Source organism: Hyla sarda, chromosome 8 (genome assembly GCF_029499605.1).
Source record: "Hyla sarda isolate aHylSar1 chromosome 8, aHylSar1.hap1, whole genome shotgun sequence".
NCBI lineage: Eukaryota > Metazoa > Chordata > Amphibia > Anura > Hylidae > Hyla > Hyla sarda.
The window spans coordinates 32,875,731-33,019,909 of NC_079196.1; the positions used below are offsets into that span (position 1 = coordinate 32,875,731).

The 144,179-nt window shown below is 45.6% G+C and overlaps 2 long non-coding RNA genes across 6 annotated transcripts; both read right to left on the minus strand.

Annotated features, from left to right (window-relative positions):
* Positions 1 to 9,905: 9,905 nt before the first annotated feature.
* LOC130284259 (uncharacterized) lies at positions 9,906 to 101,030 on the minus strand. 2 transcript variants are annotated; one of them, XR_008846960.1, is made up of 4 exons: positions 100,911 to 101,030; positions 99,962 to 100,071; positions 27,696 to 27,831; positions 9,906 to 10,366 (listed from the first exon to the last, which is right to left on the minus strand). It is a non-coding gene; the product is annotated as an uncharacterized LOC130284259 (long non-coding RNA). The 2 variants fall into 2 exon arrangements; XR_008846959.1 differs by lacking the exon at positions 9,906 to 10,366 and adding an exon at positions 17,232 to 17,778.
* A 6,987-nt stretch (positions 101,031 to 108,017) lies between these two features.
* On the minus strand, positions 108,018 to 116,368 carry LOC130284258 (uncharacterized). Of its 4 annotated transcripts, none has more exons than XR_008846955.1 (3): positions 115,837 to 116,368; positions 108,262 to 108,375; positions 108,018 to 108,184 (listed from the first exon to the last, which is right to left on the minus strand). It is a non-coding gene; the product is annotated as an uncharacterized LOC130284258 (long non-coding RNA). The 4 variants fall into 4 exon arrangements; XR_008846956.1 differs by lacking the exon at positions 115,837 to 116,368 and adding an exon at positions 112,023 to 112,116; XR_008846957.1 differs by lacking the exon at positions 115,837 to 116,368 and adding an exon at positions 111,380 to 111,420.
* Positions 116,369 to 144,179: the final 27,811 nt, after the last annotated feature.

Consider the following 144,179-nt stretch of genomic DNA (forward strand, 5'->3'; position numbering starts at 1 on the left):
CTTTGGAAACACACGTGGCCTTCACTTCCGGACAAATTTTCTCTTTAAAATCCCAATGGCGCTCCTTCTCTTCTGAGTATTGTAGTGCGCCAGCAGAGCACTTTACATCCACATATGGGGTATGTTCTTACTCAGAAGAAGTGGGGTTACAAATTTTGGGATGCTTTTTTCCTATTTTCCTTTGTGAAAATGAAAAATTTAGGGTAACACCAGCATTTTTGTTAAAATTTTTTTTTTTCCATCCAACTTTGAAGAATTTTCCTTAAATACCTGTGGGGTGTTAAGGCTCACTATACCCCTTGTTACATTCCGTAAGGGGTTTAGTTTCCAAAATGGGGTCACATGCGGGTATTTCTTTTTTTGCGTTTATGTCAGAACCTCTGTAAAATCAGCCACCCCTGTGCAAATCACCAATTTAGGCCTCAAATGTACATAGTGCGTTCTCACACCTGAGCCTTGTTGTGCGCCCGCAGAGCATTTTACGCCCCACATATGGGGTATTTCCGTACTCAGGAGAAATTGTGTTACAAATTTTGGGGGTCTTTTTTCCTTTTAACCCTTGTGAAAATAAAAAGTATAGGGCAACACCAGCATGTTAGTGTAAAATTTCTTTTTTTTTTACACTAACGGGCTAATGTAGCCCCCAGCTTTTCCTTTTCATAAGGGGTAAAAGGAGAAAAAGCCCCCAAAAGTTGTAGTTTTGCAACATCTGGAGGGCCACAGTTTGAAGACCACTTGACCTAGGCGCATAAATAGTATTACTTGACGTCATTGAATATGATCATCATTAGTGATAAGCGGCAGGGGCCATATTCGAATTCGCGATATTTCGCTAATATATGGATGAATTTTCATCCTATATTTGCGAAATTCACGTATTCGCTATATTCATTTTCTTATTTTTTTTCTTGCGACTTTATGCAAATATTTATGCGAATTTATGCAAATCTGTTTAACTTTCTGGCACCAGTTGATTAAAAAAAAAATAATAATTCCACCAGAGTACCCCTTTAAGATGCATTTAAATCTGTAAACAATATAGAGTATTTATATTCGATGTGAAATCATATGTACACATTTTTTGCTCAAATGCATCTTAAAGGGGTACTCCGGTGGAATTATAATTTTTTTTTTAAATCAACTGGTGCCAGAAAGTTAAACAGATTTGCATAAATTCGCATAAATATTCGCATACATTTGCATAAAAAAAAACGTATATTCGTCATTACGAATATATATCACTATATTCGAAATATTTGCGAAATCGGGAAGTGCCGATATCCGTGGTAAAAATTCGCATTTCGAATATTCGCTCTCAACACTAATCGGCATATCCATAGTGAATGCTTCAGCAGTTATTGGTTACTTAACGGGTAAGAACCTTTGGGTTTACTATTATATAAGAATGATGTTTTTGGTCTCAGCATGTTTTTTTCCCCGTTTTGCAGTCTTGCGTGCATATTGTGTTAGCTGAGGCTTATAATCTGACCTGGCCTTTGGGCCTGAATAGATATAGTATCACTTAGGGCGACATTAAAATGTAAGTAGGTACAAACATGTCTTTATATATTATAGATGATAACAGATGGTAACGGAGGAAGGACGTTCCTTCGGAGACCCGTTCTTATAATCTCATGTAGCTGACACTGGCTCGACTGGCGTTTCGAAGCTCATTGACTCAGCTGCTCCTGTTAGGGGTCACTTACAAAGAAGGCCGAGAATAGGGGTGAAAATCCATAAACAATTTAAAGTGTTCAATGTGAAATCATATGTACACATTTTTCGCTCAAATGCATCTTAAAGGGGTACTCCGGTGGAAATTATTAATTTTTAAATCAACTGGTGCCAGAAAGTTAAACAGATTTGTAAATGACTTCTATTAAAAAATCTTTTATCCTTCCAGTACTTTTTAGCAGCTGTATGCTACAGAGGAAATTCTTTTCTTTTTGGATTTCTTTTTTGTCTTTTCCACAGTGCTCTCTGCTGACACCTGTTGCCCGTATCAGGAACTGTCCAGAGCAGGAGAAAATCCCCATAGCTCCCCCTATGCTGCTCTGGAAAGTTTCTGACACAGACAGAGGTGTCAGCAGAGAGCACTGTGGACAAGACAAAAAAGAAATTCAAAAAGCAAAAAATTTCCTCTGTAGCATACAGCTACTAATAAGTACTGGAAGGATAAAGATTTTTTTAATTGAAGTAATTTATAAATCTGTTTAACTTTCTGGCACCAGTTGATTTAAAGGCCCCACCTTCGTAGAGTATACTGCCACAACCAGCTGGGTCCCATTCCAGCTCCACCTGGGGCCGGTATAACTGGGCCGCTGCCACCACTTTCCCAGAAATTCCTCCAAGTCCCCCCTTTCCGTTCCTGCCGCTGCGACAACACCCCTATCACCTTCACCCTCCCGGCCACCACCAACCTCCCATAATTAGGGCGGGCCGGCCGGCGGGACAATCTCACTTCTCCTGTATAACTGCTCCGCCCCTTCCTATCCTCTCCTTTTAACCCCTTCTTGCTCCTCCCCCTTTCCTTCTCCCGATCTTTACCTTAACCCTTCATTAACCCCTTGTGCTCCTCATCCCACCCCTGTCATGTGCCTTCTTCCCTCCCATTCTGTCTGGTCCGTGGGCTCTCTGTCCCTCTGCTTCTGTATGTAGGGAGTGGACGAATACAAGATAGTTGATCAGACTACAAGCAAGTTTGTTTGTAGTCTGTAACCATGGAGACACACAGTTTTATGATGGTTGCCACAATTGCTCCCCTAGCACACTCCTTTTTTGGTGGTATAATTTTTAACAGAATTTCTATGAGTTGTTCGTAGTGGAGAATCTTGTTTTAGAAAGGTGGCTAAAGGGTATGATCACGCTACGGAATCTTCATGCGGAATTCTGCTGCACAGATCTAACATTGGTGTAAAAGGGTTGTTACGCCGAGCGCTCCGGGTCCCCGTTCCTCCCCGGAGCGCTCGCCTCATCCTCGTTGCTGCAGCGCCCCGGTCAGATCCACTGACCGGGTGCGCTGCGGTACCGCCTCCAGCCGGGATGCGATTCGCGATGCGCACCCCGGTCCCCGTACCTGACTCGCTCTCCGTCGGTCCTGTCCCGGTGCGCGCGGCCCCGCTCCCTAGGGCGCGCGCGCGCCGGGTCTCTGCGATTTAAAGGGCCACTGCGCCGCTGATTGGCGCAGTGGTTCTAATTAGTGTGTTCACCTGTGCACTCCTTATATATACCTCACTTCCCCTTCACTCCCTCGCCGGATCTTGTTGCCCTTGTGCCTAGTGAAAGCGTTCCCTTGTTTGTTCCTAGCCCGTGTTCCAGACCTCCTGCCGTTGCCCCTGACTACGATCCTTGCTGCCTGCCCCGACCTTCTGCTACGTCCGACCTTGCCTTTGTCTACTCCCTTGTACCGCGCCTATCTTCAGCAGTCAGAGAGGTTGAGCCGTTGCTAGTGGATACGACCTGGTCACTACCGCCGCAGCAAGACCATCCCGCTTTGCGGCGGGCTCTGGTGAAAACCTGTAGTGACTTAGAACCGGTCCACTAGCACGGTCCTCGCCAATCCCTCTCTGGCACAGAGGATCCACCTCCTACCAGCCGGGATCGTGACAGTAGATCCGGCCATGGATTCCGCTGAGGTGCCGCTGTCAAGTCTTGCCGACATTTTCACGATGATCACCCAACAAAATCACCAGCTGGCATACTTGTCCTCCGTGAAACAGCAACTGAAGTCACAGTTACAGCAGCTGCTGTCACTGACACAGCAGCTGCAACTGCAACAACCATCTCCTCCGCCGTCTCCTGCAACTCCTCCGCAGCGTCCGGCCATGGATTCCGCTGAGGTGCCGCTGTCAAGTCTTGCCGACATTTCCACGATGATCACCCAACAAAATCACCAGCTGGCATACTTGTCCACCGTGACACAGCAACTGAAGTCACAGTTACAGCAGCTGCTGTCACAGTCACAGCAGCTGCAACTGCAACAACCATCTCCTCCGCCGGCTCCTGCAACTCCTCCGCAGCAACCGGCCGCTCCTAACCCCTGCTTGTCCCTGCCGGACAAATTTGATGAGGACTCTAGACTCTGCCGTGGTCTCCTTTCTGGAAAGGCCTTGTCTGGGGCCACACCACTCTGGGACCGCAATGATCCTGCCACAGCCACAGTCCAGTCCTTCTTCGCTGAGGTCCGTGGTGTCTTCGAGGAGCCTGCCCGAGCTTCTTCTGCCGAGACTGCCCTGCTGAACCTGGCCCAGGGTGTTTCTTCCGTTGGCGAGTACGCCATTCAGTTCCGTGCTCTTGCTTCCGAGTTGTCCTGGAATAGTGAGGCTCTCTGCGCGACCTTTAAAAAAGGCCTATCCAGCAACATTAAAGATGTTCTGGCCGCACGAGAGACTCCTGCTAACCTACATGAACTCATTCATCTTGCCACTCGCATTGACATGCGTTTTTCCGGATGGCGTCTGGAGCTCCGCCTGGATATGGACTTTGTTCGCACGAGGCGTTTTTTCTCCCCGGCTCCTCTCTCCTCTGGTCCTCTGCAAACCGTTCCTGTGCCTCCCGCCGTGGAGGCTATGCAAGTTGACCGGTCTCGCTTGACACCTCAAGAGAGGACACGACGCCGCATGGAGAATCTTTGCCTGTACTATGCCGGTACCGAACACTTCCTGAAGGATTGTCCTATCCGTCCTCCCCGCCTGGAAAGACGTACGCTGACTCCGCACAAAGGTGACACAGTTCTTGATGTCAACTCTGCTTCTCCACGCCTTACTGTGCCTGTGCGGATATCTTCCTCTACCTTCTCCTTCTCTACTATGGCCTTCTTGGATTCCGGATCTGCAGGAAATTTTTTTTTGGCCTCTCTTATCAACAGGTTCAACGTCCCTGTGACCAGTCTCGCCAGACCTCTCTACATCAATTGTGTTGACAATGAAAGATTGGACTGTGCCGTGCGTTACCGCACGGAACCCCTCCTAATGTGCATCGGACCTCATCACAAAAAAATTGAGTTTTTTTTCCTCAGGTTCTTTGGCCCCAAGAAGAGGGGGAGACCCAAGGGGGGGGGTACTGTTACGCCGAGCGCTCCGGGTCCCCGTTCCTCCCCGGAGCGCTCGCCTCATCCTCGTTGCTGCAGCGCCCCGGTCAGATCCACTGACCGGGTGCGCTGCGGTACCGCCTCCAGCCGGGATGCGATTCGCGATGCGGGTGGCGCCCGCTCGCGATGCGCACCCCGGTCCCCGTACCTGACTCGCTCTCCGTCGGTCCTGTCCCGGCGCGCGCGGCCCCGCTCCCTAGGGCGCGCGCGCGCCGGGTCTCTGCGATTTAAAGGGCCACTGCGCCGCTGATTGGCGCAGTGGTTCTAATTAGTGTGTTCACCTGTGCACTCCTTATATATACCTCACTTCCCCTGCACTCCCTCGCCGGATCTTGTTGCCCTTGTGCCTAGTGAAAGCGTTCCCTTGTTTGTTCCTAGCCCGTGTTCCAGACCTCCTGCCGTTGCCCCTGACTACGATCCTTGCTGCCTGCCCCGACCTTCTGCTACGTCCGACCTTGCCTTTGTCTACTCCCTTGTACCGCGCCTATCTTCAGCAGTCAGAGAGGTTGAGCCGTTGCTAGTGGATACGACCTGGTCACTACCGCCGCAGCAAGACCATCCCGCTTTGCGGCGGGCTCTGGTGAAAACCTGTAGTGACTTAGAACCGGTCCACTAGCACGGTCCTCGCCAATCCCTCTCTGGCACAGAGGATCCACCTCCTACCAGCCGGGATCGTGACAAGGGTCCTCAGATGGCCCATTATCCCTGCAGAATTTCAGGGTTTCAAACCCAGTGAAAGAATGAACATCTCTAGCTGGAGATTTTCTTCATGTGAACATACCCAATAGAGGTATTCCCCATCTAAACTAAAATACTTAAAGGGGCACATCGAGATTATTTTCTAGGTTACAGACCACCAGTAGAGTAGCGAGTGTTGCCAAGTCTTTCTACATAAACCTTGTGGGAGAATAAAAGAAACAAATACTTTTTCTTCATATCCCATTCTAATATCCCGACCTCATATCTTGTCCTCATATTCTGTCCTCATATCGTCCTCATATCCCAACCTATTGTAGCGACCTAATATCCCATCCTCATATCTCATCCTCATATCCCGTCCTCCTATCCCATACTCATATCCCGGCCTCATATCCCGTCCTCCTATCCCATACTCATATCCCGACCTCATATCCCATCCTCATATCCCGACCTCATATAGTGACCTCATATCCTGTCCTCCTATCCCATCCTCCAGTCCTATCCCTTCCTCATATCCCGACCTCATATAGTGACCTCATATCCCGTCCTCATATCCCGACCTCATATAGCGACCTCCTATCCTGCTCTCCTATCCCGTCCTCATATCTGTCCTCAAATCCCATCCTCATATTCCGACCTCATATCCCGACCATGTATCCTGTCCTCATATCCCGACCTCATATCCCAACCTCATGTCCCCGATCTCATATAATTTCCTCATGTTTCGTCTTCATATCCCGTCCTCATATCTCAACCTCATATCCCGTCCTCATATCCCGTCCTCATATCCCGACCTCATATCCCTTCCTCATATGTCATCCTCATATCCCATCCTCATATCCCATCCTCATATCCCTTCCTCATATCCCATCCTCATATCCCTTCCTCATATCCCATCCTCATATCCCTTCCTCATATCTCATCCTCATATCCTGTCCTCATATCTCATCCTCATATCCTGTCCTCATATCCTGTTCTCATATCCCGTCCTCATATCCTGTCCTCATATCTCATCCTCATATCCTGTCCTCATATCTCATCCTCATATCCCTTCCCCATATCCCATCCTCATATCCCTTCCCCATATCCCATCCTCATATCCCTTCCCCATATCCCTTCCTCATATCCCTTCCTCATATCCCTTCCTCATATCCCTTCCTCATATCCCATCCTCACATCCCTTCCTCATATCCCTTCCTCATATCCCATCCACGTATCCCAACTTAATTTCCTGACTATTCTCTGTACCTGTCTGCCTGACAGTCTGATAGGAATGTGATCGGTAGATGTGCCAGAGGTCATATAGACTTTCATGAGACCAGAGAAAACGTCCATTCTTGCATAAGGTTATGGATTAGAGTTGATTTCACTATATTTTTTGTGGACATATAAGTAACGTGTGTAAATATGTATCAAAATATCTCCAGCCATTTGAAAGTTATGGTGGAACACACACACATACATATATACATTCTTGAAGTTATATATATATATATATATATATATATATATATATATAGTAAATTTGAGTAGCCGTATTAGTCTAGTGATGCAAATCATAAAATGTTGCAGTATCTTGTAATACCTTTTTTATTGGACTAACAGCATTTTGTAGAGACAAGCTTTCGGGATTCCTCCCTTTATTTGCTTTGGACTTGATAAAGGGAGGAATCCCGATAGCTTGTCTCTGCAAAATGCTGTTAGTCCAATAAAAAAGGTATTACAAGATACTGCAACATTTTATGATTTGCATCTATATATATATATGTATATGTATATATATATATATATATATATATATATATATATATATAGAGTATTTATCTCAGGGAGAGATTACCACTCCTGGTATGACGGAGCTTCATAAGGCCATTTTGCACTCCGCGGGCATTCTGGGTTTATATGTATATATATATATATATATATATATATATATATATATACATATAACATACAATTATATATATATATATATATATATATATATATATATATATATAATTGTATGTATACTACACACACACAAAGCTGTTAACATGAGGAGGACAGGAGCAGGAATATCAGGAGTAGGAGGCAACTTTGCTCAATAAATGTATTTGCAAAAATGTTTATCTTGACGTTTAGTAGGGTCACACAGGACGCATTTTGCCGCTTTTTTGCTGCTTCAGATTTGCTTCTGCATATTTTCCTACCCATTGAAGTCAATGGGTAGCAAAATCAGCTGCAGCAAATACACAGCAGCAAAATATGGCATGTGTTACCCTACCCTAAATGTGGGACCCACAGTGATCACAGGTGAAATGAAATACTACACAGTGCTCACTGAGGCATTGGCGTGTCCACATCATACACAGATCAGCTCGTTGTTGCCAATCTCGTCTTTAGTTGAAGGTATTAAAAGGTCGACCCCTCTACCTGTATTATATCCAAGTAATAAAAGAAGTAATAAAAGAAGACTAGCCTAATTGTGAACAATCTGTTTTAGAAAGGCGGCTGGTTGGTGGAACCCCCAGTGATCAGTAGGATGAAGCTTCCAACAAGTCTTCAGTTTGCCTATAGCACCACCACAGGTGAACTGGAGTATTACACAAATCTTTTTAAGTTAATGCCCTTTCCGCATAATACACAGTTGGGTCCCCCAACACCCTTGTCGACACTCTGATATGAGGGTCTTGGATGATAGTTTTAAGTTGGAATATACCTTTAAACGTAAATGTGTCAATGCATTTTATTATATCATATATTTATATCTATATGTATATATATATATATATATATATATATATATATATATATATATATATGTATATAGGGGAATATGCAAAGCAGCTCATTACACAACCTTTTCAGGTAATGTTCCCTGGTATCAGCTTAGCTCCTGTTAAGGAATATAAAAAGCAGATCGGGATTTTTATGCCAAGCCAGACTATTCCCCTAAACGAAAGTTTCTACCCATCTGCTGTCTGCAGATGGATAGAAACTTCCCTTTTGGGGAGTAGTCTGGCTTGGCATAAAATCCCGATCAGCTTTTTATATTCCTTAACAGGAGCTAAGCTGATACCAGGGAACATTACCTGAAAAGGTTGTGTAATGAGCTGCTTTGCATATTCCCCTATATTTATATATAAATAAATTATTATATTTATTATATAAATTTGTCAATGCATTTTATCATATCATATATATATATATATATATATATATATATATATTATTATTATATTTATTATATTGATAATTTTAATTGGAATATACCTTTAAACATAAATGTGTCAATGCATTTTATTATATTACATATTATATTATTATACTTATTATATTCATAATTTTAATTGAAATATACCTTTAAACATAAATGTGTCAATGCATTATATTACCGTATTTTTCACCGTATAAGACGGGGGGAAGTTGGTGCGTCTTAAACGGCAAATACATGTCATATCGCGGCGGTCCCTGCGGCCATCAACGGCTGTGACCCGCTGCTAATACAGGACATCACCGATCGCGGTGATGCCCTGTATTAACCCTTCAGACGCGGCGATCAAAGCTGACCGCCGCGTCTGAAGCGAAAGTGACACTAACCCGGCTGCTCAGTCGGGCTGTTCAGGACCGCCGCGGTGAAATCGCGGCATCCCGAACAGCTTACAGGACACCGGAAGGGACCTTACCTGCCTCCTCGGTGTCTGCTCCGTGCCGGGATCCCCTGCATGGCCGGCGCTCTCCTTCGACGTCATCACGTCGTCGCACACGCCGTCCCGTCATCCAGTAGGAGCGGCGTGCGTAGCGACGTGATGACGGCGACGGAGAGCGAGGATCCCGGGCAGCAGAGACGTTCCAGAGCGACGGGGACACCCCGGGAACGCGGCGACAGCGATGGAGGGCGACATCCAGGGCAGCGCTGACGGGTCCGGAGCGGCGGGGACAGGTGAGTATTACCTCCTATACCAGTGTTCTTCAACCTGCGGACCTCCAGATGTTGCAAAACTACAACTCCTGGCATGCCCGGACAGCCAACGGCTGGTCCGCAGGTTGAAGATCACTGTCCTATACTTTACATTGTATTTGGTTCAGAATCTTTTTTTTCTAGATCTTGCACCTTTAAAATTGGTTGCGTCTTATATGCCGTTGCGTCTTATAGGGGCGAAAAATACGGTATATTTTTCTCATAAATTTTTTTTTTTATTACTCATCTCGTTTATATTACGTTACTGTTCATTATTAATGTATGAGATGCAACGTCTCAGCAAATTTTCTTCCTTTTCCAATCTGTCCTTCTGTCCAGCAGGCAGTGCCATCAGATTTCCATGTCAGACGCAGCCGGATCTCAGGAGAACGCTGCTGTCAGCCCAGCCATGGTCTTTGTCCCGGTGTTAACCATCAGGATCAGGGAAGCTGATCAGTGCTGCGTCAGTCTCCGCACACGCTGACTGCAGGAAGCCAAGGCTCTGTCCTTTGTTACAATCTGTCATGGTGGATTGTGAATGGAAAGCATTCCCAGCTGTCAGGACAAGAGGGGCTCCAGCGCTGGTCAGGCTGAGTATTTCTATGTCTGACATAGAGATTCTACATTCCTGTTATCTAAAGAGTAAAGCAAAAAGTACATTTGCATAGTCACATGAAGTGTGTGATCAGTTTAGGATGAATACCCATGTAACAACCACCGTAAAAGAAGGCACCTTTGATGTCTGTGTCAGGCCCCAGGCCTGATTATGGAATCCTACATGTGTATTATAATTGTATTTGTGTATAATATACTGTGGTCCCTCAAGTTACAATATTAATTGGTTCTAGGACGACCATTGTATGTTGAAACCATTGTATGTTGAGACCGTAACTCTATGGAAACCTGGTAATTGGTTCTAAAGGCCCAAAAATGTCATCCAAAAATAGGAAAAAGTGAGGATTAAAGAAAAATAAGTAGATAACTAATATAGATAAAGCAAATCCTTACATATAAAAGTAAGAAAGATCTGCTGGGAGCTGTAAATCACTCTATGTCAGTGTTTCCCAAGCAGGAAGCCTCCAGCTGTTGCAAAACTACAACTCCCAGCATGCCCGGACAGCCAAAGGCTGTCCGAGCATGCTGGGAGTTGTAGTTTTGCAACAGTTGGAGGCACCCTGCTTGGGAAACACTGGTCTATGTAGAGGACAGGAGCTTCTTCAGGGTCCTGTGTAGTACACGCAATGTCCTAAAAAGTAACATGGAGTCACCCTCACCTGGTGTCCAAAGGAGAAGCTAACCCTGGTACAGGTAAAGTGTACAGAACATGTAATACCTCCTTGTACTGTAGGGGGCGCTACCAGACACTTCAGTAATACAGGTGTTTTACCAGTGAATGCCCATTCTGATTGGTCAGATCTTCCAGCCACTGACATGTTTCACAGATCTGGACTGTCTGTACATTGTATGTTGAGTCTGGTTTCAAGTTACAATGGTCCAGAAAAGACCATTATATGTTGAAACTATTGTATGTTGAGGCCATTGTAAGTTGAGGGATCACTGTATAGTCTAAGGCATGGGTGAGGTTTCATTCAGACTGTGTATTTGTTTTTGTGTATTCCAGTTTTATTGGGGGGGTCTGTCTATCTGTGACACCTCCTTGTAAGTCAGGCACTCTGGCCATCATCAAACTAAGATAAGGGACCAGGAAAGAGGGATGGCAGTTCCAACCCAACCCAACCCCCCCCCCCCCCCCCCCCCCCTCCCCCAGATGAATTCCCTTTTCCCTCCTAAAAAAAACCACTTTTCCCTCCTGGACAAACCTTTGGCTAAAGTCTGTGGTAAAAAAGCTTACAAGACATCCAAAGATACAGCTGAACTCTCACTCACAAGGACTGCTGTACCATTATGTTGTGAGGACGTTATCTTTGTTTCCTGGACTTGTCTTGCTGAACTCTTTTATATATTTTTGTACCTCTCTGTCATTTGTTTATTTTATATAGTCAGCACTGTGATACCTTTTTTCAGATTAAATGTTTAATTAATCAGCTCTGGTCTTTGATCTCTAAATATAGGAGCTCACCTTTCTGAAGGAAGCTCTGGTGAAACATGTTTATCAAAGGGTTAATTTGGGTGACTTGCTGGGACTAGTAGTGGATACCCAGAGGTCTGGTGGCTTTAACCCTTGCACCATCACACTCTCTCTAGCGTCTTGGCTGGACCGATAGGGTGTGATCGTGACAGTCACCTTTATTATGGCTGAAATATTGAGTCTCTACCACAGTGTTTCTCAACCAGAGTGCTTCCAGCTGTTGAAAAACTACAACCCCCAGCCTGCCCAAACAGCCTTCTAAAGTCTTCAATAACTAAGCCTGGTCAAAGTGTTTCTCAATTAGTGTGCCTCCGGCTGTTGCAAGACTGCAACCCCCAGCATGCCCAAACAGCCTTCTAAAGTCTTCGATAACTAAGCCTAGTCAAAGTGTTTGCCAACCAGGGTGCCTCCAGCTGTTGTAAAACTACAACTCCCAGCATGCCCGAACAGCCTTCTAAAGTCTTCGAATACTAAGCCTAGTCAAAGCATTTCTCAACCAGGGTGCCTCCAGCTGTTGCAAATCTAATACTCCCAGCATGCCCGGACAGCATGCCTGGACAGCCTACGGCTGCTGGTGCTTGCTGGAAGTTTTAGTTTTGCAACAGCTGGAGACAAACAGGTTGAGAAACACTGTCCTTTGAATTAGGTTTGAGTCCACCTGAGGTCCACCACACCTTGCCCCTCTTTGCCACCTCCTAAATAAGTAAGCACTTCTTTTTGCGTGTTCTGTTTTTATTACATAATTTGTTGGTTTTAGAAAAAATTCTAAACCTAAACTGACTTTAGTCAGCTGGAGGCACTCTAGTTGGGAATAACTGCCCTATACTATGCATCATACCACATAATTATAGCCAAGAGAGGAGGAAAATAGAAGAGGATGGCTTTTGGTTTGGCGGGGACACCTTTCAAAGTTAATATCTTCACCATCGCTGCTGACAGGATCGTCTACCGGGCAATTCCCTTTAAGGGCTTGTTCACACGGACGGATCCGCAGTGTATTTTATGCTGCCGATCCGCCGACAATGGACCCTATAGTGTTGCCTCCATCTGTGCCTGCTCATAGCGGCAATCCCCAGCTATGAGCAGACACACTGTAATGTGTGAATAGCCGCCCGCATGCGCAGTATACTCGCACACATCGTGGCCACTCCCCCCGCTCCCTGAGCAACCACGATGTGTGCCAGTATACTGACCATGCGCACGGCGACTTGCACATCGCAGCGTGTCTGCTCATAGCGGCAGATTGCCGCTATGAGCAGGCACAGATGGAGGCAACACTATAGGGTGAAATACACTGCGGATCCGTCCGTGTGAACGAGCCCTAAATAGATATTCGCAACTCTATCCACAGCATAACAATAACAATAAACTCCACACAATTTGTTGCAGATATTTTTTGTTGTTGTCGGAAATTCGTCGCATGTATGTGTGAAACTGGTCATATTCTTTATATTCAAAGAAAGAATATCCATGTCTCGAGGATAAATTCCCAAAAAGTATCCGATATTTTATTTAGAGCATACAAAAGGCTTCATAAAAGGGAAACAGTCCTAAAAACTTGATTGACGCGTTTTGGATAACATTTCCTTAGTCACCTGTGTCAGTGGTCTCCAAACTGTGGATATGTGGATATTGCAAAACTACAACTTCCAGAATGCATGGGAGATCTAGTTTTGCAACAGCTGGAGGTCCACAGTTTGGAGACCACTGACCTATATATTGACCTATACACAAGTCTAATAAACCTATAAAAGCTGTGGAGCCGTAACACGACAAGCCCTGCTCCACATATATTCCATCACATGAATCTCAAATTTTACCAAATCCCAGTGTGGCTCATTTTCTTGCTGCGAAATAAATGAAGCTGCAGGTGGTTCTCATTTATATCAGATCTGCAGTTTTTTTAATCTTTCAATAATTCATCGCTGCGTTTCGGCACCATTAATATCAATTTCTCCAATTACAGCAAAGTAATTAACGGCGCTCAATTTATTTTTTTTTAATTAGAAGATGTTAAAGCGCAATAATTGCACACAAACGCCTCTAGTGATAAGATAGAAGCGCACGTACCCCGTAAATATACACAAAACATCTGCTGTGACCGAAGGGACAACCGGGAATCTCATGGATTGTAAGTGAAGTCTTAGGCCGGGTTCATACTACGCAATTTCCGCCAGAGATTCTGCTGCATGAAGCTTAATATGCAGATAAATGTTTTTTTTTTCCGTGAACTTACTGATAACTAAATTATTTTTTGGTTGGAATTTCAGACAGAAAATTCCAATCAAAAAATTCTGCCACAACATTAAACCTGCTCAATGTTCTGGTGGAATCGGCTCCGCAGACATTGCCGTCTATGGGGAGGGCCATGTCTGTGCGGTCCTAGCCACACTAGCTGCCCTGGCTGTGCTGGGAAGCTCCGGACTAAAGGCCCCAGACTTAAAGGGGTACTCCGGTACTTTTATTTTTTTAATCAACTGGTGCCAGAAAGTTAAACAGATTTGTAAATTACTTCTATTAAAAAATCTTAATCCTTACAGTACTTAGTAGCTGTTGAATACTACAGAGGAAATTCTTGTCTTTTTGGAACACAGAGCTCTCTGCTGAATCACGAGCACAGTGCTCTCTGCTGACATATTTGCCCATTTTAAGAACTGTCCAGGGTAGGAGAAAATCCCCCTAGCAAACATATGCTCTGGAAAGTTTCTAAAATGGACAGAGATGTCAGCAGAGAGCACTGTGCTCATGATGTCAGCAGAGAGCACTGTGTTCCAAAAAGAAAAGAATTTCCTCTGTAGTATTCAGCAGCTAATAAGTACTAGAAGGATTAAGATTTTTTAATAGAAGTCATTTACAAATCTGTTTACTTTCTGGTACCAGTTGATTAAAAAAAAAAATATAAGTTTTCCACCGGAGTATCCCTTTAAGGCCCCCTTAGGCATCAGGGCCTCAGTGTTACTGCTACCTCTGCAGCCCCTAAAGCTACGCCTCTGATTAAAAAAACAACTAGTGATAACTTTACACCTGAAAGAATGACATCAGGGATACAACTAATGACATTCTCACACCTGGAAGAGTGACATCAGAGATATAACTAGTGACATCATTCCCCCTGGAAGAGTGACTTCAGAGATATAACTAGTGACATCATTCCCCCTGGAAGAGTGACATCAGAGATATAACTAGTGACATCATTCCCCCTGGAAGAGTGACATCAGAGATATAACTAGTGACATCATTCCCCCTGGAAGAGTGACATCAGAGATATAACTAGTGACATCATTCCCCCTGGAAGAGTGACATCAGAGATATAACTAGTGACATCATTCCCCCTGGAAGAGTGACTTCAGAGATATAACTAGTGACATCATTCCCCCTGGAAGAGTGACATCAGAGATATAACTAGTGACATCATTCCCCCTGGAAGAATGACATCAGGGATATGACTAGTGACATCATTACACCTGGAAGAATGACATCAAAGATACAACTTGTGACATCATCATTCCTGGAAAAGTTACATCAAGGATACAACTAGTGACATCATTACACCTGGAAGAGTGACATCAAAGATACAACTTGTGACATCATCATTCCTAGAAAAGTGACATCAAAGATACAACTAGCGACATCATCATTCTTGGAAAAGTGACATCATGGATTCAACTAGTGACATCAACATCATCACATTTGGAAGAGTGACATTGGGGATATATCTAGTAACATAATCAAACCTGGAAGAGTGACATCAGAGATATAACTAGTGACATCATCAAACATATGAGTGACATCAGGGATACAACCAGTGACATCATCACACATATAAGAGTGACATTGGGGATACAACTAGTGACATCATCACGCCTGGAAGAGTGACATCAGGGATACAACTAGGGACATCATCACACATATAAGAGTGACATCAGGAATACAACTAGTGACATCATCACACATATAAGAGTGACATCAGGGATATAACTAGTGACATCAATACACCTGGAAGATGTTTGAGATTATTAATATTACAGTATTTATTTCTATAGCGCCCTTGGTTCCAGAGCGCTGTACATATGAAAAGAGTACAAATAAAACCCCAATACAGTGAATGTGATACAGAGTAAAGACAGACTGATATAGAGGGAGAAGGGTCCTTCCCACGAGGGCTCACAATCCACAAAGGAGGGAAACAGCTGGTCGTCTATGAGAAGTTAGGAAAATAGCCGATCATAGTGCAGTGCAGTGGCAGCAGGGTTAAAGGGGTACCTGGTGGAAAACTTTTTTTTATTTTTATTTTTTAAATCAACTGGTGCCAGAAAGTTAAACAGATTTGTAAATTACTTCTATTAAAAAAATGTAATCCTTCCAGTACTTATTAGCTACTGAATACTACAGAGGAACACAGTGCTCTCTGCTGACATCACGAGCACAGTGCTCTCTGCTGACATCACGAGCACAATGCTCTCTACTGACATCTCTGTCCATTTTAAGAACTGTCCAGAGTAGGAAAAAATCCCCATAGCAAACATATGCTGCTCTGGACAGTTCCTAAAGTGGCCAGAGATGTCAGCATAGAGCACTGTGCTCGTGATGTCAGCAGAGAGCACTGTGTTCCAAAAAGAAAAGAATTTCCTCTGTAGTATTCAGCAGCTAATAAGTACTGGAAGGATTAAGATTTTTTAATAGAAGAAATTTACAAATCTGTTTAACTTTCTGGCACCAATTGATTAAAAAAAAAAAAAAAGTTTTCCGCCGGAGTACCTCTTTAATGTAGGTCCCAGGCTGTCTTGAGATGTCTTCAGGTTGCTCTTGAAGGTCTTGATGATGGGTGAGAGCCGGATGTGTCTGGGTAGGGAGTTCTAGACAACTAGAGAACACAGACAGAGGTCTTCAAGAAGATCGGAGATTACATGAGGGGTGTTATGGAGAGATCAGGTCCGAGATGTATGAAGGGACAGGTTGTGGTTGGCCTTCTATATCATGGTGTACAGTTGAAACTGAATTAATTGGGCAATGGGTAGACAGTGAAGGGATTGTCAGAGAGGAGAGGCAGAAGAGGAGCGAGGGGAGAGGTGGATTAGTTAGGCAGCAGCTTGTAATATAAATTTGAGGGGAACATTAGCATGCGATGGAAGATCAAGATGGGGATGTTGTAGTGGCCCAAGTGGGCCTCTGTATACCTAAAGCGGTGTTCTCAAACAGTAGCCTTCCAGATGTAGCAAAACGTCAACTCCCAGCATGCCCGGACAGCCAACGGCTGTCCGGGCATGCTGGGAGTTGACATTTTGCAACATCTGGACAGCCACAGTTTGAGAACACTGACCTATAGAAATCAATTGGAAACCTGTAACAGGCTAACTAACAGGCGTTATAAAAATTAAATATTAACGCAGATTTTTATGGAAGGTGTTATTTTTAATGAACGTTGTCCTTTATTTACCCTTGTTCTGGCTTAATATATGAATTTAGCTGGACTCAGGGGAGCGAAGCATTTAGTCATAAGCAGGGAGATTAGTGTCCATAGTCTCAGTTCTCGGTATTGCCAAGAACATCCCTTTCCTGCCAGACAGCACAATGACAGGGCCCTGCTAATTCCTCTAGACTCCCCAATGTGCTGTGCTTGGAAAGCAGCTATCCGGTGCGGGAACATCTTCCTGATGGAGTATTTAGCTAATCTGCTGAATAAACTCCCCAATGACGACGAGATTGAACAGCCTTTCTGTATGTCATATATTTTCCTATATTTCATCCATGGCGAGAACGATCACAGTTCCATCTGCTCGTTCTTATTATGTGCAGCAGTGAGTGAGTTCTCGATTCTGTTTCTACCATGTGCAGCCAATGACTTCACTGATAGAGTGGACATCCTTTCACGAGTTAAACCAGTGGTCTCCAACTGTGGCCCTCCAGATGTTGCAAAACTTCAACTCCCAGCATGCCCAGACAGCCAACACATACAACCTAGCAGAGTAGGGGGAAAAAAACCAAAAAACTAAATAAATAAATAAATGAAAACATACTGGGGGTCTTTATGAAGCATTTTACCCTTGTTTTCTTGGGTAAAGCTGTCTCAATACTTTGGTGCAGTGTGTTTTTTTTTGCAACTTTTTGCGACCTTTCATGTACGGCTGTTGTACGCGTGTTTTGAGTCGGGTATTTGCAGTGGTCAGGAATTTATGAAAAAATTTATGAAAAGTCGCAAAATTTGGCGTAACCCCTTTAAAAGGGCACAACTCACCACCATAAAAAAGAGGCATAAGAAGCACACATTACAAAAATCAGTACAGATTACTCATTAATATAAGCAGATCACCTTGTTATTTGATTATATATATATTTATATATTTATAAAAAAAAATTATTTCCTAAAAAAAAAAAGATAACTAATTTTTTTTTTTTTTCAACATGGTTAGAATGGACATGTTTACAAGTCTGGATATTTGGTACAATTAAAGGGTACCTCTCATCAAATAATCTTTTGATATATTTTCGATTAATGAATGTTGAATAACTTTCCAATAGCATGTTAATGAAAAATATGCTTCTTTCTATTGTATTTTTCCCGATCAGTCCTGTCAGCAAGCATTTCTGACTCATGCTGGAGTCCTAAACACTCAGAGCTGCCAGCCTGCTTTGTTCACAGCCAAACAGGCTGTGAACAAAGCAGGCTGGCAGCTCTGAGTGTTCTCCTTTGTGAACAAAGCAGACTGGCAGCTCGTAGTGTTTAGGACTCCAGCATGAGTCTGGAATGCTTGCTGCCAGGGCTGGTAGGGAGACCCCTAGTGGTCATTTCTTCAAAGTGGAAAATTAAATAGAAAGAAGCATATTTTTTAATAACATGCAATTGTAAAGTTATTCTGCATACATTAATCTATAATATATCAAAAGTTTTTTTGATGAAAGGTACCCTTTAAGTTTACAAACTACTTGTTTACATGTTTATCCAAATTATTATTTTAAAATAAAAATTACTACGTTTTACGGATGTAAATTAGACACCTTATGTAATATGGTTACAATTTTCTAGCAGTTTATCAAGAAAACGGCTCATCAGAATCCCACCACTAGGGGTCCTAATACCTACTCGGACACTAACCAACCATTCAGCAGCCTCAGGCTTGTCCATGATTCATGGACAAGAGATGAGTCATGGACAAGGCTGCATGAGCAGGTGCACCATTCACATCCCACCACCACATGGAAGGGATACGCCCCCTTCCCCTCATCGGATTTATAACCCTGTGAGCTAATGAAAAGATGTAAAATGAAATGTAAAATAACGGACATTCACAATGAAGCTACTAAACTGCCCTGCAGTAACACACAAGGGATCACCTCTGAAAGAGCCTCCTGGAACTATCGGTAAATTCACACACATGACAGTCATTTCTGAAATTAGTCAAAATGCCACCCAGGAAAAAAAGAAGTAAAAAAACACATACCACAGCCATTATTCGTAAGTACCCCCCAGTGAGTTTGGAAAGTTTTTTTTGCAGGTAAGCAGATAGTAAAGTGAAAGTTTTATTGTCTCTATTCTGAAGTCCCAGACATCTCATACCCCCTTATCTTTGGACCGGATTCCTTAGATGTTGTATTATGCCATAAAACCCTGGGGGAGATCCAGTCCTGTTTTTAATGTGTCGTGGATTGTCATTCCCATACCTTTCAGGTGTCTTGTGATTTCAAATTGTTTTTTAATAACCAAACTTTTATATGATGTTTATTATGTTTTGGGCTACAGAAATGTTTGGCCACAGGTAGATGTGTTTTCGGTAGACCACATTAGATTAGAAAGTCCTAGGAATCTAAGGCTAGGTTCACACTGCGGAATCTCTGGCCAGAAAATTTCCGCACGGAGATTCCGAGTGCGGCCAGCGCCGACTGAATCAGTCGGCGCTAGGACCGCGCGGACACTCCAGTCTCCAATAGACTGCTATGTGTTCTGTGAGTATTTCCGCCTGAAGAATGAGCAATGCCATTCTTCAGGCCGAAATTTTCAAGCAGATTTTCCGTTCACAAATTCCGAAGTGTGAATTTGTGAACGGAAACCCATTCACTATACTTTACATTTTAGTAAGCAGAATTTCTGCCTACAATTTCAAAGCGGAATTGCAGACGGAAATTCCGTAGTGTGAACCTAATCTTATAGTCTCGTTGTGTGTTAGGCTTGGTTCACACTACAGAATTTCTGCCTGTAATTCCGCTTTGAAATTGCAGGCAGAAATTTTGCTCACTAATATGTATTATGCCAGTCAATGTGTTTTCCGTCCACCAATTCACACTTCGTAATTTTTGAAGCTGAATTTGTGAGTGGAAAATTCTCTTTCAAATTTCTGCCTAAAGAATGGTAGTGCTCATTTTTCAGGCGGATTTACTCGCGGAAGACATTGCCGTCTATTGGGGACGAGAACGTCTGCGCAGTCCTAGTGCCGACTGATTCACTCGGTCCCGGCCGCACTCGTAATCTCTAGATGGAATTTTTCAGTCAGGAGATTCTGTAGTGTGAACATAGCCTTAGGGTCTAATCACACAGCAGCATTTCCGTTTGCGGAATTCTGCCTCAAATTAAAGCCCATAGACTTCTATGGGATTCTGCACTCCCATTCACTCTTCTAAATTTCCATTTGCGGAATTCCGCAAAAATTCCGCAAGTGGATATTCACAATTGTGAATGGGAGTGCGGAATCCCATGGAAGTCTATGGGCTTTAATTTGAGGCGGAATTCCGCAAACAGAAATTCTGCCATGTGAATAGACTCTTTGGGAAACGACTCCTCTCCGTGCTCTTATTGGAGCAGGTCTTGCAGCTTCTTATATTTTAGGGGCAATTGTAGTCCAGGGAATGATTCAGCTACAATCTCATGATTATAGCTGAAGAAGAATTTTTGATCACTAAAGGGTATAGGAAAACTATTTAAAAAAAACTCCATTTTACATTATGATAGCTCGCATCCTGCATCTGTCAACAAGGGGATCCCCTACAGCCAATACCTGAGGCTGAAAAGAAATAATAGTAACCACCTTGAGTATGTCCAACAAGCTGAGGATTTGACTAGACGTCTAACTAGAAGAGGCTACCCTCAATCGGTGGTGCATCAAGCACTGCAGAAAGCAGAGCAGGTTCCCAGAGAGGATTTGTTGGCCGAGAGATGGACGTCTAAGTGTGGTGTCCCGGTACAGGACCTTGTCCTGTCCCTGTCTAAAGTCCCCTCAGCTAGAGTCCCTCCATGTCACAGGGCTCTCCTGTAGGGCTTGCCCCTTGATCGCCTCATGTAATTGTATTCACCTGTATATTATTTAATGTATAGGTATAATAAATGTATAGGACTTTCCCAGGTCATGTAATCCACAATTGTGAATGTACATATGATTAAGGACCTTCCTGGGTCATGTGATGTACCCAGAGTTCACTGGGTTCAGGACTTACAGGTATGCTGGCCAATGAGCTTAGTCCAGTCCCCTTTTATATAAGGGGCTGTAGTCACTAAATTCTCTCTCTTGTCCCTGCTCTAATCTCCTGGATTTCAGCCAAGCACAATCAGCACATCTAAATTCATCTCAACTAGGCCAAAGCTTACAGAACCAGCAGCCACTAAAACCGTGAGTTATCCAGCTCAATCTCTAAATCCTGTGTGACTACTATACAGCACCAATCCTATTATTAGTAGCACTGTGGCCTGCTCAACAGCTCATTATACCAGTCCCAGCAAAACCTGTGAGGAACCTGCATCCCGGTTACCTCGAGAGACACTGTGTGCTTGTAAAGACTGTTGCACAAAAGTTCAAGTAAAAGTTATCAGTTATCTCTGATAACTGATAACATTCCGTTTATTATCCCTGTGTGGACATTCCATTTATTATCCCTGCCGTTTGTGGGCTGGTTGGCGGCAGGACCTTTACTACCAAGCAAACCGCACCCTGGCGTCACGACAATTAAGGGTTAATACCACCAGACCCTGCATCACTATTGCAACACCCCAGACACCACATAAGCGTAACAAAGAACCTGGTGGTTGCACCTTTGCTTTCAAAATCAGCCCCATGAACTCTGTCTTGAGGGCAGCCATTGACAAACATTACAAGTAAAAGGACAAGCGCTCCATAGAGTAGTAACATTTTGGAATCCTGCGGTGAGAAAGATATATAAATTAATTGCTCACCCTGGGGGGTTGCGTAACCTCATACACAACAATGATGTTCGCGTGTAATAGTGGGTCGTCTGCTGCCCTCTGTTAGGTATATAGCATTAGAAGGATTGGCTTCAATGAAACCCGGCTCAACGGCCGTTGAGCTGGGTTCCGTTGAATCCAATCCTCCAACTGACAAACATTGGCACGTGTTACAACATGATGCCGACCTTAGCGATATGGTTTCAGATAAACCTATTATTTCTCATAGAAGAAATCAATCGCTTGGTGAATTATTGAACCAGAAGAAAAACCTACGGACTAGGAAAAGAAGTCAACAATGGTTGACTAATTTGGCTCCAACGGATGATAAGAAATGCGGAAACTTTTCTCAACGTCCTTTCAATTCCAATACCTGTTTCGCAGGGAACTCATGACATCCTAGTCCTGCCCATCATGATGTCACGCCCTGCCCCCTCAATGCAAGTACATGAGAGGGGGCGTGACAGCCGTCACGCCCCCTCCCATAGACTTTCATTGAGGGGGCGAGCTTGTGACATCACTAGGGATGAAGCTATGACGTCACAAGCTCCCGGCACCAGCTCTAAGCATTCGGAACAGTTTGTTCCAAATGCTGAGTAGCGGAGTACCCCATTAATGATAAAATTGATATGTCCCCCTTTTTATAGATTACCTTTGTTCTTACAGTATGCATGTTTAGTATATTTTGCTTATTTATTCCCTTATTTATCTTGAGTTCTTTTTCATTTGTTTCATATCACCCGGGAATCACCACATGATCGGATCACTTACCCTTGCACTATAATAGGCGCACTGCGCGATGACGAAAGTGAGGCCGGAAGAAGTGTGCATACGCGAAATCGCCGGCAGTCGCCTCTGAGCGCCCACGGACGTCCTGGAAGCCGGACCACCGGTATCGCCCAGTGAGGAGCCTGTAGTCCGTTACTATGCGGTGAGTGCGGATGCTTTCTCTTTTGGTAGTCCAGGACATAATGAAGAACATGAGAAAGTTGTGGTAGTAAAAGGCAATTCGAAGAATACAAATTCATGACAATCTTTGAAAACAGGACTGAATCCCCCCAAGGGTTTTATGGCACAAAACAACATCTGAGGATCCTGGTCCAGAGATAAAGGGGAATCAGATCTCTGGGACTTTACAGCAGTTTAGAGATAATAAACTCTCACTCTCCTGTTTCTTATCTGTCAACTCTACTTTCTAAACTCAATATATGTTTTTGTTTTTTTTGCTAGATTGTGTATATTGTGGGAGATTAGCTCAGCAGAACCAGGCAAATAAAGGCAAACAGAGATCAGAGACGGTGATACAGAAGTAATAATAATAATATTAATAATAATAATTTTTGTTTATATTATATAGCGCCAACAGATTCTGCAGCACTTGGCAATTTTGGGGTACAAATAAAGACAAATATTCGACGTAACAATATTACACGCCAACTATTAGAATGAGGTCCCTGCTCGCGAGAGCTTACAGACTACGAGGAATGGGGTTGAGACAGAAGGCATAAAGTGCTTTTATTAATACAATGGTCCAGATATATTTTATAAATAGGAAAGGTTACATACAGGAGAGTGAACCAGTCACTAGAAGTAAGGTTTAAACAGGCCTTCTCTTGTTTTTGTCATAACAAAAGTAAAGTCTTTACATTCAGGCACAAAATATAAAGTAAATCCTGCTTGTCTAAGTAATAACAAAAATCTTCCCTATCTATACAGGTGGCTTACTACCAGCCACCCAACAAAATAGTCATCCAAATGTGTTACACAAGTCAAGTGTCCCCTTTGAGGATGAAAACCTCAGGACTCAAACTCCGGGACTCAGGTTCCTCACAGTCTCAGCCTGAAGACTAAGTTTCACTTTGTTTCGAAGTCGGGTAACCAGCTGTCTTCTGCACCTGTGCTGATTTGTGGTTGCACAAAAATCTTGGACTGGCCAAAAAAGGAATTAAAGGCCCCACTACCAACTTTCATTCTATGAAAATCCTGGCCCAAAAAATGACTTTACCAAAGCTTTCTCAGCAGCTATGTTCTGTTAGGGATTTCCCACTATCCTGGATTTCCCATATCTCACCCAGCTTTTCCTGGATGAGATATGCGCTTCATGAAACCTGGTAGATGATGATTGGTTGGAGAAATATAGCGATGACGACCACTAATCCTGTCACTGTCTCACAATACAGTGATCCCTCAACTTACAATGGCCTCAACATACAATAGTTTCAACATACAATGGTCTTTTCTGGACCATTGTAAGTTGAAACCAGACTCAACATACAATGCTACAGACAGTCCAGATCTGCGAGACGTGTCAATGGCTGGAAGAACTGACCAATCAGAATGGGCGATTTACTGGTAAAACACCTGTATTACTGAAGTGTATGCACTGACTGGTGTCTGGTAGCGCCCCCTACAGTACAGGGAGGTATAACATGTTCTGTACTCTTTACCTGTACCAGGGTTAGCTGCTCCTTTGGACACCAGGTAAGGGCGACTCCATGTTACATTTGTATCTGTCCTCTACATAGACCAGTGTTTCCCAAGCAGGGTGCCCCCAGCTGTTGCAAAACTACAACTCCCAGCATGCCCGGACAGCCTTTGGCTGTCCGGGCATGCTGGGAGTTGTAGTTTTGCAACAGCTGGAGGCTCCCTGCTTGGAAAACACTGAAATTGACAGTGATTTACAGCTCCCAGCAGATCTTTATTACTTTTATGTATGAGGATTTGCTTTATCTATATCAATTATATACTTATTTTTCTTTAATTCTCACTTTTTCCTATTTTTGGATGACATTTTGGGGCTTCAGAACCAATTACCAGGTTTCCATAGAGTTCTGGTCTCAACATACAATGGTTTCAACGTACAATGGTCGTCCCAGAACCAATTCATATTGTAACTTGAGGGACCACTGTATATACATGTGTGTTTCTTCAGATATTTTGTCATGCCAAAGGAAGAACCTTAAGTTGGTTTGAAAGCTGTCCATTTAGTTTTTTTCTATTTTTGTTAGCGATCTAGACACGTTAAACCCTTAGGCTCCTTTCACACTATGAATTTTTCCGTTTACAAACTTCCGTCACATGTTCCGTCACTACAGCAGCAAAACCCGGCAGTTACAAAACCCCTGACGGCCGTGACTAAATTGCATTGCAGCCTATGGGGTTTTGTAACTGCCCGTTTGCACCCATATATGCCCGTAATTCATTACGGGTGTTATACAGTGACGGGACATCGTGGCGGAAAAATTACTGCATGCAGTATATCCAAGTGATAACACACATAAATCTTCCCTATCTATGCGTGTGGCTTACTAACAGCCACTCAGCAAAATAGTCCTAAAAAAAATGTTACACACACAAGTGAAATGTCCCCTCCAAGGCTGAACACCTCAGGACTCCAACTTCAAGACTTAAAGGGGTTATCTGCCATAAGGGGATTGTAGTACTTACCTGGCAGAGCTAGGCATTTCCTGTTGCATGTTGTTCTCTAAACTACACATCCCACAGTTCCATGCATGCAAGTATGAGGTCACTTTCCTTCCTCCCACACATCGGCCAACACACCAATTGAAACACAGCGTTTTCTAACCAGGGGGCCTACAGCTGTTTCTAAATTGAAGCAGGATAGGCTCCCTCTGATCACCTGACCAGGGATGTCTGGTCTCGATGCACTGCAACTTGGGAAATCCCGAGACATGAGTAATTTTGTATGCTGTATGTTGGGGCGATAATCACAGAAGAATTGGGACATCGCCGTCACACACGTACACCTGTAGCATAGTCAAATAAAAAAATATCCTGGAATGCCCCTTTAAGTTCCTTAGAGCCTCAGCCTGCAGACTGAGTTACACCTTGTTACACTTTGCTATTTTGCGGGATACCTCTATATTCAGTCCAAAAAGGGTACTCTAACATACAGTATAACCTGGCGTATCTGCAACAAACCCTTTAATGTAGTGACTAAGTTTGCTCTATGTTTTGAATGTATCCTTTTTTTATGCAGGGCTCAAAAGTGTATTTTTCCACTATGTAATGTTAATCGGCTCATCACAGGTATGTGTTACACCTCTAAAACGTTATTTAAAGGGGTACTTCACTGCTCCAGTGTTCAAAACATTTAATTCTGAAGGCTGGGTACAGGCTGAGGGGCTTGTAACATCACGTCCATGTCCCCCCTGACATTACCCCACGCCCCCTCAATGCAAGTCTTTGGCGGCCGCCATGCCCCCTCCCATAGACTTGCATTGAGAAGGCATGATGTCAGAAGGGGCGTGGCGTCACGACCCCATCACTCAGTGTTCTGAACTGAATATTATGAATGCTGGAGCAGAGGAGTACCCCTTTAAAGGAAATCTGTCACCAGTGTCACATGCACTAAGCTGTCGGTACCGATAGGATAGGTAGTGCAGGTAACACTGATTTTAACAGTACTCCCCTTGTCCCGGTCCGTGGCGAGGATCTCCTGTAATCTTCTCCGGTATCTTCGCTCCGGGCACCGGCTTGGGGCATGGGCGGAGCTTAAAGGGGTTATGCGCTGCCCTGCCTTTCGGAACTCCGCTCACAGCGTCCAGAAGTTCATTATTCCGAACGCTGTGTGCAGGCTTCCGTGTTCACGTCCGCCGGGTGTGACGTCACGCCCGGCCCCTCGTGACGTCACGCCCGCCCCCTCAACGAATGTCTATGGGAAGGGGGCGCGACCGCTGTCACGCCCCCTTCCAATAGAGTTTGGTAGAGGGGGCGGGCGTGACGTCACGAGAGGCCGGGCGTGACGTCACACCCGGCGGACGCGAACACGGAAGCCTGCACACAGTGTTCGGAGTAATGAACTTCCGGACGCTGCGAGCGGAGCTCCGAACTGCAGGGCAGCGCACAACCCCTTTAATGACGTAATTCCCAGGACCCAGGACAGAGCAGCAGCGGTGACATCACTAAGCTCCGCCCATGCCCCAAGCAGCTTCTGCTTTCTGCAGGGATACTGGCAGCAGCGGTTACGTCATTAAGCTCCGCCCATGCCCCAAGCCGGTGCCCGGAGCAAACAAACCGGAGAAGATTACATGAGATCCCCCCCAAGGACCGGAACAAGGTGAGTACCGTTGTCATCAGTGTTACCCGCACTACTTATCGGTACCGACAGGTTAGTGCAGGTGACACTGGTAACAAGTTTCCTTCAAATTGCGGCCATAGCTCACTACCTAGAATGCAACGCTCTGCGGTGCTGCTTTAGGAAAATGTGTGCAATATGGGTATTACACGATGCTTTAAAAAAATGTTTTTATCTATCATTTAGAATCCCCCTAATTTCCTGCACTGCCCATTGTATAATGCACTTTAATTATAACTTTACCTTAAAAAAAAAGGAAACTACAAATCTATTGCGCTCTCGTGTTTATTCATGTCCAGTAAGGGTGAAGCAATGCTATAGGGATACTGTATAATATATGACTTTGCATTAATGCTGCATGTTAGCATAGTCGGGCAGCACTAACGCCCTCCACCCGCTCTGAATTAACCCTGAGGTTAAAAGTATTCCAGGCCGTTCCCAGGAGAGGCAACGTGCTTATTTTTTCTTGCAAAAGTTCAAATACTTAAATAAATGAAGTCAATGAAAAGAATTCCTCTAACTGGATTCATATTGTTCTTGCTAAATAACCACAAATAAATAGTTTGACATTTTGCAGCGATTTGAAGGTTTGCAAATAAATCAAATAAATACCCGCAGGGCCGGCGAGGTCAACTTCATCTACCGTGATTTTCTCTTCCCTCTTATGTCCGGGAAAACCTGAATTTTGTTCAAAGGACTCGACAATCAGGACCAGACATTATTCTGTGAAAAGCCGAACAAACTCTCCCTGCGGAGGAGAAATCACAGAACAATACCATTTAGAATGTTTGTTTGCACAAGCCTTTACCTCCCACCATTATAATGGCCGAAAAGAGACTCTTCAAGGATTATCGCACCTTCAGAAAACATTCAGCCATCCCAGTCGAAACTAAAAAAAAAAAAAAATCCTTTTTTTTGTGAACAGGTTCGTGATGTTTGTTGTAAAACAAAATATCTGGGGAGTGGAGGGGCTGACATCGCTCCCTCTACTGATTGATTGATGCAACCAACCCCCACAATCCCCCCTAAAAGGTATTATTGTTGGATAAATAGGCCTAACATTTACTTTAAGGGGTACTCCAGCCCCAAGACATCTTATCCCCTATCCAAAGGATAGGGGATAAGATGTCTGATCGTAGGGGTCCCGCCGCTGGGGACCCCCACAATCTAGCATGCAGCACCCACCTGTAAGTACTGCCGGAAGGGCTGGAGGCTCTGAGTCTTATGCCTCCTGACCATGGGGATGGAGTATTGTGACGTCACGACTCCGCCCCTGTGTGACGACATGCCCCGCCCCCTGAATGCAAGTCTATGGGAGGGGGCGTGAAACGCCCCCTCCCATAGACTTGCATTGAGGGGGCAGGGCATGATGTCACACGGGGCGGAGTCATGACGTCACGTTAATCCGTCCCCGTGGTCGGGAGGCATAAGCCCTTCCGGCAGTACTTACATGTGGGTGCTGCATGCTAGACTGTGGGGGTCCCCAGCATCGGGATCCTCGCAATCAGACATCTTATCCCCTATCCTTTGGATAGGGGATAAGATGTCTTGGGGCCGGAGTACCCCTTTAATCTGTTATTGTTCTTAAAATTTAGACTCCAGGGTGGACTTTACATTGAGTTTTGCCCTTCATGATACCCTTTAGCCCCTCTCCTGCCATAGGGTGTACAGTCATACATTATATAACCATATCATAAAAGGGTCTAATTATAAGTGCCATGAATTAGCCCAATAACATTTCCATATGGTTGAAAACTACTAGTGCTATATTTCCATAGTGTGAATGGGCCCTAACTGTACTGACCTGCAGAATAAAGGGCCTCTCTCTTCTAGGATCCCATAGTAGCGTCTATAGTACAAATGCCCTTTCCTATTACATTTCTTCTTTACAGCTTCATCTAGATTTAAACATTTGACTGACCCTGTTCTACCATAACTAACACAAACCCCTAGATCAAATTGTTCCCTGTATTTTGCCAAAACTTCTTTTGACTTCCTTCAGCTGTATTGTTTTTCAATAATACTTGATTTCATCAAAGCAGACAATGCATTTATTATTTTACTTTGCGAGGTTGGAAGCCAAAAAACACACCGGAAGAACGTTTCCCTACGGATTGTTCAGAGATGTTTCTGTTGGATCTTAATTATCAGCAAAAAAAAAATGTATTTTCCGAAAATTTGTTCTAGATCTGTGAGGTTTCTAACTATTTATAGAATGCACAATGTGGTTCTAGTTTATCGACTCTCTAAACATCCGTATCACTGGTAAACTCACTAGTTTTGGCACCATGTATAACTGGGCCCTGGAACAACCAAGTGGCCCCCTATCTACCATATCATTGACTTTACATGAGCCAATCGACTATGTTATCATGGGCCCCCAATATTGAGTATACTTACTTACCACTAAAATTAAGCATGTATACTTATATTATCTTATACCTCCAACATAGAAGATACTTATCTATATCTTGTTTATGCCCAGTAAGCTATGGGTTGCCTGGTTCTGATGCCAGTCCTGGTATATGGAACATCTATAGATTATGCCACAAATGTCTGATAGGTATGGGTCCCACATCTAGGACCCACACTTGTCTCCAATCTGTGGTGGTGAGGGGGCCACCATCCACATCTTCAAGATGGGGAATGACAGGAGAGATGGCTGTACATTGGCCACCTCTCCACTCACTCCATGCTTGGATATGTGTACCAGGAGTGATGTGGAGCTTGGGGTCCTAAAGGTGAGTGTTCTATATTATACTATATGTACTGTATATTATATACATTTAATATTATGCAATTTTTCATATACTAAAGGGTTTGTCCAATGACGACAACCACTGTCCATATTCCCTATCAGGATATATTGACATCATAGAGAGGGGTTCTCTGTCCGGAATTTCCTGTCCATGTAGAATCACCATGGCTTTCAATCTGGTGGACCCAAGCCACCCACATTTAACAAGGACAGCCAATCATCTGACTGGTTGGACTGGTTTCCTAAATGTTTCCTAAATTGCTCTGTAGAAAAAATATGTTTTTGGATATAATGGTATGATCAGGGCTCAAGTTGTGCATGATGGGAACTGAGTTCCTGGACTTTTTCCACAGCAGGAACACCGTTCCCATTAGCAGTACCAGCCCTTCAGTGGAAATCTTGGGTTGAGTTCTCACACTTTTTTTTCCCCAGGACTTGACCCCTGCGTTTGATGGTAGAGAACCCTTTCTAGATAGGCTAGCAGAAGAAGAAGCAATGGATGACTGACTGGCAGTCTGCTCCCATGTAATACCCATTAATCATCTTTTATTGTGTAGGAACGGTTATATACAGACCAGCAAGACCTTCTAACTTCAAACTCTCATCTTCCCCTCTTCCTTGTCCCATCTAACGGTGGGTTCACACCATGACTTCACTCTACGGCTGCCGGATCTGGTTGGGGGGAGCGAAAACCATGAGCTCCCAAATCCCAGCCCGGCCCATATAAATTCATTTTTGCCCCGTATCTGGTTTTCTGAGCGGACCTAAAACCACGGCATACCACTGTTTTAAGTTCAGTCAGAAAACCAGATACGGGGCAAAAATGTGCCAAACGGAGTCACCGTTTGACTCCGGTCGGCTCATTGAAATGAATTAGATATGGGCCGGGTCCGGCTGGGATACGGGAGTGCCTGGTTTTCGCTCCCCCCAACCGGATCCGGCAGCCGTAGAGTGAAGTCATGGTGTGAACCCACCCTTAGATGGGAGAAGGAAGAGGGGAAGATGGGAGTTTGAAGGTAAAAGGTCTTGCTGGTCTGTATATAACCGTTCCTACACAATAAAAGATGATTAATGGGTATGACATGGGAGCAGACTGCCAGTCAGTGAAATAGAGTGAAATCGTGGTGTGAACCCACCCTTAGTGTTATTCTGTTATTTCATGAAGACTTTTTATCTTTCCTTCCGAAAAGCATTAGAAAACGATTATGGAACTTTTAAGTTTCATGGAAACCTTTAGAAGAGCATGAAGATTTTTAACAAAAACTTTCCCATAGTTGTGTTTTCCAATGATGAATATTAATGGAATATCTGCAGGACAGACTGGACAAACAAAAAAATCCAGCATTGTCTGCAGATGCTTCTTTCTCCATTTCGGTCTACAGGAGTCACAGTAATATAACTTGCCAACTACAAATGGAGCCCCCAGAAGTGAGATGCCACCTGTCAATGCTGTATGTATGCCATGTCTGTAGTTGGCACCCTCCTTTAAAAAACACCTTTTTATCTGTATGCTGAGGTAGCCGTAGTGTGGGGGGGGGGGGGGGGGGGGCTTGTTTTTTGCTGGATGAGTTTTTCTTTCTTTAGACATAATTTTGGGGTACATATGTGTGGCTTTTAGTTTTTAGTTTTTGCTGATTCATATTTTTGAGAATATTTTTCCAAGAAATTGGAATTATGAATATTTTATGGATAAGTATGGTTCCGATTCCAGATATGGGTAAGTTATTTAACGTGGTGTTTACTGCATAAAATTTAATGTTAGAATAAAATATTTTTTTTTTGTTTTTGTTTTTTTTCTGAACTTTTTATTGCAGATTCTTTAGTCATTATTTATATATTTTTTTTATATATATCCTTATGCACATGTATCTAGGGTACACCACAGTTACAATGGAAAATAACCTTGCTCACGATTTATATGTACAATCAGGGGTGGAAAATAGGTTTGGTAATGGTATTTAACATTTTCATCACCTCAATAATTCTTAGTCGTGTAGTGTGTTGCAAAAAAAATCCCAAATTGCTAAATAAGCTAAGAAAAAAAAGTCCTATAAATAGGTTGGTGTCCTCATATGGAATTCTTCATTGCACGTCTTGTGTTTGCTCCATGCTTTAAATGCAAATTTCTTAAGAGTTTATTCAGCATCTAAGCCATACTGACCTACTTATCTTCCCACTTCGGTGTTTGTTACTTTGCCAGTTTTCCCAGTTGAATTTTACATAAAAACCCAGTGTTGCGTGTAAATTTCCAAAGTAAAAATAACAAACTAAAAGAAAAGCCACTAACAGATTTTTGTTGTCCAATTGTAAACTGTTTCCATGAATTATTTACTAGTGCACAGGACATTAATATGCAAGTAGCCTCCAAGTGAGACTCACCAGACAACGTCGGCATTGTTTAGGCTTGCGGGAAAACTCAAGAAATCAGAAAAAAAAAGTTTTAACAAAATCGATCTCTTGTAGGTTTATCCCAATAATTACAGTCTATGAACCAACCATATTAAATATAAACACAAATGCAAAAAATATAAGGCCCATTGCACAATTGCTACATGTTAAAATGTAGGTTGACAGTAAGGTGCAAACTAAAGGTACCACAAAAGTATCGCAGTTAGGGAATTGGGTAAACATAAATCTACTAACACAAAGGCCCAAACAGCAAGTTGATCACATAGTGTCTCCCAGATGGGTCCCCCAGCAAAAATCTTTGTAGAAATCTGCTAATAAGTGTTCAATTTCCCAACAGTGACATCACAGGAGAAGTAAGGTATTGCACAATGTCATATTATATCAATCGGGTGTCTGTTTAATGGCGGACAGGACAGGTCCTCCAGAGAGGTCTTCTGTAACTGCGCAGAAGCAAAAGTTGTCACTTGGCCCTGGTATCCAAGAGGAGCCCAAAGATCCTTCATCCACTTTAGAAGATTTCAGGTGAATGGCACATAGTAGGTGAGGGGCAATTTTTCCATTGAACATCAGGAGCCTGAGGCTAAACTTAAAGGGGTACCTGCTGCTAGACATCTTATCCCCTATCCAAGGGATAGGTAATAAGACGTCTGATTCCAGGGGTCCCGCCACTGGGAGCCCTATTGATCTCCTGCAGCACCCGGCATTCTTAACAAATGCCAGGGTCCTGCTGCAGTGATGGTGACATCTTGGCCATGCCCCCTCGAGACATCACACCATGCCCCCTCCATTCATGTATATGGGAGGGGGCGTGTTGGCTGACATGCCCCCTCCCATAGACATGAATGGAGGGGGCGTGGCATGACATCACAAGGGGCGTGGTGTGACCGTGACGTCCTGGCCTCTGCTCTGTCTCCAAGTGCTCTTAAAGGAGTAGTCCAGTGGTGAACCCAGTGGTGAACAACTTATCCCCTATCCTAAGGATAGGGAATAAGTTTGAGATCGCGGGGGGCCTCCTGCGATCTCCTCTACGGAGCCCCCTCAATACAACTCTATGTCAGAGCCGAAGCGCTGCCTTCGGCAATCTCTGGCTCTGCCATAGAGATGTATTGAGGGGGCGTGTCGGCCGCCGCTTTGTGCAGAGGTCGACACCCGCTATCTGGCAGGAGAGCCTGGCCCCCGTACAGAGAGATCGCAGGGGGCCCCAGCGGTCGGAACCCCCCGCGATCTCAAACTTATCCCCTATCCTTAGGATAGGGGATAAGTTGTTTACCACTGGACTACCCCTTCAACTAAATATTCAGAACACTGGAGCACTGGAGTACCCCTTTAAACTGCTTAGGACATGGACTTCTTGTAGCCCCACATCATAGCACCATAGACGCTCCATGTGCAACCCTATGGTGCCTCTGTACATCACCATATTACAAAGATATCCTGGAGGGTCCAATATGAGCCCATGCATCCTTATAGGCACCTTGTGCATGAGGCCCTACTAAAAGACAACATACAAACCCCATTCCCTACAAAGTCTATGAAACAAATTGAACATTTCTGTCCCTTTAATACTGGTATAAGCAACATAATAATTGCCATGAAATCAGATTCCTGGATGAGCTATCTGTAGTATTTAACAAATAATGAACCAGGACACAGTTATTACCTGAACAAGCGCAAACATAAATTAAACATTTATTTCTCATTTTAAACCACGTTCGGCCTCCGGGATCATAAAATGGGGCTCTGAAAACACCTGCTCTGAATAGATTGCTCATACAAGACTCGTGGTCTAGGTGAGCCGAGAATAAAGCAGAGCTGCGTTCTTACAACCGGACTTAATGCTCATCATAAAAGGCTGGATATAGTGCGACAGACAGAACACAGGGCGGTTTATGGGCGCCATATAGACATGTAATGTAGTGTCAGAAATAATAGTAAGTGCTTTAGGCTCCCAGGTCCTCAGTAATGATTTCTTACAAGATATTTGACCAGTCTTAAAGGAGCACTCCGGTGGAAAACTTTTTTTTTTAAATCAACTGGCACCAGAAAGTTAAACAGATTTGTAAATGACTTCTATTAAAAAATCTTAATCCTTCCAGTACTTATTAGCTGCTGAATACTACAGAGGAAATTATTTTCTTTTTGGAACACAGAACTCTCTGCTGAATCACGAGCACAGTGCTCTCTTCTGACATCTCTGTCCATTTTAAGAACTGTCCAGAGGAGAAAATCCCCAAAGCAAACATAAGCTGCTCTGGACAGTTCCTAAAATGGACAGAGATGTCAGCAGAGAGCACTGTGCTCGTGATGTCAGCAGAGAGCTCTGTGTTCCAAAAAGAAAAGAATTTCCTCTGTAGTATTCAGCAGCTAATAATTACTGGAAGGATTAAGATTTTTTAATAGAAGTAATTTACAAATCTGTTTAACTTTCTGGCACCAGTTGATTTAAAAAAAAAAAAAAAGTTTTCCACCGGAGTACTCCTTTAGGGGTTGGGCCACAGTGAAAAAAAGGTGCCTTCAAGTTTGCCAATGGTAATTTACCCTTAAATCAAAGTTTAAGTATGATTGCCTGCGCAGATGCAGCATAGCTGAATTTATTACTCAGAGTACAGTATGTCATTACCCCTTGTGCCATTTCATCACCCCCTTGTGCCATTTCATTACCCCTTGTGCCATTTCATTACCCCTTGTGCCATTTCATCACCCCCTTGTGCCATTTCATTACCCCTTGTGCCATTTCATCACCCCCTTGTGCCATTTCATCACCCCCTTGTGCTATTTCATTAAACTTTTTGCCATTTCGTCACCCACTTGTGCCATTTCATCACCCTCTTGTGCCATTTCGTCACCTCCTTGTGCCATTTCATCACCCTTATGTCATTTCATCACCCTCTTGTGCCATTTCATCACCCCCTTGTGCCATTTCATCACCCCCTTGTGCCATTTCAGTTCCCCTTGTGCAATTTCATCACCCCCTTGTGCCATTTCATCAGCCTCCTGTGCAATTTCAGAGATTTGAGGGACTTTGTGGGATTTTGGGGGACCCGCTGTATGTTCTATGACTGCCTGCTCCTGCCCGCAACAACTTCATTACTGCCTGCAAGTTTTTTATTTGGTCCTGTGGAACCCGCGGGATCCTAAACCCAATGCAAGGCTCTAGTTTAGTATACCCATGCCAAGTCCATTGAGCTTGATGAAACGGAGAAAGTCTATTGGTGACTTTGTTCTGTCAATTTCCTTTCATACCCTTTTATTTTGCGGGACCCAAATGCGTGACCACCTGCGCTTCGGAGTCCAGTAAAATTGCAGGGGAAAAAAGCCGAACATAGGGGGAGATTCATCAAGACCCCTGCTGAGGAAATGTTTACCAGTTGCCCATAGCAACCAATCAGATTGTTTCTTTAATTTTTCAATAAGGCCTTTTCAAACCTGAAAGAAGCGATCTGATTGGTTGCTATGGGCAACTGGTCGACTTTTCCTCCACACAAGTTTTGATCAATCTCCCCCATAATCACTAGTTTACTACGAGTTGCAGGTACACCACGATATACGCCTACATACTATATGCCAGTGTAAATCCCAAACATAAAGTACTTATCAAAGCGTTTCCCAACCAGGGTGCCTCCAGCTGTTGCTAAACTACAACTCCTAGAATGCCCGGACAGCCAAAGGCTGTCCGGGCATGCTGGGAGTTGTAGTTTTGCAACAGCTGGAGGCATCCTGGTTGGGAAACGCTTTGACTAGGCTTAGTTATTGAAGACTTTAGAAGGCCATTCAGGCATGCTGGGGGTTGTAGTTTTGCAACAGCTGGAGACACCCTGGTTGGGAAACACTTTGACTAGCCTTAGTTATCAAAGACTTTAGAAGGCTGTTCGGGCATACTGTGAGTTGTAGTTTTGCAACAGCTGGAGGCACCCTGGTTGGGAAACACTTTGACTAGGCTTAGTTATTGAAGACTTTAGAAGGCTGTTGTGGCATGCTGGGGGTCGTAGTTTTGCAACAGCTGGAGGCACCCTAGTTGGGAAACACTTTGACTAGGCTTAGTTATCGAAGACTTTAGAAGGCTGTCCGGGCATGCTGGGAGTTGTAGTTTTGCAACAGCTGGAGGCACCCTGGTTGGTAAACACTTTGACTAGGCTTAGTTATCGAAGACTTTAGAAGGCTGTTCCGGCATGCTGGGGATTGTAGTTTTGCAACAGCTGGAGGCACCCTGGTTGGGAAACACTTTGACTAGGCTTAGTTATCGAAGACTTTAGAAGGCTGTTCCGGCATGCTGGGGATTGTAGTTTTGCAACAGCTGGAGGCACTCTGGTTGGGAAACACTTTGACTAGGCTTAGTTATCGAAGACTTTAGAAGGCTGTTCCAGCATGCTGGGGATTGTAGTTTTGCAACAGCTGGAGGCACCCTGGTTGGGAAACACAGACTAATCAAGTATGAACATAGTCTTAGCATTCTTCTGTTTATTTCTAGCATCATAACTCCAAGACTATTATTTTGCTTTTCTTATATAGAGCAATAACTTTTCTTTAGCGTACAAATTAAATACGGCCGAGCCGATCGCGCCGCTAGAAATCACTGCTGGCCCAAGGCGAATATTTCTAGGGGTCACGTAAATAATAATAAAACACATGTAAAATATATTTAGCTCAGCATTATTCCAGAGGCGGTGGCGGCGGTGGCGTTCTCTATCCCCGGTACCCTGCAGGCGCATAAAAATCTTGAAGGAAATCAGCGCTCCAGTGGGATTTTCATCACTCGCCGGGTGCATGTGTGACAGCTCGGCCTGCGTTCTGCACACGGCCATGGCTGCAGGAAATAGAAAACAGATGAGGTATGTTTCCTTAAATCCAGAGCTGTGGCAGCCGGTGAGGTCCTTAGTCCTGGGGGGCTGGGGGGTCGGATTGGAGCCCATGCAGCAACACTTAGATCAGGGTAAATTCATACAGTTTGACACAGAGAGAAATGAGCGCTATTTAGGCTGGCGACCCTCTGGCTGATGGCTGCGGAACAATCGCTGTTTGTTGGGGAGCGCTCGCTTGCCAATTCTTTATGTAACATCTTCATAAGTAACAGGGAATCCGGAATGTAGGAAGCCTATTTGGCTGAATTTGTGCGAGGGGGTGTGAATTCCCACGCCCCCCTGCACCTAGAGGCGGGGTCTTGCTGGAGGCACCACTATTAAACGCCCCTGCAACACACAGGCGGGGCGTACGTGGTTTCCAGGCACTTCGGCGGTCGTCCAGCGTGCAGAGGTCCCACCACGAGAAACCGGGTCTCCGGCCTTATGTCTCAGTCAGGTACCACCACACGCTCCAGGTTACCGGAGAGGACCGGAGCTCCGTCCCCGGTTGCCCCACTCAGGTCCCCTCGCCACCCTCCGCGAGGCCCCTGCCGCCCCCTTTTTGCCGTGTCACTCTACTGGGCCGGGCGAGACACGGAGGAGCGGGCGGCCGCAGGCGGCGGACATAGTCAGAGCCTCTGCCAGGGGCCCAGATTGCTTCCCCAAGAGTACCCCCCCCCACTCCCGGGGGCCCGAGCGGCGAGACCAACGTCCCCACGCTCCGGAGCGTATCCGCTGGGCCACGGGGGGGGCGGGGCCCACCGCCATCCAGGTGCTCGCCGGGCCCTCACCTGGCTTCGACCCGGGTCTCCTCCTCGGCCGCGGGAGGGGGCGGAGCCCACGTCCTAGCAGGGTGCCCGGTCCGGTCCGCACGCCGGGCTCTCTTCCGCCTCCTCGCTCCCCGTGGTCCCGGTCGGCAGGATGCGGCGTTCTCCCCGGCTGCCGGGGGCGGCGCCGCCGGGCCGTGGGGTGCGAGGGGGCGGAGCCAAAACGTGAAAAAAAAAAAAAATTATAATAATAGTAATATATATGTCAAAACAAACAAGTAAATGTATAAATAACAAGTTGGCCGGGTGGATCACTCTGGCTTCCCAACAGTAGGGGGACTGGCGGCACCCCTGCACCATTCAAGGGCTCGGCTCCCCGCGGCCACCGGGCAGCTGGATGCCATAGGGGGAGACTCCTCTGCATTTCCCCTCCTCCACTTTTACACCCAGGCTTTCCTTTCGGTACCAGGGCCACCTCGGCCCAGGTTGGTGGGGGTCGACTCTTTACGTAGCGGCCATGCCTCGCAGCCGCGCACAAGCGTTGTGCCGTTCAGTCACTCATAACATTCTTTCTGCACAGTCGCCCTTAGATTTCTTTCTGTACAGTCACTCAGCTTTCTTACCTGACAGTCACCCGGCTCTTACGTCGTCCAGTCACTCATAGCATCCACACCATGCAGCCACTCATAGCATCCACACCGTACAGTCTTTTCATAGCTTTCACACTGTGCAGTCACTCATAGCTTTTTACATACTGCGCAGTCACTCACAGCTTTACACCATGCAGTCACTCATAGCATCCACACCGTACAGTCTTTTCATAGCTTTCACACCGTGCAGTCACTCATAGCTTTTACGTACGGCGCAGTCACTCACAGCTTTCACACCATGCAGTCACTCTCAGCTTCCATGCCGTACAGTCACTCACTACGTCCCTCACTGTGCAGCCACTCCTAGCTTCATACCGTATAGGCACTCTTAGCATTATTCCGTCACAGTTCACGCACAGCGTTCTGCCGTGCAGTCACTCGCAGCATTCACAACGTGCACTCACTCATAGGTTCACCATGCAGCCGCTTATAAGCGTCATACCAGGCATTCGCCCACAGCTTCTTGCAGTCCGCTCACTCATAGCGTCTTACTGCACAGTCACTCATATCATTGATATTGCACTGTCACTAGGCGCTCATACCTTGCAGTCACCCTTACCATCTCATTCTGTGCCATCTCCTTAGCGTTTCCACCATGCACCTACTCTCAGCACTCATACCATGCAGTCACTCCTAGACCGTTCCACACGTAGCTTCTCACGATTCATGTACTCATGGTTTCACACCGCACACAACACGTATACGGTTCATACAGTCACAACATTCACCACTCTTACGCAATGTCAGTACTACACTGTTCTTACTGAACCTACGCGCATGCATTTCACACCACGTATAAACATTCAGAAATTTCATCCTGCACAACAGCGGCACACGCAGGGCATACAGTTATAGTGTTGTATAGAGCACACACGTCATAATGCTTCATGCAGTGGGTACAGCAAGTCATTCACAGGTTACTCAAGTTCAGGGTCACTTGCCGCAAGCACAGTCACTTCATTGTACAAATACTCGCTCACAGTCTCACATACAGTAGGTACAGTTGGGGTACCGTGTACGGTATGTACGCTCTTGGTGTCATTTACAGTGAGTACAGTTGTTGTTGCATTCAATTCACACGCCCAGTCGCTCATAGTGGGTACAGTAGTATCACACACAGTACACACGCTCACTCTGTTACATGCAGGGAGTACAGTCACATTGTCGCATATAGCACACACGCTCACAATGGTTATGCTGCGAGTGCAGCGGTAGTACGGTCACAGTTCATGATAGTTCCATGCAGTGGGTACAGTTCCGTTTTACACGCTACACATACGTACATCACGCCACATACTGTGAATACAGTCGTAGTGCCAGACGTTCACAATTGCAGCACCACACCGTGCCCATCATGGTCATTTCGCACTCACATGTGCCGCTGCGTCAATTTCAGGCGCTCGCGGCTTGCACGGAACGCACACTCACAACCATCGTCGTGTCTAGCTCCTCACTGTGTTGCCGCACTTTGCTCATAGCTACTACTGTTTCATACGTACAACCTCACTCGGCACACCACACTCACGCTCGTAAACTTCTCACGGTTCAGATATTCTCAGGTGGCACTGTACAGTCACATATAGTTACCCTGCACATGGCGGTACCGGCGGTTGGTCCCTGTAGTTGACATGCCACATTCAAGTTACCATAGTAACTGCTCAGTCTCAGCCAAGCATCCGCGTCTTGCCATGCTCGCCAGTCACCTAGCTTGTCCTAACGGTTTATTGTTGTTGCGGACACGTCATTCTGCACATTTCATGCCACGACACAAGTGGTGTACACCCACTCCACCTGCCACGTCCTGCAGGAAGAGCCGCTTCCCATTCCTTGTTACTGTCATGTCTTCTGAATACAACATCACGACACATAGGTTTCCTCATCACACCTGCCACGCCTGCAGGGGACAGCACTTCACGGTGGCTGCTACTGACACTCCTTCAGAGCTACGACACCACGAAACACGGATGGTGGGCGTAGCCCTCATGCCCCCAGGGGGTTGCGCCGAGCAGCCATGGTTATACACACCGTCAGATCACACACACTTTAAAAAATAAATAAATAATAATAATATAAAAGAATGGGAAACATGTACACTCACGCATGTACTTCTCGACAGGTACCCACTGTCTCCATGTCACTTCATCACTCTTGTTTGCTTACCACAGTTACTCGTTCCACACACCGACGCTGCTACTGACACGTCTTCAGAGCCTCGCGCGTCCTCTCACCCACCAAGTTCCCAGGTCCGACTCGTTCCAGTCGGGGTCCTGGTAAAGTCCGTTGTTCCTGACTCTGCTTCAGTGCAATATGACTCGTCACACATAGGCAGTGGGTCAACCGTTGGCTGACACGTCGTCAGTGGGGGCCCCTGCGTATGCTGTTCTGACTCTTCTTCAGCGCAACAGCATACACTTAGTCTCATTTTCACGACACCATGCATACATCATGTCAGGCACTCAGCGGTCTTTCACTCCCGCAAAAAAAAAAAAAATAAATAAATAAATAAAAATAAAAAGGAAGCATGCACACTCTTATATATGTACGTCGCAACACGTACCCGATGATCCATGTTTCACTTTCACCTCTTTGTTGCTTACTACAGTTACTCGCATCACACACTGACGCTGCTACTGACACGTCGTCAGAGCCTCGCGCGTCCTCTCACCCACCAAGTTCCTCAGGTTGGACTCTCTTCAGTCGGGGTCCTGGTGAAGTCTGTTGTTCCTGACTCTGCTTCAGTGCAACATGATTCGATACACTTAGGTATGTGGGTCAACCGGCTGGCTGACACGGTTTCAGTGGGGACCCCTGCGTAGGCTGTTCTGACTCTTCTTCAGCACCACAGCATAGTTTCACAGCTTAGTCTCATCTCGCGTCACCACGCATACATCATGCCAGGCTCGAAGCTGCCATTCACTCCCGCAGTAGGAAAAAAAAAAAAAAATAAATAAATAAATAAATAAATAAATAATAATAATAATAATAATTCAAATAAAAATGAATATGAACCCAGGGGTTGCATACCATCTCCACCTGCCACGTCTGCAGGGAGATTAATAGGCTTCATCGGTATTTCCCCAAACACAGGTCGTAGAGTTACTATGTCATGACTCATAGGCGGTTTATTTCACGCATCAATCTGTCTTGTCCGCGCATGTCAGCATCACATTAACAGCTATCTCTTCCACAGACACGAGGGCACTCTTAGACCTGTCACGCCACAGGCACGAGGTTCGAGTCAGACTGCCTTTCCAGGCACAGCAGTATTGCAGAGACCTGTCACATCCACAGGCACAAGGGTATGCGAGACCTGTCAGGTTACAGGTACGACAGTCACATATAGGCCTTCCACAGGCATGAAAGCATGCAGGACCTGTCAGAATCTACAGGCTCGATAGTCGTGTAGAGGCCGGTCTTGTCTGCGGACGCAGTGGTTCTGTTGATGCCTGTCTGCAGGCATGGCGGTCCTTAGGCTTAATTTGTTACTGGTATCTGTCGAGAATACAAGCGTGATCAGGGCTGGGAGGCCCGTCGTTCGCTACTGGTCATTACCTCGGAGACTATATTCGGGACGGTATATTGGCAGGGCAGGACATGGCTCACAGTACAGTCCAGCCAACTCTTCATATCTCTACACAATGAATTTTTTGCCACTCTTTAGCAGGGACAGGAGGACGTGTTGCCCGGCAAGCTCTATCGGTTCCCCTTTTCGGCAATTACATAGTGAGCATGCCAATATGAACGAATCAGCTAGCACGTAGTCAGGCCCCGTTCCAGGGCTGGGCCGTGACGCAGTAGGCGTCTCCAACATATTCTCTCCGTGTCAGACACTGCCTCAGGTGGTCGCCAGCCGGCAGGCACAACTCTCTTGGTTCCTTGAGTCTAGCATGCACAGTTTGGGGGAAGATAGGCATGACGAATTTTGGTTATTATGGTTAGGGATGTTATCAACTCTACTTCTTGATTTTTTGCCCTCTATAGGCGTGCCCTCATACGCGGTTTCGGGCACAATTCAACCGCTTTGCCAGTCATTTATTGATATAAGTACATAGGTTTGTATGCAAGGTGCAATCACAAGTACGGAACAACGCAAGCCGCTTGGTAAGTCAACGTTATGGTTTGCATAGTTGTGTTTCAGTCCTTGCCTTTACAAGCCCGAATGTAAGCCCTGAGCACAAGTAGGAAGCCTATTTGGCTGAATTTGTGCGAGGGGGTGTGAATTCCCACGCCCCCCTGCACCTAGAGGCGGGGTCTTGCTGGAGGCACCACTATTAAACGCCCCTGCAACACACAGGCGGGGCGTACGTGGTTTCCAGGCACCCTCCCAACCCGCCCTTATTTCTATCAATCCACCATAGGGTATGCCCTCTATAGGCGTGCCCTCATACGCGGTTTCGGGCACAATTCAACCGCTTTGCCAGTCATTTATTGATATAAGTACATAGGTTTGTATGCAAGGTGCAATCACAAGTACGGAACAACGCAAGCCGCTTGGTAAGTCAACGTTATGGTTTGCATAGTTGTGTTTCAGTCCTTGCCTTTACAAGCCCGAATGTAAGCCCTGAGCACAAGTTTTATATGTCTTCAGCTCAGTTGTGTTTCCATTCCAGCCAAGATGCCCTGCAGACTTTTACTTTTATTTATTTTTTTCTCCTCAAATTTTTTTGAGACTCCTTTACCCGGAATGAAATGAGGTTTAGGGGTATATTCACACATAAAGTTCCCTGCGCATATTTGATGTGCAGATTTCAGTGTAAACTAAATGACCCAACGTAGCTTCAAATCTGCAGCTTCAAATCCTGTGTGTCAAATATGTATTGGAAACTGTACGTGTGAATAGACCCTTAGGGTAGGGTCACACGTGCAGTATTTTGCTGCATATTTGCTGCTGCGTATTTTTCTTCCAATTGAAGTCAATGGGTAGCAAAATACGCAGCAGCAAATATGCTGCAAAATATGGAATGCGTGACCCTACCCTTAAATGGGCACTCTCATTAAAACTATTTTTTGTTATTGCACTCCTAATGGTAAATAAAAAATCGTTCTAATGTACTTTGTTAAAAAATAAATAAATAAATTGTTCTATGTTTTCATTGTGTTTAAAAAAGCTGCCACTAGGTGTCTCACTACTTGTCCAGAGCACATCCCCCCCCCCCCCCCCCCCCATATCTTGCACAGACTTTTGGCAGAAGTCCAAAATCAGGGAATGCTGAGGGGTGGTGGTGCAGCCTTATTCAATCAGAGCTCATCTCACACTGAACTGCTCTGGGCTGTGTGTAGCAGAGTGAGGGAGGAAGTTCTCCCCTGTATGGATTCAGATGATGTCATGCCTGCTGGGGAACGCCCCTTCCCAGTCTGTGAATCTGACTGACCAGAATATACAGAGCAATATCAAGGTAGAAAACAAAAAAATTATAAAATTAAAGGCAGGAAGTGGTTTATCATGATGGAGGCAGTTAACTGAGAGGATTATATAAGATCATGAGAGGTACTCTTTAAAAAAAAAATGTTACAGGAGCATATAGCATTGCTTACCTATCTGCACCGGTTCTGAAATCAACAAAAATCCATTTTTTTTTTTTTCTCTACTATGTCCTCTCACTACCACATTTCCCAGAATGCATTGCCTTCCTTCAGCTTTTTTTCACAGCCCCACCACCCTGCCTACTCCCTTCCTACAGAGCTGTTGCAGAACATTTCAGTACACAGTAATTAGTAAATCTGCAGTACCTGCTGTATTCATTCCCTTTTTGCTCCTCTGCATGTGGCATTGCTCAGCACAAGGCAGCATGCTGTAAACGCATCCCATTCTTCCATAAATATCCCAGTAAAGATATATTTGTATATGATCTGGAGATGGTGATGTAGGCTGGAGGGACTGGTCAGGGGGTGATGACATTACTCAGGGGCAGGGCTAGAACTCAGAGACAAGATCCAGCCATGCCTTCTGAGACAGTAGAGTATAATGCATCATCTTGGGATAGAGGGGGTAGCTGGGGAACTGCTGAGAGAACACCACACTGACAATGAGAGGACTTTACAACTTCCGGTCAGAAGAGAGGGAGGAGCCAAGGAGCTGCTGAGACAACACCATACTGACAAAAGGAGGATTACACAACTTTGGACGGCAGGCAAGTGGTGGCATTGGTCTACAAGCTGTGTCCTTTCAGATGTTGCAAAACTACAACTCTCATGGTGGGAGTTGTAGTTCTGTAACATCTGGCCCTTCAGATGTTGCAGAACTACAACTCCCAGCATGACTGGACAGTCTCGGCATGCTGGGAGTTGTAGTTTTGCAACATCTGGAAGGGCACTGTTTGGAGACCACTATACAGTGGTGTCCAAAAGTGTAGCACACCAGGTGTCAATTCAAAGCATGCCGAGATCGTCCAGGTATGCTGGGAGTTGTAGTTCTGCAACATCTGGCCCTTCAGATGTTGCCAAACTACAACTTCCAGCATGCCTGGGCAGTCTGGGCATGCTTGGAGTATAAGATTTGCAACATCTGGAGGGTTACAGTTTGGAGACCACTACCCAGTGGTCTCCAAACTGTTCTCATCCAGTTGTGCATAACTACAACTCCCAACATGCCCTTTGGCTGTCTGGGCATGCTGGTAGTTGTAGTATTGCAACAACTGGAGGCACACTGCTTGGGAAACATTGTCTGTTTCCTAAGTCAGTGTTTCTCAACCTGTCTGCCTCCTGCTGTTGCAAAACTATGCATGCATGCTGGTAGTTGTAGTTTTGCAGCAGCTGGAGGCACATGGATTGGGAAACACTGAGTTAGGAAATAGACAGTGGTGCGGAAACACTGCGGTAGTCTGTTACCCCTAACTCAGTGTTTCCCAATCCCAACCAGTGTGCGTCTAGCTGTTGCATAACTACAACTCCCAGCATGCACGGTCTGTCATGCTGGGAGCTGTAGTTTTGCCCCCCGCCCCACGTGAATGTACAGGGTTCATTCACATGGGCGGGGGTTTACAGCAAGTTTCCCGCTCCAAGTTTGCTTGACTCACTGTAAACCCCGGACCATGTGAATGTACCCTAAAAACACTACACTACACTGCACTAACCCTAAATTAAGAGTAAAACACTACGCATACACTGTCGCCCCCCCCCCCCCCCCACACACACACACACACACACACAATAAAAATTTAAAACGTCTTGTATGTCAGTTTTTCCAAAACAGAGCCTTCAGCCGTTGCTAAATAACAACTCCCTGGAGGCACCCTGCTTGGGGAAACAGGCAACAGCTGGAGGCACCCTGTTTGCGGAAAACTGACATACAGTATTTTTGGTGAAACGCTTGCATCCGGGTTCACCCCTAATAAAATCCCTAATTTAGGCCTCAAATGCGCATGGCGCTCTTTCACTTCAGAGTCCTGTCGTATTCCAAGGCAACAGTTTAGGGCCACACATGGGGTATCTCCGTATTCGGGAAAATTGCGCTACAAAATTTTGGTGGCTTTTTCTCCTTTTACCCCTTATGAAAAGGTAAAGTTGAGGTGGGGTGTTAAGGCTCACTGTATCACTTGTTACATTCCTTGAGGGGTGTAGTTTCCCAAATAGTATGCCATGTGAGGTGTTTTTTGCTGTTCTGACACCATGGGGGCTTCCTAAATGCGACATGCCCCGCAAAAACCATTTCAGCTAAATTCGCTCTCCAAAATCCCATTGTCGCTCCTTCCCTTCTGAGCCCACAAAGCACTTTACATCCACATGTGAGGTATTTCGTTACTCAAGAGAAATTGGGTTACCCATTTTGGGGGCTTTTTCTCCTTTTACCCCTTGTAAAAATAAAAAACATGAGTCTACAAGAACATGTTAGGGTAAAATAAATGAAGATTTTGAATTTTCGCCTCCACTTTTCTGCTATTCCTGTGAAACAGGTAAAGGGTTAACTAGCTTTCTGAATGTCATTTTGAATACGTTGAGGGGTGCAGTTTTCATAATGTGGTCCATTATGGGGGATTTCTAACAAATTCCCTTCAAAACTGATCTGGTCCCTGAAAAATTCAGATTTAGAAATTTACTTGAAAAATTGGAAAATTGCTGCCATACTTTAAAGCCCTCTGATGTCTTCAAAAAGTAAAAACTTGTCAACTTTATGATGCAAACATAAAGTTATCATATTGTATATGTGAATCAATATATAATTTATTTGGTATGTCTATCTTCCTTATAAGCAGAGAGATTCAAAGTTAGAAAAATGCTAAATTTTCAAAATTTTCATGAAATTGTTTTACATTTTTCACCAAGAAATTATGCAAGAATGAGCAAATATTTAACACTAACATAAAGTAGAATATGTCAAGAAAAAACTATCTCGGAATCAAATTCAAAAGTAAAAGCATCCCAGAGTTATTCATGCTTAACCCCTTAAGGACACATGACGTTCTCATACGTCTCCATTTCCGAGTCCTTAAGGACACATGACGTATGAGAACGTCATGTGTTTTACCGGCCCCCCGCAACCATCTGGAGCGGAGCCGGTCCCCGATGCCTGCTGAAATCGTTCAGCAGGCATCGGGGCATATCGCCCAGGGGGGTCATTATGACCCCCCATGTCGGCGATGGCCGCAGATCGCTGGACAATTCAGTCCAGCGATCTGCGGCGGATTCCGGGTCAATCGGGTCTCCAGTGACCCGGTGACCCGGAATTATTGGCTGATCGGGGCCGTCAGAGACGGCCCCGATCAGCCAGAGCCAGCAGGGGTGAGGTGGCACTGGTGCCACCTCACGATCGCTCTGATTCGTCGGCCGACCAATCAGGGCACCTGCTGCGGGTGTCACTCCCGCAACCCGCTCCGCCCCTCTTCCGGAGGACGTGAGCGGGTGCGGGACGTGCACCCCGGGTGCTGGGGACCCCGATCCCCGGCGCCCCTGTTGGGATCGGGGCCCCAGGAGCAGCGGCGGCGGCGGAGACGACGAGGGACTGACCTGTGCGGCGAGGATCGTTGGAGGTGAGTGACAGCCTCCTGCTGTTGCTTAGCAACAGCTCCCAGCATGCAAAAAGGGCATGCTGGGAGCTGTAGTTATGCAACAGCAGGAGGCAGACCACCACAACTCCCAGCATGCCCTTATGGGCATGCTGGGACTTGTAGTTTTGCAACAGCTGGAGGCACATTCTTTCTATGGAAAAGTGTACCTTCAGCTGTTGTGTAACTACAACTCCCAGCTTGCACAATCAGCTAAAGTGCATGCTGGGAGTTGTAGTGGTGCATCTGGTGGTTGCATAACTACAACTCCCAGCATGCCCGTTGGCTGTCGGTGACTGCTGAGAGTTGTAGTTTTGCAACAGCTGAAGGCACACTGAGTTAAGTAGTAAACCAGTGTGTCTCCAGCTGTTGCATAATTACAATCCCCGGCATCCCCAGCCAAAGTAGTATGCCTCCAGCTGTTGCATAACTACAACACCCAGCATGCCCTTCCGCTGTCCGTACATGCTGGGGGTTGTAGCTTTTGCAACAGCTGAAGGCACACTGGTTGCAAAACACTGAGTTTGTTACCAAACTCGGTGTTTCACAACCAGTGTGCCTCCAGCTGTTGCAAAACTACAACTCCCAGCATGCACTGATAGACCGTACATGCTGGGAGTTGTAGTTTTGCAACAGCTGGATGTTCCCCCCCCAATGTGAACGTACAGGGTACACTCACATGGGCGGAGGATTACAGTTAGTATCCGGCTGCAAGTTTGAGGTGCGGCAAAATTTCTGCCGCAGCTCAAACTGCCAGCGAGAAACTACTGTGAACCCCCCGCCCGTGTGACTGTACCCTAAAAACACTACACTACACTAACACACAATAAAATAAAAAGTAAAAAACACTACATATACACATACCCCTACACAGCCCCCCTCCCCTCCCCAATAAAAATGAAAAACGTCTGGTACGCCACTGTTTCCAAAACGGAGCCTCCAGCGGTTGCAAAACTACAACTCCCAGCATGCACTGATAGACCGTACATGCTGTGAGTTGTAGTTTTGCAACAGCTGGATGTCCCCCCCCCAATGTGAACATACAGGGTACACTCACATGGGCGGAGGATTACAGTAAGTATCCGGCTGCAAATTTGAGCTGCGTCAAATTTTCTGCCGTAGCTCAAACTGCCAGCGAGAAACTACTGTGAACCCCCGCCCGTGCGACTGTACCCTAAAAACACTACACTACACTAACACACAATAAAATAAAAAGTAAAAAACACTACATATACACATACCCCTACACAGCCCCCCTCCCCTCCCCAATAAAAATGAAAAACGTCTGGTACGCAACTGTTTCCAAAACGGAGCCTCCAGCTGTTGCAAAACAACTACTCCCAGTATTGCCAGATAGCCGTTGACTGTCCAGGCATGCTGGGAGTTTTACAACAGCTGGAGGCACCCTGTTTGGGAATCACTGGCGTAGAATACCCCTATGTCCACCCCTATGCAAGTCCCTAATTTAGGCCTCAAATGCGCATGGCGCTCTCACTTTGGAGCCCTGTCGTATTTCAAGGCAACAGTTTAGGGCCACATATGGGGTATCGCCGTACTCGGGAGAAATTGGGCTTCAAATTTTGGGGGGTATTTTCTGCTATTACCCTTTTAAAAAATGTAAAATTTTTGGGAAAACAAGCATTTTAGGTAAAAAAAATATATATTTTTTTACATATGCAAAAGTCGTGAAACACCTGTAGGGTATTAAGGTTCAAATTACCCCTTGTTACGTTCCCCGAGGGGTCTAGTTTCCAAAATGGTATGCCATGTGTTTTTTTTTGCTGTCCTGGCACCATAGGGGCTTCCTAAATGCGGCATGCCCCCAGAGCAAAATTCGCTTTCAAAAAGCCAAATGTGACTCCTTCTCTTCTGAGACCTGTAGTGCGCCAGCAGAGCACTTTTCACACCCATATGGGGTGTTTTCTGAATCGGGAGAAATTGGGCTTCAAATTTTGGGGGGTATTTTCTGCTATTACCCTTTTTAAAATTGTAAAAATTTTGGGAAACCAAGCATTTTAGGTAAAAAAAATATATATTTTTTTACATATGCAAAAGTCGTGAAACACCTGTAGGGTATTAAGGTTCACATTACCCCTTGTTACGTTCCCCGAGGGGTCTAGTTTCCAAAATGGTATGCCATGTGTTTTTTTTTTTGCTGTTCTGGCACCATAGGGGCTTCCTAAATGCGGCATGCCCCCAGAGCAAAATTTGCTTTCAAAAAGCCAAATGTTACTCCTTCTCTTCTGAGACCTGTAGTGCGCCAGCAGAGCACTTTTCACCCCCATATGGGGTGTTTTCTGAATCGGGAGAAATTGGGCTTCAAATTTTGGGGGGTATTTTCCGCTATTACCCTTTTTAAAAATGTAAACATTTTGGGAAAACAAGCATTTTAGGTAAAAAAAAATATATTTTTTTTACATATGCAAAAGTCGTGAATCACCTGTGGGGTATTAAGGTTCACTTTACCCCTTGTTACGTTCCCTGAGGGGTCTAGTTTCCAAAATGGTATGCCATGTGTTTTTTTTTTTGCTGTCCTGGCACCATAGGGGCTTCCTAAATGCGGCATGCCCCCCAAAAACCATTTGTCGCTCCTTCCCTTCTGAGCCCTCTACTGCGCCCGCCGAACAATTAACATAGACATATGAGGTATGTGCTTACTCGAGAGAAATTGGGTTTCAAATACAAGTAAAAATTTTCTCCTTTTTATCCCTTGCAAAAATTCAAAAATTGGGTCTACAAAAACATGCGAGTGTAAAAAATGAAGATTTTGAATTTTCTCCTTCACTTTGCTGCTATTCCTGTGAAACACCTAAAGGGTTAATACACTTACTGAATGTTTTTTTGAATACTTTAGGGGGTGTAGTTTTTATAATGGGGTCTTTTATGGGGTATTTCTAATATGAAGACCCTTCAAATCCACTTCAAAACTGAACTGGTCCCTGAAAAATAGTGAGTTTGAAAATTTTGTGAAAAATTTCAAAATTGCTACTGAACTTTGAAGCCCTCTGGTGTCTTCCAAAAGTAAAAACTCATAAATTTTATGATGCAAACATAAAGTAGACATATTGTATATGTGAACCCAAAAAAAATATATTTTGAATATCCATTTTCCTTACAAGCAGAGAGCTTCAAAGTTAGAAAAATGCAAAATTTTCATTTTTTTTCATCAAATTTTGGGATTTTTCACCAAGAAAGGATGCAAGTTACCATAAAATTTTACCACTAAGTTAAAGTAGAATATGTCACGAAAAAACAATCTCGGAATCAGAATGATAACTAAAAGTATTCCAGAGTTATTAATGTTTAAAGTGACGGTGGTCAGAATTGCAAAAAACGCTCCGGTCCTTAAGGTATAAAATGGCCTGGTCCTTAAGGGGTTAAAGTGACAGTGGTCAGAATTGCAAAAAATGCTCTGGTCCTTAAGGTCAAAATAGGCTCGCTCCCCAAAGAGTTAAAGGGGTTATCCAGGAAAAAACTTTTTTTTATATATCAACTGGCTCCAGAAAGTTAAACAGATTTGTAAATTACTTTAAAAAATTAAAAAATTTTAATCCTTTCAGTACTTATGAGCTTCTGAAGTTAAGGTTGTTCTTTTCTGACTAAGTGCTCTCTGATGACACGTGTCTCGGGAACCGCCCAGTTTAGAAGCAAATCCCAATAGCAAACCTCTTCTAAACTGGGCAGTTCCCGAGACACGTGTCATCAGAGAGCACTTAGACAAAAAAGAACAACCTTAACTTCAGAAGCTCATAAGTACTGAAAGGATTAAGATTTTTTAATAGAAGTCATTTACAAATCTGTTTAACTTTCTGGAGCCAGTTGATATATATATTTTAAAAAAAAAAGTTCTTCCCTGGATAACCCCTTTAAACTAAAACCGTATGCCTCAAAAATGGGCAAAACCATACAAAATCATGTGCCTAAAAAAAATCCACCGTATACCATTTGAAAATATGTGTCTGGTTGCGTATGTTTTTTTTAATATAAAATCTAATCCGTTTTTAAGATTTGCAAGGTCCCACCACTTTAGGATCCCAATCCCAACCATATACTGTTAACCGGATTGACCCGTAGACAATGATTCTCATTGATTTTCATGTTTTTAAAAAACGTATGCGGCTACAATACGGGTTTTTGAACCGGACACAAAACCGTGGTCCACCACGGTTTTGAGTACGGGAAAAAAACCTATTGGTTGCAAAGCGGACGCAACCAGATGCATCATTGTGTACACGGTTTTCAATGATTTGTCTATGGATTCGGTTTCCGATACGGTTGCGTACGGTTTCAATAAGGGAACCATAGGGGGAAACCGTGATGTGAACCCAGCCTTAGACTCATAATAGTTCTGTACAATAATATTGTTTTTCCAACTGTAACGAGTCCCAGTACTGTAATAGGATTGGAATTTGTACAGTTACTTTATAGGGTACATGATATCACTGACAGCTCAATCCCCTCTGTCTATACAGCTGCTTCTACATAGCTTAGCATCTATTTTAAGGGAGACTCGAGCTATTTTAAGGGAGCTAGAGCTATTACTCAAGAAGTGTCATATAAACCTTGTCCTAGCAGATCTAAAGCAATTTCACAGACAATGTCCATTCGACATACATCATCAAGTGTCAGCCTCCCAGGAGGTCACCTCCAGTATTCAACCCGGGAGCATTAAAGGGTTACTCCGACTCCAGACATTTATGGAATATTTTGAAGTAGGAATAACCCTTCTGACCCCCAACACTTTTAATAGCTTGTGTGACCTAAAGGTATTCCTCCTGACCAGGGCTGGACTGGGACCAAAAATAGGCCATTTTAGACTACAAAGCCCTTTGGTGGGGGACCCAGCAGTTGAACCTCCCCACCAAAAAAAAAAATGTGTATCACCGTCTAAAAACAATTGGGTTTAAAAGGATACTCCGCCCCTAGACATCTAATCTCCTATCCATAGGATAGGGGATAAGATGCCTGATCGCGGGGGTCCTGCCGCTGGAGACCCCTGCAATCTCGGCTGCGGCACCCCAGTGCTGGATGACTGGCGATGCAGGGCGGAGGCTTGTGATGTCACGGGCACGCCCCGCTCAGGATGTCACGGCCACGCCCCCTCAGTGCAAGTCTATGGGAGGGGGCGTGACTATCGTCACGCCCCCTCCCATAGACTTGCACTGAGGGAGCGTGGCCGTGACGTCAATAGCGGGGCGCGGCCGTGACGTCATGAGCCTCCGGCGCTGTACCTGGTGTTCTAAACAAACGCCCGATGCAACAGGGAGTGGCGATCAGACAGATAAGATGTCTAGGGGCGGAGTATCCCTTTAAGTAGCTCCCCAGCTGATGCAAAGCTACAATTCCCATCATGCCTGGAGAGCTTCCGGAGAGAAGAGGCATCAGGTACATCAGATGCCCTATCTTTTCCTTATCGCCATTGAAAATACATGCACGCTCAGCCAAGCTGAGCATGCATGTGTGGGAGTAAATCTCTTCCACCCTGCCATCCGTCCACCCACTGCAGTATAGCCAGTTAGACAACAGGTTCTATAAGGTTGTGCGCAGACTGGGCAGCCTTCATGTTTGTTCAGACCATAGTACAGCAGCTCCAGGAAGAAGCGGGTGACAAGATGGGTCACACAAAGAGATTCTCTTCTGCTTCTCCCGAATTCTTTATAAGTCCTGGAGACTGGATGGAGCGCCGCACCACCCACAGAAATAAACTACCCATAGAACAATAGACTCAACGCATTTCACTTATTGTGGACACCCACAGCTTTTATTAATAAAACTTCTAAAGCTGCCACCCACATCACTGAGGCTCTGTCACCGGGAATGTTGGCAACAGGGCAACACTAAAACAATAAAAGAATCATAATACTGTATAACACTAGTAATAATAAGAGGAGGGGCGACAAATAACACTCTGCTGCCAAGGATGCCAGACTACATATCCAGGGGAAGTACACCGCTACAGCATGCCACCTGCCCCCATCCGTATAACCAAGAGATCAGCTCCCATTTATCTATCATCTACCGTATTTATTATCTATTAGTAGCAATTTACAAATCTCTATAATTTACAATTACAAAAGTAATTTACAAATCTGGAATAAAAATAAATTCCTCTAGAGTACCCCTTTAAATGGGGTCTGTCAGTAATTTTTGAGCACCATGTAGAGTTCCCGGGAGAAGAGTGACATGCTTGAGGTTAGAGTCATAAGGGTTGCATGACTAAGAAAAACATGTCTTGTCCACCGATATTGCAAGAGCCCACTCATGATGAGTGCCCACAGTGTAGTGAGTGCTCCCCATCTCAGCCTTAAAGGGGTACTTTGGTGGAATTTTTATTTTTTTAAAATCAACTGGTGCCAGAAAGTTAAACGGATTTGTAAATTACTTCTATTTAAAAATCTTAATCCTTCCAGTACTTATCAGCTGCTGTATGCTTCACAGTATGTTCTTTTCTTTTTGAATTTCTTTTCTGCCTTACCACAGTGCTCTCTGCTGACACCTCTATCCATGTCAGGAACTGTCCAGAGTAGGAGCAAATCCCCATAGCAAACCTTTCCTGCTCTAGACAGTTCCTGACATGGACAGAGGTGTCAGCTGAGAGCACTGTGGTCAGGCAGAAAAGGAATTCAAAAAGAAAAGAACATCCTGTTGAGCATACAGCAGCTAATAAGTGCTGGAAGGATTAAGATTTTTTAATAGAAGTAATTTACAAATCTGTATAACTTTCTGGCACCAGTTGATTTAAAAAAGAAAATGTTTTCCACCAGAGTACCCCTTTAAGTGACAACTCTAGTGTCCACTCAGGACACCAATAGTGCTGTCACTATCTGTCTTGCAACATCAAACATATTTGACAACAATTGCATTGTCATTCCTCCTTCCCCAATCCCAGTGATATATGACCACCTATAAAAGCTTTGACGTTCCTCATGTATTTTTTCCAAATTAAAGTGAAAATATATGACACACATCATAACGGAAATGAACACGAACATAACTTCTATACAATCCCTGCATTAATATAAGTGTGGTATGAGGGGAATGAAGTATAGTGTGTGTTACTGGGCTAGGGATATTGGGCTGACTGATGGTCGGTTCAGGATGCCAGGAGTGTGGTATAAACAGGTGTGTGCGTGGTGTTGGTGGTGGTAGTCCTGCAGACAACCTTCACTAACCTCAACTCCAAATGAAGCCATCAGCGATATCCAAGCTTGCAGTGCGTCCCAAGACATTACATCACCAGACAAATGTTGAAAGGGAGCCTGTCTGCTTCAATGGATGGGGCGACAACTGGGTGGGGGGGGGGGGGGAGATCATTATCCACAGGGCTGCAGGGCATTGTCCCAGCTGTGCTTCAATATGTGTGGTGGCTAATTTGTGGGAGGGAGAAAAGCGACCTCACACTTACAAACAAGGGATCCTGGGACTTGTAGTTGGAGGGAGGAAACTCCAACAGGAAATAGCCATTTCACAATAAGAAAGCAGCAGCATTATGGTGGACTCACAACATGGCTACATTATGGTGGACTCACAACAGGGCTATTTAGCCCCAAGACAAGCGCAGATCCATCCTCAGCATGTCCATTACTGTCTGGCAGGTAGGTACTAAAATCACCTTATAGTGGAAGCCCTTAATTTTTCTGAGTAAATTACAGGATCTCAATACAGGATTGACAGTTCATGTACTGAGGCAAGGATACCCTGGTGCAATTAAACTTAGTGAGAGGGCACAGTTGCAGTTTACTGGAAACTCTTTGACTTGTAGTACTAGTGGAGACATTCTGGACAGACTTGACTCTCACTGACTGGGGACACTTGACAGGAGGTGATAGGAGGTAACTCACACACCCTGGATTCTTAACAGATGGAGTTCCTTTAGTTGTGCATACCACCATGGTCCTCATGGGGGCAGTCAGTGAAAACTGGAAAGGTCCCTCTCCCTCACCTAAGTTACATGGGGTGTAAGCCTGGATGTCACTTATTCAAGAGCGTCAGGCAGAGGAGCGCCGGATGCAAGTCTGTCACAAGGATAGATGTGGTCCTGAGGACTCCCACACCCTGATCCAATTGGCTATCAGGCCCATCAGACATATGCTGTTGTCCCCAAAGCGCCCTTAGATCATGACTTGACTTCACTTTGGCAACAGGATCTGCATGAAAGAAGTTCATCTACTCTAGAACAGGTGGAGAACACTTGAGGCTCACTCCAATGAAAGGTATGAGTGCAGGAGGACTGCAGCTGGGGATCTGTCTTAACCTCTGACTAAAGCCAGACTAGACTAAACTCGGACCCTCCCTGTCCCAGGGGACTAGGGTGGGGGCAGGGCTACTTTCCCTGATTGGCCGAGGCCTGTTATCATGGCTACTCACCAGTTCTTACAGTGGAAAACCATTAACTCTTACACAGAAGTTAAAAGCACAAAATCATAAAATGGTGAAAAAAAAACAATTATATACAAGAGTCAAAGATGAAGGAGCTGTGACCCTTTTGTTTTGGTCAAGGGAGAGTCATGAGAACCAGACCCGCAGCAATGACATTGTAGAGAAGAGCAAATCTACCGGCAGTCAGAATTTCATGTAATATCTGACAGTTTGTCCTAAAAAAGTAGTTTCGCTTCCCAAGGGTTCCGACTAAATTTATTCAGATTGAACCAAATCCAACGGCCAATTCAACTGAATAAAATCCAAAGAGATGATTTTCGGAAATGTTCTCCTCTCTGCTCATAGCTATAACATGTGCATGGAGAGGTATATTTGGTAAGAGGGTGTGTATGTAAATGTATGTACAGGAACCGATAATAACCTTCGTCTACACTCAGACCTTCTCCTGCTCGATAGCAAATGTTTTTGTATATGCTGCTGCAATCCATTGGGGGCAGTACAGTAGTAGTATACGGCTAGAACAGGCATCATATTAACCATCCAGGACTTGATATTTTCCATATACCAGCCGAGGAGCCTCATGGAATCCCTCAATATGGAATATTTCAGCGTTGCGTATCACTTACAGATAACCATTGTTTCATTGTTTTTTCTCTCCTACTGGCAGACACGTAATTGATGTGAAAGGGAAATGTATTTGAGAAATTCAGCCTGACCTTTTGAGTCAATAGCTTCACCGCTCTAGGGCTTTAGCCAAATATCCCCCCCCCCCCTCCCCAAATCATCATGTCCAGGGCAGGAAGGGTGACTTCCAGCTCCCGACAGAACTATTTGGGTCTGTAAATGATCACAAGAGGAAAGGGTTACTTCCTCGTAAATGGACTTCCGCTCATAGAGGGCGGGATTGTTCTCCCCAAGTCCTAGGATTATCGCTTGGATCCTCATTTTGGCTCATGTACAATAATGCCAATTTTTGTCTAATCTAAAAGTTAAAAAAAAAAAGTCTAAAATAAATTTACAACAAAATTTAGTAGTTTACCCTATTTACTTCTTTTCAGCTCATTCCTCATTATATTTATATTTTATTTGGTAGAAGTAACAGAGATATAGATACAGTGATCCCTCAACTTACAATGGCCTCACCATACAATAGTTTCAACATACAATGGTCTTTTCTGGACCATTGTAAGTTGAAACCAGACTCAACATACAATGTTTTGGACAGTCCAGATCTGTGAAACGTGTCAATGGCCGGAAGAACTGACCAATCAGAATGGGCATTTACTGGTAAAACCCCTGTATTACTGAAGTGTATGCACTGACTGGTGTCTGGTAGCGCCCCCTACAGTACAGGAAGGTATTACATGTTCTGTACTCTTTACCTGTATTATTGAAGTGCATGTACTGACTGGTGTCTGGTAGCGCCCCCTACAGTACAGGAAGGTATTACATGTTCTGTACTCTTTACCTGTATTACTGAAGTGCATGCACTGACTGGTGTCTGGTAGCGCCCCCTACAGTACAGGGAGGTATTACATGTTCTGTACTCTTAACCTGTACCAGGGTTACCTTCTCCTTTGGACACCAGGTAAGGGCGGCATCATGTTACTTTTTTAGGACATTGCGTGTTCTGTACAGGACCCCGAAGAAGCTCCTGTCCTCTACATAGACCAGTGTTTCCCAAGCAGGGTGCCCCCAACGGTTGCAAAACTACAACTCCCAGCATGCCCGGACAGCCTTTGGCTGTCCGGGCATGCTGGGAGTTGTAGTTTTGCAACAGCTGGAGGCTCCCTGCTTGGGAAACACCGACATAGACAGTGATTACAGCTCCCAGCAGATCTTTCTTACTTTTATATGTAAGGATTTGCTTTATCTATATTAATTATCTACTTATTTTTCTTTAATCCTCACTTTTTCCTATTTTTGGATGACATTTTGGTGTCTTCAGAACCAATTACCAGGTTTCCATAGAGATATGGTCTCAACATACAATGGTTTCAACATACAATGGTCGTCCTGGCACCAATTAATATTGTAACTTGAGGGAGCACTATATATATATATATATATATATATATATATATATATATACACACACACTATATATATATATATATATATATATATATATATATATATATACACACATATATACATATAGTTTTTATTGAAAAAAATATCTACGAATTATTCAGCAACGAATTTTGAGCCTCTCTAATTTCTACTTAATATATGCTTTGTGTTTCTGTCTTAGCTCCAGGTTGATATAATGTAACTAAAATGATTCATTGTCGCAAACTGTCAGATAGAATAGGAGAAAGTTTTAATCTGTTAACCCCTTAAAGGGGTATTCAGGTGAAAAATACATTTTTTCATATCAACTGGCTCCAAAAAGTTAAACAGATTTGTAAATTACCTCTATTAAAAAAATCTTAATACTAACAGTACTTATCCGCTGCTGAAGTTGAGTTGTTCTTTTCTGTCTGAAAACAGTGCTCTCTGCTGACACCTCTGTCAATGCCAGGAACTGTTCAGAGCAGGAGAGGTTTACTGTTACGCCGAGCGCTCCGGGTCCCCGCTCCTCCCCGGAGCGCTCGCTTCACTCTCCCCGCGGCAGCGCTCCGGTCACGTCCTCTGACCCGGGGCGCTGCGATTCCGCTGCCAGCCGGGATGCGATTCGCGATGCGGGTAGCGCCCGCTCGCGATGCGCACCCCGGCTCCCCTACCTGACTCGCTCTCCGTCTGTTCTGTCCCGGCGCGCGCGGCCCCGCTCCCTAGGGCGCGCGCGCGCCGGGTCTCTGCGATTTAAAGGGCCACTGCGCCGCTGATTGGCGCAGTGGTCCCAATTAGTGTGTTCACCTGTGCACTTCCCTATATCACCTCACTTCCCCTGCACTCCCTTGCCGGATCTTGTTGCCTTAGTGCCAGTGAAAGCGTTCCTTGTGTGTTCCTTGCCTGTGTTTCCAGACCTTCTGCCGTTGCCCCTGACTACGATCCTTGCTGCCTGCCCCGACCTTCTGCTACGTCCGACCTTGCTTTTGCCTACTCCCTTGTACCGCGCCTATCTTCAGCAGCCAGAGAGGTGAGCCGTTGCTAGTGGATACGACCTGGTCACTACCGCCGCAGCAAGACCATCCCGCTTTGCGGCGGGCTCTGGTGAAAACCAGTAGTGGCTTAGAACCGGTCCACTAGCACGGTCCACGCCAATCCCTCTCTGGCACAGAGGATCCACTACCTGCCAGCCGGCATCGTGACAGTAGATCCGGCCATGGATCCCGCTGAAGTTCCTCTGCCAGTTGTCGCTGACCTCACCACGGTGGTCGCCCAGCAGTCACAACAGATAGCGCAACAAGGCCAACAGCTGTCTCAACTGACCGTTATGCTACAACAGTTACTACCACAGCTTCAGCAGTCATCTCCTCCGCCAGCTCCTGCACCTCCTCCGCAGCGAGTGGCCGCTCCTGGGATACGCTTATCCTTGCCGGATAAATTTGATGGGGACTCTAAGTTTTGCCGTGGCTTTCTTTCCCAATGTTCCCTGCATCTGGAGATGATGTCGGACCTGTTTCCCACTGAAAGGTCTAAGGTGGCTTTCGTAGTCAGCCTTCTGTCCGGAAAAGCCCTGTCATGGGCCACACCGCTCTGGGACCGCAATGACCCCGTCACTGCCTCTGTACACTCCTTCTTCTCGGAAATCCGAAGTGTCTTTGAGGAACCTGCCCGAGCCTCTTCTGCTGAGACTGCCCTGTTGAACCTGGTCCAGGGTAATTCTTCCGTTGGCGAGTATGCCGTACAATTCCGTACTCTTGCTTCAGAATTGTCCTGGAATAATGAGGCCCTCTGCGCGACCTTCAAAAAAGGCCTATCCAGCAACATTAAAGATGTTCTGGCCGCACGAGAAATTCCTGCTAATCTACATGAACTTATTCACCTAGCCACTCGCATTGACATGCGTTTTTCCGAAAGGCGTCAGGAACTCCGCCAAGATATGGACTCTGTTCGCACGAGGCGTTTCTCCTCCTCGGCTCCTCTCTCCTCTGGTCCCCTGCAATCTGTTCCTGTGCCTCCCGCCGTGGAGGCTATGCAGGTCGACCGGTCTCGCCTGACACCTCAAGAGAGGACACGACGCCGTATGGAGAACCTCTGCCTGTACTGTGCTAGTACCGAACACTTCCTAAGAGATTGTCCTATCCGTCCTCCCCGCCTGGAAAGACGTACGCTAACTCCGCACAAAGGTGAGACAGTCCTTGATGTCTACTCTGCTTCTCCACGTCTTACTGTGCCTGTGCGGATGTCTGCCTCTGCCTTCTCCTTCTCTACAGTGGCCTTCTTGGACTCAGGATCTGCAGGAAATTTTATTTTGGCCTCTCTCGTCAACAGGTTCAACATCCCGGTGACCAGTCTCACCAGACCCCTCTACATCAATTGTGTAAATAATGAAAGATTGGACTGTACCATACGTTTCCGCACGGAGTCCCTTCTTATGAGCATCGGATCTCATCATGAGAGGATTGAACTTTTGGTCCTCCCCAATTGCACCTCGGAAATTCTCCTTGGACTTCCCTGGCTTCAACTTCATTCCCCTACCCTGGATTGGTCCACTGGGGAGATCAAGAGTTGGGGGTCCTCTTGTTCCAAGAACTGTCTAAAACCGGTTCCCAGTAACCCTTGCCGTAACTCTGTGGTTCCTCCAGTAACCGGTCTCCCTAAGGCCTATATGGACTTCGCGGATGTTTTCTGCAAAAAACAAGCTGAGACTCTACCTCCTCACAGGCCTTATGATTGCCCTATCGACCTCCTCCCGGACACTACTCCACCCCGGGGCAGAATTTATCCTCTCTCTGCCCCAGAGACTCTTGCCATGTCCGAATACGTCCAGGAGAATCTAAAAAAGGGCTTTATCCGTAAATCCTCCTCTCCTGCCGGAGCCGGATTTTTCTTTGTGTCCAAAAAAGATGGCTCCCTACGTCCTTGCATTGACTACCGCGGTCTTAATAAAATCACGGTTAAGAACCGCTACCCCTTACCCCTCATCTCTGAACTCTTTGATCGCCTCCAAGGTGCCCACATCTTCACTAAATTGGACTTAAGAGGCGCCTATAACCTCATCCGCATCAGAGAGGGGGACGAGTGGAAAACGGCATTTAACACCAGAGATGGACACTTTGAGTATCTGGTCATGCCCTTTGGACTGTGCAACGCCCCTGCCGTCTTCCAAGACTTTGTCAATGAAATTTTTCGTGATTTGTTATACTCCTGTGTTGTTGTATATCTGGACGATATCCTAATTTTTTCTGCCAATCTAGAAGAACACCGCCAGCATGTCCGTATGGTTCTTCAGAGACTTCGTGACAACCAACTCTATGCCAAAATTGAGAAATGTCTGTTTGAATGCCAATCTCTTCCTTTTCTAGGATATTTGGTCTCTGGCCAGGGACTACAGATGGATCCAGACAAACTCTCTGCCGTCTTAGATTGGCCACGCCCCTCCGGACTCCGTGCTATCCAACGCTTTTTGGGGTTCGCCAATTATTACAGGCAATTTATTCCACATTTTTCTACCATTGTGGCTCCTATCGTGGCTTTAACCAAAAAAAATGCTGATCCCAAGTCCTGGCCTCCTCAAGCAGAAACGCCTTTAAACGACTCAAGTCTGCCTTTTCTTCGGCTCCCGTCCTCTCCAGACCTGACCCTTCCAAACCCTTCCTATTGGAGGTTGATGCCTCCTCAGTGGGAGCTGGAGCTGTTCTTCTACAAAAAAATTCTTCCGGGCATGCTGTCACTTGTGGTTTTTTCTCTAGGACCTTCTCTCCAGCGGAGAGGAACTACTCCATCGGGGATCGAGAGCTTCTAGCCATCAAATTAGCACTTGAGGAATGGAGGCATCTGCTGGAGGGATCAAGTTCTCCTGTTATTATCTACACCGACCACAAGAACCTCTCCTTCCTCCAGTCTGCCCAACGGCTGAATCCTCGCCAGGCCCGGTGGTCTCTGTTCTTTGCCCGATTTAATTTTGAGATTCACTTTCGTCCTGCCGATAAGAACATTAGGGCCGATGCTCTCTCTCGTTCCTCGGATGCCTCAGAAGTTGAACTCTCTCCGCAACACATCATTCCACCTGACTGCCTGATCTCCACTTCTCCTGCCTCCATCAGGCAGACTCCTCCAGGAAAGACCTTTGTTTCTCCTCGCCAACGCCTCGGAATCCTCAAACTGGGGGTCACTCCTCCCATCTCGCAGGTCATGCGGGTATCAAGAAATCTGTGCAACTCATCTCCCGCTTCTATTGGTGGCCGACTCTGGAGACGGATGTTGTGGACTTTGTGCGAGCCTGCACTATCTGTGCCCGGGATAAGACTCCTCGCCAGAAGCCCGCTGGTTTTCTTCATCCTCTGCCTGTCCCCGAACAGCCTTGGTCTCTGATTGGTATGGATTTTATTACTGATTTACCCCCTTCCCGTGGCAACACTGTTATTTGGGTGGTCGTTGATCGATTCTCCAAAATGGCACATTTCATCCCTCTTCCTGGTCTTCCTTCTGCGCCTCAGTTGGCTAAACAATTTTTTGTACACATTTTTCGTCTTCACGGGTTGCCTACGCAGATTGTCTCGGATAGAGGCGTCCAATTCGTGTCTAAATTCTGGAGGGCTCTCTGTAAACAACTCAAGATTAAATTAAATTTTTCTTCTGCATATCATCCCCAGTCCAATGGACAAGTAGAAAGGATTAACCAGATCTTGGGTGATTATTTGCGACATTTTGTTTCCTCCCGCCAGGATGACTGGGCAGATCTCCTCCCATGGGCCGAATTCTCGTATAACTTCAGGGTCTCTGAGTCTTCCTCCAAATCCCCATTTTTCGTGGTGTACGGCCGTCACCCTCTTCCCCCCCTCCCTACTCCCTTGCCCTCTGGTCTGCCCGCTGTGGATGAAATTTCTCGTGACCTTTCCATCATATGGAGAGAGACCCATAATTCTCTCTTACAGGCTTCATCACGCATGAAGAAGTTCGCGGATAAGAAAAGAAGAGCTCCCCCCGTTTTTTCCCCTGGAGACAAGGTATGGCTCTCCGCTAAATATGTCCGCTTCCGTGTCCCTAGCTACAAGTTGGGACCACGCTATCTTGGTCCTTTCAAAATTTTGTGTCAAATTAATCCTGTCTCTTATAAACTTCTTCTTCCTCCCTCTCTTCGTATCCCTAATGCCTTTCACGTCTCTCTTCTCAAACCACTCATCCTCAACCGTTTTTCTCCCAAATCTGTTCCTCCCACTCCTGTTTCTGGCTCCTCGGACATCTTCTCGGTCAAAGAAATTTTAGCTGCCAAAAAGGTCAGAGGGAAAATTTTTTTTTTAGTGGACTGGGAGGGTTGTGGTCCTGAAGAGAGATCCTGGGAACCTGAGGACAACATCCTAGACAAAAGTCTGCTCCTCAGGTTCTCAGGCTCTAAGAAGAGGGGGAGACCCAAGGGGGGGGGGTACTGTTACGCCGAGCGCTCCGGGTCCCCGCTCCTCCCCGGAGCGCTCGCTTCACTCTCCCCGCGGCAGCGCTCCGGTCACGTCCTCTGACCCGGGGCGCTGCGATTCCGCTGCCAGCCGGGATGCGATTCGCGATGCGGGTAGCGCCCGCTCGCGATGCGCACCCCGGCTCCCCTACCTGACTCGCTCTCCGTCTGTTCTGTCCCGGCGCGCGCGGCCCCGCTCCCTAGGGCGCGCGCGCGCCGGGTCTCTGCGATTTAAAGGGCCACTGCGCCGCTGATTGGCGCAGTGGTCCCAATTAGTGTGTTCACCTGTGCACTTCCCTATATCACCTCACTTCCCCTGCACTCCCTTGCCGGATCTTGTTGCCTTAGTGCCAGTGAAAGCGTTCCTTGTGTGTTCCTTGCCTGTGTTTCCAGACCTTCTGCCGTTGCCCCTGACTACGATCCCTGCTGCCTGCCCCGACCTTCTGCTACGTCCGACCTTGCTTTTGCCTACTCCCTTGTACCGCGCCTATCTTCAGCAGCCAGAGAGGTGAGCCGTTGCTAGTGGATACGACCTGGTCACTACCGCCGCAGCAAGACCATCCCGCTTTGCGGCGGGCTCTGGTGAAAACCAGTAGTGGCTTAGAACCGGTCCACTAGCACGGTCCACGCCAATCCCTCTCTGGCACAGAGGATCCACTACCTGCCAGCCGGCATCGTGACATTTACTATGGAGATTTGCTCCTACTCTGGACATTTCCTGAGACAGACAGAGGTTTCAGCAGGGAGCACTGTGGTCAGACAGAAAAGAACAACTCAACTTTAGCAGCTGATAAGTACTGGTAGGATTAAGATTTTTTAATAGAAGTAATGTTCAAATCTGTTTAACTTTCTGGAGCCAGTTGATATGAAAAAAAAATTGTTTTTCACTGGAACACCTGTTTAAGGACATGGGCCATTTTTTCCTTAGAGGGGTACTCCGCTGCAAACATTTTATACCCCTATCTAAAGTATAGCAGAAAAGATGTTAGATCACAGGGGTCCAGCCACTGGGGACCCCCGCGATCTCTGGCGTGGTACCTCATCGAGCGAACTCTGCTCCATGTCCGATGACTGGCAATGTGGCCGCCATGCCCCCCCCCCCCCCCATTCACTTCTATGGGAGGAGGCGTGATGGCTACATCATAGCTGTCACGCCTCCTCCCATTGACATGTTCCTGACGCCGCCGCTGCCAGCACGGAGATCTTGGGGGTCCCCAGCGGTGGGCCCCCCACGATCTAACATCTTATCCCCTATGGATTGGGGATAAGATGTTTACGGTGGAGTACCCTTTTAAAGGTCTACTCCCGTGGAAAACTTTTTTTTTTTTAAATCAACTGGTGCCAGAAAGTTAAACAGATTTGTAAATCACTTCTATTAAAAAATCTTAATCCTTCCAGTACTTTTTAGGGGCTGTATACTAAAGAGAAATCCAAAAAAGAAATGCATTTCCTCTGATGTCATGACCACAGTGCTCTCTGCTGACCTCTGCTGTCCATTTTAGGAACTGTCCAGAGCAGGAGAAAATCCCCATAGCAAACATATGCTGCTCTGGACAGTTCTCAATTTTCATTTTTGCATTTATTTATTAATTTTTTTAATCCATAACTCTTTTTTTTTTTTCACCTACAAACCCATATGAGGCTTGTTTTTTGCATGACCAAATTGTAATTTGTAATGACATCTTTCATTTTACCATAAGACCTAAAAAATTATTAATTGTACACAGAAATTCAAATAATAATTTAAGAAAACTGCAATTTTGCAAATTTTGGGGAGTTTGTTTTTTACGCAGTGCACTTCATGGTTATTATACAGTACATGATCTTTATTCTGTAGGTCAATGCTATTAAATGGATACCCAATTTATATAGTTTTTCTGTTATTGTACTATAAAAAAAATGCTAAATATTTTTAACAAAATTCAAATGCATATGGGTCCTTTTCTGACCCCTATAACTATTTTATTCTGCATACGGGGCTATATGTCGGCTCATTTTTTGCACTGTGATCTGTAGTTTTTATTGATACCATTTTTGCTTTGATGGGACTTTTTCATCGCTTTTTATAATTTTTTTTTTTCAGATATATCATGTGATTAAAAATCTGTACTTCTGGTGTTTAATATTTTTTTTTTTACTTTTATGCATTTTATTGTGTGGGATCATGAACATTATATTTTAATAGTTTTGACATTTAGGCATGCGGCGATACCAAATATGTTAATGTTTTTCAATGGCAAAGTAAGGGTAATTTAATTTTTTTTGGTTTTATTTATTTTTTGTTTTATTTTTTTAAACTTTTCCAGTTCCTTAAGGGGACTTTGATATGCAAAAATTAGATTGCATTTACTGTATAACGCTATGCCTCTGGCATAGCGTTATACAGTGTGATCGGCGATCCACTGATCTAGCCTAGGTAAGTGGACCCTCCTCTGCCATTTTAGCTCACGGAACCCCGGTTATCACGTTGCATTGTAGTTTGACAACAGCTGGAGGCACACTGGTTGGGAAACACTGCACTAGACATTTGTTGGCCAAATGCACCAGTTTTAGCTGGAACAGCTGACCATGATGACCTCCCAAACTCTCCCTTGACAGTAGATGTGAAAAAGAGAAGGATCAGGCATGCTGGATCTGAATTGCCTGATCCTTTTGTTTTTAGGGATATAAACCCTTACCAGGGTTGTATGACAGCATTTTTCTCCTCTCTGCCTGTTAAGAATACATGCCGAGTGCGCTAAAGGAGCAGGCAACCAATAGAACTCTTGTCACGATTCGGCTCACAGGTTGTGGATCCACTGTGTCAGCGAGGGATTGGCGTGGACCGTGCTGGTGGACCGGTTCTAAGAGGCTACTGGTTTTCACCAGAGCCCGCCGCAAAGCGGGATGGTCTTGCTGCGGCAGTAGCAACCAGGTCGTATCCACTAGCAACGGCTCAACCTCGCTGACTGCTGAGAAGGCGTGGGACAGAAGGACTAGGCAGAGGCAAGGTCAGACGTAGCAGAAGGTCGGGGGCAGGCGGCAAGGTTCGTAGTCAAGATGGATAGCAAGGGTTCAGGTAACACAGGCTTTGGACACACTAAACGCTTTCACTGGCACAAGGCAACAAGATCCGGCAAGGGAGTGCAGGGGAGGTGATCAGATATAGTCTGGGAGCAGATGGAAGCTAATTAAGCTAATTGGGCCAGGCACCAATCATTGGTGCACTGGCCCTTTAAGTCTCAGAGAGCTGGCGCGCGCGCGCCCTAGAGAGCGGAGCCGCGCGCGCCAGCACATGACAGCAGAGGAGCGGGACGGGTAAGTGACCTGGGAAGCGACTCGCGAGCGGGCGCGTCCCGCTGTGCGAATCGCATCCCCGACGGCCATGTCAGTGCAGCGCTCCTGGTCAGCGGGACTGACCGGGGCGCTGCAGGGAGAGAGACGCCGTGAGCGCTCCGGGGAGGAGCGGGGACCTGGAGCACTAGGCGTAACAGTACCCCCCCCCCCTTAGGTCTCCCCCTTTTTTTGTCCGAGAAGTGTTTTACCTGGGACGAGGACACCGGGAGTGAATGGAGGGTTTCCTCAAAGGCAGGGAGTACAGCAGGAGTGGGAATGGGGAGGGAGGGCAGAGGGTGAAGCTTGGCACGGGGCAGGGTGACACAAGGACGGGGGCCATGAGGAGGCACTGAGGCTTGCCTGACGGGACTGGGAGGGGGGGAGAGGCACTTCCTATGGCAGGCAGAGTCCCAGTTCTTGATCTCCCCAGTGGTCCAGTCAAGGGTGGGAGAATGAAGCCGGAGCCATGGCAGACCGAGGAGGACCTCAGAGGTACAGTTGGGAAGGACGAAGAACTCGATCACTTCGTGATGGGGTCCAATATACATCAGGAGGGGTTCTGTGCGGTAACGAACGGTGCAATCCAATCTGACTCCGTTGACCGCGGAAATGTAGAGCGGCTTGGCGAGACGGGTCACCGGGATGCGGAATTTATTCACCAAAGAATCCAGAATAAAATTCCCAGAGGCACCAGAGTCCAAGCAGGCCACGGCTGAGAGGGAGGAGTTGGCTGAAGGAGAAATCCGCACGGGCACCGTGAGACGTGGAGGAGCAGACTTAGAACCAAGAGACGCCACACCCACGTGAGCTGGGTGCGTGCGTGCGTTTCCCAGACGTGGAGGACGAATAGGGCAATCCACCAAGAAATGCTGGGTACTGGCACAGTACAGACAAAGATTTTCTTCCCTACGGTGATTCCTCTCTTCCTGGGTCAGGCGAGACCGATCCACTTGCATGGCCTCCTCGGCGGGAGGCCCAGGCGTAGATTGCAACGGATACTGTGGGAGAGGTGTCCAGAGATCTAAGTCTTTTTCCTGGCGGAGCTCTTGGTGTCGCTCAGAAAAACGCATGTCAATGCGGGTAGCCAAATGGATGAGTTCTTGCAGGTTGGCAGGAATCTCTCGTGCGGCCAGCACATCCTTGATGCGACTGGATAGGCCTTTTTTAAAGGTCGCGCAGAGAGCCTCGTTATTCCATGATAACTCGGAAGCAAGAGTACGAAATTGGATGGCGTACTCGCCCACTGAAGAATTACCCTGGACCAGGTTCAACAGGGCAGTCTCGGCAGAAGAAGCTCGGGCTGGCTCCTCGAAGACACTCCGGACTTCAGCGAAGAAGGACTGGACTGTGGCTGTGGCAGGATCATTGCGGTCCCAGAGCGGTGTGGCCCAAGACAAGGCCTTTCCTGAAAGAAGGCTTACTACGAACGCCACCTTAGACCGTTCTGTAGGAAACAAGTCCGACAACATCTCCATATGCAGGGAACACTGAGACAAAAATCCACGGCAGAGTTTAGAGTCCCCATCAAATTTGTCCGGCAGGGACAAGCGGAGGCTAGGAGCGGCCACTCGCTGCGGAGGAGGTGCAGGATCTGGCGGAGGAGATGGTTGCTGCTGTAGCAGAGGCAGAAGTTGCTGTAACATGGCGGTCAACTGCGACAGCTGCTGTCCTTGTTGGGCAATCTGCTGCGATTGCTGAGCGACCACCGTGGGAAGGTCAGCGAGACTTGGCAGCGGCACCTCAGCGGGATCCATGGCCGGATCTACTATCACGATTCGGCTCACAGGTTGTGGATCCACTGTGTCAGCGAGGGATTGGCGTGGACCGTGCTGGTGGACCGGTTCTAAGAGGCTACTGGTTTTCACCAGAGCCCGCCGCAAAGCGGGATGGTCTTGCTGCGGCAGTAGCAACCAGGTCGTATCCACTAGCAACGGCTCAACCTCGCTGACTGTTGAGAAGGCGTGGGACAGAAGGACTAGGCAGAGGCAAGGTCAGACGTAGCAGAAGGTCGGGGGCAGGCGGCAAGGTTCGTAGTCAAGATGGATAGCAAGGGTTCAGGTAACACAGGCTTTGGACACACTAAACGCTTTCACTGGCACAAGGCAACAAGATCCGGCAAGGGAGTGCAGGGGAGGTGATCAGATATAGTCTGGGAGCAGATGGAAGCTAATTAAGCTAATTGGGCCAGGCACCCATCATTGGTGCACTGGCCCTTTAAGTCTCAGAGAGCTGGCGCGCGCGCGCCAGCACATGACAGCAGAGGACCGGGACGGGTAAATGACCTGGGATGCGACTCGTGAGCGGGCGCGTCCCGCTGTGCGAATTGCATCCCCGACGGCCATGTCAGTGCAGCGCTCCTGGTCAGCGGGACTGACCGGGGCGCTGCAGGGAGAGAGACGCCGTGAGCGCTCCGGGGAGGAGCGGGGACCCGGAGCACTAGGCATAACAGTACCCCCCCCCCCCTTAGGTCTCCCCCTTTTTTTGTCCGAGAAGTGTTTTACCTGGGACGAGGACACCGGGAGTGAATGGAGGGTTTCCTCAAAGGCAGGGAGTACAGCAGGAGTGGGAATGGGGAGGGAGGGCAGAGGGTGAAGCTTGGCACGGGGCAGGGTGACACAAGGACGGGGGCCATGAGGAGGCACTGAGGCTTGCCTGACGGGACTGGGAGGGGGGGAGAGGCACTTCCTATGGCAGGCAGAGTCCCAGTTCTTGATCTCCCCAGTGGTCCAGTCAAGGGTGGGAGAATGAAGCCGGAGCCATGGCAGACCGAGGAGGACCTCAGAGGTACAGTTGGGAAGGACGAAGAACTCGATCACTTCGTGATGGGGTCCAATATACATCAGGAGGGGTTCTGTGCGGTAACGAACGGTGCAATCCAATCTGACTCCGTTGACCGCGGAAATGTAGAGCGGCTTGGCGAGACGGGTCACCGGGATGCGGAATTTATTCACCAAAGAATCCAGAATAAAATTCCCAGAGGCACCAGAGTCCAAGCAGGCCACGGCTGAGAGGGAGGAGTTGGCTGAAGGAGAAATCCGCACGGGCACCGTGAGACGTGGAGGAGCAGACTTAGAACCAAGAGACGCCACACCCACGTGAGCTGGGTGCGTGCGTGCGTTTCCCAGACGTGGAGGACGAATAGGGCAATCCACCAAGAAATGCTCGGTACTGGCACAGTACAGACAAAGATTTTCTTCCCTACGGCGATTCCTCTCTTCCTGGGTCAGGCGAGACCGATCCACTTGCATGGCCTCCTCGGCGGGAGGCCCAGGCGTAGATTGCAACGGATACTGTGGGAGAGGTGTCCAGAGATCTAAGTCTTTTTCCTGGCGGAGCTCTTGGTGTCGCTCAGAAAAACGCATGTCAATGCGGGTAGCCAAATGGATGAGTTCTTGCAGGTTGGCAGGAATCTCTCGTGCGGCCAGCACATCCTTGATGCGACTGGATAGGCCTTTTTTAAAGGTCGCGCAGAGAGCCTCGTTATTCCATGATAACTCGGAAGCAAGAGTACGAAATTGGATGGCGTACTCGCCCACTGAAGAATTACCCTGGACCAGGTTCAACAGGGCAGTCTCGGCAGAAGAAGCTCGGGCTGGCTCCTCGAAGACACTCCGGACTTCAGCGAAGAAGGACTGGACTGTGGCTGTGGCAGGATCATTGCGGTCCCAGAGCGGTGTGGCCCAAGACAAGGCCTTTCCTGAAAGAAGGCTTACTACGAACGCCACCTTAGACCGTTCTGTAGGAAACAAGTCCGACAACATCTCCATATGCAGGGAACACTGAGACAAAAATCCACGGCAGAGTTTAGAGTCCCCATCAAATTTGTCCGGCAGGGACAAGCGGAGGCTAGGAGCGGCCACTCGCTGCGGAGGAGGTGCAGGAGCTGGCGGAGGAGATGGTTGCTGCTGTAGCAGAGGCAGAAGTTGCTGTAACATGGCGGTCAACTGCGACAGCTGCTGTCCTTGTTGGGCAATCTGCTGCGATTGCTGAGCGACCACCGTGGGAAGGTCAGCGTGACTTGGCAGCGGCACCTCAGCGGGATCCATGGCCGGATCTACTATCACGATTCGGCTCACAGATTGTGGATCCACTGTGTCAGCGAGGGATTGGCGTGGACCGTGCTGGTGGACCGGTTCTAAGAGGCTACTGGTTTTCACCAGAGCCCGCCGCAAAGCGGGATGGTCTTGCTGCGGCAGTAGCAACCAGGTCGTATCCACTAGCAACGGCTCAACCTCGCTGACTGCTGAGAAGGCGTGGGACAGAAGGACTAGGCAGAGGCAAGGTCAGACGTAGCAGAAGGTCGGGGGCAGGCGGCAAGGTTCGTAGTCAAGATGGATAGCAAGGGTTCAGGTAACACAGGCTTTGGACACACTAAACGCTTTCACTGGCACAAGGCAACAAGATCCGGCAAGGGAGTGCAGGGGAGGTGATCAGATATAGTCTGGGAGCAGATGGAAGCTAATTAAGCTAATTGGGCCAGGCACCAATCATTGGTGCACTGGCCCTTTAAGTCTCAGAGAGCTGGCGCGCGCGCGCCCTAGAGAGCGGAGCCGCGCGCGCCAGCACATGACAGCAGAGGACCGGGACGGGTAAGTGACCTGGGAAGCGACTCGCGAGCGGGCGCGTCCCGCTGTGCGAATCGCATCCCCGACGGCCATGTCAGTGCAGCGCTCCTGGTCAGCGGGACTGACCGGGGCGCTGCAGGGAGAGAGATGCCGTGAGCGCTCCGGGGAGGAGCGGGGACCCGGAGCGCTAGGCGTAACAACTCTTATGTGTATGGCCATCTTAACAATCTTCTAATTTATGTGGAAACGGACTGAAACACAAAGGGTATTATGAGTTGTAAAGCTTTAAATCATAAAATGATAAGCTATTTATATATGTATATAGATAACGCTAATTATAATTTCTATTATAATTATGACTATACTTTATACTATAATATATTATACTGTAGAATATTATATTAATAATATAATTATATTGTATTATTAAGTTTATATTATTATAATTATAATATGACCTTAAAAGCTGAATGTAATGTTCTGCCACGATTTCTCATATATCACCTAAAAACCTCTATGAACGTCACTTTTTTTGTAGACCGTAATTATGTAACCGCTCAGCCAAGGGAAATTAAACCTCTTATTACCGGAAACATGAAGGCCTTCATGTCATTGTTTTCTCTAGATTACACCAATATTTTCACCTTCCATGAGTCACCTCGTTATAATTGCAGATAATAATGGTAATTTAGAAACTTCCAGACTGTGAGGGCGAATAGATCATTTTAGTTTTTGTTCTTGTTACTCTATGTTCTTGTTACTTTTAGATTTCAAAAAAAACTTTTTTAGGTTGACAACATAAAGAGGTTCTCTGGTTTGGACAATCCCTTTTATTTTGTCAGCTTATTATGACAATTTCTGGACCAATCAGACTGTGAGTTCTCCATTTCCCTGCCGCGCCTCCACAGCGCCTCCTCATAAAAGCTGATCAGGTTAGATAACAGGACCGATCCCTCATAAACCCATGTTATATGGAGTCATACACTTATTTTTACTGAGATACAATATAGAATCTCTTAGAAAACCCTCAAACAATTTACATACAAAGGACTATAGCTCCAAGGGTCACTTTTTGGCCCCTTTTTAAATATTGGCACCACATTTGCTGTGCGCCAGTCCTGAGGAACATTCCGTGAATATTAGATATAGGGGTCAGTCTATAACATTAACTCCCTTAGAACCCAGGGGTGAATATCATCTGGACCTGGTGATTTGTCTATTTTGATCTTTTGTAGGCAGCACTGTACTTCTTCCTGGGTAAAACAGGAGAAATGTACTGAGGCGTATATCTTATCCTGCTGTATTTTACCTGGTATATTATTTTCCTCTGTGAACACAGTGGAGAATAATGTATTTAATATATTTGCTTTTTGCTCATCACTGTCTATATTTGTTCCCACATTAGTTTAAAAAAAGGGCCAACGTTTTAATTTTTTACCTTTTTACTATATATGAAGTTACAGAACATTTTGGAGTTAGTTTTATTCTTTTTGGTAACAATTCTTTCTGTCTCAACTTTCCCTGTAGCTTTTAAATGCTCCTTCGCTGCTTTTCTGTTTTAGTAGTTTAAATGCTTTATTTTTGGTCATTTATTGCCCCTTTTACATTTTTATTCATCCACGTAGGTTTTCTTTTGTTCCTGACCCTTTTAGTCCCATAAGGTATGTACCTCTCATAGTGAGAATTTAAGATATTTTTAAACATTTCCCACTGAGTATCCATGAGGACAATATCCCAATTTATAATGTTAAAGGGGTATTCCAGGAAAAAACTTTTTTTTTATATATCAACTGGTCCCAGAAAGTTAAACAGATTTGTAAATTACTTCTATTAAAAAATCTTAATCCTTTCAGTACTTATGAGCTTCTGAAGTTAAGGTTGTTCTTTTCTGTCTAAGTAATCTCTGATGACACGTGTCTCGGGAAACGCCCAGTTTAGAAGCAAATTCCCATAGCAAACCTCTTCTAAACTGGGCGGTTCCCGAGACACGTGTCATCAGAGATTACTTAGACAGAAAAGAACAACCTAAACTTCAGAAGCTTATAAGTACTGAAAGGATTAAGATTTTATAATAGAAGTAATTTACAAATCTGTTTAACTTTCTGGAGCCAGTTGATATATATATAAAAAAAAAAAGGTTTTTCCTGGATAACCCCTTTAAGGGCTTCTCTGAGATGATCAATCTTTGCCGTCATTGGGGGAATTTATTATTGTAGGTGAAGGTGAAGTATTTCTGTCCACCTTTATTTTGGGTGCTGCTAATGTGTAGGCGCACTACATTTTTTTTAATGTTTGCAGGACATTTGATAAATATTGTGCAGGTCACATGTACTAGAATTTCTCTGGTTTATTTGTTGTGCAAAATTTAGCAACTTTTTATCCTGCTGCTCAAAAAATTGCAATTTTTCTACACATACACCAAAAAGCTAAGCTATGTCTGAGCTGATGTATTTGTGCATAATTTTGGAGGTATTTGCGCAAAATATACACACAAAAACAGCTCTAAAGACAATGATAAATTGTTCTTGTGGTTCCTCTCAGAGTTCCCATGTTAAAGGACACATTATAATATATTATATTGTGGTCACTATTTCCTAGGTGTCCTCCTACTGCACATTAGTTACTCTGTCAGGTCTGTTAGTCAATGTTAGTTCCAGTAGGACACCCCTTCTGCCCCTGTACCACTTGGAAAAGATCATTATCTTTAGGTAAAGTCAAAAATCTGTTTCCTTTATGAGAGTCACAGGTCTCAGGTTCCCAGTTTATTCCGGGATAGTTACAGGGGTTATCCCCGTCTGTCTCCAGGTTGTGTGTGGTATAACAACTTGGCTCCAATTACTTCAATGGAACTGAGCTGCAGAATCACACCCAACATGGAGACAGTCAGGGAACAGTTTATGAAAGAAATTAGCTCTGTTTTTCTATTCCTGGATAATATCTACCTCATTGGGATTTGCTACCCTGTTTATTTGTCTTAATAATTGATCTTCTGCCACTTCCGTTATATTTGGCGACTTATAGCAAACACCCATCAGTATACATCATACTAGATGTGATAGGTGCCAAGCAATAATATACCGTATTTATCGGGATATACCACGCACCGGCCTATAACATGCACCCTTATTTTACCAAGGATATTTGGGTAAAAAAAGTTTTTTACCCAAATATCCATGGTAAAATGAGGGTGCGTGTGTGCGCGTGTATACCCCGATACACCCCCAGGAAAGGCAGGGGAGAGAGGCCGTCGCTGCCGGCTTCTCTCCCCCTGCCTTTCCTGGGGTCTAGAGCCCTGCTGCCGGCCCTTCTCTCCCCCTGGCTATCGGCGCTGCTGCCCGTTCTGTCCCCCTGACTTTCGGTGCCGGCGCCCCATTGCCGGCGTCGATAGCCAGGGGGAGAGAAGCGTCGCCGACAGCCAGGGGGAGAGAAGGGGCAGCGGCACCCATTGCCGGCGCCGCTGCCCCGTTGCCTCCCCCCATCCCCAGTTGCATAATTACCTGTTGCCGGGGTCGGGTCCGCGCTGCTTCAGGCCTCCGGTGTGCGTCCCCTGCGTCGTTGCTATGCACTGCACGGCGCGGCGCCCCTTCTCTCCCCCGGCACCGATAGTCAGGGGGACAGAACGGGCAGCGGCGCCGATAGCCAGGGGGAGAGAAGGGCCGGCAGCAGGGCTCTAGACCCCAGGAAAGGCAGGGGGAGAGAAGCGGGCAGCGACGGCCTCTCTCCCCCTGACTTTCCTGGGGTGTATCGGTGCATAACACGCACACAGACTTTAGGCTAAAAAATTTAGCCTAAAAAGTGCGTGTTATACGCCGATAAATACGGTATCTGTCCTGTAGTAGTGGCTGCTGCAGGGAAAATGTTCAGGCACCTACAACTTCCTGTGGTTACATCAGCCAGTCACCTGGACTTTCAGCAGCCAAACCTGTGGGGATCAGCTGATCGCTGTGACTGCTATTAAGAACTGGGTATTTAGCTGGAACAGTGTTTTTTAAATGGGATTTTTAGTTTTATTTAAAAGTACAACTTTATAATATTTTATATGTGTCACTATATCCCCATTCAAAGACTGCAAACAGAGATCTATGAATAGGGAGAAATAAAAACACATTGGGCCCTATGCATAGAAACGGTTCTGAAACCATATTCCAATTTGCATTTCTCTACTGGTTACTATTGGCAACGTCAATGCTTTTATAGATTATAATTTAAACATGAAAACTTCTTTTAACAGACACTTTGAAATCTTTTCTTGTATTTTTTTATTGTTGTTACGCTCTGCGCTCCAGCCGTGAGCGCAGTGTCCCAGTGTCCCCGTCTGCCAGCGGGGCTGGGATTCGCATCGCGAAACGCGCCCGCATGCGAATCCCAGCCCGTCACTCACCTCGCTCCGCTGCCTCTGTGTCTAAGCTCCGGCGAGTGTCCCCCTCTCCCCTAAAGGGCCAGTGCGCCCATAATTAGTGTTTGCACCTGACACCACATTATAAGTCCCTGCACCTCCCACACTTCTCTGCCTGATCTTCAGTACCCCTAACCTGAGATTAAGTGACCCTTATAGCCTGTTAGCCTTACATGTGTTTCCTGACCTTCCGCTACATTATTAGACTCCGCACCTTTGCCTCCTGCCTTGACCTTCTGCTATGTTTGACTACGCTACTGCCTTATCCTTCGGTACCTCGCCTTGCCCAGCTACCTGTGTGGTCGAGCCGTGTCGGGGGTAGCGACCTGGGTGTTGCCTTGCAGCGGGCTCTGGTGAAGACCAGCGGCACCTTAGACTCCGCTCCCCGATACGGTCCGAGTCATCAGCCACACAGGTTTGAGGATCCACATCCAGCTCCGTTACAATTGTACTGAAGGAGCAAAACGTATTATTTAATTGTACTCAAGGAACAAAACATTTTCCCCCCTAGGTCATTATAAAAGTGTTTGCTTAGTTTCATACATAAAGCTTGCTGAAAAGCTTCCTGACAGGGTGGTGTCTAGTCCCTCTCATGCCTCTGATATGTATACAACCTGTACCTCAAAAGGTTTTCTAATTCTTTCACTAATCATATACCAGAATAATAAAACAAAACTTTTATTAATAAAACAATAAAGATGTGGATACTGAGAAAAGTAAATTAAAGGGGTACTCTGCCCTTAGACATCTTATCTCCTATCCAAATGATAGTGGATAAGATGTCTGAACATGGGGGCTGAAGCCGCTGGGCCCCCCGTGATCTTTGGGCTGGCGCCGCGGCGTTGGAGCTTCCATGTTAGTGATGTCATCCGGCATGGATTCACTCAGTTCACTGGATGACTGGGGTGCTGCGCTGGAGATCCTCTGGATAAGGGATAAGATGTCTAGGGGCAGAGTACCCCTTTAACTACACAGTTCCGTTCTCTATTGCACTCACATAATCAGTCTGCGACCGTACCACTCACCTGTGATCCCGGAACCTCTATAAAGATAATTCCCAATAATCATTGGGTGTACAGTGAGTATCAGGCTGCAAGTTTGCGATGCAGCAAATTTTGCGCGGCAGCTCAAACTCGCAGCGGGAAACTCGCTGTAACCCCCGCCCTTGTGACTGTACCCTAAAAACACTACACTAAACTAACACAAAATAAAATAAAAAGTTAAAAAACACTACATATACACATACCCCTACACAGCCCCCCTCCCCTCCCCAATAAAAATGAAAAACGTCCGGTACGCCATTGTTTCCAAAATGGAGCCTCCAGCTGTTGCAAAACAACAACTCCCAGTATTGCTGGACAGCCGTTGAGTGTCCAAGCATGCTGGGAGTTTTGCAACAGCTGGAGGCACCCTGTTTGGGAATCACTGGTGTAGAATACCCCTATGTCCACCCCTATGCAAATCCCTAATTCAGGCCTCAAATGCGTATGGCGCTCTCACTTTGGAGCCCTGTCGTATTTCAAGGCAACAGTTTAGGGCCACATATGGGGTATCGCCGTACTCGGGAGAAATTGCCTAACAAATTTTGGGGGGCTTTTTCTCCTTTAACCCCTTATGAAAAGGTGAAGTTGGGGTCTACACCAGCATGTTAGTGTAAAAAAATAATTATTTACACTAACATGCTGGTGTTGCCCTATACTTTTCATTTTGACAATAGGTAAAAGGGAAAAAAGCCCCCCAAAATTTGTAATGCAATTTCTCCCGACTACGGAGATACCCCATTTGTGGGCGCAAAGTGCTCTGGGGGCGCACAACAAGGCCCAGAAGGGAGAGTGCGCCATGTACATTTGAGGTGATTTGCACAGGGGTGGCTGATTGTTGCAGCAGTTTTGACAAACGCAAAAAAAAAAAAAAAACCCACATGTGACCCCATTTCGGAAACTACACCCCTCACGGAATGTAATGAGGGGTGCAGTGAGAATTTACCCCCCACTGGTGTCTGACAGATCTTTGGAACAGTGGGCTGTGCAAATAAAAAATTTTGTACAGGCAACTGTTCCAAAGATCTGACAGACACCAGTCGGGGGTAAATGCTCACTGTACCCCTTGTTTTGTTCCTCAAGGGGTCTAGTTTCCAAAATGGTATGCCATGTGGGTATTTTTTGCTGTTCTGGCACCATAGGGGCTTCCTAAATGCGACATGCCCCCGAGCAAAATTTGCTCTCAAAAAGCCAAATATGACTCCTTCTCTTCTGAGCATTGTAGTTCGCCCGTAGTGCTCTTCAGGTCAACTTATGGGGTACCTCCATACTCAGAAGAGATGGGGTTACAATTTTTTGGGGGTATTTTCTGCTTTTAACCCTTGCAAAAATGTGAAATTTGGGGGGGGAAACACATTTTAGTGATTTTTTTTTTTTTTTACATATGCAAAAGTCATGAAAAACACCTGTGGGGTATTAAGGCTCACTTTAATCCTTGTTACGTTCCTCAAGGGGTCTAGTTTCCAAAATGGTATGCCATGTGTTTTTTTTTTTTGCTGTTCTGGCACCATAGGGGCTTCCTAAATGCAACATGCCAAAAAACCATTTCAGAAAAACGTACTCTCCAAAATCCCCTTGTTGCTCCTTCGCTTCTGAGCCCTCTACTGCGCCGGCAGAACACTTTACATAGACATATGAGGTATGTGCTTACTCGAGACACATTGGGCTACAAATATAAGTATAAATTTTCTCCTTTTACCCCTTGTAAAAATTCAAAAATTGGGTCTACAAGAACACGCGAGTGTAAAAAATGAAGATTGTGAATTTTCTCCTTCACTTTGCTGCTATTCCTGTGAAACACCTAAAGGGTTAAAACACTTACTGAATGTCATTTTGAATACTTTGGGGGTGTAGTTTTTATAATGGGGTCATTTGTGGGGTATTTCTAAGATGAAGACCCTTCAAATCCACTTCAAACCTGAACTGGTCCCTGAAAAATTGTAAGTTCGGAAATTTTGTGAAAAATTGGAAAATTGCTGCTGAACTTTGAAGCCCTCTTGTGTCTTCCAAAAGTAAAAACACGTCAATTTTATGATGCAAACATAAAGTAGACATATTGTATATGTGAATTAAAAAAAATTATGTGGAATATCCATTTTCCTTACAAGCAGAGAGCTTCAAAGTTAGAAAAATGCTAAATTTTCTAATTTTTCATCAAATTTTGGGGTTTTTCACCAAGAAAGGATGCAAGTATCGACAAAATTTTACCACTGTGTTAAAGTAGAATATGTCAAGAAAAAGCAATCTCTGAATCAGAATGATAAGTAAAAGCATTCCAGAGTTATTAATGTTTAAAGTGACAGTGGTCATATGTGCAAAAAATGGCCGGGTCCTAAGGTGTAAAATGGCTGGGTCCTTAAGGGGTTAAGCAGCAGACATTTGCATGGTGCTTGACTTTTAAATGAAATTTTTTATGGATGGTACATTTCACAAAAAGCCTTCCTTACAGCATTAAACCTATGTTGGAGAAATAAACCTCTTCCCACTGAAGGTATAAACTAAGACCAAATTTCCACCATCCCTGAGGAGGTGTAAAATCAAATCCTTTTACAAGGTAAACAGGCTTTTTGTTGCACTGTATAAATTAGGGAACGGTTACGAGCTGACAACTTGATGGAGGTGCAGAAATAAGAAGCTCCCCGCCTTCTCCTGTGCGACAATGTGAGTACCCTACAGAAAGGAATAAGGGCCCTCTATGGACCCACACTTCCATATGACCTTGTAGATTCTACTATTTGTCCCTTTGTCATCTCCTTAATTAAATGTATTTTTCTAAATTAGTTTCAGATCTATTTCTTTTTTAGGGTCTATTCACACGTAAAGTATTCTGCACAGATTTGATGCGCAGGATTTCAAGCTGTGTTCAGTCATTAAGTTTACATTGAAATCTGCAGGAGAAAATCCTGCGCATCAAATCAGCGCATCAAATCTGTGCAGAATACTCTAGGTGTGAATAGACCATTAGGGTAGAATTTTATCATTTCAGTCAATTTCAATCATTTAGGTCATACAGTCATCACACAAGTCATACAGTGTGCTTGGGCACAATAAATAAACACATTCATACAAAGCATGACAGTACATTATATAGCGTAGTTCTCCTAAGATATGCATTCTACCACATTCTACGCTAAGGCTATGTTCACACTACGGAATGTCTGCATAGAAAATCTCTGTGCGAACATTCCGCAAACTGCAAGCGCAGGCATAACATGTGATGGCGAATTCCAGTGTGGTTTCCGCAGAAAGAATGAACAGGTTCATTCTTTCAGTGGACATGGAAAGTGGAAAACTTGTGCACAGGGCAGCAGAATTCTGTTGAATTCAATGGCAATGGAATCTCCGTGCTGACATTCCATGCGGAATTCTGCATGTAAATTCTGACGTGTGAACAAAGCCTAACACTTCCACATGCATTATAATATCAATATCAAAGAGTAAAATGTTATATTCTGTGATCAGGTGGTGGGGTGGGGTGGAGACCATGGGGGTAGGGAGGGGCAGATAACAGGATCAAAACTACTAAGAAAACATACAAGAAAGAACTTTATGGATCGTCCAGTCATCATACAGATTATACAGTGTGCACAGGCACAAAAAATGCAATCATACAACACAATAGTACAATATACAGCACAGGTTCCCTAAGCTATACAGTGTACCACATGCTACACTAACACTCTGGCATGCATCATAAGAAACCAAGTCCAACGATGAACAATGGGGGAGATTTATCAAAACCAAAGCAGAGGAGAAGTTGCTGAGTTGCCCATAGCAACCAATCAGATCACTTCTTTCATTTTGCAAAGGCCTTTTCAAAAATGGAAGAAGAAATGTGATTGGTTGCTGTGACGGACTGACTCCGCCAAAAGTGACTTCTCCTTCCGGATGACAAGCCCCCGCATATCCCAGGCAATATCCCCAGGCAGAACTAGAGATTATTGCATCCTTGTACCCAAAGAACCAGGCAACACCAGTCTTCAGGTATAAAATCGGAACTCTTTATTGAGGAACAAGTGTCTTCTTTTATAGGAAGGACATCACAGGGGGAAGGGTCAGTAAAGACAATAAAGGTGACGGTGAGTCTAGGAGATAATCCAATAAAGGTGATTAGCTCTCCCTATACAGTGCCTTGAGTGCAAAAGGTGGAGGTGTGCAGAAGTTGGACTGTGTGCAAAAAGGAGAAGCATGTGTAGAATTAGTGTATTGTACAAAAGGTGAACCGTGTGCAACAAGTGGACCGTGTGCAAAAGGTGTATTGTGTAAAGGAGGTGGACAGTGTGCAAAAGGTCGACAGTGTGCAAAAGGTTGTATTGTGCACAGAAAGTGTATGAAAACAGTAAATAAAAGTATTTTAACTCTGAGCTTTATGTCACTGGACAACATCAACTGAGGGGTACAAATAGTGATGTCTTAAAGTCCATCCAAGTAGGTAGGGTGACTCTAGGATCTGTCACAGTTGCTATGGGCAATTGGTCAGCTTTTTCTCTGCACTGGTTTTGATAAATCTCCCCCAATGAGCTTATTCTCTAGTGTTACTTATTGAAGGTAGCTTCCCTGCAAATCAATGCTCAGGGTAAAGAATTGACTTGCAGGGAAGCTACCTCCAATAGGTGGCCCTAGAGAGGCATTTATTTTTCTTTTGAAAGAAGAACTAGTTTGCATATTTTATATTTGACTTGAGCCTCCTATGACTCCAGACTCTTAGACTCGACTGCATCTCAGCAAAGACTCAGTAACTAAGAGAGAGAAAAGACTGCTCCCAGGGCTTTTATGGGGGAGACTCTGGTGGGGTCATATTGGTAACCATTAAGTCCCCTGGTCGATGATACCTCCTGGGTAACAATCACATGACAACTCACATGACAACTGATGATCAGATACAACATTCTTATATACATATGTGATGTCCCAGTACAGGACATTGTCACGATGCCGGCTGGCAGAAGGTGGATCCTCTGTGCCAGAGAGGGATTGGCGTGGACCGTGCTAGTGGACCGGTTCTAAGTCACTACTGGTGTTCACCAGAGCCCGCCGCAAAGCGGGATGGTCTTGCTGCGGCGGTAGTGACCAGGTCGTATCCACTAGCAACGGCTCAACCTCTCTGACTGCTGAAGATAGGCGCGGTACAAGGGAGTAGACAGAAGCAAGGTCGGACGTAGCAGAAGGTCGGGGCAGGCAGCAAGGATCGTAGTCAGGGGCAACAGCAGGAGGTCTGGAACACAGGCTAGGAACACACAAGGAAACGCTTTCACTGGCACAATGGCAACAAGATCCGGCGAGGGAGTGCAGGGGAAGTGAGGTATACATAGGGAGTGCACAGGTGAACACACTAATTAGAACCACTGCGCCAATCAGCGGCGCAGTGGCCCTTTAAATCGCAGAGACCCGGCGCGCGCGCGCCCTAGGGAGCGGGGCCGCGCGCGCCGGGACAGGACCGACGGAGAGCGAGTCAGGTACGGGAGCCGGGGTGCGCATGGCGAGCGGGCGCCACCTGCATTGCGAATCGCATCCCGGCTGGAGGCAGGATCGCAGCGCACCGGGTCAGTGGATCTGACCGGAGCGCTGCAATAGCGAGAGTGTAGCGAGCGCTCCGGGGAGGAGCGGGGACCCGGAGCGCTCGGCGTAACAGTACCCCCCCCCCTTGGGTCTCCCCCTCTTCTTGGAGCCTGAGAACCTGAGGACCAGACTTTTGTCTAGGATATTGTCCTCAGGTTCCCAGGATCTCTCTTCAGGACCACAGCCCTCCCAATCGACCAAAAAAAAGGTTTTCCCTCTGACCTTCTTGGAGGCCAGTATCTCCTTAACGGAGAAGATGTCCGAGGAGCCGGAAACAGGAGTGGGAGAAACAAGTTTGGGAGAGAAACGGTTGATGATGAGTGGTTTAAGAAGAGAAACGTGAAAGGCATTGGGAATACGAAGAGAAGGAGGAAGAAGAAGTTTGTAAGAGACAGGATTAATCTGGCACAAAATTTTGAAAGGACCAAGATAGCGTGGTCCCAATTTGTAGCTGGGTACACGGAAGCGGACATATTTAGCGGAGAGCCATACCTTGTCTCCGGGAGAAAAAATGGGGGGAGCTCTTCTTTTCTTATCAGCAAACTTCTTCATGCGTGATGAAGCCTGTAAGAGAGAATTTTGGGTCTCTTTCCATATGGTGGAAAGATCACGAGTTATTTCATCCACAGCGGGCAAACCAGAGGGCAAGGGAGAAGGGAGGGGGGGAAGAGGGTGACGGCCGTACACCACGAAAAATGGGGATTTGGAAGAAGACTCAGAGACTCTGAAGTTATACGAGAATTCGGCCCATGGTAGAAGATCTGCCCAGTCATCCTGGCGGGAGGAAACAAAATGCCGTAAATAATCACCCAGGACCTGGTTAACTCTTTCTACTTGCCCATTGGACTGAGGATGATAAGCAGAAGAAAAGTTTAATTTAATCTTGAGTTGTTTACAGAGAGCCCTCCAGAATTTTGACACGAATTGGACGCCTCTATCCGAGACGATCTGCGTGGGCAACCCGTGAAGACGAAAAATGTGTACAAAAAATTGTTTTGCCAACTGAGGCGCTGAAGGAAGACCAGGAAGAGGAATAAAATGTGCCATCTTGGAAAATCGATCAACGACCACCCAAACAACAGTGTTGCCACGGGATGGGGGTAAGTCTGTAATAAAGTCCATACCAATCAGAGACCAAGGCTGTTCGGGGACAGGCAGAGGATGAAGAAGACCAGCGGGCTTCTGGCGAGGAGTCTTATCCCGGGCACAGACAGTGCAGGCCCGCACAAAATCAACAACATCCGTCTCCAGAGTCGGCCACCAATAGAAACGAGAGATGAGTTGCACAGATTTCTTGATGCCCGCATGGCCTGCGAGATGGGAGGAGTGACCCCATTTGAGGATTCCGAGGCGTTGGCGTGGAGAGACGAAGGTCTTCCCTGGAGGAGTTTGCCTGATGGAGGCTGGAGAAGTGGAGATCAGGCAGTCAGGAGGAATGATGTGTTGCGGAGAGTGCTCTACTTCCGAGGCGTCCGAGGAACGAGAGAGAGCATCGGCCCTAATGTTCTTATCGGCAGGGCGAAAGTGAATTTCAAAATTAAACCGGGCAAAGAACAGAGACCACCTGGCCTGGCGAGGATTCAGCCGTTGGGCAGACTGGAGATAGGAGAGATTCTTGTGATCGGTGTAAATAATAACTGGAAATTTTGATCCCTCCAGCAGATGCCTCCATTCCTCAAGTGCTAATTTAATGGCCAGTAGCTCTCGATCCCCAATGGAGTAGTTCCTCTCCGCCGGAGAAAAGGTCCTAGAAAAAAAACCACAAGTAACAGCATGCCCGGAAGAATTTTTTTGTAGAAGAACCGCTCCAGCTCCTACTGAGGAGGCATCAACCTCCAATAGGAAGGGTTTAGATGGGTCAGGTCTGGAGAGCACGGGAGCAGAAGAAAAGGCAGCCTTGAGCCGTTTAAAGGCGTCTTCCGCTTGAGGAGGCCATGACTTAGGATTGGCATTCTTTTTTGGTTAAGGCCACGATAGGGGCCACAATGGTGGAAAAATGAGGAATAAATTGTCTGTAATAATTGGCGAACCCCAAAAAACGTTGGATAGCACGGAGTCCGGAGGGGCGTGGCCAATCTAAGACGGCAGAGAGTTTGTCTGGATCCATTTGTAGTCCCCGGCCAGAGACCAAGTATCCTAGGAAAGGAAGAGATTGACATTCAAACAGACATTTCTCCATTTTGGCATAAAGTTGATTGTCACGAAGTCTCTGAAGAACCATGCGGACATGTTGGCGGTGTTCTTCTAGGTTGGCAGAAAAAATCAGAATATCGTCCAGATACACAACAACACAGGAATATAAGAGATCACGAAAAATTTCATTAACAAAGTCTTGGAAGACGGCAGGGGCGTTGCACAGGCCAAAGGGCATGACCAGATACTCAAAGTCCATCTCTAGTGTTAAATGCCGTTTTCCATTCATCCCCCTCCCTGATGCGGATGAGATTATAAGCACCTCTTAAGTCCAGTTTGGTAAAGATGTGGGCACCTTGGAGGCGATCAAAGAGTTCAGAGATAAGAGGTAGAGGATAGCGGTTCTTTACCGTGATTTTATTAAGACCGCGGTAGTCAATGCAAGGACGTAGGGAGCCATCTTTTTTGGACACAAAGAAAAATCCAGCTCCGGCAGGAGAGGAGGATTTGCGGATAAAGCCCTTTTTTAAATTTTCCTGGATGTACTCAGACATAGCAAGAGTCTCTGGGGCGGACAGAGGATAAATTCTGCCCCGGGGTGGAGTAGTGCCCGGGAGGAGGTCAATAGGACAGTCATAAGGCCTGTGAGGAGGTAGAGTCTCAGCTTGTTTTTTGCAAAATACATCAGCAAAGTCCATATAGGCCTTAGGGAGACCGGTTACAGGGGGAACCACAGGGTCGCGGCAGGGAGTACTGGGAACCGGTTTAAGGCAGTCCTTGAAACAAGAGGTACCCCAACTCTTGATCTCCCCTGTGGACCAATCCAGGGTTGGGGAATGGTGTTGTAGCCAGGGTAGTCCAAGGAGAATTTCAGAAGTGCAATTGGGGAGGACCAAAAACTCAATTTTTTCGTGATGAGGTCCGATGCACATTAGGAGGGGCTCCGTGCGAAAACGTATGGTACAGTCCAATCTTTCATTGTTAACACAATTGATGTAGAGGGGTCTGGCGAGACTGGTCACCGGGATGTTGAACCTGTTGATGAGAGAGGCCAAGATAAAATTTCCTGCAGATCCGGAATCCAAGAAGGCCATAGTAGAGAAGGAGAAGGTAGAGGCAGATATCCGCACAGGCACAGTAAGACGTGGAGAAGCAGAGTTGACATCAAGGACTGTCTCACGTTTGTGCGGAGTCAGCGTACGTCTTTCCAGGCGGGGAGGACGGATAGGACAATCCTTCAGGAAGTGTTCGGTACCGGCACAGTACAGGCAGAGATTCTCCATGCGGCGTCGTGTCCTCTCTTGAGGTGTCAGGCGAGACCGGTCAACTTGCATAGCCTCCACGGCGGGAGGCACAGGAACGGATTGCAGAGGACCAGAGGAGAGAGGAGCCGGGGAGAAAAAACGCCTCGTGCGAACAAAGTCCATATCCTGGCGGAGCTCCTGACGCCTTTCGGAAAAACGCATGTCAATGCGAGTGGCTAGATGAATGAGTTCATGTAGGTTAGCAGGGATTTCTCGTGCGGCCAGAACATCTTTAATGTTGCTGGATAGGCCTTTTTTAAAGGTCGCGCAGAGGGCCTCATTATTCCAGGATAGTTCTGAAGCAAGAGTACGGAATTGTACGGCGTACTCGCCAACGGAAGAATTACCCTGGACCAGGTTCAACAGGGCAGTCTCAGCAGAAGAGGCTCGGGCAGGTTCCTCAAAGACACTTCGAATTTCCGAGAAGAAGGAGTGTACGGAGGCAGTGACGGGGTCATTGTGGTCCCAGAGCGGTGTGGCCCATGACAGAGCTTTTCCAGACAGAAGGCTGACTACGAAAGCCACCTTAGACCTTTCAGTAGGAAACTGGTCCGACATCATCTCCAAGTGCAGGGAACATTGAGAAAGAAAGCCACGGCAAAATTTAGAGTCCCCATCAAATTTATCCGGCAAGGATAGTCGTAGGCCTGAAGCGGCCACTCGCTGCGGAGGAGGTGCAGGAGCTGGCGGAGGAGATGATTGCTGAAGCTGAGGTAGTAGCTGCTGTAGCATCACGGTCAGTTGAGACAGCTGGTGGCCTTGTTGCGCTATCTGTTGTGACTGCTGGGCGACCACCGTGGTGAGGTCGGCGACAACTGGCAGAGGAACTTCAGCGGGATCCATGGCCGGATCTACTGTCACGATGCCGGCTGGCAGAAGGTGGATCCTCTGTGCCAGAGAGGGATTGGCGTGGACCGTGCTAGTGGACCGGTTCTAAGTCACTACTGGTGTTCACCAGAGCCCGCCGCAAAGCGGGATGGTCTTGCTGCGGCGGTAGTGACCAGGTCGTATCCACTAGCAACGGCTCAACCTCTCTGACTGCTGAAGATAGGCGCGGTACAAGGGAGTAGACAGAAGCAAGGTCGGACGTAGCAGAAGGTCGGGGCAGGCAGCAAGGATCGTAGTCAGGGGCAACGGCAGGAGGTCTGGAACACAGGCTAGGAACACACAAGGAAACGCTTTCACTGGAACAATGTCAACAAGATCCGGCGAGGGAGTGCAGGGGAAGTGAGGTATACATAGGGAGTGCACAGGTGAACACACTAATTAGAACCACTGCGCCAATCAGCGGCGCAGTGGCCCTTTAAATCGCAGAGACCCGGCGCGCGCGCGCCCTAGGGAGCGGGGCCGCGCGCGCCGGGACAGGACCGACGGAGAGCGAGTCAGGTACGGGAGCCGGGGTGCGCATCGCGAGCGGGCGCCACCTGCATCGCGAATCGCATCCCGGCTGGAGGCAGGATCGCAGCGCACCGGGTCAGTGGATCTGACCGGAGCGCTGCAATAGCGAGAGTGTAGCGAGCGCTCCGGGGAGGAGCGGGGACCCGGAGCGCTCGGCGTAACAGACATGGTCCTATACTACCCTTAGGCGCTGTCAGGTTGAAACCCTCAGTGACCTGGGGCTCCCCTGCAAGGTCTCCCCCTGTTGTTCCATAATGTTGTGTATATCACTTTAATGCCTAGACAGTATCCTTATGTATAGGTAGTATAAAATACCTGTGGGAGGTCTCAAGGACCTGTTTAAGTTTGTCACATGTTATGTTATGCAGTCACATGATTTGTTGTCACATGTTCTCCCAGAGAGCACCAGCTTAACCAATGACCCACAGCTTGACCAATGGGCTTTAGTTCAGCCCCCCACTATATAAAGGGGCGGCTATTACAATTTCTCTCAGAACAGATTCCATCTACTACTGAGCACAGCAACCACCAGAGATCTCAATGGAAGTGATCAGCATCTGGAAGGCCCCAAAAGTCATTCCAGTAAGTCTCAAGTCTATGTCTGCTGTCACTGAAACTAGTCAAGTCCTGCATATAGTCAAGTCAAGTCCATTCTCGAGTCAAGTTAATTACAAGTATGTTGGTCCAGCAAGCTGCGAGGTCCTTCTGGGTCCTGGTGACAACTCTTGTACTGGGCCACCACACCGCCATTAAGATTTCTCCCATACAAGACTTCTCCACAGAACCGGCCAAACAAACATTTTAGGCTTCTTTCTCCAGTACAATACCCACCTATTTACAAACTCCCCATGTTTATTGTAACACACAGTAATAGTACCCGCTTTGCAGTCCCATAAGTTGCAAGTAGCAAGTTGTTAGGCCCCCAAACTGCCCCCGTATATAGTTGGCGGCCACCATACTGTCCTGCTTTGCTGCTCTTCTGATCCTCTGGTCTGGGGACCTATTGCTATGGCGCATAGCAGTAGGTCCCCAGTCTGCAGGGGCAGTGGAGCAACAAAGCTGATGGTAGTTACTGCCCACAGCAGCCCAGTGACCTCTTTGCTGTCCTCCTGCTTCGCTCCTCGGTGAAGTGACGTCAGCCTACCATTTCTTTCAAATTGGTCCAGACCAGTAACCAGTGGCTGTGGCTGCTATTACTGTTTTTTTTTTTTCAAGTACCCCCTGGAGAACTGCTAAGTACCCCTGGGGGTACTTGTACCCCATGTTGAGAACCACTGCACTAACCCACCATGACAGACCCGTATGCCATGGGGACGTTAATGGAGTAGTTATAGAAGTTATAGAATGCAGGGGTCCGACCGCTGGGACCCCCATGATTTCCTGAACGGGGCGCTGCCCCCTCTATGTATCTCTATGGGATACATGGACGGGGCATGTTGGCCACCGCTCCGTGCGGGGGTTGGCACGCTTCCTTTCAGCAGAGTGCTGGAGCCCTTTTTAGGAGAGGGACATCCGCGATCTATAACTTTTCCTCTATCCTTTGGATAGGGGATAAGTTATATTTCACTACAGAATTCCTTTAACCCCTTAAGGATGCCGGGCGTATACGCCCCCGTTTTAAAGTCCTTAAGGACTGAGGGTGTATGGGTATGCTCGTGGGAATTCCGGTCCCTGCTGCTCGGCGGGCGGGGACCGGACCGGACCGGAGTAACTGCTGATATCTATCAGCAGGCACCCCGTGTAAACCCCTGGGGGGGGTCCTGAGACCCCCCCATGTCGGCGATTCTGGGTCAATCGGGTCTCTGGTGACCTGGTGACCCAGAAAAAAGGGTGAATGGGGCTGTCTGAGACAGCCCCATTCACCCATACCTAGTAGGAGTGAGGTAGCAAGGGTGCCACCTCACGATCACATGATTGATTGGTCGGAACTACCGACCAATCACGACCCTGCTGGGCGATGATTGGGACGGCGGGGGTCTCCAACCTTGCCCTGGTCCAGCGGGGATCCCCTCATGTGCGGTGGTGGCGACAGGAGCAACAGGATCGGTGGCAGCAGCGGCGGAAGTCCTGGCGGCAGGATACAGCAGGAGGTGAGGCCTGATCACCTCCTGCTGTTGTTTAGCAACAACTCACAGCATGCAAAGGGCATGCTGAGAGTTGTAGTTTTGCAACAGCTGGAGTTCCAACTGCAACTCCCAGCATGCCCTTTGGTAGTCTGTGCATGCTGGGGGTTGTAGTTATGCAACATTTCCCCCCCCCCCTCCCATGTGAATGTACAGGGTACATTCACACGGGCGGGTCTACAGTGAGCTTTCTGCTGCGAGTCCGCAGCAGCTCGAACTCACAGTGAGAAACTCACTGTAAACCCGCCCGTGTGAATGTACCCTAAAAACACTATACTACACCTACACCAAATAAGAAGTAAAACACTACATATACACATACCCCTACACTGTCCCCTCCCCCCCCCCCCCATTAAAAATGTCTTGTACAGCACTGTTTTAAAACAAAGCCTCCAGCTGTTTAAAAACAACAACTCCCAGTATTGCCAGACAGCCACTGACTGTCCAGGCATGCAGGGAGTTTTGCAACAGCTGGAGACACCCAATTTGGGCATTAAATGCGCATGGCTCTCTCTCACTTAGGAGCCCTATCATATTTCAAGGAAACAGTTTAGGGCCACAGATGGGGTATCTCTGTACTCGGGAGAAATTGCATTACAAATTTTGGGGGGCTTTTTTCTCCTTTTACTGCTTATGAAAAGGTAAAGTTGGGGTCTACACCAGCATGTTAGTGTAAAAAAAATATATTTTTACACTAACATGCTGGTGTTGCCCCATACTTTTAATTTTCACAAGCGGTAAAAGGAAAAAAAGACTCCCCAAATTTTTTACGCAATTTCTCCTGAGTACAGAACTACCCCATATGTGGGCGTAATGTGCTCTGCGGGTGCACAACATGGCTCAGAAGTGAGAGCGTGCCATGTACATTTGAGGTCTAAATTGGTGATTTACACAGGGGTGGCTGATTTTACAGCGGTTCTGACATAAACGCAAAACAATAAATACCCAGATGTAACCCCCTTTTGGAAACTACACCCATCACTGAATTTAACAAGGGGTATAGTGAGCCTTAACACCCCACAGGTGTTTGACGAATTTTCGTTAAAGTTGGATGTGAAAATGAAAAAAAAAAAAAATTTCACTAAAATACTGGTGTTACCCTAAATTTTTCATTTTCGCAAGGGAGATTAGGAAAAAGCCCCCCAAAATTTGTAGCCTCATTTCTTCTGAGTAAGAACATACTCCATATGTGGATGTAAAGTGCTCTGCGGGCACACTACAATGCTCAGAGGAAAAGGAGTGCCATTGGGAGAGAGAATGTGTCTGAAATTGAAGGCCACATGTGTTTACAAAGCCCCCATAGTGCCAGAACAGTTGACCCCCCCCCCCCCCTACATGTGACCCCATTTTGGAAACTACACAACTCACATATTGTAATAAGGGGTACAGTGAGCATTTACACCCCACAGGTGTCTGACAGATTCTTGGAACAGTGGGCTTTATAAAATGTGGCATGCCCCCCAAAAACCATTTCAGAAAAAATCACTCTCCAAAATCCCATTGTCGCTTCTTCCCTTCTGAGCCTTGTAGTGCACCCACAGAGCACTTGACATCCACACATGAGGTATTTCCTTACTCGAGAGAAATTGGGTTACACATTTTGGGGGTCTTTTTCTCCTTTTATGCCTTGTAAAATTTTAAAAAAACTGGGTCTACAAGAACATGCGAGTGTAAAAAATGAAGAATTTGAAATTTCTCCTTCACCTTCCTACAATTCCTGTGAAACACCTAAAGGATTAACACACTTTCTCAATGTCATTTTGAATACTTTGGGGGGTGCAATTTCATGAAATTTTGGGATTTTTTTTTACCAAGAAAGGATGCAAGTAACAACGAAAATTTACCACTGTGTTAAAGTAGCATATGTCACGAAAAAACTATCTCGGAATCAGAATAATCGGTAAAAGCATTCCAGAGTTATTAATGCATAAGGTGACAGTGGTCAGAATTGCAAAAAAAGGGCTCAGTCCTTAAGGTGAAAAAGGGCTCAGTCCTTAAGGGTTAAAGGAGTACTCCTGGATGCAAAAATTGTCATTCAGACTGGCGACAAAAAAATGAAGAGAGACATACCTCCGGTCGCTCCTCCGGTGCCTCTGGTAACCCGCTCCTGCCTCCCCCGCGATCTGCCGCGGAGGAGGCTGGAGCAGGTTACCAGAGGCATCGGGGGAATGACGGCAGGTGTGTATCTCTTTGGGGAAGATTTATCAAGGGATTTAGAGCTCTTTTTTTGCTTACAAAAGTCGCACATAAAGTCACATCTGCGCCTAAGCAATTTTTTTTTGCAACTTTTGGCTGTAAGCAAGAATCTACAAAAGAACTTATGAATGCAAATTTCAGTTTTAACTTTGCAGTGGTCAGGGATTTATCAGGTGCGACAGTCGCACAAAAGTCGCAACCGCCTCCAAAGCAGCGTAAATGTAAGCCAGCCTGGACCTGAAATCACGTCCCCGACTCTCCTCCTGTGTGTCACGTCCTCCCCACCTTCACCTATCTTTGCCTCGACGACGCTCGCAGCAGCCCTAGCTCCAGATCTCCCACCCGCTGGCTAGCCGCTACAGGAGTACAACTCCCAGCATGCCCTGTCAGTGAGAACATGCTGGTAGTTGTAGTTGTAACAGCTGGTAGTTGCGGGCGGGTGGCCGGGGAGCGGCGCTGGCTGGCTGCAAGGAATTTGAAACTACACTGTAATTTTATATTTCCAAGGCTGAGCTGTAATTGGCCGGTTGGTCTCATCCAATTACAGCTTAGGATGGGATATATGAAGTTTCAGTGTAGTTTCTTATTCCTTGCAGCCGGCCAGTGCTGCTCACAGGCCAGGTGTTTTGTTTTTTTTTGTTTAAATTTACTTTGCAGGCTTAGTAGTGGAAGCTGTCTTATAGATGGAATCATTACTAAGGCTGGGTTCACACTACGTTTTGTCCCATACGGGAGCGCATACGGCAGGGGGGAGCTAAAACCTCGCGCTCCCGTATGTGACCGTATGCTCTCCCGTATGTCATTCATTTCAATGAGCCGGCCGGAGTGAAACGTTCGGTCCGGTCGGCTCATTTTTGCGCCGTATGCGCTTTTACAACCGGACCTAAAACTGTGGTCAATCATGGTTTTAGGTCCGGTTGTAAAAGCGCATACGGCGCAAAAATGAGCCGACCGGACCGAACGTTTCACTCCGGTCGGCTCATTGAAATGAATGACATACGGGAGCGCATACGGTCACATACGGGAGCGCGAGGTTTTAGCTCCCCCCTGCCGTATGCGCTCCCGTATGGGAGAAAACGTAGTGTGAACCCAGCCTTAGCCAGGGCTTAGTGCTAGCCCCAAAAACAGCTAGTGCTAACCCGCCACAGGGGTGCTGAGAAGAGCCAGTACCAACAGGCCCACAACATAGAAAAAGGTGCTCCTGGGTCTAGGCGATAACAGACTGGCATTATTTAGGCTGGGGAGGGCCAGTAACAATGGTTCTCGTTCACCATGGTAACGTCAGGCTGTTGCTGTTTAGTTGGTATCTGGCTGAGAATGAAAATAGGGGGAACCCCACACATTTTTTTTGCAGAAAACAGTTGGGGGTTATTCATATTTTCATTCTCAGCCAGATACCAACCAAGCAACAACAGCCTGATGTTACCAATTTTTATTTATTTTTTATAATTCAGAATCACTTTTCTATTGTTTATTACTTTGTGTAGGGCTGTTATATAATTGCATTAATTTTTGAGTAGATTTTTTCTGTCTGAATTCATGTATACATACACATCCATTGTTCCATTTCCATGTTTTCCACGTCTTTATTAAGTGTAATATCATGATACATGTGATGTTCCTAAGAAAGTATTTAAAGTTTGGATTTTATCCTGTGTGTTATGCCATGACTAAGGACCTGTAACTGTCCGAAACGCGTCGGCTCCTGCCTGATGCAAGTTTGAATCTGCTGATCCTACAATAAAATACCTGTAGTTTCACCGCACTTGGCGCTGAACATTCCTTTGTTATATCGTTGATCCGGTCTGAGGACGCTGCCGGCTAGCCCGTGCGCTGGTGCTGGAAACACAAGGTAGAGAGCTGTCCACACACAGTGATGTTACCAAAGTGGCTAAGGACCCAATGGGTGCCGCTGCCCCTTCTCTCCCCCTGTCTATCGGCGCCGCTGCCCCATTGCCGGCGCCGCTTCTCTCCCCCTGGCTATCGGTGCCGGCAATGGGGCAGCGGCACCAATAGCCAGGGGGAGAGAAGGGGAAGCGGCGCTGATAGCAGGGGGAGAGAAGCGGCGGCAGCAGGGCTCTAGACCCCAGGATAGGCAGGAGCAGAGAAGCCGGCAGCGCTGGCGGTCACTGCACCTGCAAAAGCCGCTGCAGTTCATTGATTTAAAGCGCCCACTTTAAATCATTGAACTGCAGCGGCTTATCGGCGTAGAACACGCAGGTAGACTTTAGGCTAAAAATTTTTGCCTAAAAAATGCGTGTTATATGCCGATAAATACGGTATGTTTTTTTACTGCCGTCAGTCTGATTGACAGTTTTTGCATCCCGGAGTACTCCTTTAATATAGAGATAGCTGTCAATCATCTAAGGACCGCCCACTTGACTACTTAGCCCAGAGTAGAGATTTATAAAGGCTATCCGGGCACGCTGGGAGTTGTAGTTTTGCAACAGCTGGAGGCACCCTGGTTGGTAAACACTGTACTACACTGCCACATTGATACAGATACAGAGTGGTGCTGTTTCTTAAAAAATTTGATTTGTTTTTTTCTTATGCAACTCTTATTAACAGATAACATACCTATATCTATTGAAAAACGTTATCGTAATAAATATATATATTGGGATCGACCGATATCGATTTTTTAGGGCCAATACTGATACCGTTAACCTGTGAACGTCAAGGCCGATTGCCGATAACTTATGCCGATATCCCGGCATAAGTTAACGGCTATTCCCCATCCGATAATCAGTCGATCCCTAATATATATATATATATATATATATATATATATAAGCCGATGGCTGTCCGGGCATGCTGGGAGTTGTAGTTTTGCAGCATCTGGAGGTCCGCAGGTTGAAGACCACTGCGGCCTCCGTCATCATCCAGACCCCCCTTTTGTTTTCTACTCACCTCCCCTTGGTGGGAAGGAAGGGTGAGCTGGTCCGGGCCGTCCATATTCGACGTCCTATGCTGCAGGGACAGTCCGGTGGGGAGGGTTAGTCGTTGCGGGCTGTCCATCCTCACCGGGAGGCCCTCTTCTCCGCTCCGGGCCGGCCCCAGACTAGTGACGCGCAGGGACGTCCGTGTGCAGCAGACGTCCGTGACGTCCCTGCGCGGTGGCATCAAGGCAGCATCACTAGTCCGGAGCCGGCCCGGAGCGGCGAAGAGGGCCTCCCGGTGAGGATGGACAGCCCGCATCGACTAACCCTCCCCACCGGACGGTCCCTGCAGCATAGATGGCCCAGACCAGCTCACCCTTCCTTCCCACCGAGGGGAGGTGAGTAGAAAACGAAAGGGGGGGTCTGGATGATGACGAAGGCCGCAGTGGTGTTCAACCTGTGAACCTCCAGATGTTTCAAAACTACAACTCCCAGCATGCCCAGACAGCCGATGGCTGTACGGGCATGCTGGGAGTTGTAGTTTTGCAACATCTGGAGATTCGCACGTTGAAAACCGCTGAGAATGGATGGACAGGCGGTGATGATGAAGGGGGGGGGGATGATGACGAGGGGGACGATGACGAGGGGAATGATGACGGGGTTATGATGTCGGGGGTCTGGATGATGACATGGGATGATGACGAGGTGATAATGACAGGGTGATGATGACAGGGTGATAATGACAGGGTGATGATGAAGGGGGTGTTAATGACGGGGGTCTGGATGATGACAGGGGGGGGGATGATGTATCCCCCCCCCCCCTAGGCTTATAGTCGAGTTAACAACTTTTCCTGGGTTTTTGGGGTGAAATTAGGGGCCTCGGCTTATATTCGGGACGACTTATACTCGAGTATATACGGTGTGTATATTTATATATATATATATATATATATATATATTATATATAAATATATAACACCTCCATTGCATTCTATTGTTGAGGCCATAGAGGCACTCCGCTTTTCCAGATACAGAAATAATGAAAACACTTATATTCCACGCTTATAAGAGCAGAGCTACAAATCCAGTAAACCGCAGTTGTATAATGATTTTGTGCTTTTCCGCTGCCTTGTGGATGGTGTCTGGCAGGAGATGGAAAATCCTAATGAGATGTCTAAGAACGTCTGAAACAAATGTACGAGGGTTTACGAGCTGTATGTCAGATGCGGAGAGAATGGTGCCACTAAATTGGCTCTGGAAGGCACATTGTGCATTGAAGATGCCCATTGGCACCCACACCGCAGTCTGTACACAAACATAAGATACAGTAGTCGCTTTTGTCACACAGATGTGTGGGTGGCGCGGATTGAACGTGGCACCGATCCAAGAGTTAGAAGCAAACTCGTTCGCTGACAATGTCATGCTGAGTTACCAGTAAAAGGCTTTATAGCCGTCATCTCTGCTCTGTAACAAAAATGACATTTCTGGAAGCTTCAACACTGAAGCCCTAAAAATAGAAGGTTCTGATAGGTAATCAGTGTTTTCCAACCAGGGTGACTCCAGCTGTTGCAAAACTACAACTCCCAGCATGCCCGGACAGCCGTAGGCTGTCCGGGCATGCTGGGAGTTGTAGTTTTGCAACAGCTGGAGGCACCCTGGTTAGGAAACACTGTCATAAATACTTGCATTCTTGTGTGGCTCTTGCAATTCTGTTGCACAATGAAGACGCACAAACGAATATGATGCTATAACCTATTGTGAAGGGCCTCATCCTGCCCTATCTATATAGCCAAGAAGAAAAGTTATGCAAAGCAGCTCAATCATGCCACCTATTCTTTAAAAAGTACCTCCCATGATCTTGTTACATTTTATAATCCTCCCAGTTCACTGCTCCCATCATGATAAACCACCCCCTGCCTTTATTTTATAAAAAAAAAAATTTGTTTTCTACCTTGAAATTGCTCTGTATTTTCTGCTCAGACTGGGAAGGGGCGTTACCCAGCAGACGTGACATCATCTGAAGCCATACAGGGGAGAACTTCCTCCCTCACTCTGCTACACACAGCCCAGAGAAGTTCAGTGTGATGTGAGCTATGATTGGCTAAGGCGGCAAACATCCCTCTCAGCACTCCAGACTGCATTTCCGGATTTTAGACTTTTGCCAGGCCAGCAGGAGTCCAAAGTATGTGCAAGAGATGGGGGAAAATGTACTCTGGACAAGTAGGGAGACACCTAGTGGCAGCTTTTTTAAACACAAATAAAACATAGAAAACATCTTTTTTTTTTTAAACAAAGTACAATAATTTTTTTTACCATAAGGAGTACAATAGCAGAAATCTGTTTTAATGAGAGTGCCTTTAAACTTCAGTGCTTTACTCCAACCCGTGAGTCTTAGAAACTGACCGGGAATGTATGCCAGATATTTCTCTAGAAGGAAAGAATGCCCATCTGTTTCAGGAGGATAGCCCGATTGGGGCTATCCAGGAGACCTGGCACCTTATGAACTGTTATAAGGATACTTTATGGTGTGCTAGGAATTACCTAATTATCAACTCGGAGAGGATGTTCGGCCATGACGGGGCGGAGGCTTGAGACATCACGGTCATGCCCCGCTTATGACATCATGGCTACGCCCCCTCAATGCAAGTCTATGGGAGGGTGTGTGTCACACCCCCTCCCATAGACTTGCATTGAGGGGGCGTGGCCGTGACATCACGGGCCTTTGGTGCTGCATCCCAGCGACCCCCCGCAATCAGACATCTTATCCCCTATCCTTAGAATAGGACATAAAATGTCTAGAGGTGGAATACCCCTTTAACTCCTTAAGGACTTAGGACGTATGAGTACGTCCTAAGTCCGGTCCCTGTCTATAACGCGGGGTCCCGGCGGGACCCCGCGTCATAGCGGGATGGTCCCGGCGCCTATTCACAGCTGGGACCCGCGGCTAATAGCACGCGGCCGCGATCGTTCGGCCACGCACTATTAACCCTTCCGATGCGGCGCTCAAAGCTGAGTGACGCATCAAAAGTGAAAGTAAATGCTTCCCGGCTGCTCAGTCGGGCTGATCGGGGTCATCGCGAGAAAATCGTGATGCCGCGATCAAATCGCAATGCCCCGATCAGCTAAGCTACTCGGAGAGAAGAAGGTCCCTACCTTCTTCCGTCGGCGTCCGGGCTCCGATTGATTACTCCCAGCCTGAGTTACAGGCTGGAGCAATCAACCGCCGATTACACAGCTTGTTGCCATGCAACGGCAAGGCAACAATCTGTGTATGCAATCAGCCATTGCAAGCTCATAGGTCCCAATAGGAGCTATGAGCTCGCAAAAAAAAAGTGTAAAAAAAAAAAAAGTTAACCCTTTCAGGTATTCCCTTCTGAAATAAAAGTTTAAATCACCCGGCATTTCCTAGTAACAAAATAAAACAGTGTAAATAAAAATAAACATATGTGGTATCACCGCGTGCAGAAATGTCCGAATTATAAAAAATATACCACTTTTTAAACCGCACGGTCAATGGCATACGCGCAAAAAAATTCTAAAGTCCAAAATAGCGCATTTTTATCACTTTTTATACCACAAAAAAATGAATAAAAAATGATCAAAAAGTCTGATCAGAACCAAAATGGTACCGCTAAAAACTTCAGATCACAGCACAAAAAATTAGCCCTCATAGCGCCCTGAAAAAATAAAAAAGTTATAGGGCTCAGAAAATAACAATTTTAAACGTATACATTTTCCTGCATGTATTTATGATTTTTTTCTGAAGTGATACAAAATCAAACCTATACAAGTAGGGTATCATTTTAACCGTATGGACCTACAAAATAAACATAAGGTGTCATTTTTACCGAAAAATGTACTGCGTCGAAACGGAAGCCCCCAAAATTTACAAAATGGCATTTTTTCTTCAAGTTTGTCGCACAATGAATTTTTTTTCCGTTTCGCCCTGGATTTTTCGGTAAAATTACTAATGTCACTGTAAAGTAGAATTGGTGGCGCAAAAAATAAGCCATAATAAAGATTTTTCGGTACAAAATTGAAAGGGTTATGATTTTTTAAAGGCAAGGGGGAAAAAACGAAAATGCAAAAACGTGAAATCGCTCAGTCCTTAAGGGTTAAATAAGTAAGCTGTCATGTAATTCACAGTCACATCTATAGGGAGGTCCTATAGGGAGAGATACTCTTTCCAGTGGCTCTTCATTGGCTAATAGCAGGGGTCAAGGGGGACTTCCTCTATCACATCTGGTATGTCCTAAAATAGTATATAGACAGGGGTTGTATAAAAATGAACTCTGTCGCAGTCTCTGCACAGTCTCTGTCCGCCTTGCGCTCTTTATCATTCTGATATTGTACAGGACTATTATTAAGTGTTACAGCATCACATTCATCCTCTGATAAAGAAAACTCCCATCTTCTGGCTCTGGTTTTCTTTTCTGTTGCATGACAAGTATGAATGCGAAAACTCTTATTTTATGCCATAAAGTACATTGGATCCTGAATCACTGTTCTCATCCAAGTTCTGGAAATATCACTTTATGGCTCTCTGTGCTATTTTGGGGGGAATAAAGCTGCCAGCGCCACCGCACCAAGCTGTTTTCCTCAATGATGTAGGTGTCATGTACAACACTCTACCTATCACGAGTTATAGAAAACAATGAATCACCCAGGATTACGAGGACCGAGCATATGTTCACCTAAATATTATCATGATCTACGACCCACCATGTGCGCACCATTCACCAAGCACCACTCTCTACTACGGCGAGTAGCTAATTCTTTTTAAGAAAACATATTCCTTTTAGAGGGTTGTCTGTATTTTATGTTCTATATTCTATTATAGAATTCTTAGTTAAAGGGGTACTCCAGAAAGTTAAACTTAATCCTTCCAGTACTTATCAGCTGCTGTATGCTTCAGAGGAAGTTGCATTTCTTTCTGGAGTTCTTTTTTGTCTGACCACAGTGCTCTCTGCTGACACCTCTGTCCATATTAGGAACTGTCCAGAGCAGGAGAGGTTTGCTATGGGGATCTGCTCCTACTCTGGACAGTTCCTGACATGGACAGAGGTGTCATCAGAAAACACTGTGGTAAGAGAAAAAAAAGAAATTCAAAAAGAAAAGAACATCCTGTGGAGCATACAGCAGCTGATAAGTACTGGAAGGATTAAGATTTTTTAATAGAAGTAATTTACAAATCTGTTTAACATTCTGGAACCAGTTCATTGGAATTTTTTTTTTCCATCAGGGTACCCCTTTAATAGATGGAGGGGTCATCTGTTCATAATCCCCATTTATTTGGCCAGAGTGGAGAAAGGTTACAAAGAGCATCTCTTGCTCTGGATGACCAGTCCTGTCCTTCATTATACAGACAAACCATTCATTTGAATGGACACTGTGTAATGCTCTCTTGCCCCTGTGGTGGCGCTCTTTTCGGGCTGCAACTTTTGGTGTTTTCCAACAAAGTAGCGTGCCATCATTGCAGCCAGGAAAGAGTAAAGAAGCAATGCTGTGGGGTCCATACAGTATGCAGCAATGTATATACTGTGTGCCCCCCCCCCCCCCCTTACTGGTCTGAGTGCTCTTCACCGACCCATCAGGGAAGGAGTTAACCAGCAATGCTAAGCATTGCTAGTTAACTCCTTCTATATAGATGGCTGTATTCTGTATACAGTAAGAAGCCTTCCACTTACCTACCTGACGTCATGCTTAGAAGAAGCAGGACTACAGATTCCAGTATAGTACAGTACAGGAACCTGGATGGGTAAGTGATGCTCTGTTCTCACACAACATTTTAACATGCCTTTAAAAAATGAATTAATCAATGAATTAATAAATAAAAAAAGCTAAACTGTTAAAAACGTTAAATAAGAATCCTTTATTCTCCTTTCAGATCCAGTTGTCCTGTGGACTATACGAATAGCTACGTGTATTAAAAATGTAAGGCCACACGCATGCCCGATAGAAACCTCACAGCAAAAGTTAAACATGAGCAAAATTCATGTAGACTATGTCAGATTCCGTATATATATATATATATATATATATATATATATATATATTCCATTTATATATTATGGTTAGCGAGGGTTGTGTGGGGGTATTCTTTGTAAGAAAAAAGCCATCTGCGCCAGTAAATTCAGGGTTCTACATGCGGTGCACATTGTGGGCCACATGAGGCGTAAAATAAAGGCCGGTATCGGCCCTAATATATGACCCCCTTACTGTTAGAGTTCTTCTAGATTACAACTAATCGCTGGGGGTCCCACCAGGGGGACAATTTGTGATCAACTTATTGACAACCTTCTAACTAGTAGGGTTTGTCCAAGTCAGATAACCTCTTTAAAGGGGTACTCCGGCCCCAAGACATTTTATCCCTGCTGGGACCCCCCCATGCAGCACCCACCTGTAAGTACTGCTGGAAGCACTGGAGGTTCTCAGTCTTTTGCCTCCCGACCATGGGGACGGATTATCGTGACGTCACAACTCCGCCCCCCCGTGTGACATCACGCCCCGCCCCCTCAATGCAAGTCTATGGGAGGGGGGCGTGACGGCCGTGGCGGGACCCCCACAATCAGACATCTTATAAAAGATGTCTTGGGACCGGTGTACCCCTTTAAAATTCAGCGTATTCTTAGTTACCTTGGTTTAACACAGTGTTTCCCAACTCGTGTGACCCAATATTGTAATAACAACACAGCCGTATTGTAGGCCGCAGAACTTAATTGAATCCGGTGTCCTTCCAGCGAAACATCATGGGGGAGATTTATCAAAACCTGTGCAGAGGAAAAGTTGCCCAGTTGCCCATAGCAACCAATCAGATCGCTTCTTTCATTTTTCAGAGGCCTTGTTAAAAATGAAAGCAGCGATCTGATTGGTTGCTATGGGCAACTGGGCAACTTTTCCTCTGGACAAGTTTTGATACATCTCCCCCCATGTGTTTATACCAGTGGTCTCAAACTGTGGCCGTCTCAGATGTTGCAAAACTTCAACTCCCAGCATGCCCGGACAGCCAACGGCTGTCCGGGCATGCTGGGAGTTGAAGTTTTGCAGCATCTGGAGGGCCACAGTTTGAGACCATTGGTTTAGATGGAGGATGAGCCTTCGGATCTCTTCCATAGGCTTTCAAATAAAAATAACTAGACCAGTTCTAGGCGACACGCTGCCTAATCGCGCATGGACAACGCAAACCCCCCTCCACAGGCTTTTTCTACAATTTTTTTTGAATAAATGCATTTTTACCCTCCAAGTCGAGCTGGTAAGTGAATTACTTTTCGATATAGGGTCCAGCAAACCTTGCAGCATTGATTAGAACTATTTGTCATATTTATTTTGCCTGGAACCGTTCGACTTTGACTACATAGAGGGAAGGATAAAAACCAAATGCAGGAATAAAACCGCTTTATTGGTTACGACGATGGAGTTAATAGGGTTGCAGGCGCCCTTCAATCTCGCAGAATCTGGTTTACAGTCTCATGTTCCATTCCCTGCCAGCCCTAACTCGATTTGCACTGTCTCGGATTTGGTCTTCTCCTTGCTGATGAGAAATTTGCGGCTTCCACGCGAATGTGCGGAGACTCGTGAGCACCTAAACAGATTATGGGTCGGGCTGGGAACAATTCACCGTTTTACGTATTCAAACAGATCAGCAACTCCTGTGCTCCAGTTGCTAAAATGATCAAATAACACAACGATACAATATGATATAATACACTGATATAATAAAACAATGGTATCATTTTATATTTATCATTAAAGGGGTTATCTACCATAAGAGGATTTTAGTACTTACCTGGCAGACAGTAATGGGCATGCTTAGGAAGGATCCGTGCTTGTTTTGGAGCTAAATGGCTATGTTGTAATTCCACTATAACACTGCTGATTTTTTTTTTTTTTTTGTGAAATGGCTATTTCCTGTTAGAGTTCCCTCCCTCGAACTACATGTCCTAGAATTCCTTGTACGTAAGTGCTAGGTCCCTCTACCCCCTCCCACACATCAGTCACTCCACCCCATGAAGCATGGGTGAGCTGCCTTCCATGCTTTGCTGTAAACAGTGTTTTTTAACCAGGGTGCCTCCAGCTGTTGCAAAACTACAATTCACTGCAGAATGATCTTTCTCCCATCCAGCGGTCGCTCCAGCCATTGAAGCAGACAGGCTCCTTTGAACACTGGACTAGTGATGTAATGTAATGTCTATGGGAGGGGGCGTGACGCCCCCTCCCATAGACTTGCATATCGGGGGCAGGGCGTGACGTCACATGGGGGCGGAGTCGTGACGTCATGATACTCATGATACGTGAGCTGGCAGCACGGCGTGCAGCTCAAAGAGGCAGGTGCCGAATGCAAGATTCCGGGAGTCCCCAGCGTCGGGACCCCCGCGGTCAGACATCTTATCCCCTATCCTTTGGATAGGGGATAAGATGTCTTAGAGCCGGTGTACCCATTTAAATTAAAGAAGTGATCTAATTGGTGGCTATGGCCAACGGGTAAACTTTTCCTCTGGACAGGTTTTGATACATCTCCCCCTTTAAGTTTTGTTGTGTGAAGATCTCCCAGTTCTACAAGCTCTCATGTCTATAAATGGGTCGGCCTACAGGTTTCTAAGACACTCTCCATATTTTCCAGAACATTCTGATGTGTTGATGGGTTTTTTCAGAGCTCTGAATGTTCTATTCTAGTTTCCTGAAGGATTTTAAATGTCAGTGACTTCTCTGCTGTGAATTTTTCATGACCGCCTCAATATCTGATGAATAATAAGTGAGAGGGCAAATTCCAGTTATTCTTTCATTTTTTCATTGACAATAATTGACATTACCATTGCATACTGAATGTATGTCAGACCTAGTGGAAGAAATCATGACGAATGTTTAACACTAGAATGACAACCTGTAGGGTAACAATAGTTGAATCCAGGGGTGGACTGACCGGCTAGTCCATTCGGATGTGGTACAAGGGCCCAGCCGGGTAAAGGGGCCGTTGCCGCCGCTACTGAGGATCCAGGAATCAATGACGTCACTCATCAGTGGCTGCACTGTAGAGGATGGAAGGCGCTCCAGAGGAGATCGCTGCGTGGGACAGATGAGCAAAATTTTTATTTTTTTTCATCCTGGGAAGCGAGAAAGGGGGTGTTGGGGCTGAGGGTGGAGGCAGTGGTGGATCCAGGGGTGGGAACCTGGATGCCTACCTAATGCCTGCTGCCTGGGGGGGAACAGCTGCCTATACCTTATGTGGGGGAACTGCTGCCTAAGCCTAATGTGGGGGAACTGCTGCCTAAACTTAATGTTGGGGAACTGCTGCCTGTAATGTGCGGGAACTTCTGCCTATACCGAATATGTGGGATTGCTGCCTATACCTAATGTGGGGGAACTGCTGCCTAAACCTAATGTGAGGGAACTGCTGCTGATACTTAATGTGGGGGATTGCTGCCCTTCTTGAGACTAGACTCTGGATTCGCCACAGGGTGGAGGGGGGTTCTGGCTACCTATTTGACTAGCTACCCAGCTACCTAACTTTATACCTGGATGCCTAACTACTTACCTACATACCTGGCTATCTAACTACCTACATACCTGTAGAAAAATGATGAAGGGAAACAGCACATCCACATAAAATTCCAAATGATGAATGGTGCACCCAGAAACCAGACCTTGGTCAAGGGTCCATGTATAGGTAGGAAGGCATATCCGCAGAACATGTGCTGCGGATATTCCTTCCTACCTACATACCTAAATACCTAACTACGTACATACCTGGCCTACATACCTGGCTTCCTAACTACCAGTCAATATATCTTTCTACCTACCTACATACCTTGCTGCCTAACTATGTACATACCTGGCCTTCATTCATGGTTGCCTAACTACCTAGCTAGCCACCTACCTTCATGACTGGCTAGTCACATATCTACATATCTGGCTGCCAGATCTATCTACCTAGTTACCTACCTACCTACCTGGCTTCCCACCTACTTGCCCTTTTACTGTATAGGACATGAAGGAAGGCATTATTACAGTTTGTTTGGCCTATAGATAGGTAGATTGTGCAGAGGAGAGAACGGCACTGGAAAATGTAGAGTCTAACATGTTTGTCCTGCAGATGTAAAGACATCAACATGGTGGTCTGATCCGGACAGAGAAGAAAAGGAAAGTGGATGCTGACAATCAAAAAAGACATCATTGTGAGTCCCTAAATGTAACTGTTATCACTTCTATGGTATACACATCCTGTGTACAGCTGATATATAACTTATATGGTATACAGATCTTTGAATAGCTGGTATCTACCTCTATACATGCACTGTATGTAATCACTAATATAGTATACAGATCCTGTGTACAGCTGGTATCTACCACTATATGGGCACTGTATGGGGGAATACTGGTCTGTGTATAGTGGTTTTATTCAGTACAGTATGGCGGTATTTACCAGTTAAATTTGTGGTGGTATATATTTTCTCCTTGTATACTGGTATTACTGGTCATGAAAAATAATTTTACCAAGTGTTTCTTGTATATACATTTTTATTAATTTTGTGTGTAGGGCTGGTGTAGGGATTTGGGTGGAATAGGGGTGTGACTCTTGCTTTTTTTTTGCCCAGGGACCCTAAGTGTTATCATTACTGGCCTTTGCATCTACAACTTGCATTTTAGATCCCATACTCTAAACATGCCCGATATTATTGGAAAGTGTTATTCAGGCAACTATGCATCAGTGTTATTTGGCCGACGTACAGTAATGTTATACAGTGATCCCTCAACTTACAATGGCCTCAACATACAATATTTTCAACATACAATGATCTTTTTTGGACCATTGTAACTTGAAACCACTGGCTCGATGTTACTTTTTTAGGACACTGTGTGTACTGTACAGGACCCTGAAGAAGCTCCTGTCCTCTACATAGACAGTGATTACAGCTCCCAGCAGATATTTATTACTTTTATATGAAAGGACTTGTCTTATCTGTATTGGTTATCTACTTATTTTCTTTTTGGCTTCAGAACCAATTACCAGGTGTCCATAGAGTTATGATCGCAATATACAATGGTTTCAACCAATTAATATTGTTACTTGAAGGACCACAGTATTTTGGTGCTGTATAATTTTATTGTGTGGACACTGTAAACCATAAGTGAAGAGTGTCAATAGAAATTTTCGATTGCCCTAAAGCCGTCCCTGATTCTCACTATTGTGATGCTCCCCCATGTCTGTTGCCCCTGGCCCCTCAGGTTTCCCTATCTGTCTCAACACAAATGATCATCTCCAATAGTGATGAGCGGCATATTCCATATTCGAATTTGCAATATTTCGCGAACATATGGACGAATATTCGTCCTATATTTGCTAAATTTGCATATTCGACATACTGTACTATTATTTTATTATTATATTATTTTTCGCTTTGTGGATAACTATATCTATATTATCTATCCATCTACCCAGTTATCTATCTATATATCTATCTCATATCTATCTATCTATCTCATATCTATCTATCAATCTATCTCATATCTATCTATCTCATATCTATCTATCTAGCAACAGAAGAATACAGCAGCATACTGCTAGCACAAAGATATAGATAAAACATGAGTATATAGATACAACATGAGAAGCTATTCAGCTATGGTGCAGTAAATGAAAGTATAAAATTGTGAAGTAATGAAATAGTGAGGTACTTAGCTTGCAATTTGGCGGCCAAATAGCTTGGACCGTCCCACCACGGTAAGGTGACCTCATTGGGATGGACCCTACACTGTGTATATGCCTCTGTGTGAACAGTACAGCAGGCATTGCAGGATCTGAAACATCCAAGTCACCTTATATACACCTGATAGAGGTGGGTGGGGTGCAAGAGCCATCATGGAGGTAGCCACTCCCCTGTATGTGCAATACAGACAAAGGATTAGTTAGCCAGAACTATTGGTTCCAAACTATTATATGGACTTGGCTTACAGGTGCAGGCCGCTGGGCTAAATATACAGCAACAGAAGAATACAGCAGCACACTGCTAGCACAAAGATATTGATTAAACATGAGTATATAGATACAACATGAGAAGCTATGGTGCAGTAAATGAAAGTATAAAATTGTGAAGTAATGAAAAAGGGAGGTACTTAGCTTGCAATTTGGCAGACAAATAGCTTGGACCGTCCCACCACGGTAAGGTGACCTCATTGGGACGGACCCTACACTATGAATATGCCTTTGGAATCAATAGTGCTGGCCAAATTATCCTTTGTTTGTATTACACATATGGGGGAGTGGCTACCTCCATGTTGGCTCTTGCACCCCACCCACCTCTATCAGATGTATATAAGGTGACTTGGATGTTTCAGATCCTGCAATGCCTGCTGATCTATTCACACAGAGGCATATTCATAGTATAGTATACAGAAGTGATAATGGGTCTATGCCATTTTTCATTTTAAATATTGTCATGTCATATTCGCATATTCTCATATTCACAAATATTCGCTCTCCAGTCGAATACAGTAAATAGTATAGGAACCTTCTTTAGAATACAAGCTGGAAGCAGGGAGGGATGAGATCACTGTGATGTGTTCTGTGTAAATATATAGCGCTATATTCGCCATATCCACGAATATGCAAAATTAGCGAGAAATATTTGATTGAGAATATTCGCGCTCAGCACTAATCTCCTAAAGGGTATTCTAGGACAGTATAAAAATTATACATGATAAATATATATGATATAAATACAGTGGTCCCTCAAGTTACAATATTAATCGGTTCCAGGACGACCATTGTATGTTGAAACCATTGTATGTTGAGACCATAACTCTATGGAAACCTGATAATTGGTTCTGAAGCCACCAAAATGTCATCCAAAAATAGGAAAAAGTGAGGATTAAAGAAAAATAAGTAGATAACTAATATAGACAAAGCAAATCCTTACATATAAAAGGAGGAAATATCTGCTGGGAGCTGTAATCACTGTCTATGTCAGTGTTTCCCAAGCAGGGAGCCTCCAGCTGTTGCAAAACTACAACTCCCAGCAAGCCCGGACAGCCAAAGGCTGTCCGGGCATGCTGGGAGTTGTAGTTTTGCAACAGCTGGGGGCACCCTGCTTGGGAAACACTGGTCTATGTAGAGGAGAGGAGCTTCTTCTTGGGTCCTGTACAGTACACGCAGTGTCCTAAAAAAGTAATGGAGCCGCCCTCACCTGGTGTCCAAAGGAGCAGCTAACCCTGGCAGAGGTAAAGAGTACAGAACATGTAATACCTCCCTGTACTGTAGGGGGCGCTACCAGACACCAGTCAGTGCATACGCTTCAGTAATACAGATGTTTTACCAGTAAAATGCCCATTCTGATTGGTCGGTTCTTCCGGCCATTGACACGTTTCACAGATCTGGACTGTCCGTACATTGTATGTTGAGTCTGGTTTCAACGTACGATGGTCCAGAAAAGACCATTGTATGTTGAAACTATTGTATGTTGAGGCCATTGTAAGTCGAGGGATCACTGTATATAAATATATATCCTGTAAAACACAAAGCATCACATCTGGACAGTGTCTGCAGGTAAGTCCCTGGTAAATAAAATTCCCAAAAGAGAAGGGTTGAGGGGGCTCCATAAATCCCCCGAGCTGAGGCCATTCAGAAATATACGACCCTGTAGAGGGCAAAGCCGAGAAGCAGGATTTAAAGGCTGCGTGAATTGTTTGAACAGGTGCAATAAATACAGGAGAAGAAAAAGTGATAAAAGAATATACACTCATTTTAATAGCAGAACCTCATTACCAAGTATCATAAATGTCAGGCGCACTTGAGAGCAATCATTCAATCCTCATACTGGGAGATTTTTGGATTTTTTTTCTTTTTTTTTTTTCTTCATTCCCTCGTCTGTAAATGATGTCGTTTATAAGAACATGCAAAGAGTCGCAGCATTTTACTGCAAGTAATAATTTAGAGATCAGCAGAGCAGGAATGCAGGAAAGAAAATGGCCATAAAATTGTTCTACCTCTTACCGAGAACAAGGGATGGAGGCAGAAGGGGGCAGCTCTGATATTCCAGCAATTCAGGAGATAAAATCGATACGCAGCTGCGCTCGGCTCCACCTGGTAAATTTTATGTGTGTTAACCTGGACAGAATAGTAAAAAAATATATATATATAAATAAAAAGAAAGAAAAAGAAATTGGTATTTTTCTGCACAAGTAAAAACACTGCGTGGTAACATTTATGGCGGGTAAGAAATAAGAACACTTCAACCGTGTCCCATATGCTCTGTAACCTTAGATCGTATTTAATGCAGGAGTATAAAGAAAAACCATATGAATTCTCCAATACTTATTCATCTGCATTGACAGAATGCACTTACAGTGTCTCCAGATGTAGCAAAACTATAACTCCCAGCATGCCTGGACAGTCATATGCTTTACTGTTTGATTTTATTTTATAATATGTATGGGAATGTTAGTGTAGCATGTGGTATGATGTATAACTGAGAGCAAGGTTTCCCAACCAGGGTGCCTCAAGCTACTGCAAAACTACAACTCCCAGCATGCCTGGACAGTCATATGCTTTACTGTTTGATTTTGTTTTATAATACGAATGGGAATGTTAGTGTAGCATGTGGTATGATGTATAGCAGAGAGCAAGGTTTCCCAACCAGGGTGCCTCAAGCAACTGCAAAACTACAACTCCCAACATGCCTGGACAGTCATATGCTTTACTGTTTGACTTTGTTTTATAATATGTATGGAAATGTTAGTGTAGCATGTGGTATGATGTATCTCCAGATGTTGCAAAACTACAACTCCCAGCACTCCCAGATGGCTGTCCGGGCATGCTGGGAGTTGTAGTTTTGCAACATCTGGAGATCCGCAGGTTGAAGACCACTGGCATAGAGCAAGGTTTCCCAACCAGGGGACCTCAAGCTACTGCAAAACTATAACTCCCAGTATGTCTGGAAAGCCATATGCTTTAGTCTTTGACTTTGTTTTGTAATGTACAGGAATATTAGTGTAACTTGTAGTATGATGTATAGCATAGGGCAGTGTTTCCCAACCAGTGAGCCTCCATCTGTTGCAAAACCACAACTCCCAGCATGCCCAGACATGATGGGAGTTGTAGTTCTGCAACAAATGGGGACACACTGTTCAGAAAACACTGCATTAGGAGTTACAATATTTGCTAAACATATATTTGCTTGGGTTCACATCAGTGTTTTTCATTTCCATTACTCAGTTCTGAGATCCCATTTCATTTCAGTTTTTATCTCCTCTATCCTCAGTTGTCATCAGTTCCACTTAATTTCTGTTATTTTAACAAAAAGAAAATTCCAGACATGCGCTAATTTTTCCCCGTAAAAAATAACGTACATTTACCATACTTTAGTAATGTATCTTTGAAGTATATGGTGATGGATGTAATCTCCACTAACCTCCGTTTTTTTACATCTTTTACATCTATTACTGCTACTGAGCATGTATAGTGGCGGCTCGCGATTAGGAATCATCCTGGTCGTGATTCCTTGGTTGTGTGGTGACACCCCCTGTCACCACACAACCAAGGAGTCATGAACCGGTGCAAGATATACCAGTCAAATCGTGACACCAGGCACCGTTAGCCTATACACGGTCTGAGGTGGAGACAGCTTCTCTTGGGCCAGGCACAGGACAATAAACACATTGATGCCAGGTTACAGATAACTGCCTTTTACTGAGGCAAGTGTAGATGGTATAACACACACAGTACGGAACAGAGTAGAAGGGATGCAGTGTAACCCTTGGGAGCCCTGGTGCCTTTCTGGGACTTATGGTGCTTTTCAACCACTTGCATTAGATTGACTTGAGACTTGGAGATTAAGAGATATCCCACACTGACTAGGGTTCTGCTAGGGTCCAATTACTGACACTGCCAAGGTATGAACTCACCAACTGTACAGGGAACCCTTGCAGAATGGCGGGTTTGATATGATTGAGAGATTGTGTTTCAGGCTTCCCTCAGAATCACCTCACACTTCTTCCAACTCCTTTCCACACTGAAGCTCACATGGAGCTCTGCACACAGCACTAAGCTAAACTTAGACTGGGCTACGGCAACTCCTCCCCCTACACTATATTCAGGGCAATTTGGGGGTTCTCATTGGGCAGACAGGGTCCCCTGGTTACTCTGTATCTCCTTCTTTAAGGTACAGTACACAAATAATGCAAGAATACAGTAAATACAGCAAAGTGCATAAACACAGTAAACAATAGAACAGTGGGCCCGAGGAGATCCACAGCCCACAGGCCAACCTTTGATGCTGGGACCCCACACATGCTCAGGAAAAAAAATAAAACAGAATGGAAATGGTTAAAAAATAACTGAAATGAATTGTGATACATGGATGTTTTACCTGATAATAACAGATGTTAGTGGTCTGATATTTTATATTTAATTCATATTTAATAAAAAAAAAAATCTTTTAATACAACGGACCATCCACATCCACTTAATATCAGTTTCAGATCTTTTCAGAATGGCCTCCAATATGTATCAAAAATAGGTAATTCATAACATATTTGCCCAATGCTGATGTGAACATAGCCTTAAATGGGCACTTTCATTAAAACTATTTTGTGCTATTGCACTCCTTATGGTAAATAAAAAATCTTTCTAAAAAAAAAAAAAGTTTTCCAAGTTTTATTTGTTTAAAAAAGCTGCCACTATGTGTCTCCTTACTTATCCAGAGAACATTTTCCCCAGTCTTTTTCACAGACTTTGGACTCCTGCTGGCCTGGCAGAAGTTCAAATTCAGGAAGTGCTGAGGGGGATGAGTGCAGCCTTAGCCAATCATAGCTCATCTCACACTGAACTGCTCTGGGCTGTGTGTAGCAGAGTGAGGGAGGAAGTTCTCCCCTGTATGGCTTCAGATGATGTCACGCCTTCTGGGGAACGCCCCTTCCCAGTCTGTGAATCTGACTGAGACTGAGCAGAAAATACAGAGAAATATCAAGGTAGAAAACTAAAAAATAAAGGCAGGGAGTGGTTTATAATGATGGGGGCATTGAACTGGGAGGATTATATAATGTAACAAGATCATGAGAGGTACTTTAACAGTTATGACGTAAAACACATAATGGGAGAGATTTATCAAAACCTGTGTAGAAGAAGAGCGGTGCAGTTCTCCACAGCAACCAGATTCACAGATGCCTGTGAAAAATTAAAGCGGCGATCTGATTGGTTGCTATGGGCAACTGCACCACTCTTCCTCTACACAGGTTTTGATAAATCTACCCCAATATATGTCAAGTAACATATAAATATAACTATGAACAATATTAGTCGTTCTATCAAGAGCCTAAATGACTCAGCACTAAATATGTACTGTGGTCCCTCAACATATGATATTAATTGGTTCCAGGAGAACCATCATATGTTGAAACCATCATATGTCGAGTACATATGTCTATGTAAAAATGGTAACTGGTTCTGGGGCCTTGGAACCATTGTATGTTGAATACATATCTCTATGGGAAACTGCTAATTGGTTCTGGGATGACCATTGTATATGGAGTGTATGGGGAGTGTTTAACAAACCAGGGTGCCTCCAGCTGTTACACAACTACAACTCCCAGCATGCATGTACAGCCATTGACTGTCTGGGCATGCTGGGAGTTATAGTTTTGCAACAGCTGGAGGTACACTGATAGGGAAACATTGATGTATGGGGTGTATAGTGTGTATATGTATTGTATGTGTTGTGTGACATCACATACAGTACTGTACAGCTCTTTAAATACCTTCAGGGGGGACAGAATGTCCTCCATTACGATCCTGCCGACTACAGCTCTATAGGAAAGGAAGGGGAGGGCAGCCAGCAGCTCATTGGATGCCTGCAGCAAGATGCTGCAGGCTATTGGCTATAGCGGAACTGGGGGGGCGGGGCTTACACAGAGCTCACAGTGGAAGCCTGAGTGAGTTAGCAGGACAACATGTGAGTAACAGGAGGCAGAACGGGGCACATGGGGCACATTAAACAACTATCTGTCAGTTGCTGAAGTTGTCAGCGCTGTCAGATAGCTGTTTGTACGATGGCCCCGACACACAGCAGCATCATATGTCGATGCTGCCTTCAACATACGATGGGCTCTGAGAGGCCATCATATGTTGAAATGATCATATGTCGGGGCCATCATAAGTCGGGGGGTCACTGTATATACATATATATATATATTTTTTTTTTTTTTTTTTTTTTTATTATTATATTATTTCCTGATTTTATTGGCAGAATTTTATTGGCAGAATTCTTCTTGGCCTGGGAGCATCCTCCACTTTTCTCCTAAATATGTAAGTCCCGCTGCCAAAACAGGAAGGAACAACAGGGTGCATTCACATCACGATTTTGCCATACTGTTTTGCATCAGTTTTTCTTTTCACAGAACGTATGCCCTAAAAACTGACAAACTGTGTACAAACATGTGCTCTGAAATGAAGCTGCGTAGGGTTTTAAACCGTGTGCAGTTTGAATTTAGAGGTCCTGCTGCAATACAGTTATTGTAATAAAAAATGTATACTTTATTTGGTTAACAAACGTGCAATAAAGTTCCAATTGTTTTATTGAAATTCCAAGGAAAGTAGGGGTGGGTTGCCATGTACAAGAAAAAAACGCATCCCAAAAACCGTATGGCACTGTAGACACATACATTTTTCATTGACTTCAATGTTAAAAACGTATTCGATTTTTAAACAGGACACAAAACCATAGTAGACTGCAGTTTTGTGTACGGTGAAAAAAACCGCACAAAACTTTACACAACCAAAAACATACACAACCGAAAGCATCTTGTTGCATACATTTTTTGCATGGGAAGTGTATGTGTCCTGTTTTTCATACGGTTATATACGGTTTTCCTATACATAACAGTATATGGGAACTGTATAGCAAAATCATGATGGGGGAGATTTATCAAAACCTGTCCAGAGGAAAAGTTGCTGAGTTGCCCATAGCAACCAATCAGATGGCTTCTTTCTTTTTTAACAAGGCCTCTGCAAAAGGAAAGCAGCGATCTGATTGGTTGCTATGGGCAACTCAGCAACTTTTCCTCTGGACAGGTTTTGATAAATCTCCCCGGATGTGAATGCACAGAACCCCCTAATCATACTATCAACATAAATGTGTTATTTCAGTCTGGACAAGTGTATTAGGATATGTTCACATGGCGTAATTTCACTGGAAATTTTCCAGCTGGACATTCTGTGGGCAGCGGGCTCCGACTCATCAGCTGACGCTAGGAATGCTCGGAAATGAGCCGTCTCCAAGTCAATTCTTTCTGCTGAGGCCGGAATTTGAATGCGATGCAGTTAGGTGGAATTTCACCTAAGGAATAACCATGTTAAAGGGAATACCCATGTGATATCACGCTGCCCCCCTAATGCAAGTCTATGGGAGGGGGCCATGCCCCCTCCCATAGACTTGCATTAATGGGTCGGGGTGTGACATCATAGGGAGGCGAAGCCATGATGTCACGAACCACCGGACCCTGTATCTTGAGTACTCAGCCACGGAGCAAACTTAGCTCCGGAGAACTAATGACTCAGGGGGCTGAAGGAGAGATAGGGGATAAGATGTCTAGGTGCGGAGTACCCCTTTAATGTTAGGGTGGACGCCCATTCCACAGGTAGAATTTCACTGCTGATATTTGCAACAAAATCCCATTGAAAACAATAGGACTCAATGGAATTTCCGAGCTGAATTTTTCTGCCGGACTTGGCTTGGAAATTCAACCATGTGAACAAGACCTTAGGATACCTTCACACTATGGAAATTTTCTTGTGGCAATTCTGGATGGATTCTGCGTGCAGCACAGTCGGGGGACGTCTCTGGTGACATGTTCAATCTTCTGGTGGAAACATATTCTTCCATCATGGAACTTCCGACTTGTGAACAGAGCAGTAGAATCCATTGGAAGGTATTTCCTTTGGCATAATTCAATACAGAAATATGACTTCTGGAGTCCCTTTTCCTATACATTCAGGGGGCGAGGCATACACACTGTACACCTCCCCTCCCAGTTTAAACTCAAGAGCCAGGCCACCTGGAGGTAAATGGCAATGTTGAATGCATCACAACTACTGCTCACAATACAGCATTGCCTCTAAAAATGAAAGAAACAATCTAATTGTGTGACTGCACCATCCTTACTCAATACAGGTTTCGATAGATCTCCTACACAGTGTATGCCTTGCTGCTCACTACCTACAGGAGCAGGGACTCCTGTTTCCGACAGGAATCCCTGCACGTATACATAGTCTCGTATACATAGTCTCCAAGGTAAAGCATACCTTACTAGTACAGTTGCTGGTCCAGGTATACTGCACCCAGCCAAATGAGTGCATGGCCACATATATTGGCCTAGGTGCTGCTGGCCACAGGATCCCAATATTGTCCAAAGCCAGGACATTATACCAGTCTATCCAGTCTGACCACAGTGGTCTCTGCTGCCACATCTGTCCATACCAGGAACTCTCCAGAACAGGAGCAAATCCCAATTGCAAACCTCTCCTGCTCTGGACAGTTTTTGACATGGACAGAGGAGGCAGCAGAGAGCACTGTGGTCGGACTGGAAAGAACTACACAACTTCCTCTGGAGCATACAGCAGCTGATAAGTAATGAAAGGATTAAGATTTTAAAATAGAAGAAAGTTACAAATTTGTTTATTCAATTTGAAAACCTCTTTTTTTTTTTTTTTTATTCAGACTACCCCATTTTTAGCTACCCTTTAAGAGAACTTATGCGGCCTACCCTCAGTAACATTGATACAGTGACCCCCCTACCTACGATGGCCCCGACATACGATCAGAGGCCATCGCATGTTGAAGGCAGCATCAACATACAATGCTTATGTATGTCGGGGTCATCACATAAACTGCTATCCGGCAGCTGCCACCGGATAGCCGTTTACGGTGCCCCGTGTGGTCCGCTGACGATCACTTACCTGTCCTCGGGGGTCCGGCGCGTCCTCTTCGGGACCCCCTGCATCGTCGGCGCTCTCCATCGTCGTCATCACATCGCTGCGCACGCCGTCTCGTCATCCAATAGGAGCGGCGTGCGAAGTGACGTAATGGTGGCGACAGAGAGTGAGGATGCCGGGGAATCAGAGGCCTTGCTGGAGCGTCAGGGACATCCCGGGGACGCGGCGACATCGATGGAAGGCGACATCCAGGGCAGCGGTGACGGTCCGGAGCGGCGGGGACACGTGAGTATAACCTCCAATACCAGTGGTCTTCAACCTGCGGACCTCCAGATGTTGCAAAACTACAACTCCCAGCATGCCCGGACAGCCGTTGACTGTCCGGGCATGCTGGGTGTTGTAGTTTTGCAACATCTGTAGGTCCGCGGGTTGTAGACCACTGTCCTATACTTTACATTGCACGGATCTCTCAACATACGATGGTTTCGACAAACGATGGTCCATTTGGAACGGATTACCATCGTATGTTGAGGGACCACTGTACTAATAAAAAAAATCACTTGAAAACGTTCTGCTATATACTGCATGAGAAACTGCTTAGTCAGTGCCATCCAGTACACATATTAATCTGATGTCACTTACTTAACCTTTACTGGTTGAATTGGTCATTACACACACACGCTGGTCTGCAATTTACATTAACCCCCGGCCATCACTCTGACGTGTGAATAGCTTCACATAATGCAGTTACTCTTCAGCACCCCGGCCCGATACCCGCCAGATGACTGCATCCGTCGCACTGAAGGTCACTTTTAATGGTGATTAAGTAGTAAAGCGCATTTAGTGTCACGCGAGAGCTATAAGCAATGAAGTGCCAAGTCCTTCTTTCTTCCTTAGTGTTAAAATGACACTAGGTTTGTTACTATGGCAACGCCTCTCAATCAATATCCTTTGATTCGCAGCCTTCTACGGTCGTACAAGGTTGTAGCAGCCATTATTTTACTGGTTACTGCTCTCGGTATTTTGCAGCGGGGAATCAAAGAGATGGAGCTGATCACTGGGATTATCTGGAAGGTCTGTCTCACAATAATTACTGCTATACGGTTGTCAGTCCTATCTCTTATCAGAGGAGTCGGCTGAAGGGCCCGGTAGAAGTGGCCGAGTTGATTGGTAGAGAATGGATCGATCGGTGAGCATTGATATATGTGCTGCTCTGTTCCTCTGGAAACTGTTCAATTTATTATGTAGTGATGTATCACGGTGACAGCGAAGGAGATCCTGCACTTGTGTCCTGCTTTGCATTCAGGTGGTTCTTCAGCCAATAAACCTACTTGTATACTTCTCTGTAGTCCTCACGTACTTCTGGAAGTCACTGACCAAATAGATAAAAGAAAATTCAAACAAATTCACTTTCTAAATTAATATAGATCCCCAGATCTTTAAAGGGTTACTCCGGGGGGGAAAACATTTTATGAGGGTTTGCTCCTACTCTGGACAGTTCCTGACACGGACAGAGGTGGCAGCAGAGAGCACTGTGGTCAGACAGAAAAGAACTATACAACTTCCTCTGGAGCATACAGCAGCTATTGTTACGCCTAGCGCTCCGGGTCCCCGCTCCTCCCCGGAGCGCTCACGGCGTCTTTCTCCCTGCAGCTTCCCGGTCAGTCCCGCTGACCGGGAGCGCTGCTCTGTCTCGGCCGTTGGGGATGCGATTCGCACAGCGGGACGCGCCCGCTCGCGAATCGCATCCCAGGTCACTTACCCGTTCCCGTCTCCTGCGGTCATGTGCTGGCGCGCGCGGCTCCGCTCTCTAGGGCGCGCGCGCGCCAGCTCCCTGAGACTTAAAGGGCCAGTGCACCAATGATTGGTGCCTGGCCCAATTAGCTTAATTGGCTCCCTCCTGGTCCCTGACTATATCTAACCTCCTCCCTTGCACTTCCTTGCCGGATCTTGTTGCCATCGTGCCTTGTGAAAGCGTTTTGTGTGTTTATAAGCCAGTGTACCAGAACTCCTGCTATCTCCCCTGACTACGAATCTTGCCGCCTGCCCCCGACCTTCTGCTACGTCCGACTTTGCTTCTGCCTACTCCCTTGTACCTCGCCTATCTTCAGCAGCCAGAGAGGTGAGCCGTTGCTAGTGGATACGACCTGGTCACTACCGCCGCAGCAAGACCATCCCGCTTTGCGGCGGGCTCTGGTGAAAACCTGTAGTGGCTTAGAACCGGTCCACTAGCACGGTCCACGCCTATCCCTCTCTGGCACAGAGGATCCACTACCTGCCAGCCGGCATCGTGACAGTAGATCCGGCCATGGATCCCGCTGAAGTTCCTCTGCCAGCTGCCGCCGACCTCCCTACATTGGTCGCCCGACAAGAGCACCAGCTGTCGTACTTGACCTCCATGACACAGCAACTCCAGTCGCAGCTACAGCAGCTCCAGTCACAGCAACAGCAGCAACAGTCACAGCTACAGCAAGTTCAGTCTCAGCTTCAGCAGCAACAACCATCTCCTCCGCCAGCTCCTGCACCCCTTCCGCAGCGAGTGGCCACTCCTAGCCTCCGCCTGTCTTTGCCGGACAAATTTAATGGGGACTCTAAGTTTTGCCGTGGCTTCCTTTCGCAATGTTCTCTGCACTTGGAGATGATGTCGGACCAGTTTCCTACTGAAAGGTCTAAGGTGGCTTTCGTAGTCAGCCTTCTGTCTGGAAAAGCCCTGTCATGGGCCACACCGCTCTGGGACCGCAATGACCCCGTCACTGCCTCTGTACACTCCTTCTTCTCGGAAATTCGAAGTGTCTTTGAGGAACCTGCCCGAGCCTCTTCTGCTGAGACTGCCCTGCTGAACCTGGTCCAGGGTAATTCCTCCGTTGGCGAGTACGCCATACAATTCCGTACTCTTGCTTCTGAACTATCCTGGAATAATGAGGCTCTCTGCGCGACCTTTAAAAAAGGCCTATCCAGCAACATTAAAGATGTTCTGGCCGCACGAGAGACTCCTGCTAGCCTTCATGAACTCATTCATCTAGCCACTCGCATTGACATGCGTTTTTCTGAGAGGCATCAAGAGCTCCGCCAGGAAAAAGACTTAGATCTCTGGACACCTCTCCCACAGTCTCCACTGCAATCTGCGCCTAGGCCTCCCGCCGAGGAGGCCATGCAAGTGGATCGGTCTCGCCTGACCCTGGAAGAGAGGAATCGCCGTAAGGAGGAGAATCTTTGTCTGTACTGTGCCAGTACTGAACATTTTTTGGTGGATTGCCCAATCCGTCCTCCACGCCTGGGAAACGCACGCTCGCACTCAGCTCTCGTGGGTGTGGCGTCTCTTGATACTAAGTCGGCTTCTCCACGTCTCACGGTGCCTGTTCGGATCTCTACTTCAGCCAGCTCTCCCCTCTCAGCCGTGGCCTGCCTGGACTCTGGAGCTTCTGGGAATTTTATTCGGGAGTCCTTAGTGAATAAATTCCGCATTCCGGTGACCCGTCTTGTCAAGCCACTCCACATTTCCGCGGTCAACGGAGCCAGGTTGGATTGCACCGTGCGTTACCGCACGGAGCCCCTCCTAATGTGCATCGGACCTCATCACGAGGAAATTAAATTTTTTGTCCTTCCTAATTGCACTTCCGAAATTCTCCTTGGACTACCCTGGCTTCAACACCATTCCCCAACCCTGGATTGGTCCACTGGGGAGATCAAGAGTTGGGGTCCCTCTTGTTCCAAGGACTGCCTTCAACCGGTTCCCAGTAATCCCTGCCGTGACCCTGTGGTTCCTCCTGTATCCGCTCCTCCTAAGGTCATTAAGGACTCTGCCTGCCACAGGAAATGCCTCTCCCCCCCTCCCAGTCCCATCAGGCAAACCTCTGTGTCCCCTCATGGCCCTCGTCCTGGTGTCACACTGCCCCGTGCCAGGTCTCGCCCTCTGCCATCCCTCCCCATTCCTACTCCTGCTGTACTGCCTGCCATTGAGGAAACCATACATTCCTTCCCGGTGTCCTCATCCCAGGGGAGGCAGTCACCGGACAAAAAAAAGGGGAGACCTAAGGGGGGGGGTACTGTTACGCCTAGCGCTCCGGGTCCCCGCTCCTCCCCGGAGCGCTCACGGCGTCTTTCTCCCTGCAGCTTCCCGGTCAGTCCCGCTGACCGGGAGCGCTGCTCTGTCTCGGCCGTTGGGGATGCGATTCGCACAGCGGGACGCGCCCGCTCGCGAATCGCATCCCAGGTCACTTACCCGTTCCCGTCTCCTGCGGTCATGTGCTGGCGCGCGCGGCTCCGCTCTCTAGGGCGCGCGCGCGCCAGCTCCCTGAGACTTAAAGGGCCAGTGCACCAATGATTGGTGCCTGGCCCAATTAGCTTAATTGGCTCCCTCCTGGTCCCTGACTATATCTAACCTCCTCCCTTGCACTTCCTTGCCGGATCTTGTTGCCATCGTGCCTTGTGAAAGCGTTTTGTGTGTTTATAAGCCAGTGTACCAGAACTCCTGCTATCTCCCCTGACTACGAATCTTGCCGCCTGCCCCCGACCTTCTGCTACGTCCGACTTTGCTTCTGCCTACTCCCTTGTACCTCGCCTATCTTCAGCAGCCAGAGAGGTGAGCCGTTGCTAGTGGATACGACCTGGTCACTACCGCCGCAGCAAGACCATCCCGCTTTGCGGCGGGCTCTGGTGAAAACCTGTAGTGGCTTAGAACCGGTCCACTAGCGCGGTCCTCGCCATCCCTCTCTGGCACAGAGGATCCACTACCTGCCAGCCGGCATCGTGACAGCTATTAGGTACTGGAAGGCTTAAGATTTTTTTTTTATAGAAGTAATTAAAAAATCTGTAAAACTTTCTGGTCGATTTGAAAAAAATTGTTTTCGACTGGAGTACCCCTTTAATACAAATACAGTCCTCAGATCAGAGCTCCAAAACGAATACCGACTCAAGGCCTCCAAAACAAATTCAGACCCCAACCAGACCCCTTAAAAAAATACATATCCCAAACCTTAAAATGACCTTCAGACCAGATTCTGTATATAAATAAAAATCCCAGGTCTCTCTTTATCCAATCGTTGCGGGCTGCTCTGTAACCCCCTCCTCTCTGTTTTCATGCTGCAGTCTGATAGGACAGGAGTGAGCACAGAGAAGTGCTAGTCCCACCCTCACTCACTGGACTTTGTCCCGGCCTGTGCTTCAGCTGGGACAAAAATTATGCTGCACCTGGACACTATTATGTTCTGGATGGTATGGGGACCCCTAGTGGTCTTTTTTATAAGCCATGCTTTATATTAAAAGGAGATAACATTTTTTATGAAGTATATTAGAAAGGTTAATGTAATATTGAAGTACAACATATAAAAAGTTGACATTGCCCATTTAACTCACCATTTTAATGATATATAAAAAAAATCCTAATATAGTCCTATCGGCGGAGGCAGCTAGGGGGAGGAGACCCCTGAGCAATTCCCCCTTTTGCTCCATTTATTTATGATAGGCTCCCAACCAGCATGCCTCCAGCTTTTGCAAAACTACAACTCCCAGCATGCCTGAACAGCCAAGTGCTTTATTGTTTGACTTTGTTTTATAATGTGTAGAGGAATGTTAGTGTAGCATGTGGTATGGTGTATAGCATAGGGCAGTGCTTACAAACAACATGCCTCCAGCTGTTGCAAAACTACAACTCCAAGCATACATGGACAGCCTTATGCTTTATTGTTTGACTTTGTTTTATAATGTGTAAAGAAATGTTAGTGTAGCATGTGGTATGGTGTATAGCATAGGGCAGTGTTTACAAACAACAAGCCTCCAGCTGTTGCAAAACTACAACTCCAAGCATACATGGACAGCCTTATGCTTTATTGTTTGACTTTGTTTTATAATGTGTAAAGAAATGTTAGTGTAGCATGTGGTATGGTGTATAGCATAGGGCAGTGTTTACAAACAACAAGCCTCCAGCTGTTGCAAAACTACAACTCCAAGCATACATGGACAGCCTTATGCTTTATGGTTTGACTTTGTTTTATAATGTGTAGAGGAATGTTAGTGTAGCATGTGGTATGGTGTATAGCATAGGGCAGTGTTTCCCAACCAGGGTGCCTCCAGCTGTGGCAAAACTACAACTCCTGGCATGCCCAGACAGCCTCCGGCTGTCCGGGCCTGCCTGGAGTTGTAGTTTTGCCACAGCTGGAGGCACCCTGGTTGGGAAACACTGTGATTGGCACTAACCCATACCATGTTCTACTCCTTCACCTGGGCAACTCTCAAATTGGCAACAAAATAATCCAAAGAGTCCAATATAATGATGAGCGCCAGGGATGGCATAGTCTACAGAGAAAGTGCACTAAATCCCTTCGCAAATGTGTCAAGATAAAGTGGCCTAAACTGCAAACAGGGTATAAATATTTATTGTACTTAGTACCATTATGTAGCTTCGCCGAGTCGTCCGCAGATGCTAAGAGCAAATATGAGTTGGTTGCATTTTGCTTCTCTGCTGTCTTATCCAATAAGCCTGGTCGAGTTTAAGTAGTACAAGCGGGCACAGGCTACCCTGACATGCTGACAAAGAAATTACCGTCATGGCATTGTAAGAGTAATGGGATAGTGGTTGGGACGCACTTTTACTGAGATGCATAAAGTAGGACAGACAGATGCTTGCAGCCTGGATTTGTTATATATATCGTACATTCTTAAATGTACAGTAAACAAGTGACTTAACCTTTTTTAGTTTTTTAATGTGTATAGGTGGTGGGGCCAGATGGTATTAACCCCTGGGGTAAGATGTTGTTAACCCCTAGTGTTCGTGACACCAGGATGTGGTTGTATGGTGTAGGGTACCGCCGACAACCAACTCAGAAACGGCATTTATTGAATGAGAGTCCAAAGCAGGTTTTGATGCAAATGGAACTTTACTGAAGAAGGCAGAAAACAGTCTTTACAGAGCAGGAACCAAGAGAGCCAGGAAGAGAAGAGCCCTAGTGTGGAGACTACAGCCCTTTATAAATCAGGGGCCGGACTAAAGCCCATTGGTAGCTGGTTGCCTGTGGTCACCTGTGCCTCTGGAACTCTGGGTATCAGGTGATCACATATCACATGACCATGTCACATGACCTTAAGAAGGTCCTTTAGAGTTTAAACATCCTAATAACCTTTGTACATAGTTTATATTCACATTATAATACCAATAATAAACATACATAATTAATGTACAATAGAAATCAGAATAATGACCTAGGGGGACCCTGCAGGAGAGCCCTGTGAACCTGAGGGACTCTACTTGAGGAGACTTTAGGAACTGTAAAGAACCACGTTCTGTACCGGGACACGACAAATGTTCTTATTTCTGCAGTGAAAAAAAAAAGTTTTGTCTGTCCTGATCTAATCCTGCCAATACAATTTCTGGGCCCATTAAGGAATACCTGTCATGTGCGTGATCAATTTTTTTATCCATTCAGTTTACCCCCCCCCCCCCCCCCCCCCATCATGATAAACCACCACCTGCCTTTATTTTTATAATTTTTTTGTTTTCTACCTTGATATTGTCCTGTAGCTTCTGTTCACTCTCAGTGAGCTCCAAGGACTGGGAAGGGGCATTCCCCGGCAGGCGTGACATCATCTGAAGCCATACAGGGGAGAACTTCCTCCCTCACTCTGTTACACTCAGTCCAGAGCAGTTCAGATCAGTACAGTGTGAGATGGGTTGTGGCCTCTGCCTGGCAAGAACCCCCCTCCGATTCCCTCTGTCCTGACTCCAGAAGCGGAGCGGGAGGTTTGCATTGCAGCCATCATCCAGGAGATGCGGGAGGCGAAGAGAGCTGGAGTTTGCCAGCGACGGCTCCCACCAAAGGTACGTCAGCAACAACAAACTGACACCAGATACCTAGAGCGTGTATAGCCATATGCTTGATTACCCTCTCCCAGGTGAAGCCCCCTTAGTCCAGCGACGAGCCATTGTTGTCAAGTTTGATAAACAGAGGGGATTTGAGAGCCTGGTGGACTGTCACCATGGTGAAACTATTTTAGTAAACAGAAGGGACGTGAAAAGAGACTAATTACCCCGGCCCCTACACATTCTTGAAAGTGGGGAAATTGTGGAATATACCCATGTACAGAATTCTTGGGGAGAGGGGGTAACCAGACCCCAGAATCCAACACAGCTTCCAATTGTCTATTTCCCCTCGGAAGATTGGTCCTCTGACCCGCATGAACTGTTTACCTCTCATGTGGCCGCAGAAGCAAAACCCCAGTCACCTCCACCAGAAGAAAAAGTTGAAGGAGCAGCTGTTGCGGCACCAGCTGCCTCTGTACAGATGGTGGTTACTATCAGTCCCACTGTATCACATTCTAATCTTTCTAAAGTATTCTGAACCAACACCATCAACCCGCCAGAGGGTTCTCAAGGAAGAGCAGCAAGATTCCTGTCCCAGCCAAGAAGAGAAGGTGACCGCCAGGACTGGGATGGTAAATACCCTACCTACTAACAAGTCTGCATCAGCGGAGGAGGCGAGACACAATAATGCTCGCCCCTTCAAAAATCTTTTGTTTCTCCGTTTTTGGCCTGTGCAAGACATTCGTATGAATGCCCCAGGACTGATCTTTGTTCTGTTTATCAAGTTCTGCAATGGTTCAAGTAAAAAGTGCCTGCTCTTGGGCCAAGAAGAAACCAAAACGCTTTATATGCCCTGTTATACTGTGAACTCTCTAAGTATTCTTATACCTTCCTGATTGGTTGCCAAATGCCTAAGTTTCTAGTAAAGCTGTCTAGTCAGGATTGTCTAGAGAGGAAACAATGTATATCCTAGATAGTCTTGTAGTGCACTTATACAGTATTGTATTGTCTTGTTTCACCTTGTACTTTAATTAGTGCTGTCATAGTAAAAGCGTAAAGACAGTGAACCAATGTCATATTATCTAAATTCAGTGTGTATCTCTCTTTATGTTCTATGTTGTCTGTCTTATTTGTCTCCGAAGCGCATTGAAGGGTCCCCGAAATTCAAGGGGGTACCTTGGAGGAAATTTAGTCATGGAAGGAGGTATCTGTCTGTGTCTAGTGTTGCTCGCGAATATTCGCAAAGCGAATTTTATTCGCGAATTCGCGAATATTCGCGAATATAGCACTATATATTCGTAATTACGAATATTCGTTTTTTTTTTTTTCCCAGTACACATCACAGTGATCATCCCTCTCTGCTTCCAGCTTCTGTGGTGTAAAGAAGGCTCTAATACTAATGTGTGAGACTGGCTTGCGAATTTTCGCATACGCGGATTTTCGCATATGCAAAAATAAAACGAGGATATTACGAATATGCGAATATTCGCGAATATATGACGAATATTCGTCTATATATTCGCGAATATTTGCGAATTCGAATATGGCCTATGCCGCTCAACACTATCTGTGTCCTTGTTGTGTCCTTGGGTGTGGCCAATGAGGAGCTCAATGAATCAATTTCCTTCAGGACTTTCCCCCCTCAGGGACAAGTTCCCTTTACTAGGGATACCCTTATTAAAACTTCACTTTTATTTTCTCTATTAAAATATTCAAAACGTGCAAGGAACCAATAATGTAAATAGCGTGTATTAAAACTACACGCTATATATTCTTGGTATATCATTCCATGGGATATCTATAAGGAACCCCTTATCAATAGATACTATTTCTTTAGGGACTCTTAATCTGTCCTCTTTAGTTCCTTAATCCCTCTCTCCTTCCATCCACTGTTTGCTAGCTAAAATTTTTAACATTATAGCATCCCCCAACTTTATCAAGGAGTCGGATACTAATGCTGCAAGAACGCATCCATGGGGATTTAAAAAGAACTCTGCTCAGTAAAGACAGTTATCCGTAACCTGATGTCGGTGTGTTTCTTTACTCCCCGTGTCTGGCCCAGGAGAAGCTGTCTCCAACCTCGAACCGTTTATAGGCTAATGGTGCCCTGGCGTCACGAAGAGATAAGGAATTTCCCTAACACCCCCTTGGCTACCAAATGTACATGTGCCCTACTACAAGTTGTAGTCTTGACAAAGTGAGTTGCAGGATGTCTTTAATAGGTGGAGACCCCCTAAAAACTGATGTCGGGTCATCCTATTTTTTCAAGAACCTATTCAATGATAAACATACCACCTTTTTTTACCACCACTGACCTCTGTAGATCTACATATACTGTACTGAATGTTACCCCAACTATTTTTGGGAACTCAAAAGAAGAACATAAATGTCTTAAAGTTCAGGGACCCCTAATTTTACTCTGCAAACAATATCTACAGTAGTGAAAGTGCTGAATGAGAGTTCTTCTAGCTTCCCGTAATAGCAGCTTCTAAAGAATCGGGAAATGCCGGCTGTGCATAAATTAAACCTCATCATATTGAACAGCTAAGGAAGATATTGAATATGATGAACGGTAACTAGACTGCAAAATAAATTGCAAAACTTATTTGATAGAGATTGTGCATACAGCACGGATTCAGCCATGAAGGCATTTTCTTTGTCACTGGGATATTGACCTGAATACAGTTGTTGCAGGTTAATGTGGAAATCTCCGGTGAATACAAAGCATCTCCCGGTGGCATTCATTACTATCTATTTTTATGGTGTCTTTTCACTAGAGGACACATTAACAGAAGTGCTTACAGGCGAGTTTTCTGCCTCCACGGTGTCAGTAGGAAGGTAATTTTTGTAATCTTAGCTGTGTATTTGCTGTAGAGGCCAAAATTACAGACATGCAAGGGGCCTGTGTATAGACGCTTTCATCTTCATATCAATTGTTCCTCCTGTTCACTGGCCAATTACTGCTGATAGCTAACATGATGGAGCGGTCGCGACCAAATAAGGAACAGATAATAGAATTTTTCACGTTAATAAATGTTAATTTAGGCTAGATCCCCCATGATTCTACACAAGTAGCTGAGTGGCAGTGTAAATATATCATCACTGCATTCAAGCTCCTCCTCAATGGCACTCCTGAAGACTCGGGACACCTAATATAGTGATCGGTGAGGTAATTAGATATTTATTATCTATTTATCTATTTTGTGACTTAGTACTAGTATTGTAACAATCCTTCAACTCTTTGACTTTAAAATAGTAGCCCATTTAGCATAACCCCCACTGTCTGGGGGCACCAGATAATATGATAGATCACTCTTGTTAAGAAGGACTTTCAGCACAGGAAGTTGAGGTTACCGGGGAGCAGCCTTTGATTGGCTAAGGCTACTAAGGCTAAGTTCACACTGCTGTAGTGCTCTGACCCATTCAGGGTCTGTTTGGCTCTATTTTTGTGCCAAATGAACCCAGAATAGGACAACTGACACAGCCAGGTTCTGGCAGATCCCATTTTTTTTTTTCCTTATTACTTCTTTTTATTTTACATCACAAAACAAAACAGACAAAGTTACAAACCATGCAGCTATACAAGACAAAACCGAAATATAAAATACAGGGTTCTATTTGTTATCCTATATCTCTCTATATTAATTTTTAACAGCATAGAACCCAAAGGATACCTGTCTTATAGATACCTATGTACATACCCACTTCATACCCCACCCACCCACTCCTTCCACACAATCCTTATTCTAATGCCATGGAGAAAAAATAAATAAAAATGGCAGATCCCATTTACTTGAACAGGGTTCCTTAGGGATCCGATATTTCCCCAGAGTTGAGCGGAAAAAAGCAATAGGCCGACAGAGCTCCATGTACAGAGCCCTTTCTGATAACTACCTTCTGGTTTCCAGTAGTAGTGGTGAACAGGTTAACAAAGTCATGGGATGTATCAAGAGAGGCATAGAGGCTCGGGACAGAAACATAGTTTTGCCTCTGTATAAATCATTAGTCAGACCACATATGGAGTATTGTGTACATTTTTGGGCACCTGTATATAGTAAGGATAAGGCTGAATTGGAGCGAGTGCAGAGGAGGGTGACAAAAGTAATAAAGGAGAAGTGTCATGCTGAAAAAACATATCCCTTATCCAAAGCATAGGGGCTAAGTTTTAGATCACAGGGGGTCCGACTGCTGGGACCACATCTCCTGCCTGGGGACCCGGCTCTCCCCAGGAACGGAGCGCGTTGACCACCGCACATAGCGTCAATTACCCGCCCCCTCCATGTATCTCTATGGGAGAGTCAGAGATACACAACTACAGCGCATACAGCGCATTACTCATGTATCTCTGGCTCTTCCATATAGAGATGAATTCGGAGCCACCCCTGCATCATGAAACACTTATCCCTATACTATCTTTGGATAAGGGATAAGAAGTAAAGAGCTGGACTACCGCTTTAAAAAGTCTGGATATCTGCATGGGAAGAGTTGTAAACACACAGATGGGTACGAGTTGTCAAAATACATTACAAATACAAACACTTTAAAATTAAATGCAGAAATAAATGTTGCTTTCCCTTTAAATAGTGGAAAGTAAGATTAGGAAGATTCTGAAGTTACAGCTACCCTTGGTGAAACAGGCTCATGATCTAAAGCGTTCATTGAATAAAATTCTTCTTTATGTCCCAATTGAGGGCAATTTCTTACAGTTCTCCAGTGACCCAGACCATCTGCCTTGAAACTTTATGTTCTATAAATACAGACAAAGGGTGAGTGCAATAGGTTCTCCTGCCCTTGGGAAATCAGCAGAGTCTTGATCGCAGCCAGGTTTGATCTTTCCACAAAACATATTGTCATCACTGACATTGTCACCGGATATTGACACAAGTGAACGCTGTTTATTGTCCCTACTGTTGGTATAATATTATCCTCAGGTTTTACAATAATTAATCCCTCCCTCCACCACCACCACCTCTTTGAAGGAGAAACCTTTTATTCAAAGTGGCTCCTGTGGTGGCTATGGGAAGCGTGAAGGGTTATGATGGGTATAGTATTATAGGTATACTGTAAGTATTATAGGTATAAGTATTATAGTATTATATGTATAAGTATTATAGTATTATAGGTATAAGTATTATAGGTATAAGTATTATAGTATTATAGGTATAAGTATTATAGTATTATATGTATAAGTATTATAGTATTATAGGTATAAGTATTATAGGTATAAGTATTATAGGTATAAGTATTATAGTATTATAGGTATAAGTCCCCCTGACTTGGCAGACAGACAGCACTGACCCTAACGTAGGTCCAAAATAGATTCACATTAAACAGATAGGCCCTTGTACAACTTCTCTCTTGAAAGATGAAATTCTCCCTCTTGGGGCTAAAATCTAACAGAATGTATCAGTGCAGTATGGCCTGGAAAAGGGATCAGGAACAGCAATCGAGTTGTAGACAAGGCAAGTGACATGTGGCATATATGTATGGTATGCCTAGCATTTAGGGTTGCCACCTTTCTTGTAGAAAAATACCGGCCATGCTAATTTGCATTATTAATTATATATGCGTGACATCACAGGATACACATATGCGGGGAAAATGTTGTCCTATTCTGACCCCTATAACTTTTTCATTTCTCCTTATATGGGCCTGTATGAGGGCCCATATTTTGCACCCCGATCTGCAGTTTTTAACAGTACAATTTTTGTTTTGGTGGGACTTTTTGATCACTTTTTTTTTAATTACATTCGGGAGTTGCAGTTAGTTGCTAACTACAACTTCCAGCATGCCCTGATACAGCCTGTGGCTCAGCAGCTGCCCCAAATAACAACTACAACTCCCAGCATGTTGGACTATATAGTAGTATATAGTATGGGTCAGAGTTTCCAAACCAGGGGTTTGTTGCAAGACTACAACTCCCAGCAGTTGTACTGGGAGTTGTAGTTTTGCAACAGCTGGAGGTGCTCTGGTTTGGAAACACTAGTATAAGTTATGGTGCAACATTCCAGGAGTTGGAGGATTGGTTGGATAAATACCGCCCATTGCATGGCCGGTATTTTCTATATAAAAATACTGGCAGGGTAGCCAAAATAACAGCTATGCTGGTAAAATACTGGCCAGGTGACAACCCTACTAGCATTAGCCAAGCTAGGCCACTTTAGTCTCCTTGGTAAAGCCATAGCTGACGGATATATGTGGCTACTGACTATCTAGTTTGAGTCCTCCCATTTCCCCAAGATAGTTACATAGTTAGTATGGTTGAAAAAAGACATACGTCCATCAAGTCCAACCAGGGAATTGAAGGGAAGGGTGTAAGGGGATAAGAGGAAGGGATGTAGTTTTATAATTCTGCATAAGCATTAATGTTATTTTGTTCCAGGAATGTATCTAACCCTGTTTTAAAGCTGTTAATTGTTCCTGCTGTGACCAGTTCCTGAGGTAGACCGTTCCATAAATTCACAGTCCTCACGGTAAAGAAGGCGTGCCGCCCCTTTAGACTAAACTTTTTCTTCTCCAGACGGAGGGAGTGCCCCCTCGTCCTTTGGGGGGGTTTAACCTGGAACAGTTTTTCTCCATATTTTTTGTATGTGCCATTAATATACTTATATACGTTTATCATATCCCCCCTTAAACGTCTCTTCTCAAGACTAAACAATTGTAACTCCTTTAATCGCTCCTCACAGCTAAGATGTTCCATGCCCCATATTAGTTTAGTCGCACGTCTCTGCACCCTTTCCAACTCCGCAGTGTCCCTTTTATGAACAGGCGACCAAAACTGAACAGCATATTCCAGGTGAGGCCGTACCAATGCTTTATAAAGGGGGAGTATTATGTCCCTGTCCCTCGAGTCCATGCCTCTTTTGATACATGACAATATCCTGCCGGCTTTGGAAGCAGCAGCCTGACATTGTGCTATTCTGTAGTCTGTGATTTACAAGTACACCCAGATCCTTCTCTACCAGTGACTCTGCCAGTTTAATCCCCCCTAAGACATACGACGCATGCAGGTTATTATTACCCAGATGCAGAACTTTACATTTATCCACATTGAACCTCATTTGCCAAGTGGATGCCCAGACACTTAGTCTATCCAAGTCATCTTGTAACTTATGCACATCCTCTATAGACTGTACCGTGCTACAAAGCTTGGTGTCATCTGCAAAGATAGAAACAGAGCTGTTAATACCATCCTCTATATCATTGATAAATAAATTAAACAACAGCGGGCCCAGTACAGAACCTTGGGGTACACCACTAATAACCGGGGACCAATCAGAGTACGAATCATTGACCACCACTCTCTGGGTACGATCCATGAGCCAGTGTTCAATCCAGTTACAAACTAAAGTTTCCAAACCCAAAGACCTTAACTTACCTGTCAGACGTCTATGAGGGACAGTATCAAACGCTTTGGCAAAATCCAGAAACACTATATCCACAGCCATTCCTCTGTCAAGGCTTCTACTCACCTCTTCATAAAAGCAAATTAGATTGGTTTGACAACTTCTATCCTTAGTAAACCCATGCTGGTTATCACTTATAATACTATTATCCCCTATGTATTCCTGTATGTAATCCCTTATAAGTCCTTCAAACAATTTACCCACAATGCACGTTAAACTTACCAATCTATATTTGCCTGGCGAAGCCCTTCTTGATAGGAAGGGTGTACTAGGGACTTTCTCCTGCAGTTATTGGCTAGGAGATAGCATATGACCAAACTCCCACTCTGTGTTCATTAGATATGCAGCAATGTGAGAACTATTAAATTTGGCACTTCTGCAAGTGTGTGCATGAAATAAAATGCAATGCAATGCAAAGAAATACATCTGCAAGATTCTCCAGTACCTGATAACCACAATGGGGGAGATTTATCAAAAAGAAAAGTTGCTGAGTTGCCCATAGCAACCAATCAGAGCGCTTCTTTCATTTTTCACAGGCCTTTTAAATGAAAGAAGCCATCTGATTGGTTGCTATGGGCAACTTTTCCTCTGGACAGGTTTTAATAAATCTCCCCAATATACCTTGGGCAAAGACTGGAAAAGTAAAAGTTTAGACAGGAGATGATGAATAGTAAAGAACTACAGTGATCAAGACGAGAATATATCAGAGAAGCAAGAGTTTTAGGTGTTTCATCGGGAAGAAAAGAGAGGATTCTAGGGGCTTTTTTGACTTTTTTGTGCAGGTGACATGAGTGTGAGAAAGATTGAATATAGAGTGAAGGGCAGATCTGTGGTTAGTATGACCCCAAGACAGCGGACATACTGTCTACAAGTTATAGAACAAACACGTACACGGGAATCAATATGTCTGGGTTAGGTTGTTTGGTAGATGGGGAAAACACAAGAAGTTCTGTTTTAGATAGATGAACCCAGTGATTGTTGAAACAACAGTGTCGGCGGATTGGGCAGGTGTGTTTTTTTAGTCTTTTTATTTATTTATTTTTTTTAGCCTGACTACACAAAAAAAAAAGCTTTTTTTTTTAATCAACTGGTGCCAGAAAGTTAAACAGATTTGTAAATTACTTCTATTAAAAAATCTTAATCCTTCCAGTACTTATTAGCTGCTGAACACTACAGAAGAAATTATTTTCTTTTTGAAACACAGTGCTCTCTGCTGACATCATGACCACAGTGCTCTCTGCTGACATCTCTGTCCATTTTTGGAACTGTCCAAAGCAGCATATGTTATCTATGGGGATATTCTCCTACTCAGTTCTTAAAATGGACAGAGGTGTCAGCAGAGAGCACTGTGGTCATGATGTTAGCAGAGAGCTATGTGGTCCAAAATGAAAAGAATTTCCTCTGTAGTATTCAGCAGCTTATAAGTACTGGAAGGATTAATATTATTTTATAGAAGTCATTTACAAATCTGTTTAACTTTCTGGCACCAGTTGATTTCCAACTGGTTTTCCACCGGAGTACCCCGGAGCTTAATGGGAGAAAAAAATATATCAAGCCCTTTTGGGTGTAAAAACCCAGCCTTATTATAGGGGACCATTGCTATGGGTCTCTGCTCCTCTATTCCACTATATAAACATAAACTAGATTTCACAGTCATGGGGCTGGCAGACCACTGGGTGATTCTTCCTACGGCACTGATGTTCTGGCAGGTGGGTGTTACTGCCTGGCATCATGATATGCCAAACAGACCCACTTGAATATGGTGGCCGTAAAGTGGAAAGTGGGCTTATACATTTTGATGAAAATGTATACAAACTATATGATGCTAGTTTTGTAATTGTGATGAAAAGCGATCGATCAACTTACAACATGTGTATGTGCAGCCATTACTTTTATTTATTTATTTTTTTATAAATTTGTGTTCAGTAAATCATTTTTATGACCATTGGACTTTTTGGACGTGTTTTAAGAATAATTTACAATTCGCAGTGTATATACAATTCATACACAATGTTACACCCAGGCTCTAATCTCAAGGTCATATCCTATAAACCCTTATCCAAGAAGGAGAGGAGCACTTACAACATTAACATCTATACCTGTAACATGTCTTCACTATATTTTAATTTTATGACTTTTTCTTAAAAATAATGTCATCCTAAAATTCTAAAAGTTTACAATATCCTGGAAAGTACAGAATGCGTCTCCTATAAATCTCCAGTGTTTTACGGTGATGGAGCCGGCAGCTAATGAGAAATTAAATATCTTATATTTGGCCCTTTTAGCCTGGACTATTGTTGACCTCAATCAGCGGGTCTGGGGTCCTCCTTTTATTAACCCCATGAAAATGTAAAATTTCAAACTCATTTCATTTCCCGGTCTGTAGAATGTTAAGATTTTATAACGAAGCTCTACAGAGATCTACCCTCTCCTGTATATATATAAGCCGGTGACTTTACCAGACGAGCTGAAATTTTGCAGAAATTGAAATTTCCTGAATGCCTGCATTTCACCCTTGGGACCCTCTTGTTGCTGAAATATGGGACTGGCTACGATATAACATCTGGGTTTTATAATCATGTCAAAGCCCAACTCCAGCTGGAGAGTTTCAGTCCAGTCTTAACACACACGCTTCCTGTAAAATTCTTATGCTCCAGCCAAATGGATGAGGCCGAAATTAGAAACACATTTTCCAGTTCTATTATATTTTATATACAATGTGTAAACATTTCAGGCGAAATAATGAAACGAAAGAGAGAGAAATATAAAATACACACAAAAACTGCTCAGAGTATATGCTTATGTTTGGTATAAGGGCCAGTATAAAAGACAGATAGGAATTTGGGGGTAATTGTGTTTATGTGTCGTCCGCTGAGGGTCCTGCATTCGGGAGGATGAGATGTTCTAGGACATAAATAGAGCAATTTCCTGTTTACATTTTTTGATAAAATTCTAATTACTTTGGTTTTGATTTCCTAAGCCGTATGATAAAGAACAAAGGAACATTGTATATAAACTGTGTTTAGTCTATTTACTGATAGATGGAAATGGATTAGATGTTAATATGGGACACGATTCTGTATGGGATGTCCTGGTGGTCTGGCAGGCATTCACTTTTGTGGGAAAAGCCAATTTTTCACCTTGTGGCAGTTTTTTACTGACTTCAGGGAACCACTCTGTGAGTTTGATGCAGGGTACCGAGCCCACCGAGTGTAAGGAGACAAGTAGTGATGCATAGAATCACTCCCTACCTCCCCCAGGCCTATAGTATACATCTATGCATAGCGCACCGCTGTATACTATACAAGAGACCAGACTCTTTTCACTATACTGGCGGGAGTCCCTGCTCCTAGCTAGTGATATGCATCTGCTGAGCAGCGGAGGGGGGTTTAAACACAATATACAACTGGCTATATACTGTATATTATGGGCAGAAGATCACTTATTCACCTCTGTTCCTGATCTGGGCTGGTCCAGTGTAACCCTGCCTCTAGTGATGACATCACTAGAGGCGGAGCTACAGGCAGGTACAAAGGTTGGTTAGTAAGACTCTGTTCACATTTAGCATTTTCACCACAGTGAAGTTTGGTGGGGGCAGCATCATGTCTGGGGGAAACCAGGCACTGCCCATCACCTGCCCAATACCGTCCCTACAGTGATCATGGTGGGGGCAGCATCATGTCTGGAGGATACCAGGCACTGCCCATCACCTGCCCAGTGGCGTTGCGACCCGGGTGCTGGGGGTGCGGCCCGCACCGGGTGACACCAACCTAATGGGGTGACACCAAGACGCTCCGCAGCATACACACCCCCTCCCCAGCTACACTGACACCCCCCTATGTGCCCGACCGGCCTCCCATCCGTCAGCACCCCCCCCCCCCCCGCCTGTGCTGTGTGTGCGGTGCGCCTGTCCGCAACCCCCCCCCCTTTCAGTGCGCCCGTCCGTCATCACGCCCCCCCTCACCTTCACCAGTACTGTGCCCGGCCTCCGCTCCCACGTATGCGCTGGCCTGACGTCACACCGCATGGCCGCGCAGGGGGACGTCAGTTACGTCACTCGCCATTGCGCCCGGTGAGAAGGAACGCTGCGCTGGATGGGTGAGTGTGTCTGTCTGTCTCTATCTATGTTTGTGTGTGTGTGACTCTGTGTGTCTGTGTGTGACTGTGTGTTTGTGTAACTCTCTGTGTGTGTGTGTGTGACTCTGTGTGTGTGTGTGACTCTGTGTGTGACTCTGTGTGTCTGTCTGTGAGTGTGTGTCTCTCTGACTGTGTGTGTTTGTTTGTGTGTGTGTCTCTCTGTGTTGTATGTGGTTTTTTTGTGTGTGTGCATGTGTGTGTGTGTGTGTGTGTGTGGGGAGACTTTGACGCATTGTGGGGAACCTGCAAGGGAACCTGCGGCCTAATGTGGGGAGTCTATGCTACCTAATGTGGGGAGTCTATGCTACCTAATGTGCGGAGTCTATGCTACCTAATGTGCGGAGTCTATGCTACCTAATGTGCGGAGTCTATGCTACCTAATGTGGGGAGTCTATGCTAGCTAATGTGGGGAATCTGTGCTACCGAATGTGGGGAAACTGCTACCTAATGTGGGGAATCTGTGCTACCTAATGTGGGGAAATTGCTACCTAATGTGGGGTAACTGGTACCTACCTAATGTGGGGAAACTGGTACCAAATGTGGGGAATCTATGCTGCCTAATGTGGGGAAAAGATGCTACCTAATGTGGGGAAACTGCTACCTACCTAATGTGGGGGAACTGCTGCCTACCTAATGCTCCCCCCCTGGCAGTAGCACCCTCATCATCCGCCAGCAACTACCCCCCCCCAGCAGCAGCACCTCCATCAGCAGATCCTGATGGTGGATGATGGCGGTGCTCCTGCCAGGAGGATGATCCTGCCGATGGATGATGGGGGTGATACTGCCAGGGGGGATGGCCAGTAGCACCCTCATCATCCTCCAGCAACACCCCCCCAGTAGTAGCACCCCCATCATCCACTAGCAACACCACCAATACCCCCCTCCCGTGGTAATAGCATCAGCTAACGGATGTTGAGGGGTGTTACTGCGGTTGTGGTATTATATTCAGAGGGTGCACTGTATGGCAACGTTATATTCAGAGGGCGCAGTTTGTGGTAGTATTATATTCAGAGGGCACAGTGGATGGTAGTATTATATTCAGAGGGCGCAGTTTGTGGTAGTATTATTAGAGATGAGCGAACTTACAGTAAATTTGATTCGTCACAAACTTCTCGGCTCAGCAGTTGATGACTTATCCTGCGTAAATTAGTTCAGCCTTCAGGTGCTCCGGTGGGCTGGAAAAGGTGGATACATTCATAGGAAAGATTCTCCTAGGACAATATCCACCTTTTCCATCCCACGGGAGCACCTGAAAGCTGAACTAATTTATGCAGGAAAAGCCATCAACTGCTGAGCCGAGAAGTTTGTGACGAGTTGAATTTACTGTAGTTTGCTCATCTCTAAGTATTATATTCAGAGGGCGCAGTGGGTGGTAGTAATATATTCAGAGTGTACAGTATATGTTGGTATTATATTCAGAGGGTACAGTATGTGATAGTATTATATTCAGTGGGTACAGTGTGTGGCGGTATTATATTCAGGGGTACAGTATGTGGCAGATTTATATTCAGAGGGTACAGTATGTGATGGTATTATATTCAGAATGTACAGTGTGTGGTATTATTATATTCAGTGGGTACGGTGTATGGAAGGTTTATAATCAAAGAGTATAGTGTATAGTAGTATTATATTTAGAGGATATAGTGTCTGGCAGGTTTATAATAATACTTGTTTTCATATAGAGGATGAGAATGCGCTGACATAGTGAGGAGACATCTGGGTGTCACATTCTACAGACAGAAGTTTTAGCTCTACCAGGCGGTATGTACCATCTGAATTAGATAAGGGAAGACTATAGAGAAGACGTCACCTGTAGTCACTGATATCATTGTGTATTCTCCTCACTATAGAGAAGACGTCACCTGTAGTCACTGACATCATTGTACATTCTCCTCACTATAGAGAAGACATCACCTGTAGTCACTGATATCATTGTACATTCTCCTCACTATGTCCGATCAGAGATGTAGTCGCTTGTCAGTTCTACAGTTATGGTCAGTGAAACTACAACTCCCAGCATAACCTCACCACAGCTCAAAGGGGTACTCTACTGGAAAACATTTTTTTTTAATCAGCTGGTGCTACAAAGTTAAACAGATTTGTAAATTACTTCTATTTAAAAATCTTAATCCTTCCAGTACTTATTAGCTGCTGTATAAGCGATTCACAGGAAGTTATTTTCTTTTTTAATTTCTTTTCTGTCTTACCACAGTGCTCTGTGCTGACACCTCTGTCCATGTCAAGAACTGTCCATAGTAGGAGCAAATCCCCATAGCAAACCTATCCTGCTCTGGACAGTTCCTGACATGGACAGAGGTGTCAGCAAATAGCACTGTGGTTAGATTGGAAAGAACTACACAACTTCCTGTGAAGCATACACCAGCTTATAAGTACTGTAAGTATTAAGATTTTAAATAGAAGTAATTTAAAAATCTGTTTATCTTTCTGGCACCAGTTGATATAAAAGTAAATGTTTTCCAGTGGAGTACCCCTTTAAGTAATTCTGGGAGCTGTATATTTAAATGGTGAAAACTTCTTTAACACTTTCCTATTCTGTGGCAACTGGTATATCTGATTATTATACTGGAATTTCTCACAATGCGCTACAACAGTGGTGTCTGTCACAACAGGCTAAAAACTTACTGGGGGGAGGGGGGAGGTATGGGGGTGACACCATTTTCTACCGCACCGGGTGACACCAACCCTAGCAACGCCACTGCACCTGCCCAATACCATCCCTACAGTGATCATGGTGGGGGCAGCATCATGTCTGGGGGAAACCAGGCACTGCCCATCACCTGCCCTATACCATCCCTACAGTGATCATGGTGGGGGCAGCATCATGTCTGGAGGATACCAGGCACTGCCCATCACCTGCCCAATACCATCCCTACAGTGATCATGGTGGGGGCAGCATCATGTCTGGGGGAAACCAGGCACTGACCATCACCTGCCCAATACCGTCCCTACAGTGATCATGGTGGGGGCAGCATCATGTCTGGAGGATACCAGGCACTGCCCATCACCTGCCCAATACCATCCCTACAGTGATCATGGTGGGGGCAGCATCATGTCTGGGGGAAACCATGCACTGCCCATCACCTGCCCAATACCATCCCTACAGTGATCATGGTGGGGGCAGCATCATGTCTGGAGGAAACCAGGCACTGCCCATCACCTGACAATACCATCCCTACAGTGATCATGGTGGGGGCAGCATCATGTCTGGGGGAAACCAGGCACTGTCCATCACCTGCCCAATACCATCTCTACAGTGATCATGGTGGGGGCAGCATCATGTCTGGAGGAAACCAGGCACTGCCCATCACCTGCCCAATACCATTCCTACAGTGATCATGGTGGGGGCAGCATCATGTCTGGAGGAAATCAGGTACTGCCCATCACCTGCCCAATACCATCCCTACAGTGATCATGGTGGGGGCATCATCATGTCTGGGGGAAACCAGGCACTGCCCATCACCTGCCCAATACCATCCCTACAGTGATCATGGTGGGGGGCAGCATCATGTCTGGGGGAAACCAGGTACTGCCCATCACCTGCCCAATACCATCCCTACAGTGATCATGGTGGGGACAGCATCATGTCTGGAGGAAACCAGGCACTGCCCATCACCTGCCCAATACCATCCCTACAGTGATCATGGTGGGGGCATCATCATGTCTGGGGGAAACCAGGCACTGCCCATCACCTGCCCAATACCATCCATACAGTGATCATGGTGGGGACAGCATCATGTCTGGAGGAAACCAGGCACTGCCCATCACCTGCCCAATACCATCCCTACAGTGATCATGGTGGGGGCATCATCATGTCTGGGGGAAACCAGGCGCTGCCCATCACCTGCCCAATACCATCCCTACAGTGATCATGGTGGGGGCAACATCATGTCTGGAGGAAACCAGACACTGCCCATCACCTGCCCGATACCATCCCTACAGTGAAACAAGTTGGGGGCAGCATCATGTCTGGAGGAAACCAGGCACTGCCCATCACCTACAGGGAAGCATGGTGGGGACAGCATTATTCTGTGGGGGTATTTTTCAGTGGCTGGGAAAGGAAGACTGGTAAGGGTTCAGGGAAGGCTAAATGGAGCAGGGTTCTCCTATTATATTCTTAATGAAAACCTGATCCCGAGCGCTCAGGACCTCAGACTGACAATGACCCTAAGCACAAGACCACGTAAGAGTGGTTTAGGGAAAACTCTGTGACTGTTCTTGAGTGGCCCAGGAAGAGCTCTGACTTCAATACAATTGAACATCTCTGGAGAGACCTGAAAATGGCTTCCACGGATGGTTCCCATCTAACCTAACAGAGTTCGAGAGGATGCCCAGAAAAGAATGGAAGAGAATCCCTAATCCAAGTGTGAAAACCTTAAAGGGGTACTCCATCCCTAGACATCTTATCCCCTATCCAAAGGATAGGGGATAAGATGTCTGATCGCGGGGGTCCCGCCGCTGGGGACCCCCACAATATAGCATGCGGCACCCACCTGTTTCTTGTCCTGAAGCGCTGGAGGGTCTGGGTCGCGACCACAGGAACGGAAGTCCGTGAAGTCATGACTCCGCCCCCGTGTGATGTCACGCCCCATCCCATAGAATTGCATTGAGGGGATGGGGCGTGACGTCACACGGGGGCGGAATCATGACGTCACAGACTTCCGTTCCCGTGGTCGTGACCCAGACCCTCCAGCGCTTCTGGACAAAAAACAGGTGGGTGCCGCATGCTATATTGCAGGGGTCCCCAGAGGCGGGACCGCCGCGATCAGACATCTTATCCCCTATCCTTTGGATAGGGGATAAGATCTCTAGGGGTGGAGTACCCCTTTAAGGCCTCATCCCCAAGGAGGCTGGAATCACTGCCAAAGTGGCTTGTAAATGGTCTGAATACTTAAGTCATTGCTAATTTTTTTTCTTCCATCTCAATAAATAAGCAAAGATTTCTATCATTCTGTTATCACATTCTCATTTTAGGGTATTGAGTGCAGAAAGAAACCTTGAAATTCTTTTTATTTTGTCCCAAGGCCACAACATAACAAATGTGAAAGACGTGAAAGGGTCTGAAGACGTTCTGAATGCATTGTATATAAAGGAGCGGCTGTACAGTTCGGGTAGGTTTTCATTACGGTATTTTTTTTTTACAATAAGTCACAGAGTGAATGCTGCTATTATCTGTGTGTTCCCTAGAAAATATGTCAAGAATGTTCCTACCTGGCTCAAAGTCCTCTTGTCGTGGTGCCAGCTACTGAATTTTTGCCGGAGAAAGCCAATACGATTTAATTAAAAAGAAAAATAATCCGTAAAATTTCAAGGTCAATATATTTGTATTTGCCTCATTGTCAAGAGCCAAGAATGAACGCTGTTAATGGAGGGGGGAGATCCCATATAGGACCGAGATATCAGACTGTGGTATATCACATCCACCAAAGATTATTACTGTCACAAGACCGAAACCTAATTTCTATTATGAAAGTTGTTATATAACATTATATAATAGTTTAAGGTTCTTCTTTGGTTAGGAAAAAAAGATTTCTTACAATTTGGGGAATTAGGACACTCCTTTCTTGTTAATTATACTTTACAGTCACTTGCAATACCACTTTTCGCCATTGATGCAGGCAGGTAAATTCCATAGGCTCTAAAGCAACAGCGCCCCCTTTTTTAACAGTTAATACTGTATCACCAAGATTTTTATTTTTCTTTACCGATTAGACCAGTGTTTCTCAACCAGGGTGCCTCCAGTTGTTGCAAAACTACAACTCCCAGCATTGCCATGACATCAATATGTTTTATTGTTTGACTTTGTTTTATAATGTATACAGGAATGTTAATATAGCATGTGGTATGATGTATAGCGTAGGGCAGTATTTCCCAACCGGCATGCCTCCAGCTGCCGCAAAACTACAACTCCCTGCATGCCAAGACAGCCATATGTTTTATTGTTTGAATTTGTTTTATAATGTATACAGGAATGTTAGTGTAGCATGTGGTAAGAGATATTGCATAGGGCAGTGTTTCCCAACCGGCACAACTTCCAGATGCCATAAAACACAACTCCCAGCATGCCCGGACAGCCTTGTTCACACAGTGTGGTTTTTCTGCATATTTGATGTGCTTCTGCTGCAATGTTGTCAGGAATTGTGGAAAAAAATTGCTATTTTATTCTGATGTGGAAATAAATTGTGATAAAATAGCACATTTTTTTTGTCAAGATTTTGCCAAAATCACAGCAAAGTCAAAAGAGGAAAATGTAAAAAACAAACAAACAAAAAAAAAGCTTAAAAAATGAAATGTGTCAACACAGCCTAAAAGTGGATATCTCAAGATTACACAAGATTTCACATTTCAACAAGATATGTCGAAAGTTTTGATCGGTCTGGGTCTGGATCCGTGTTTCCCAACCAATATGCCTCCAGCTGTTGCAAAACTACAACTCCCAGCATGCCCGACAGTCGAATGCTTTATTTTTTTTACTTTGTTTTATAATGTGTAGAGGAATGTTAGTGTAGCATGTGGTATGATATATAGGGTAGAGCAGTGTCTCCCAACCAGTGTGCCTCCAGCTGTCACAAAACTACAACTCCAAGCATGCCCCGACAGTTGAATGCTTTATTGTTTGACTTTGTTTTATAATGTGTACAAGAATGTTAGTGTAGCATGTGGTATGTCGCGGCGGTGGTGGTCGCCGCCCAGTGCTACGCCATTTTACGCTAGGGATGTTAGGGACCCACTCTCAATAGGTGGCCTTGACGTGGCGAGTGGGCTTGTACTTTTTGATCAAAATGTATACTAACAACCTGTTAGTTTTTGATATTATGCTGAGAAGCAATCAGATCATTATGCAAGATTGTAGATGTGCATCATGTCTGTTTTCTACCCGAATTCTCACGGTATAATGTATAGGGTAGAGCAGTGTCTCCCAACCAGCGTGCCTCCAGCTGTTGCAACACTACAACTCCCAGCATGCTGGGAGTTGTAGTGTTGCAACAGCTAGAGGCACCCTGGTTGGGAAACACGGTTATAGACAATGCACTATATGCACATTGCATAGCTACTGAAACCAATATGGTGCCACATATACAAATAAAATAGAGTTAAAACTTTGGGAGCATTACAATACAAGCTAAGTGGGGTAAGTATGGAATTGACAATGGACAATGAAATAGATATATTGCCGCTAAGTGAAGGAGACCTATTCTGGTAAGAAGCGCTTTTGTTACTTGTACTATGACTTTATTGGGTAGTCAATCAAAGCCAGGGGAGAGGAATGCAGAACATGTCCTTTTGGATCCAGTTCACTTGTTTGGAAATAGCATTTGCTTCATATGTATTGTGCTGTATTTCTTATTTTTGACATAATTATACTTGCTTTATACGGCCATCTAGTGGAGAGTCTAGCATGTGGTATTCTTAAAGGGTAGCTCCCACCAAGTACTATATAATCTAATATGTCCCTACCTAGTAGTAATCTAGCCCTAACCCCCTACCTGGATTAAAAAAAAATTTAAATCGCCTTAATAGAGCAGATTTAGGGCTATAAAGCTTTCCAACAGGCGCGACGTCACTGACGTCTTGCTGGGCGCTTGCTTCCACCCTCACATCGTCTATGCATGAGTGTTATTTATCTAATAGGGTGCCTCCAGCTGTTTCCCAACTACAACTCCCAGCATGCCATGATTGCTATTAGCTGTCAGGCCATGCTGAGAATTGTAGTTGTGAAACAGCTGGAGGCACCCTATTGTCTAGTGTCATAGTGTCACAAGAATGCCTCCGGCGAGCGCGATCGCTACCATCACTGCTAGCGGGGTTCCCTATGCCCACCCGGTGTCACAAGAATGTCGAGCGCGGCTCTCTTCCCCGTCCCTGTCAGCTCTCAGGGTACGGGAATAGATTTAAAAGCCTCGCGCGCGGCTGACGTAGTACTGCGCAGGCGCAGCACTACACAAATAGCATAGGGCTAACGTAGGCAGCGCTAGGAGCCTGGCGTTAGCCCTACGCTATTTGTGTAGTACTGCGCATGCGCAGTACTACGTTAGCTGCGCGCGAGGCTTTTAAAATCTGTTCCCGTACCCTGAGAGCTGACAGGGACGGGGAACAGAGCCGCGCTCGGCATTCTTGTGACACCGCTAGTGGGCACAGGGACCCCGCTAGCGGTGATGGTAGCGATCACGCTCGTGGGCACAGGGACAGGGTAACAGGGGAGGGCGGGCGGGGCCGTGCGCGAGGCCAGTTGAGCTGGCCAATGCGCGCAGCCCCAGCTATCAGCGTGCTCGCTCTCGCCTGTTTGATTGACAGGCGGGAGCGAGCACCGCAGTGCTTGAATTTCGACTCATTGCCAGGCTGAAATGAGTCGAATTTAAAAGTGATTTTATACTTGTTTAAAATCACTTTTTTAAATTAAAGTATATTAGAGATATGTTGTAGTACTTAAGTACTACAACATATCACATTTTTTACTTCATGACAGTGCCCATTTAAATATTTTTTTTTAAACTGAAGATTACTTTATTAGCAATTAATCATCATAAACATACATACTGCAGCGCAGCGCAGGCTAGAAGGAGGAAAACGATAAATAATTGCAATTACCGTACATAGCGCAACAGTAAAACATACAGCACGGACTCCACGCGCCAGTGTTTCCCAATCAGTGTGAATCCAGCTGTTGCAAAACTACAACTCCCAGCATGCCCAGACAGCCTTTGGCTGTCTGGGCATGCTGGGAGTTGTAGTTTTGCAACTGCTGGAGGCGCACTTGTGGAGAAAGACTTCCTTATTAAATACATCACACTACATGCTACACTAACATTCCTAGACACACTATAAAACAAAGTCAAACAATAAAGCATTTGGCTGTTGGGGCATGATAGGAGTTGTAGTTTTGCAACATCTGGAGGCACGCTAGTTGGAAAATACTGCCTTATGCTAAGTATCATACCACATGCTACACTAACCTTCCTGCACACGTTATAAAACAAAGCCAAACGATAAAGCATTACAGACAGTGATACATGTCTCTTTTATGTGTCTAGCTCAAAAATCCCTCTGTTATGCTGCTCACTCATTCTGACATCCACTGCTCAGGAAGGGGCATGTCCGGGGCAAGCACTGAGCGTGCCCTCCCTCACCATGCATTCAATTCCTCCCTGAGTCTGCTGTGCTGTGCTGTGTCTCTTCATCCAAGCACTGCAGGCTGCTCTATAACCCCCTCCAGTCTGTTTTCATGCTGCAGTCTGATAGGACAGGAGTGAGCACAGAGAAGTGCTAGTCCCACCCTCCATTACTGGGCCTTGTCCCAGCCTGTGCTTCAGCTGGGACAAAGATGATGCTGCAGCCAGACATGATTATGTTCTGGATGGTATGGGGACCCCTAGTGGTCTTTTTTAATAAGCCATGATTTCTATAAAAAGGAGATAACATTTTGTTATGAAGCATATTAGAAGGGTTAATGTTTTGCCAAGATGTACAACATATAAGAAATGTTAAATTCTGACCCTTGAAGGGTTCTCCAGGCTTATTACGTGCACAAGAACATGGAGATCTAGAGTCATCACTTTCCTAGTTATCAGGCAGCTACCCAAACTCATTTGTATGCGCAGCACATGCACCACATATTCATTAGGTATGAT